This window comes from Toxorhynchites rutilus, chromosome 1, assembly GCF_029784135.1.
Source record: "Toxorhynchites rutilus septentrionalis strain SRP chromosome 1, ASM2978413v1, whole genome shotgun sequence".
Taxonomy (NCBI): Eukaryota; Metazoa; Arthropoda; class Insecta; order Diptera; family Culicidae; genus Toxorhynchites; species Toxorhynchites rutilus.
Window position 1 is genome coordinate 75,956,159 of NC_073744.1, and position 144,179 is coordinate 76,100,337.

The 144,179-nt window shown below is 37.8% G+C and overlaps 4 protein-coding genes and 1 non-coding gene across 9 annotated transcripts; 2 read left to right on the plus strand and 3 right to left on the minus strand.

Annotated features, from left to right (window-relative positions):
• Positions 1-5,672: 5,672 nt before the first annotated feature.
• LOC129770872 (cytoplasmic polyadenylation element-binding protein 3) lies at positions 5,673-91,550 on the plus strand. Of its 5 annotated transcripts, none has more exons than XM_055774034.1 (9): positions 5,673-5,922; positions 13,671-13,994; positions 35,187-35,322; positions 55,670-56,118; positions 65,643-66,326; positions 66,393-66,492; positions 66,663-66,816; positions 66,883-67,608; positions 82,415-91,550. In XM_055774034.1, exons 2-9 carry the CDS (start codon positions 13,977-13,979, stop codon positions 82,767-82,769), a joined length of 2,622 nt encoding a protein of 873 aa, XP_055630009.1. In that variant the 5' UTR covers positions 5,673-5,922; positions 13,671-13,976; the 3' UTR covers positions 82,770-91,550. The 5 variants fall into 5 exon arrangements, with proteins under 5 accessions (XP_055630009.1, XP_055630002.1, XP_055630035.1 ...); XM_055774027.1 differs by having other exon boundaries at positions 5,673-5,809; XM_055774060.1 differs by having other exon boundaries at positions 5,673-5,809; positions 55,673-56,118.
• LOC129763674 (U4 spliceosomal RNA) lies at positions 52,977-53,123 on the plus strand. Its single transcript, XR_008741009.1, has one exon. It is a non-coding gene; the product is annotated as a U4 spliceosomal RNA (small nuclear RNA).
• Positions 91,551-97,046: 5,496 nt separating the features above from the next.
• LOC129763071 (peroxisomal membrane protein 11C) lies at positions 97,047-106,361 on the minus strand. Its single transcript, XM_055761821.1, has 5 exons — positions 105,883-106,361; positions 105,553-105,735; positions 105,319-105,500; positions 97,619-97,687; positions 97,047-97,556 (listed from the first exon to the last, which is right to left on the minus strand). Exons 1-5 carry the CDS (start codon positions 105,943-105,945, stop codon positions 97,337-97,339), a joined length of 717 nt encoding a protein of 238 aa, XP_055617796.1. The 5' UTR covers positions 105,946-106,361; the 3' UTR covers positions 97,047-97,336.
• Positions 106,362-114,358: 7,997 nt separating this feature from the next.
• LOC129775428 (N-acetylglucosamine-6-phosphate deacetylase) lies at positions 114,359-116,608 on the minus strand. Its single transcript, XM_055780177.1, has 6 exons — positions 116,068-116,608; positions 115,748-116,009; positions 115,407-115,681; positions 115,128-115,346; positions 114,751-115,072; positions 114,359-114,690 (listed from the first exon to the last, which is right to left on the minus strand). The coding sequence occupies exons 2-6, from the start codon at positions 115,953-115,955 to the stop codon at positions 114,491-114,493; spliced, it is 1,224 nt and encodes a 407-aa protein (XP_055636152.1). The 5' UTR covers positions 115,956-116,009; positions 116,068-116,608; the 3' UTR covers positions 114,359-114,490.
• Positions 116,609-134,541: 17,933 nt separating this feature from the next.
• Positions 134,542-136,091, minus strand: LOC129777266 (uncharacterized). Its single transcript, XM_055783458.1, has 2 exons — positions 135,903-136,091; positions 134,542-135,844 (listed from the first exon to the last, which is right to left on the minus strand). The coding sequence occupies exons 1-2, from the start codon at positions 135,966-135,968 to the stop codon at positions 134,597-134,599; spliced, it is 1,314 nt and encodes a 437-aa protein (XP_055639433.1). The 5' UTR covers positions 135,969-136,091; the 3' UTR covers positions 134,542-134,596.
• Positions 136,092-144,179: the final 8,088 nt, after the last annotated feature.

Genomic DNA, 144,179 nt, shown 5'->3' on the forward strand with positions numbered 1-144,179 from the left:
TTTCAGCTCACGTTTGGAGACGATAGTATGCGCCCCAACATTGATCTTCGCTTGCTTTACAACTCTGTGATTGCTGACCAACACCATTTCGGTTTTGTGATGTGCTATCTGCAACTTAGCCTCTTTCATCCAATTTTCCACTATCTCTATCGCCTCTGTAGCCAGCATCTCGATTTCCTCTCGAGTCTCGCCTGTCACCGTCAGGGAAATATCATCGGCGAAGCCGGTAATCTTCACTCTTGTAGGAAGCTTCAATTTCAGCACATCATCGTACATCCCGTTCCACAGCGTTGGACCCGCTGTTATATTCAATGACTTCTGTCCCTTCTCTGTGTCGTAAGCCTGAACGCTGTTTTGGAAGTAGCTTTTGAGGATCTGGCACACATAATTCGTTACCTTCATTCGGTGCAGTGCTTCGGCAATAGCTTCCCAACTGGCGCTGTTGAAAGCATTTTTCACGTAAATCGTTATTATAGCGCAGTATCGATTGCCGCGTCTATTCCGTTTTAAGGCTTTTCTGGCTGCTTCGGCAACTAACAGGATGGCATCCACCGTGGATTTATATTTCCGGAACCCGAACTGCGTCTTCGAGAGTCCGTTGTCACTTTCTGTGCACTTCGTCAACCTGTTCAGAATTATCTTCTCCAGCAGCTTTCCGAGGGTATCCAACAGACAGATGGGCTTATAGGAAGAGGGTTCCCCTGACGGCTTTCCTGGTTTCGGCAACAGTACCAGTTTCTGCTTCTTCCAAATATCTGGAAAGCATCCTTCATCCAGACACTTTTGCATCGTTGCTCTGAAAAGGTCTGGATACGCTTCAACCGCGGCTTTGAGGGCCACATTTGGGATTCCATCGGGGCCAGGTGCTTTATTCACTTTCAGTTCTTTTGCCGCCGCCAACAGCTCTTCTGTGGACACTCTCTCGACGTGTTCTTCATTTTCACTATATGGTGTTGCTGGCCAGCTCGTCGGATCATGCTGCGGGAAGAGCCCTTCTACAATATTCATCAACCGCACCGGACAGCTTTCACTGGGTGTCGATGAACTTTTAATCTTTGCCATCACCACCCTATATGCATTGCCCCAAGGATTCGCATCGGCATCGCGGCATAGTTCTCTGAAACAGTTTATCTTACTACGTCTTATTTCATGCTTAAGGGCGGCTTTTGCTGCTTTGAGTTCTTCCCTGCGCTCTACTCTGTGGATAGCATATCTGGCCCTTTGCATCCTCCTCCTGGCTCGAAGACAGTTCGACCGAAGGGAGTTAATCGTCTCGTTACACCATGTATGTATGTATGTATGTATGTATTTATGTATGTATTTGTATATCAAGTTTTTTTAAGTGAGATTTCTTTATCATCAAAAGACTTCTCTATTTTTGGAATTAACGTGTGAAACACTGTTTCAGTTAATTTATTTGCTTGGTAGGCAAATTGAAATATGTTCAATGGTCTTCTGTTCAAATATGATGATTTTATATGGAGATCAATGACCTTTTCCATCATTTTTAAGATGACAGATGTTAAGGCGGGTCCACATTATGCCGAATGATGCCGATCGGCCTGTACCAGGCGGCATATTCGGTTCGTTATGTAATGTGGACGCCCCATCGGGTGCACAAAGCCGTCACGAACACACGAAGCACTATGTCGTCAACGCTAATTCACTTCGTTTTGTTTTGGTTCGACTTTCTCGAAACGGACCCACTTGCTTTGGGTTGGGTTCGGTTTGATTCGAGTCGGATTTCGGCACGTCGGCAAGCCCGGGCGGTACGTCCACATTTAGTCGGCTTTACCGGGCGGCCAAAGCCGATTGGCGTAATGTTGACGCGTCTTTAGACTAATTGGACTATAAATTAGACTATACGCTTTGGGAGTCATTCTGTCACGTTTACCAGCCTTGAGAATAAATAAAACCCGAACTTCTCGCCATTTACAATACTCGGAACTTGACAGTTCAGTATAGTTGTATTGGTGAACCCGAGTGCGAACCCGTGAAACATCTCAGTGCGAAACTAACAGCTTTCGGGTTGAACCTAGTGCGAATTTGGGTTGAAACTGAGTGAATAAAAACCGTTTTGACAGCAGTTAGTGTGGCACTGGGATTGAAACTGAACAAAAACGAATTCGCTGTTACTGACAATCTTCATGCGTCCCATGGTAAGACAGTTTTGCTATTTGGAGTCTTCCGTTAACGAGTTCCGAACTGACCATTCATGATTTCATCGTAGCGGGGGAATACCAGTGCACGCAATTCCGTGTTGTTCCTCTAAACGGTTCCACTGTCCCTTTGCACACAAACTTTAATGATGGAAAACAAATACAAGCAGTGGGAATAACATTAAATGCGCTTGGGAATCGTGCAACTTTTGTCACACCCAACTCTCACGCAGAGCGTCTGAAGAATCACTTCTCAAAACCAAATCGCCAAAATGCGTGCCCATGGCGTCCGCGGGATAATCAGAGACCGCCCGAAGCCGAACGATGACTGCCTGCTGATAAGATAGCGGAAGATGTACCGGGTGCCCAGCCCACTTGATCACTAAACTGACGATGTCTGTGTTGCCAGGACTAGGCATGCCACACAATATCCTATTTTAAAACAGCACCGGATGAATCCCGTCTGGTCCTGGAGATTTAAATGGCTTCAAGGAATCCACTGCCCACTCAACCCTTGACTTTGTAAAGACCGCCCTAGCCATTTCATTAGCTTTATTCTCGTCTCTGATTTGACAAGATTGAGCTGTATTGAAGACCTGTGCGTGTCCGTAAGTCAAATGGATTGAGCCTGGGAAGTGTGTTTCCATCATAATACTAAGTGTTTCCTGGGAGTCGGTTGTATATTGACCGTTTCCATTTTTCAGACTACCAAGTCCGTTAGTGTGATTCTTGATTCTTTTGCCATATAATGTTTACATAACAGATTTGTGAGTTAACGTGCGCATAGAACACGTTTTTTTCTCTTTCATGGGCAGTATATGACTACAATGCCGAAGAATTCCAAGAAACTTTACTATTTTACGATGGTTATGGTCGATGTGGAGAATCCATTTAAATTTTGTTGTAATACTAGCCCTAAGTAAGTTATTGAAGCGACTCTTTCAAGTTTTTCTTCCCCGAGATGTAACATAAGGTTCACATTACAAAACCTGTTAGTGCTAGAGAAAATTATGAACTTAGTTTTTGACGCATTAGTTGTTAAACGGTTGTCATAAAACCTTCGATTTAATAAATTCAAGTCAAGCTGTATGTTTTGAGATAGACCTTCAATATTGTTTGATTCGTAGATAAGTTCTAGAAAAAATAGTTTTTGAGCTGCTATGATCATTAATAACTACACGTTGCTGCCTACCAGTTAGATATGAATCGAGTAGTTTCTAAGCATTTTGCCTAATGCCATAGTTTTGTAATTTTAACAGTAGCAGACAGTGAGGTACCCAATCAAAGGCTTTCGACACATCTATGAAGATTGCGGAACAAATTTTTCGTTGGTCGAGGCAATGCTGGATTTCATTACCTAGATTTACAGTGGCACTGGTTATGTTTGATTTGGGCTGGAAGTCGTACTGATTCTTGTTAATTATTTTATGGCGTAGAGAAAAGCTGATGGAAAAATTATTGAAAGCGTTACAAATTTCAGATGAGTTTCTTAATTGCGAATCACCCACACAAATCTCGGTTATCGCATTACGGTAAGTTTTATTATTTTTATGAAAAACATGAATAATTACATTTGGATGATATAAAGCGAAATTGTTGCGTATTTCACAAAAAATTGTATTTTTCTGTTATACTGTGAGAGTACATACTATGAGTACATTATGTAGAAGTGTATTTTCAAATATTATTGGCAATCCTTTAGAATTGATCAATCAGCAGCTGGTCCGAAATCGACCCTCTATTGTCTGGTCTTGTCTTAAGGTAATATTATATTATCAGGCACGTAGCATAACCGGCACGGCACGTTTCATGCAAGACAAATATTATTGCGTGTGTTTCAAATGTGTATGCGTATATATAGCGGATCGGCTCCGGGCATACACAGCACGCTTCAGACAAATGCATAAAGGAATTCTCGAAAAGAATATTTTGCCGGTGCCGGGCACGAACTACACGGGCGAGTAGCACCATACATACAAATCTAACGTCGGAGTTCGTGGTATGGGTGCGTTCGTCGCTCTTCGGTACGACATTGGTTCAATCACCAATAGCTACACTCGGCTCAATTTCATCAACGCGAATTTACTCTTCCGCTACGAAAACAAATTTCTTCGCTCCGTATGCACTGCCGGTCCGTGCTATGCCTGATAATATGAATACATCATGTTTTTGTCTGCCCGTGTCGGTACGTGCCGTTTACGCTACGTGCTTCTTCTTCTTGAATGGCGTTAACGTTCCCTGTGGAACTTTTGCCGTCTCAACGTATTCATTAACTAGCGTCGTTCATTAATACTTGGTTGAGATTTCTATGCCGAATAACACGCCTTGAATGTACTCTGGAGTGGCAAGCTCTAGAATACGCGTGACCACAGTGCAAGCCGGAAGAATTTTCTTTGACGAAAAATCCCCCAACCAGAACGGGAATCGAACCCGAACACCCGGCATGATAGTGTGGGACGCTAACCACTCGGCCACGGGTGCAAATATATTATCCAACGCTACGTGCTGGATAATATAAAACGGCCTTTAGGATCAAACTATCGACTGACAAAAGTGCTGTGGGGGCTTTAAAAGTGGCAAATAATTAACTTCTGAATAAACCCAAAATTGTGGAGATTAACCCCTTGCAGTACGATGTTATTTCCACTAGTTGCGTTATTTAGTTCCAAAATAAAAAAGTACATTTCATTTTAGTGGTGGAGTTCATTCAAAATTTCAAAATTTTATAAAAATCAACGGAAATATATTAATTTGTGTTGTATGGAATCATTCGAAACAGTCCCACGAATATCACACGTCTGAAGCTATGTAATCATTCCACATCGATACACCACGAGTGAGGTTCGATGTTGTATGTTCTGGTACAGTGTAATCACCACGAGTGTGGTTCGACGAGTGTGATTCTCAAAGTGGTCGATATCGGGTCGACAAGACACTATATAAGTTGTGTTACGTGAACCAACTTTCCACAAAAATATTAGTCATTCTTATAACGGACTAATATTGTATCAATAATTATTAATTACACTTGATATTTTCTGAATTTTATGTCTATTCATTGATGAGAAAATGATATCAAGTTTATTCACTTGACCAACCACTAAGTTTTTGGGGGTCGATGGTTTCACTTTGTTCTGGAAAAGGGATCTCTTGCCCGAAATAGTTTGGGAGTCCATGCTCTAAACGAACACTGCACAAATTGGAGGAATTTTCTTCCATGAGAAAATCGCCCGGTCTGAACGGCAATAGACCCCCAATAAATGACTTTAGTAGCGCCAGCCTAACTATTCCTTGTATCCATGAAAAATCCGTGTGTTCACATAAAATAAAACTCACGGTCTCATCATGCCCGTTTCGTCATTCCTGGACACCCGGAAGTCTACATTTAATCATGAGTATATGAATGCACTCATCGCTCTCGGATGAATCCGTCGCCATTGGTTCCGCTCTTCGCCCAGCGTTATTATTGGGTGATATACTCGTAGATTGGGCTCGGTCAGTTCGTCTGTGTCAGTTCGACGAGTAACATCGAACGTTTTCCATCTTGTGCGGGACGCAATAACTGAAAAACTAGAATCAGTTAAATAGAATATATTTAGTGGAAAACACACAGTGTGGTTGGTGTCCGAACACCGCATTACTCGTGTGGTGTATGTATGATTGAAGTGTGACTTTTTTCCGTGCTTAGTCTAATAATTGGCGAAAGTTGTTATACTGATACCGTACATGAGCAAAATTGCTTTCTTCTACTGTAAACTTCCCGGTAGGCAACGTGTTTGCAGGGACAAAAGTTATCGGAAGTGTGCATCGAAAGGATTGACCGGATGAAAAAGCTGGATATTTTGAAGTCTCCTAAACTGTTCGATTCAAATATTTAGTGTTTCGAAGCTTGAAAACTTATCTTTTGCGTTTTGTTAGTTTGTTCGACACAAGGACGATAAGGACAAAAATGGAATTAACCTCAAATATTCTGCCGAGCTCGAAAGCCGGTAGGTCTGGTTGATTAAAATTCTGTTCCAGTGGCATATTGCGAATTACACATATTGAGAGGGAGACATTGAATCTGCCTCTGGGGAGAGAAAAATATATACGGAGATTCCTCGGTGGCGGCACTCTGGTGATTTCTATTTTTTTCTGCAATCGTTTTATCAACCGAGGCTCGATGATGCTTTTAGGTATCTTTGCATCCCTTTCTTTGGATTATTAAAGTGTGACAATGACAGTCAGGGGGAAATACAGATGTAAAGAGTACGAGCTAAAAAAAACGACAGTCAGAGTCGATAAGAGCGACTCAATAAAGCACAATAGGATCTCAGATGAAGAGACAAAAGGACATTGCTGTGGTGAACCGAACTATTGTGATAATATTTACCGTTATATGTCAATAATATCAGACGAGTAGTGCTAGGATTAGATGGAACTGATATCTACGCATGAAAGCTGTGCCTTCCATACAGGTGATACAAATTATGTCGCTCAGGCGGCAATCACCTATCAGTTAGTTGAAATTTGCTGAAGCAGTACGTTTTACATATCCTTACCAAAATATATTCATGCGGATAAACCGATTTCAGCATCTAGTTTTGTGAATATTCTTTGTTCAAATTTTTTATGCTGCAAAACTTGAATCACTGTTTACATGTTTTTTTTTATCGCCGATTCAAATATTCATTAGTGATCTTTTGGTAACACATTCTTTCTAATGTGGCACTTTTCTGGGAATATTTTCTATAATTATAAAAAAGTAATGTGCCTTCTTCTTGAATGGCGTTAACGTTCCCTTGTGGAACTTTTGCCGTCTCAACGTATGCATTAACTAGCGTCATTTATTAATACTTGGTCGAGATTTCTTAAGCCAAATAACACGCCTTGAATGTATTCCGAGGGGCAAGCTCTTGAATACGCATGACCACAGTGCAAGTCGAAGGAAATTTCTTTGACGAAAAATCCCCCGGCCAGAACGGGAATCGAACCCGAACACCCGGCATGATAATGTGAGACGCTAACCACTCGGCCACGGGTGCACTTTAATGTAATGTGACATAAAAGTCATTTTGGATTTAAGTCAGAATGTTCTTTTAAATACCATTGGAGCTTTGTATGTTTTCGAAAATAACGTAAGGGTCTGACGGGGTAAAGAAGTAAAAAATTCCGCCAAACCAAATCACCAGCTCTGTGGAAAATAATGTATAGGGTACACTATAAGAAATTTTTATTATTTTTTTAACCCCTATGAGGACCTTTGGTGAATAACGTAGTTTTCAAGTTTTGCACACCCTTATCAATAGCTTTGAGATGAAAAATTGAAAAAAATACTGAAAGTGCATTCTTCTATGGCGTATCGAGAAATATTATCAATAAAATTTTGTCATAAATTGAAGTACTAAAAAATCTTGAAAAGTTGAAGTTGAAGAAAGAAATATTTCTAATTTATGAATACAGGGCGGACTCGAGTATATACTTCGATTTCTTTTCACTGTATAAAATCGAGTCGAAAAAAAATTCTTAAATTTATTTTTATACATATATTTTCCGGTTTTTTAAAAAACCACGTTAAACCCTCTAAAATTATTTTTTTTTTATTTGCGTGAAAAAACTATAGTAGATCATAGTTTTGTCGAAAAAAATCATTTTTATTTTGAACTGCTCGTAGTAGTTATACCCTAAGATGGAAAGCATAAAAACCAATTTTGGTTTGGCTGAAGGTGTGAATTGATGTCCCATTTATGGTATATGACTTGGGTTTCCGATGTGCATCTCAGGTTTTTGCAATTCCTCTTTCCGTATCTGTATCTGGAAAATGCTCCATTCTAACATGCCGGACATCAGAGGATGGAAATTACGCTCGCTTTACCTCAGTTCGGTAAATTAATATTTAAATGAGGATTCCAAAAAATTATAGGAGGTTGTATCCAAGACACGACCACTTTGTTGACGTAGAACTACGCTGTTATTTTGTTTAAGTTGCTGTTCAAGTTGCAAGTTATCTCCGCTTTGCACTCTTCTCAACAGAAGCCCTTTCTATTATTATTTCCAGTCTCGATTAGCTTAGCTGACATCCTTGGTGGAGATAGTTTTGCTACTGTCATCTGAAACCAAAACACACAAAATTCCTGAACAATTATTTTCTTGGTGAGCCGATAATAGCCTAGTTTGATGATTTCCCACACAATTGTGTAGTTCTTCGTTCTTTCTTTTCATTGTTCACGGAGCCATGAAAGCATTCCCCTTCGTTGATCGCCAATAACTTGCTCGTTATTGACGGCATGGGTAGGGATGCTCACAAATGAGCACAACAAATGTATGAGAAAATGGAAATGCTTCTAGTTTTCATCAATATAAACCGTTTAAATATCAGGGAATTGTAATATCTGGCATAAAAAAACAAATCTTAGGAAATTTCCGATTTGTTTGGTATATAAATCGTCTAAATCCTTTCGCGGCAAAAATAGTTATTAACGTTAACTTTATTCATAAAAACGTGACCTGTTTTCTGATTTGACATCCTTAATGAAAGACGTAGTTCTACGTCAAAAATCTGATTTTTTTGTTTTTAAATTCAGTAGACTTCGGATCAGTTTTGTCAGCGGATCCAGTGAACTTTCCGGGTCCTACAAGTAGGCCTGACACATTTGACTGTCCTTCAATCTCAGCTTTTAGTGGAATATATTTTTTTGTTTTTCAATTCCCTTGTCATTGTAGTATTCACCATTGCTTCCGAAGTCGTCTTCAGGATCTACTTCGTCATAACTACATACCGTGCTGGGAAGCAAACTTATAGAAAACTGAAAAATAGACTCAATTTCTGCAGAACAGCTGTATCTGATGTTAATTTTCAGTAGGTTACACTTCAGCAGGAGTCGGATTTTTTTTTCGCTAAACTGTCCAACACCGTTTCAAGGCGGGTTATGGTTTTTACCGAAAAACTGTAACTATCAGTTACCATAACAACAAAACTTGATATCGAACGTAAAATAATTAAAAAAATAAAATAAACTTACCGAACAGTTTTTCCACCAATGAAATGTTTAAAAAGTGTGTTTGTTTTTCGTTTGGAGTGCGCGACCGAAATCGAAATCGCGCACTCAGAAGAGCAGAAGAGACGATATTTGATGAAAAATTCCTTCTACGTATATGATCGAATTTCAACAATGACGGGGTTATTAAACTTCTTTATTGTTCCGGGATCTGCTTGAACTGGATCTACTTCGAAAAGTACGCTACGTAGAACATTTGTGTTGCTTTCATTTAAAAGATGAGATAATTTAGTACAGGATATAGATGTGAAACATCGAAATTAGTGGATTTCAATAACATTTTGGAAGTATAAAAACTTGAAAGATAATGGTTTTGAAGGTGTGATTATTAATTTTAACCCAAAAATTCAGAATGAATTTGGTTGGGGGCACTTTTTACTTCCTTACACAACATTTTGAAGAAACCAATTATACTGTTATCATTAATATGTCGAGCAAAAATTTTCATGTTAAAATAGCTCCATGGTGATCCATAGTATTAAACACAAAAAGTTGTGGCGGGTCTTACATAGAGCTTGTATCTCACTAGGCTCAGTACTCGTTGCTCTACGACTCGATTCCAGTTCATTTGTAAAATAAATATAAAACTAATTGTTCAAAAGTCGAGTCTGAGAATGATGCTCGAGCTTAATGTTTCATGAACACTTACTAATTTTTCTTTCTTTTTTGGTAAACAATTCGAGGGCGATAATTAATCTTCATTTGTCTATTCAGTGACGGACAAAACAAAAAGACTTCATAGATCTTTTTTCGTTCATCATTTCAAAAACAGAGGAATGGAGGAAACTTACAAGCAATCGGTATATGTTTATTCAATAGGCAAAAACGTTCAACGAAAAATACATTCATTGCAATTCAAGAAGAAACTAAAAAAATCATCTTCACTGTCTAAAAAGTAGCAGACAAAATAATAAGAACAGTAAGACTTAATTTCACGAACATATTTGCACCTATTCCCGTTTCCACCGATCGTGAAGTGTAAAAATGAACTCCGTGTATAAAGTGGAGTGGAAACCAGAATGACCCGGCGTCATTTCCAACGTCGTTTCTAAGAGAAATGTCAGATGTATTTTGTTTTGTTTATCTTCGAGTTGTGTCGAAAAAGGAATATGATCGGCGATTACGATGAGCACGAGAAATCGCTCTGTTTACATAAACTAGAGCGTGAAGTGTAAATTAGAATAACATGGGTGGATGAACTCGGTATATTCATAATGAATTCTACCAAATGTTTACAGTTGCGTGTAATCCGTAATAAGGTTGATCTCACTCCAAATTGATGATCACGTTTAGTGCATTCGGGAATAACGCCCATTATGTGAAAAATAATTTTCAAGTGACTCCAATGGCCGAGCGGTTAGCGTCACACATGTGATTGGAGCTTCGGGCCTAATTCTTTTGTCAAGCCTTTTTTTTCCTACTTCCACTGGTACACGCGTGAATTGTCACTCAGAATACCATCAAGTTGTGGAAAGTTAGTGTCACCTAAAAAAAAAGAAAATCAATATTTTATCGTATATTCATAGTTCTTGGAAACTTCTCGAACTCTGTTCGGTAAGGAATCGATAAGAATATGGATATACCTGGAAACAGAAAACCAATTTTTCACGGACTGTGTAGTGTGCTTCGCAGGACAACAGGTGTCATATCCTACTCAGCACGACAGAGCGTCATGCTCCTCAATAAGCCCATTATTTGTTTAGTCCAAACGATGGGCCTAGTACAGTACCACGTGAAGTAACTCCATAATATTATCATCTCGTTTGAAAGCCATTGTACTGGGGCTCGAATGCTGTATGCTGGACATCGGATCCTTTTTTTCCATTGAATATGATCATATTAATCTTCGATTCATTCAATCATACAATGTTCTTTATTTGTAGGAGCCTCCAATCACATAGACCATACAAGGTCTAATGAACAATTTTACTAACTTTTACTAACGTATGTATTTTTCCAATGCATTTAAAACTGTTCGTTGGTTAAATAGTTTTACATGTTAGAATAGCATGTATTTCTGCTTGAGAAACTGGAGGCCACCGTCCCATTGGAATTGACATGTCGACCTCTGTCTGGTTCAGTAACCTCAGCTTCTGTAGACAATATCAAACCCATCGGTATTAAACACGTGTGACCCTGGACGAGTTTTAGGACCACCTTCCCATACACTGCGATTGGAGTCAATCACTTTGAAAGAAACACTTTGTTCCCATCGAAGATTGGATGTACATGATCACTTAGTGTTCAATAAAAAAATCTTTTAGGATTTGGATTAACACGTTGACTGTCATCGGTGACTGACAATTTTTTAATTTTTTCTCGCAGAAATTTTACTGCTTTCGAGCAGAAATACCTTCTTATGATAAGAAACGATGGTCCTAATACGTTCAAAAATTTCCATCGAGTAGTACGATATCAGCGAATGACCTGACGGTAAAAAGTCGCTATAACACCGCGTGGCACTCAACTTGTTGAGAGATGTCTCTTAAGATTTTAATCTTGAAAAATGTTTCACACGTTTAAGCCCAATAGCGCCTTTCTCTGCTTCAGGTTGCACATATTGGTGCGAGGTTAGACGATGCAAAACAGCGGTTATTGATAAGCATTCCACACGTTGTAGTTTATGAAACTTTTTCCGAGATGATATTTGTTTAGGCTGTTGCTCCAGCTTTTTCCCGAGCATACTGCTACAAGTCCATAGAGCAATGTGAAATTTGGATATTACATGCTCCAGTTGGTCGTTCCAATTTAGTTTTTGGTCAAGCATGACGCTTAAATACTTGGTTCATTTTGAAAGTCTCAATTGTACTCCTCCCAACCTAGTATTTTATTTTTCTGGTAAATGAGAAATGTCTGTTTTAGAAGGGTGTGGAGGAGATATGGCGTAGTGGTAACATCTGTACCTCTCATGCTAAAGGTCACGAGTTCAATTCTTACTCCCGAAACTCTTCCGAAATGCAAGTAAAGGGACGAACCAACCAAAAGTGTTGAAAGTCACTATACTACAGAATTGGAAAAAATGTTTTGAAGGATTAGGGATCCAAGGATTGGTCCATCAATGTTACACCATTTGAGTGTGTAGTTTAAGACTGTTTGCCTTCTGTTTCACAAATGAAGGAGACAAAACTCCCCTTGAGGCAACCTTTTATTGGTTTCGTGGTTCAAGTAGAGATCCTCCTAATTTGGCTGTTATTAGTCGCTTGGTTAGCAAAACGTGTACTCCATTGGAAATGCACTTGTCAAAATCATATTTGGCATATATTTAGTTATAAATTTGTTGAATGCACCCTGCAGCGTCAAGAGATTTCTGAAAGTCTCGCCACTTTTTGCTATTTTCATGACCAGTCAGTCAAAAAGTTCTCTAGCAAATTTAAGTATTATTTGTGAGTGCTTTATGTTGAGAAATGTCATTTCTCTGAGGCTACGCCTAATAAAAGTCCGAACGAGTACACGGTGTATCGTTTCCGAACTGAGAAACTTTATTCATGCTGAATGCTAGCTGCTGATAGGAATGGATCCTTATTCTAGAACTGCTCGAGCATCACCACTCATCCGGTACGCAATCGATCTTTTGTTTTTTTGAATCATGCAACAATTTTCTTTCCCACTTAACGTTCAATAATCAATCATCATTTGAAAAACGCCTGTCAAGTAGCGATGCTTTGCTGTTTTTTCAACGATAATTTTCATGTTGTACATACAGGTGGTCTTTTTATTTTGTCCGTCACTGTATAGTGTATGCAAATTTCCATCTCATGAACAGAGAAAGGGTGATATAGTCACAATTCAAGCTGAATGAAATCTCATGTTAGAAAAATTGACTGAAAGTCTTTGTTTCGCGTGATCAAGTTAATTATTATGATATCTTGAACTGTCCCATATATTTAATATTCACACATTCTTAACTAATGCTATTTACAGTTCTACTTCAAATTAACTAGAATTGAAAATCAACTTTACAACAACACTTTAACAGCGAAGCTAATACCTATCCCGCGTTGTATATAAGAACAGCAAAAACATCCAACTGACGACAACGTGGTTTCACGCCTAGTTCGCGAGAAGAGAATGTCCTTTCCGTTCTACGATTCGGAAAATCCGAGAGCAAAACTCTCGCTCTTGTTTTCGTGTCAACACAGGAATAGTGTGATTCGCGTTCTATTTCAACATGCATTCATTCCTTCAGTGAAGCTTTGCAAATGTGTTCTGTTGTGTACGGCATCATTTACAAAACAGTGAAGAACTCGGAGAGAGTAATATTTAAATTGGTTCTAATCTTCATCTTTTCATCCTCCCTCTGCGTGTGTATTTTTGCGAAAGTGTTTTAATGTTTTTTTTGTTCCTTTGATACGTTTGAATCTTGGAACGAAACTCTTGTCGGGAAAAGATGTGCTAAATTTGATGTTCGAAAAAGCGAATATTTGATTGTGTTCGATGCGTATGATGCATTTATTGTTTTTGTTGTCCATTCCAGAGTAATCAAGACGCAAGCGAATAGCTCGAAGAACAAAAAAAAAATTGTGGCATTTTCTAGAGATGCAAAAATCATTATAGAAGGCTATCTTAAAAGAACGACCTGCCAAATCCACATACACATAATATCAGGCTTTAAGGACATTAAAGTGTTGACGGGAGCTTGTTGAAAAGAGCCAACGAAACGAGAGAGAGAGAGAGAGAGTGTGTGAGAAGTGAGACTCAAGTGTGTAGAAGGAAGGAGTTTAATCTCGGGCAGTAAAATACATACAACGGAGGAAAACTGACGCTATACCGGGTTGAAGAGATGCCCTCGCTGCAACAGGTGAGTAGTCTAATTTTGTTGACACTGTTTGTTTTATAATATCTACACGTGTTCTCTCGTTTGGTTCCGTTCTGTTATGTTTGTCAATCCTCGTAAAATCAACACCCTTCGTGGGAAAAACGTTTCACCTGAAAATTATGCTACTCAATTATGACTGTGTACAATTATGAACGTGTACGGTTAGGGGTATGGGTGCTGCCGATTGCATATGATGTTGATCATTAGGTGAAAAAGGATTAAATACAATTCACGCTTAACTTTTCAATAGGACCTATTCGTTTCGATCGATTCTCTTCATCGTCATTCTCTACCGTGAATAACTCAACGGTAAGTCTTTCCTCGTGTGTTCGACGATCTGCATTCTAGAAGACAATCTATCAAACTATCTGAAATACACTGATAAATCCGTCGTCGTGGCAGTTGTTATCTAAAGAGAAGTTCAATAAAGAAAATCGATCAAAATAAATAGGTCCTATTGAAAAGTTAAGCGTGAACTCGTCATGTTCAATCACACGCTCGTTTTATGACGTTTATGATCCTTGAATGTGCCATGGTTGTTTCGTCGCATCATGACGATTTGTTAGGACAGGAATCACACATATTCAATGTTACATATAGCATTTGTTTCCAACGATTGATTATTCATACACGATCCGAGGCTTCAAGTGCTCCCTTGGCTGAGTGGTTAGCGTCACACATTATCATATCGGGAATGTGTATTTGTGAACCTGTAACTGCCCGAAATCTTCGAAGGTGAAAAATGAAGACCGAATCTATCCTCAGTAGCTTCGCTTCGACTACAACTGCTTCGGCAGTCGCCGTCAACGAAAAGTGTATTGACTAGCGTTGAGAGCGAGGATGACTGATGAACTAGTTACGTTAATGGTTATTCTAACTGACGACGCGACTAATTAATACAAAACTACCTCTTCGTTCAACTGACTTCAATCCACATTTCTACCCCCCCTAGGAACGAAATTGTTATCCGCGTACGCAATTTTTTTTTCGTCCATATAAAGAGGAACGAAAACTTGATTTCTGATGCAAAAAAAAAAAGACGGGTGGGTAATGTCGGGGACATAACCAGAGTGACGTAGGACTATACAAAGGGGACAGCTTTTGCTAAATATATATTTTAAATATATTGTTTTATTTTCTTCTGCTACGTGAATACCTACCTATCTACCTGAAAAATGGATTAGTTTACTGTTTACTCTTCATGAACATGTTGGGGGTTCTGAAAAGAACCTTTGGTGTTGTGTTTTTGCGTTTTTTTACAAACTTTCTCAATTTTTTCTCGCTGTCTTATAGTTAATTCTTGATTTTTTTCCGAAGGCTTTGTACTTATTAAATGTTCATCGCCGGGCATCTTTAGGCGTATGCACATATCGTACAACCAAAATGATGGCTGTGATAGGGGATGCATAGGTGGTCATCAGCTCATTCACTATCATATATTTCACTATTGAGCACATTACCGTACCTTAAACTGTTTCCGTGTTTCGGAGACGAATGAATTGTAAGATTTGTAGTTTCCGCAAACAAAGTAAATAAAAATGAAAAAGAACTGAGGTTTTGGAGACGAACTCTACGATCTGTCGAGAAATAAACGAGCTATAAGCGTTCTGAAAAACCAACAGTAAATACATGGACGAATGACCTTCGGATTAAAGCCCTTTAAAATAAGAACAGAGCAGCAGGAAATACTTAAAAACAAAGAAAGAAGAATAAGGAAATACATAGCTCATCATGTTGCTCCTTAGTTATTTTTCTATACAATGCAGATGTGTGGTTCGATGGCGGACTGTATATGATTGGGGAGGAGGCAAAGATGCTCGTGACCTTTCCTCGGTTTAATTGGACAGCTGGTGATGCCTCACGCATGCGACAATCACAATCGCCGGGAAGTAGCTGGCTGAAAAGCTGCGTGCTGCGAAACTTTCCACTCGCTGATCTACGCTGACGACCACTCTCGTTGAATCAGCTGCTAGATAGAAACTCTTAAACACTGTGAAATTCAATACACGGAATGTTGTCTTTTATAATACACTTTATTTACATTGCCCTAGCTTAATCTAAAATTATACTAACTTATTCTAGACTAAAAGAGAAACACTTGTAAAAAAAACTGTTCGAGGTAAAACACTTCTTGAGCCGTCAAAAAAATATAGATGTGAGAGCGTCTCACTGGCTGAAACGCATAGTTTTATTCAGCGGTAATGCTGCAATAGCGATGGACAGCATTTTTCTTTCTTATGTCAAAAATCAAAGAAAAGGGGCGTTTGTTCCTTATGAACATGTACAGACATGTTTTCTCTTGCGGTTTCTCTATTCTTCAGTCGTGAGACTGAACATACTCCCCCGACGAATAGGTAAAAGCTGCTTTTTCTAATAAAGTGGAATCATTTCGATCATTATCCAAAATAGCTAAAGGTGCTAATTTGTGAATGGGTCGCTTGAAAGTGTCGTACATTTGACTTCTACCACAAGCACTAAACTTAGTAAACTCAGGTCCATACAAATTATCCTGTCTCCGATTAGGCACACCAGATAATATACACTTAATTTCCTTCAAGAATTCATGATACTGCATTGCACTAATGATATATGATGTTGCTTGGTAATGTTTAAAAACGATAGGATAGCGATTGGGTTCCCGATTCTGTTTGGTGTTACTTGAATCCAACAAATATGATATAGTTTTCTTTAGATGATCATACAATTCAACATTTTTGAAAAGCGGAAATTCTTCGTTTATCAATGAGTAATGAAATGGTGATTTATGATTGAGTTTGGGAATTAATACCTCAATATCTGGAGGTACATCGATGCTTTCTACGTTATACTCTACTGTTCGCAATAACTGGGAATCATTACACCATATTTCGTTTTTCGCTATCGTACAGTTCCTAACATTGACTATGAAATCTTTATCTTGATGGATTGTTAGTAAGAAGCGCTCGTCATAATGTAACCATTTTTGCAAGTTCATTCCGCTGGAATTAAGTCCATTTGGTTGTGTTTGAAATATATTCGCTTCTTCCGTATCATTGGAATCAAATAGGGTGTCGTTTATGTAAAAATTACCTTCGATGACATTTGCTTGTAATGGATGCTTTTTCTTCCCTTTCATGTTCTTCAGAGGTGATTGAAAAATGGAACGACTCTTCTCATCTTGGTGATATGCTTTTGTAAAATGTAGCTTGCAATTTTCTTCTTCAACGGTAGAGTAAGTATTTTCTGACACTCCTATCTCCTGGACTTTTTGTAAATTTTCTCCAAGAGAATCTGAGCTCACAGTAAGAGCGTGTAGTGTTATTATGTTGTGATTGTAATTATTAAATCGACCACCTACTAGCCATCCTAGTTGTGAGTCTTGAAGACTGGGAAGGTTGTCCGCTAGTCTAAGAAAGCCTGGTTTCATCAAATCATGGAACCAATCCATTCCGATAAGTAGGTCTATCTTATTTGATTGATTAAAGTAGGGATCTGCTAATTGAATTCCTGTGGGTATGTTCCAATTCTCAGTCGTGAAATGAATAGCCGGGATGTTGCCGGTAACCTTTGGCGTGATAAGACAATCCAAATTGAACTCAAAATTAGTGCAATGTGATCGAATTTGAACAGAACACTTCTGCTTCACAAACGACCTAACATTACCGATTCCAGCTATGGGAACATTCACTTCTTCTATGATAAGATTTAAACTATTTTGGAGTGATTGCGAAATGAAACTCACCTGTGAGCCACAATCCAACAGGGCACGGCATTGATGTATTTGCTTATCTCGATCTAAAACTTTGACTAAAGCAGTGTATAACACCACTTGGCTGACTGGGTTTGACCGTGTATTGGACAGAGCTGATGTTACTGTGGACTGGCATGCAGCATTCTCTTCAAAGGTTGTTGTCGGTTCCACTGCGACACTGGTTTGGGAATGTTGTCTTTTATCAACATTGCTCTTCGGTACAGTTCCGTCGCTATGAAGCAAGGTGTGATGTTTCCGTTGACATTTGATGCACGTTCTTTTCGATGGACACTCTATTACTCGATGGCCTCGACGTAGGCAGTTAAAACAGCAGTTCCTTTCCTTAACCTTCAGCAGACGTTGACTCAATGTAGAACTGTTGAATTCCGGACACTTGTAAGATGGATGGATGTTACTGCAGAAATCACATTGACTTTGTTGCACTGCAGGAGAATTCGCTGAGTTGAAACGCTGAATCGAAGGTTCTTCCGAGGACGGGTTCGAATAAATGCGCTGCTGCTTGAATTTAATTTCTTCGGTTGGCTGACATCTTTCCAAAATTGACACTCGATCTTTTAAAAATTGGACTGTTAAGTCAAAATTTGGTAGTTCACCTCGCCGTATGGTCGCCTCCCAAAGTTTCTTCGTCTCGTCATCAATGGCTTGTGCTAACAGATAAACAGCAATTTGCTCTGAAACACCAGTAAATTCCTGTCCAAGGAACTTTAAATTCTCTACATGGTTGCTGAAAGTTTCAACTAATTTTTGCAGCTCACTGTAATTTTCTTTCACTATTTTTTGCATGCTTAACAACCCGCGAATATGCAAATCGATCAATCGCCGCTTGTTCTCGTATCTCTCCTCTAGCAGTTGCCAGGCTCTGTCGTAGTTTCCTTCGTTTAGCGTCCTGGCGTCAATCAATTTGGCAGCTTCTCCCACTAGAGCCTTCTCTAGATGATACAGCTTGATGCGAGGAGGCTCATTGCTTCGATCCACTACATCTCGGAACATTATTTTAAACTTCTCCCAGTGCTCATATCTGCCGTCGAATGTTGGTATGATACGTGGGAGTGATTGCTGAATCACTAATGGCGGCGGATTCATAATGGGTTGTGAAGCAGCTGGTTGTGTTTGTCGCTCTTGCAACATTTCTAATTTCACTGTCACTTCGTTGTATATTTCCTCAAACTGCACATAACGATTATCAATTTCTTCTTGCTCCGACGCTGGACTTCCACTCACTATTTGCTGATGATAACCGTCAAAGTCGTTATTCGCTGCTTCAACTCGTTTCATCCACACTTTGACTTGTTGACTGGAAATTTCCTTTTGCTCCACTTCTGCTTGTTGAAGGAGATGCATGATCCTTGTTATTTTTCCTTGCGCTGCACCGCGGAGCGCAGACAAAGCTTCGATGCTGCTAGCAATTTCTGCAGTAGCACTGTCGTTTTTCACTGGTGTTCTCTTCGTGGGCATTTTGTTCGTTGTTTGATTGTTCGTTCACTTCACAAATTGTTCAAATACTCTCACTCACTTTAGTCTATTAACGCTTCACTGTTTAAATTCCGTGTTAGATTTCACACTGGTAACTGCTCTTTTTCTCGGAGTCTGCTTCGATCCGGCTCGAAGGACCAATTTCTTATGTGTGGTTCGATGGTGGACTGTATATGATTGGGGAGGAGGCAAAGATGCTCGTGACCTTTCCTCGGTTTAATTGGACAGCTGGTGATGCCTCACGCATGCGACAATCACAATCGCCGGGAAGTAGCTGGCTGAAAAGCTGCGTGCTGCGAAACTTTCCACTCGCTGATCTACGCTGACGACCACTCTCGTTGAATCAGCTGCTAGATAGAAACTCTTAAACACTGTGAAATTCAATACACGGAATGTTGTCTTTTATAATACACTTTATTTATATTGCCCTAGCTTAATCTAAAATTATACTAACTTATTCTAGACTAAAAGAGAAACACTTGTAAAAAAAACTGTTCGAGGTAAAACACTTCTTGAGCCGTCAAAAAAATATAGATGTGAGAGCGTCTCACTGGCTGAAACGCATAGTTTTATTCAGCGGTAATGCTGCAATAGCGATGGACAGCATTTTTCTTTCTTGTGTTGTTGCCGTTATTGCGCTATGTAATGCACGTGCGCTGGTGGAAGGGGAATCAAAGAAAAGGGGCGTTTGTTCCTTATGAACATGTACAGACATGTTTTCTCTTGCGGTTTCTCTTTTCTTCAGTCGTGAGACTGAACAGCAGATGTAACGTGATTCATTTTTCAACATCAGTTATCAACCAAAGAAAGCAGTTCTTGCTACCGAGAAAATTCGTTAATGCCATCCTGCATACAATGTGTTGTAATTTGAAGCCATTTTTAATTCGGAAACCATGCATGGGTTTGTGAAAACTGAATGATTAATTTAAAAGACCCCAACCACCAATAAGTTCAAGAACAAGATAAACAAAATAAATCGGTTTATATTATATGTCATATTATGTCTCTTTAGAATGCATTGGTATTGTGAAAAACTTTCAATAACTCTTCTTTGAAAGGTTTAATGGCCCTGAAAAGCGCCGTGTTTTACGGTGGCTGGTTTTGCCACCAAAGCAGTCTGTATAAACAAACTTTTTCCTTTTTCTACCTGCTTCCGTTTTGCGATTGCGTTTGCCACTCGCTGAAACTAGTTGTTGCCACCGAACCGAATGTGCTCTGTTCTGTTCGGTTTTGCGGGTTTTTTTTATTTTGTGAGCAGCTTTGCAAGCCAACTCGAGCACTCCGGCGGCCGAAATTCTATAACCGCTATTAGGTATACTGGTGCTCCGGCACCAATCCGTTGATGCGATGTGATGTGAAACGATGCCACACAACCACACTGATTTACGATTTGAAAGAGAATGATATATTTAGCGGTACACACTCACAGGATAGAGACAAATCAGCAGACTAAGCCAAAGGGGCGAGTCCAACGAGACGAACGAAAGAGCGTTAAAAGGCAGCGATGGCAAAAAAATACATTCATTACGATTTGTTCGCTCGTTGGATTCACATGCAGGCTAAAAAGGGTCCTTTTCAGGATCACAAAATTATCTTTAATCTAAAGAGTTTATTGTTTTGTTATCACTCGATATCCCCATCTTCTTCGGCTAAACCTTCCTGTTTAGCGATTGCGTTTGCCACTCGCCACAGCTTTCACAGTTGGAAAATTTCTTCCCATCCAGCTTGTGACATGTTGTACAGTAAATTACATTTAATGCGACGTGCCGAAACACCACTCAGTGTCGCATTGGAGGCGATTTTAACCTGTAATTGAACATTTGCGATGAGAGTGGTACAGTGTCGACTTTCGATGTGGGGTCATAATTTGGACCTCGAACTTTATGTTTACAAAAATGTCCAACTAAATATGTCGCATTACAGGTCCGCCCAATTAGCTGAATGTCGAGCTAAATGTAAATTACTGTACTTTCAATCTAGAAGCAATTTAAAAATTGATGAATATTGAATAATCGGGAAAGTCCCCAACCATAAATAAGCTCAGAACAACTGCCAAATTCACATACTCATCATATACTGGCAAACAAATTATGAAAAAATCAATTTGTGTTTTATTATTATTTTAGAAAGCATTGAACTGTATTTCGTAAACTCTTTTTTGAAAGGTTTAATGGCCCTGATAAGCGCCGTGTTTTATGGAATTTTAGAAAACTTAGTACTCGTGGTTTTGAAAAAAACCATTTCGAACGCCCTCGATGCCGCCTTATTCTGGATTTGCCACCAAAGCAGATTGTATAAAGAACAAACTTTTTTCTTCTGCTACCAGCTGCCGTTTTGCGATTGCGTTTGCCACTCGCTGCAACTGCCTGTTGTTGTCTTGATGTCCACCGAACCGAATGTGTTCTGTTCTGAATGCGGGTTTTCTTATCGTCGCGAGCAGCTTTACCAGCCAACTCGATCACTTCGACGGCCGAAACTATATAACGCCGGCTAGGTGGACTGGTGCACTGGTACTAACGCGCTCGGCCTAGCTACCCTTGCGGGGAACTCCAGATCAACACGGTTCGAGCGGGATTTTGCCTTTCCCTTCACTTTTCCTCCTTTGCCATGTCCAGACATGGCTGCTTGGGTTGGTTTGTTGAAGTGTTTTGATGCGAACCGATGTGGTGTACGGTTTGAATGAGAATGATCGTTACGGCAGCGGAGCGGGGATTTTTAAGCTGACTGGCTGGCTCGAGAATTACGCATGTGTGAGACAGCGACCAATGTTTCGTTCATTTTTTTCTTTTTCCTTTCCAATGGTGCTTCATTCTATTTCGCTGCTGCTCTGGTTGCCCGTTTTGGTCGGTACGATTTGAGGAGCACAAAATGGACCAATCAAAAATGGGCACATAGTGCATTTGGACAATGCTTGATATTTCACAATTATTCAATTATTTATCTCAAGAAAAATGAAATGTTATTCGTTATGATAGATGCGTAGATATATTTCCTATCAATTGATGCCAAAACCATTGCGATCTATTGAGAAATGCTCGAGTTATAAGCGTTCCAAATCTTGCATTTTTTCCTACTTGTGCAGTGCTTAGATTTCCATTTCACCCCCTATATCTTCCGGTTAGACGTCAAAAGTAGTTACCCCATCAATGGATGGTTTATTGTCTACCCATCGTGAACTCAAACCAACGAACTTAGACATTTATCAAGTATGCTATATAGGTCCTCGCATTAGTATTAGTAAATAGCGCACACACACTGCACGCTAGTTTATTCGTATAAGTAATCTAATAAAAGTAAAATCTAACTCACCTGTATCGTATGTGAAACCACGTTGAACTCAAACATCGATGCATGCATACATGATACATGAGAGAGAGAGGAACGAATTCGTTTTGGGGGAAGTCACTTCAAATACAATGAAGACAATTTGACTGGGAAGAATAAAATGATATAGTCGAATCGGTAGAGGGAGATACCTACTAAACGCCCGACTGACTGTTTAGTCGTTTTGGCGGAGAAACTGCGTGAAGAAGCCAAAAGTCATTTTCAACTGAATACGGATATAGTCAGTCAGATAGTCAGCTGACTATCCTCAGTTGACTATGACTATGCCGAGCCCTGATGTAAACATGTCGTTGTATTGTAGTTTGCGTTGATAACATACCTAAATCTCACGGCTCGTTAAAGGGTTAAAGAAACGAATGAAAACTTGTAACAATAATTCGAAAGTATTATGAGTATATTTATATATATACTATGTGGACACCAGATATCCGGCAAGCTTCGGAGGCCGGATACTCGGCTCTTCATTTGCAAATACGAAGTTGAGAGAAACTTCATGGACTATATTTTAGTAAGAAATGTAGTGCGAATTATCCGCTGAAGCTAGTTTTTATAGTAATTCTATAGAGGTTCCCGGAATTCGTCAGTGTGTGATCTTTTATTTTGGCCATGGCTCCCACATTATCTGACCACTGATATACATGAACTCACAGATGGATAGTTGCATTGTTTCTGTATTGATAAAACTAAGTTTTCAATCATCAATTTAAATGTTTTACAACTGTATTCTATGCGAAAAAAAATTAGAGTACTGGGTCAATTGATTAAAGTTTGACCACTAGTGGTGATGTATCATCTTACGCAAGCAAATGTAAATATCAATTCCTAGAAATTGACGAAATTCCAATACTTTGAAAAGTTGTAACTTTTCAAAAAAAGCTAATACAACAAATTTATGTTACACGACTAACTGTTCTCGAGATAGAACAAAATCTATAGAAAATAGTATTCGATGAAAAAAACCATATGTGTAATATCATGAAATCTCAACCATTATGGAATCGGGCTATGAACATTAGGGTGGCACACCCTAATGTTCATAGCCCGATTCCATAATGGTTGAGATTTCATGATATTACACATATGGTTTTGGTCATGTCATGGTCATGTCAAATTTCAATAACCGACCATGTACATTTTGTTTATTGGCATAAAAAATGATCTGTGCAAAGTTTCAGCTCGATCGGACATGATTTAGGGGTGCCTCAAAGCGCTCAAAGTTTTGATTTTTTGGTCCTCGAAAATCTTCCAAGGGAAGAGTAAAGGAAATTTGGAAAATCGTTTTTTTTTCGATGCCAAATGACAAAAATACATGAAACGTCGAGATTTGGTGTCATCTCGAAAAAAATTTTTTGGCCTAAAATCGACCTTTGGGACTTAGCCTGAGAAGCAATGAAGGTATGGGAAAAAATTATCGAATTGAAAGAACCTACCATGTACATTTTTTTATTGATCAAAAAAAATGACCTGTGCAAAATTACAGCTCAATCGGACATGATTCAGGGGTGCCTTAAAGCACTCAAAGTTTTGTTTTTTTCATTCTCGAAAATCTTCAGGCTAAGTCCCAAAAGGTCGATTTTCGGCCAACATTTTTTTTTTTCGAGATGACACCCGATCTCGACGTTTCATGCATTTTTATGTCATTTGGCATCGAAAAAAAATCGATTTTCAAAATTTCCTTTACTCCCTCATTGGAAGATTTTCGAGGATCAAAAACTATGGTTGGGTTATACCTATGATATAACCGCAAGGTTGACGAAGGACTGCCGTTGACTTAGTAATCATTTGTGTTTCTTCAATTAGCAATAATCGCTCCTCATTGTCATTGGGTACGATATCGCCGCTGCACAGAGCTTGTGTGTATTGATTAAGTTATCGATTAAACTAGTGAATGAATGAAACAATTTACGAATTCAATTGCAAACAAATCCCAATTTAGGACAATTAATGCATTATGGTAGTAGTTATCGCAGCAAATAGTCATCAACATTTTGCCTAGTCATCGAACGGTATGCGTAGAAATTTAGTGAGCTGGTGACATGAAGGATATCTTCCAATGTAGTCTTGAATAACCGAGCCAAAACGTTACATTTGTACCTGCTTTTGTAGACCGTGTTAGCAAAATGAATTCCGGAGAGTAAGAATGCATGGGGGTATGAAAGTACTGCCGACTTGCATGTATCTGCAAGGCCGATTTTCCCAACTTCTTGGTTTCGGAATCTGTATTGGGAAAACATAATCCGGTTTGCAAAAATGCAAGCGAGTACAAAAGTACCCACAACTCGCACCCATTTTGCAATGCCGATTTCCCCAGGCTCCATGGTTTTAAAGTCTGTGTTAGGGAAACATTCCGATTTGTATAAACGCAAGCGAGTGCAAAACTACCCGCAGCTTGCATCTATTTTGCAATGACGATTTCTCTAGGCTCCATGGGTTTGAAATCTGTGTTAGGGAAACATTCCAATTTGCAGAAACGTAAGCGAGTACAAAGGTACCCACAGCTTGCATCTATTTTGTAATTCCGATTTCTCCTGGCTCTATGGTCTGTGTTAGGGAAACATCCATCCATTCCAGCGATCGTACTTCAATCGTTGCGCAATCATAACTGAATGGATTTCCGAGCGGCACTCGCTTATATACCGATTGGTGTGATTTCAATAGCCTGTTTTGAAAGCTATTTTAGTGCTATTGAAACAAGTTTTTGGATCAAAAGTAACAAGCACATAACGCGTAGACATTTTATCTTTAGAATGAAGTGTTTAGCATACCATTTCGTTCAGTTCTTTAGGAGGTATTATCGCTCAAAATCTCGTTGGTCCGGCGTAACCCTTTCATTTTTGAAACTTTGAACTTACACCCCAGTATAGAAATGAAAGACGTAGTCCTACGTCAAAAATCTAAACTTTGAGCGCTTTGAGGCACCCCTAAATCATGTCCGATCGAGCTGAAACTTTGCACAGATCATTTTTTTGGGCCAATAAACAAAATGTAAATGGTAGGTTTCTGAAATTCGATGATGAAATTTTTCCCATACATCCATTGCCACCCTAATGAACATCTATGCATAGTCCACAACTATGAAAGTCATAGGATCATAGGAAATAGCTCGGTCGTTCACAGTTTACGTGAGTTATTTTAAAAATATGGATTTCAGTGAAGATGTATATATTAAGCACTCTCAGGCAGCTTAATTCGTTTATCGATGAATACGGAATACTAAGGTTGGGCGGAAAGTTTGAAAATTTTTGAATACAGAACAGTTTTTATTTAATTTAGAATGTATGGGTGATTATATTTTAAAAATATTTATTTTTCGTGTCCACGTGGACATAGTCTATCCGTTATCCGGCCGGACATTACTGCTCCTGGTCCGGAGTACAAACGAGAGTTTTGTTTCCAGCTTAGGTAAACTGACCAGACGTCCCGCGTTACGCGGGACTGTCCCGCATTTCAACAGAATGTCCCGCGTAAGATTCCGTCCCGCGAAACGTCCTGCGTTTGGCAAAAGAAACGAAAATGTCCCGCGATATCAATATATTTCAATATCACAATTTGATCATGTTGATTTTCTTAAATGGATGAACCTCAAAAAAAAAACAGACTGACAGGCAGACTGTTCAAGAGCGCTTCTAATGCATCCAAAGATTAATACGTTGAGCTGGTTTCATCGCACCGATATTGAGCTTTTTGTTTAGAAAGTGTCAACTGGAAGCGACAGCAAAAAAATTGGAAAATGATTTTTATAAAAGTTGGAATGTTGGGAAGGTTGGTGGTCTTCGCGACAATGTTTATCTTCAGCCGATCCATACTCCAGTGATCTTTTGGCATAATGGGCTGATCCCAGGTTCGGCATAAAGACCACATCACCTTCCCAACTCCGACTAGCACTTCGTACTATATATCTTCCCGTTCACCATAGGACTCGAAAGAAGAGCGGTTTGGACATTCCCTTCACGTCTGTCAGAAAAGGACTTTCTTCGAGAACTTGATGTGAATGATATATTCGACGTCATCGCTTACCTGGGAAACGTAAGGTACCCGGTCCCCTGCCATTCGTTGAATTCTAGCATTAAGTACGTCTCGTCTTTCATTATGAGTACGGAAAGAAGTTTTCCACCAGCACCTCAAGCTACTCCTTCTGGGTGATTGCCTGCTGCTCAGATACTGCCGGTCTCGTCTGACGCTTCCGCATAAAAATGTCCATTTTGGCCAGATTCTTCTCCACCGTTTGGACGTTTGCTTCGATCTCCCGGCTTAAGGAGCGGCAAAGAGGTGATATTGTAAATACAAGATCGGCTATATCTGGCGGACACAAAGTGCCTCAGGATGTTGCTTGACAGTGATGCTGCTGCGAATCAACATCCTTGAATCATTTTTGTTGTAGACTTAATAAACGTTCGATTTGTTCCTATAAATAATCTTTCATCGCCATCCGAAATTAGTCCATTTTTCTGATTGCAGACGTTAGCACTAAAATGGATTGGAATTTTCGAGCATTCCATTCGGTAATTTTAAGAAAATTGTAAAATTTTAATCGTGCGTAAATGCTCTGAATTTTCGGACGTAAACAAAATCTGAACCACCGAAAAATCACAACTGAGTGCTGATACTCAGAAAGAAATAATACTGATCAGCTGATTTGGGGTGGAATTGCTCCATACGACAGCTCTACTGAAGTACAGGATGACTCAAAAGTTACGAAACTCAACGAAACCCCCTTATAGCACCAAACCTCAAGTTCGTTTTTCTAGAAATTATAAAAATGTCACATGGTCCGGTCTGACTTAACACCGACCAAATATTCAATAACTCTGTAATAGATGCAATTTGATCATTTGCATAGACCTATTTTCTCACCAAATATGACCCTCTATCACACCTTAAAATATTTGCACTCAGTAACCTAACACACTGTATGTTGTTTACTTTCGGAAAATATGACATACTAGCTGTACCCTGCCACGCTTTGCTGTGGCACATTGTGGTTGCATGGTTGAGTTAAAAATTTTAATTTTTTTCATGTTGTAACAACAATCCTAGATGTGTTTGGTTGTTTTGTATATTGTATCATAATTTGAGCTCAGTCGGTTCCGTACTTTTCGAGTTTTTAACGCGCACACAAACGAACAGAAAACTTTTATATATATAGAGATAGATGAGGGGAATCGATAAATTTTAAATCATTTCGAAACACAATTTCAGTTCATGATTTCGCCAAACACGTGGAAAAAAGATGTTTCCTTTACATAGAACACATATTCATTACTGAATAGTCGATTTTCATTAGAAGCTCAATTTCAGAAACGCACTCTGGTCATATATAAAATCATTTTTCTTCCAATTTTCCAATTTTTTATGCCGTAACAACACTCCTTGAAGTGGATTGTATATTGTGTCCAACTTTGAGCTCAATCGGTTCCGTACTTTTCGAGTTTTTGACGCGTACACAAACGAACAGAACATTTTTATATATATAGAGATGGTATTAGATCGATATATTGTATTTGATCGATATATTTGTATTTGAGAGCAAAAAATGTTCATCCAAAGTGTATATTTTGTCAGGCATTTCTCTGGATGCCATTTATATTTATTTATATTCATATATGAGGAAAGCATTCAATATGCAGAATTCAATCTTCAAATTTCAAACAAGTGAGAATCAAGCATACTCTCAAAATAAAGTTTCTGGGGTAATAATCGTGGAAAAGACACCATTTTCAAAGCCTAAATATAGTCTAGGGACAGAAATACTAAAAGAAAAATACGACTTTGCCAACAACCAGACACGGTATTCAACGGCGACTCAGCAAACGCGGTCGCATTTCTTATTCAATCACTTTTTTCTACTTTTGTTTATAATTGAATTAAACCGAATTTTCTCCTTAAAAGCAAAATTAAAATTAAAATTTCGTGAAAGTCGAACCGTGCTGGCTGAAATATTTACGACACCAAATCCCGACCCCGACATATTTGTTGATAAGTCCGGTCGACCTGTGTTTGTGTCGGATGTTCGAAGCTTTCGGTGGATTTTGGTATAAACTTTCACGCTTTGTGACTCGAGAGCAATAACCGAGCTGGAGCTAATTTGAAATGTTGATGATTTCGGTTTTTATTGTATTGTACAAAAGTGTGTAGATATTTTAGTGGCCGGTGTGTGGATAAGACTCTTACATAAAGAAGAAGTTTTTCGTCCGTATAAACGGTTCATTGTGGGATTTCCAATTTGAACTATTTTTACTTGTCTTGGACGATAACACACGCGGTCCACCCGAAGCAGCTATTGTGACGGCTTTACTTTTTCATTTTGGAAACATATTTCAAGTAGTCGTATAACGAATGCTCGCGTCCACTCACATACGCGTATAGAAGATGGTTACGCGTGTTTGTTGCAATTTCACCCGAATGTCGCTTCCAATATATTGAAAAATATCTATACTTCCCGCCACACTGTCATGGTCAAAATATTTATAGTACGAAACATGTACAGAACAGCACGATAAACGCTACTGCAGTACTTTCGATAGGACACGTACATTGGAGGCTAGTAAAAGAGCAAATACAAATTTTCTCCCATCTGCAGACAGTAATATGTCCATGTATATTCTCCTTGTTTTTTCTCCTCTGTTTGCTTGTAGAGAGGCGTGTGGAGAGGAAGAAACTTCGATCCTTTTTCTTATTCTCGTGAACTCTGAACAGCTTCATTTCATGGGTATATGCTTCTGTTATAGGAGCATTCAACAGGTAATCTTCGTGATCTCGCCGCGACTACAACGTAATTAAATACGAATCTGTTGCTCGATTTTTCGCAAATGGCTTGCTGCTGATAGCACAACGTGTGGAGAGATTTTATTACAAGTCAAGTTAAAAGATAACATTCCTCTTCAACCCCTTCAACTACAACATCGAGTCTCACTCGTGTTGCACTTTCAAATCATAGGGCGTTAAGACTCTTAGCAGATTAGTGAGATTACTCGATGTGTGATCGAATTAAATCATAGCCTAAGGGATTAACTCAATAGAGGCGAATGAACTGCAAAGTTCAAAGCCTCTTAAAAACAAAGAAAGAAGAAGAAGATTAACTCAAATTGCCAATTGATTCACTTTAAAATTTTATGACACATTGCGACATGTTACGGAATGTGATTCGACAATGAAACTCACAAGAACTTGAATTTCGTCTTTCTAATTTTGCAGAATGTAGTTCCAAGCTCCAAAATGTATGAGAAAGCCAATTATTCGCCAGTCAACAGCGAATGATTGTCAGTTATGTTAGTGAGCTTCCTCATCACAGTCATCACAATCTGCACAAAGACAATAATTTAGTCCTAGGTCAACTGGATCAAAACTGATCACTTCATTGAGCGGAAAATGCCACAAGAATGACGACAATGATGACATGATGATGATGATGGTGGTAACGCTTGGTTGGTTGTAAGATCAAAATAGCTAGCAACTGCTCGACAATAGCGTAGGACATAACAAAACCAGTCGGAACCAACAGTAACTACAACGTTAGTAGTAGCGGCAGCAGCAGAAATACAATGTCAGACAACGTAAAATGTCAAATGAACTCTCTCCTTTTGTCCTTTTCTCGCGATCTGTTTTGGCGGCTCCCGGTGGCTGTATCTTCCATTGCCGTGTTTATAAAGACTGAGGAAAATAGTCATGATGTCAGTTTGTTCCTTTTTTGCTATTGTCTCCAATAAAAACAATTTCATTTCTGCTGCGACTTACCAGTTTTCTTTCAACCATCATCTAAAAGCATTTATGGCGGTTTCGGTTTTATGGTGAAAGAAACTTTTGAATGTGGTGTTTAAAGCAAGTACAGGGGAACTTCGATATAACGCCACTCGATATAACGTACACATTTTCAATGTGTAGGACACATCAGTGTAAAACCGACACTCTAAGGATTTGCCAATGTTTCTTTGACTTAAAACCGTTGCAGAATCTCTCTTTAACTATTCATAAATCATTCTACAGGGGCCTGATTCTCGAATACACTTCACGGTGGAAACGAAATAAACGGCACGCCATTGAACTACGTTTTACGAGTTAGTGAAGTGTCGATGATAATAATGAGTTTTCAGGCAGAATGAGCACTTTTCAAATAAAAAATCCTTAATGAAAATTAACTTCTTCGTATCAAACTGGTATTCAATGTGAGTGGAAAACTTTGTTTCCTTCATGTGATAGAATAATCTCATACAAAAATTTTATTTGAAGATAATTTGATATTATAATGATTAGTTTAGTGGGAAACTAATCTCGTATCCAGATGTCGACACCATATCGTTGTCATCGCGGATACGTTTCATTCCGTTTCCACCGTGAAGTGTATTGATAGAATACAAAAATGTGTCTGTAGTTGAAATAAATGGTAGTGCGGGAAAAATCGACACCCTATTAGGGTAAAACCGACACCTCATAAGTATCAAGAAAACCTTCAATATCCTTGAATATTTTATCATACTTATGGATCGTTCATTGAGGGACAATTCAATGGGCCTGATTCTCGAATACACTTCGAATACACTTCACGGTGGAAACGGAATGAAACGTATCCGCGATGACAACGGTACGGTGTCGACATCTGGATACGAGATTAGTTTCCACTAAACTTATCATTATAATATCAAATTATCTTCAGATAAAATTTTTGTATGAGATTATTATATCACATGAAGAAACGAAACGGCCTAATCACCGTAGGCATCGCCAGGACTCGATGGTGGCGTAGCTGTCAGGATGGTGCGTGTAGGCTAACGTTTCGAAGTAGATAGCTGCAGTCAATTTTGTCTGTCAATACATCGAAAATAAAAATTCTCTGTAGCACCAATCGTCGGCTTTCCAGGGTTTGCATTCCAATAAGTGCGCAGCGCTATTCATAGGGTGGTAGGTTGGTTGGATCATTCCAGGGCAGGCCACGTAGAGCATACCTTACGAAGCGTTTCTGAACACGTTCGATGCGCTGGATATGTACAGCGTGATATGGGGTCCATACTTGTACTGCGTATTCCAAGACGCTGCGAACAAATGCACAGTACAACGACTTCAGAGCGTAGACGTCATCGAAATGAGTTGTGTTGACTCACAAATCCAACCATCGCATTTGCTCTTGAAATTGTGACCGAGACGTGCTCATGGAAACGCAGCTTGCTGTCAAGAAGAACTCCCAGATCTTTTATATATGCTTTTCCCAATTTTCGGTTTGTTTTTAGAACATAATAGCCTTAATTTCTTTCGTCGCTTTTGCGGTAGTCAAACTTTGTATGCTTGAGAGGTGATTTCTACCGCTTTTTCTAAACGGCGCTTTCGCGTATTCTTTGGCTGAATAATTTTCGGTAAAGCAATAATTTCTGTTCGTCGCACCTCTAAGGACGAATCAAGATTCCAATTATTGTGAGCAGGGCTACCAACTATAATTTTCAAAAATCAGGAAGAAATCAGAATAGCTCATATTGGGTTGTCCAGAAGGTTCGTGCCGATTTTCTGTAAAAAAAGCATCATGTTTATAGGCAGTCTTAAAATTGCTTGGAACGTCGAGATCTACTGTCATCTTGAATTTTTTTTTGCGTCAGGACACATCGATTATTCATATGGAACTTTGTGCGAAATGTTGTTCAACATTGACAGGTGACAGTAGATCTCGACGTTTCATGCAATTGTAAGACAATTAACATCAAACAATTTTTTTTCGAAAACACCTCATTTGAATTTGAAAACAAAAACATTTGAATTTTCTATTTCCAAAAACTCAAACTTTGACTGCTTTGCGTCACTCTCCCGGAAGTCAGATTGAGCTGAAATTTTGCATAGGGTGTTTTTCGAGGTGATAAACATTTTTTATGGGGTAACTTTTTTAAATTCGAGATGACGATTTTCATTGGTAACCTAATACACATCATACGAGATAATGTTGTTCATCAAACTTTATCTCGATATTATTTCTTAACTTCGTCAAATCTTCTGGTTTCATGAAATTACTGCACTGCTTTGAAAAATCGAAATACTTGTGCGTAGTGGAAATAATTCGGGATTTTCACTCTGGAAAAGCTTTTCCAGAACGATCATACATATTGATAGAAAAAAGTTTGCTAGAGCTTTGTATCAGGAGAATTTAATTCAATGTAAGCATTATAAATGTGCGGTCCGGAGGGTTATAATGACAGTTTTCATTTCCAACCAGAAAAACTTTGACAGGAATTTTTGTATTTTTTTTACCAATAATTTTAATTTTGATAAAGTAAAAAGTATAAAATTCAGGAGAAATCAGGATCATTCTGAAAATTCAGCCAAAATGGGATGTTTGTCATGATATAAGGGAACGTGACAAAAATCTGGGAAATCTTGAAATATCAGGAAGGTTCGCATCTCTGGTGATGATATAACAGCGTCTAGATAATGCACTCAACATTTCTCGTATTGTCTCAAGGAAGTACGGCGAGTGCTTTCCCGGCCTCACTGAACGGATAGCTTCGACGGAGCTAAAGCTATCCGTTACAATGTAATAGTGTTCAACAGGTCCTGAGGCGACGCTGTCCAGCGCCCAGTATATTACTGCCAATTCAGCAATATACACTGAGCAAGGAAACTGAAAACTATGGGAGGTGCTAAAAAATTGTTTAACACTCCAAATCCTGTGGACCCGTTCATAGAGGACCCATCAGTAAAATACATGATATTACAATTGATACAGCCATACTTTGCATCGAAGATTGTTGGAACAAACTCCGATCGATTATAATCTGGAATTCCATGGATTTACTGCTTCATGAACAGATCAAAATGCACAGAAGAATTTATGTAGTCAGGAAAACAAACACTGTTGGGAATAAACGAAGAAGAGCCAATCTACATGGAGATGAATTCATGGTATGAACTCATGAATCCAGAGTGAAAGTTTAGCTCGATCAGCTGCTCAAAATTCCCGATCACCAATGGGTTCATAACCTTACTCGCTGATCATAATCGCCAATAAAAATGTTTATTGTAATAATGTGATGTTGAACAATGGAACGAAATGGCATACATACCCTAAAATATTGATAATTAATTTGTTTTAATGTCGGGTTTGATGTTACAAATAAATTGAGGTGTTCGAAATATGATCAGAGAGGCAATCTTCTCCTGGATACGCTTCATTTCTATCAGTCTACATTTCTATCGGTTGTCTCGCACCACACCGGAAGAAACCCGAAACGGGAAGGCTTTTTTCCACCTACTGACAGAATCCATCGGTGCCACTATCCAGAATGTGTCTGTATATGGAAGAGACACTTTTCGTATTGTCGTCTCATCATTCGGAGTGGCATTTCAACCGAGGCTCATAGCAGAGAATTCAAAAGCGCATAAAGTTATTATCATAAAATTCCTAGCACTCGTTATTACGAGGTGGAAATAGTTCTACTATGAGCTAGGCTCACCGATGGGAATGCAATGAATTGAAGGCATTCTGTTATGCGTCTTTGGCTGATTTAGTTAACTGACAGTTTAGTTGTACACCTGATGAATAGAATGAATGCGAACGGAGCTGCTGAATGCGAATGCAGTTTTCCGAGCAGTACGAGAAAAAAGAGATGTGTCACCCTCGCAGTGGCACAAACCGTGTGGCAGCCATGTTAGGATAGTTATTTTGTATTTTGCAGCTGTGCGGTATACGAGATACACCTACACACATCCTTGTTGAAAGTTAGTTACTGTTTCCCTCGGGGACATTCTCACTGTGAAGCTGATATGAAAAGCTTTTCCGGCTCTCTAGTATCCTGTTGCTCCTTCAGGTATGCAAATCATTTTCTGGAACAGACACTAATGCTGCGAGAATGTATTAGTATGTATTGATAATGAGGAGGAGGAGATGCATTTGCTAATTCTCATACAGGTTCCGTCAGGGGGTCAGTAGAAATCTGGTTAATGTGATCATCGAGAAACGTTCGTTGAACTAATTTTGAATGACAAAGTGGATTCCGTATAAGAATCCACCGAAATTCTATCTCACCTGTTGCAATTTCGGTAAAAAATCAAATTCATATTAAACTATATTTCTAGGAAGTGTGTAGAATAAAGGAAGCTCCGTTAGTGATAATTAAAAACTGTATAAGATCCCACAACATCACTCCGACGTAGAGGAAGTGAAATAATTAATGAACCGCTGAAAGCACAATGCCAATGTGGCGAAGCCTATCTGGAGGCAGCTTTCGTCACATTTAAGTATTTCGTTTTCAATTGTTTTATGGGCATATTGAAATTGCCATCCCCTATATGCCTGCGGATCATACACACGTGAATAAGAGAAAAAGCTCCATTTAACGGCACACCACTGTAGCACTACTGTTGCTGGAGATGACTCCCTCTTTCAGTTGGTGGTATTGTTTTGCTAGCTTGAATGCGCCTTCCGTTTTTCCCTGATTGGAGCAGAAATGTGCGGTATCCTTGGCTCACGGGTCTTCGCTTCAGTTTGCCGCATACTCTCTGTCTCATACTGAAGCGTTTGTGAAAAAGTGTGATGATACGTTTCCACACGTTTGCTGTCGCGGGTTAAACGGAGGGAATTTCGAGATAATACTTTCCACTAATCATTTGTTTGTTTTCTTTCATATTCACAGACTAGTTTTAAGGATTGGCCCAGCCCAGACATCGCACGATCATTGACCGGTCCAGATATCCTACAGAAGCATTCAATCAACTCACTTCTGGAGCACAATGAGATTATCAGCCGGGGGTTACCATCTCCCATCGAGGGTGAGTAGATAATCGTCCGTTGAGTATACTGAATTACGATCTGAGTTGATTTTATTCTCTATTTGCCCTCTATAATATTCCGCAATCTACAGGAACACAAATCGCACCCTAAATGTTCACATTGTTTCGACCAATTGTATATAATCGAATCAAAAAAACGTTTTAATTGTTTCATATGCATATATTTTATGTTTTTCGAATATAAAAGGAGAATTAATTTTTTTTATTCATCCCCTTAAACTCAGGAAACAACTTTTTCACATAAAAAAAATTACATGTATCCGGAATCTTTCAGGAGGTGATAGAAGATCATATTTCATGCAAAAAAAAATCCTTGTACGCATATATTCAAATTTCAACAATGACATTGTTATTAAAATTATTATTTTTTTCGGACTCTGACTAAGACTGACTCTACTTAAAAAAGTAGAACAATTTACATAAGCTACGCAGGACAATTATATTGCTTCCATTTGAAAGATGAGAAAATTCAGCACAGGATCAGGGTGCGTGCGGTAAATTTGCACAAAGTGATGTTTGTCATCAAATAATTTTTTAAAATCGTATAATTTGCTTTATTCATTTTCTTTCAAAGAATAAAGCATGACATTTTCGAAATAATCCTTTCAAAATGATTTTATTCGAAAAAGTCGTCTTCATAGTCGCTGACCATTGTAAGACGCTACCGGGAATTGCTGCAAGCTTGTTTCAGCATGATTTAGTGACGTCATTACCTTCATGATTATTAAATTTAGCGATCCAATTGTTGTGTGAGGGGCTTTCTTAGTGTCCTGTTCAACGACACCGCACACAAAATAAACCAAGGGATTGATAACAGGGCTGCTAGGCGGCCAAAATTCCTTCTCCCAGAATTCTGGAACATTTTTTTATAAGCAATAGCTTGGGAGTCTTTCAGATTAAACGATCACGCTAAAATTTTCTACAAAAAGTGAAACAATTTTTGTTTTTGAAAACCGAAAATAAAGCTTATTTTAGGACATTTTCGATGTGACCACCCCTTTTTTCGATAACGAGTTTTAAACGGTGAACAAAATTCTTCATGCACAACTCTAACATTACGACTTCGATGCTGTTGAAAATCCGAGGTATTTCTTCTTTCTCCAAATGTTGTGGCTTCTTTCTCTTAAAATCGAATCGGAAATTCTTAAAACTGTTTTGATAATTTATACATTGCAGTTCCCTAACCCTTAAATGATTTAAAATAAGAAAATTTGTTAGAATACACATTTTCCTATCGTGTTCTTGCGGCCAAGTATGTATGAAGGAGGTACAATATTCAAATATCGCTGCTAAGAAGACCAGGGGCCGAAATCTTCGAAAGTTAAAATTGAAGACCGACTCTTCTCTCAGTAGTATCGGTTCGACTAGAACTGCTGTGAATAGACTAGCGTTGACTAGCGAGGATGACTGATGAACTAGTTCAGTCAGTGGTTATTCTAACTGACGCGACTAATGAATACAAATCTACCTCTTTATTCAACTGACTTCAATTCACATTTTACGATACAAAAAAATCCAGCTCACGTATGTCAAACCACGTTGAACTCAAACATCGATGCATGCATACATGATACATGGGGGAGAGAGAGAAAGAGAGAAAGAGAGAGAAAGAGAGAAAGAGAGAGAAAAAGAGAAAGAGAGAAAGAAAGAGAGAGAGAAAGAAAGAAAGAGAGAGAAAAAGAGAGAGAGAGAAAGAGAGAGAGAGAGAAAGAGAGAAAGAAGGAGAAAGAGAGAAAGAGAGAAGGAAAGAGAAAGAAAGAAAGAGAGAGAGGGAAAGAGCGAGAGAGAGAGAGAAAGAGAAAGACGAATTCGTTTTGGGAGAAGTCACTTCAAAATGCAATGAAGACAATTTGACTGGGAAGAATGAAATGATATAGTCGAGTCGGTAGAGGAAGATAGCGACTAAACGCCCGACTGAGTTTAGTCGTTTTGGCGGAAAAACTGCGAGAAGAAGCCTAAAGTAATTTCCGACTGAATACGGATATAGTCAGTCAGATAGTCAGCTGACTATACTCAGTTGACTATGACTATGCCGAGCCCTGAATAAGACAGGCGTAAATTGGTCGCTCGAAATGCAATTACAGCATTCGCTCTACGGACAATGTGGATAGAAATAATATTGCAATCTTAGCTCCCCTGTATAATGATCATTGAGTTTAAACTAGTCATCGCGATTTCAAAACACAGTATTCACAATTCATCAGTCATCTAACTACCGACCAGATGGCAGCGGGTCTTTTGAATAACCTTTATCAAGGCCGAGTGTTGAATTGAGTGTTCCAAATTGGTCTTTTTCAGGGCTAGAGACGAATGTACTGATGAATTTAAAAACCTCTATAATTGAAAACATCACCAAGATCATCATCATTCAAGTCGTCTCGCTCCAACTATCAAACAGCAGTCTTTTTCAAAGCTGATGTCACACAATGGTTTTGCTCGATTCTAAGGAAGAATGAATGATAGATATCGCACTGTATGGTGCAATTTTGTTCGGTGGGGCACCGCGTCGATTTGTATGCCGTCTGGTGAAGAATGCCTCTGTATTTTTGCATCACATCATATTTGAATATGTACTGGGGAGTAAATTTAAAATTTTGAAACAAGAGCGTTACGTTTAGGGTGCAAACGAATCACCGAAAATTGCACAACGAGAATGATTTGCTATTCCCAAGCGTCATTCTGTGTGTTCTTTGTGCAATTTGGTTGGTTCAGGTCAATCACGGAGAGCAACTACGAATTGTACAGTCTACCCAAGCTCAAGCTCAAGAGCGTTACGTTTAGGGTGCAAAGTTTCGAGCGTTAACAACTCTTTTCCAGTTGTATAACGTGGTATGTCATTTACTTCATTCAAAATATAAAAGGCGTATGAGTAATGTTGTTTACCAATTGACCCAAAAACTTGTTTCAATATCTCAAAACTGCTATTGAAATCACAAAAATCTATAAATATGAGTACCTGCTGGAACGTTCATCTTGGTCGAGATTTGTCGATGCATGTCGTTGTTTGTCAGCGAAGCCAATCTAAGTTTCTATTTTGCTACTGTGTTGAACTTAGAATATGCAATAAGCAAAAAATAGTGTAGAGCGGAATCAAAGCAGAATAGAAACATTAAATAAAAGGTACGTCGTCTGTTTTCATACCATGGAGATTGTACGAATTGTTGATTTTATGCGTTATGCGTGATCAAATAGATAACGATAGTGTGGGACAAAATATATAATCGTCTGGAACCACACTCTATGTAGTACAAGGAAAATGCCGCGATACATACTGAATGCGTTACGTGTTTTGTTCTCGTGAGAACAAGAATGAATCATGAATTTCAGCTGCGTGCACAAAACAACACAAACACATCGATCCTTTTTAGGGCCACTAATACTTTCAAATAAAGAGTTATTTAAGAAAATTCTATGCATTCTAAAAATCTATTTAATATTTATATTTGCCTGTAGAGGACTTTTGTGAATTCAGGAGTGTGTTTGAATTTATTGGTGTAATGATGTTATTTTGAATTTTAGAGGGTTTAAGCTTTCTCAGTTTATTCGCCTATAAACCAATTTGAAATACCAAACTAAACAACTCGGCCTTGAGGAATACTATTTGGAAAGCCTTGCTGCTTGGATGACTGATAAATCGTGAATGACTTATTTGTGATTTTTTCAATCGATCGAGCCACCACATAAAGAGTTTGGTTTGGATTTTCTGTTACCGTTCTGCGTTTGCTGAGATGTTTCGTTCTGCATTGGAGATGTAATTTTGCTAGGAGATACTGAAAAACTACTTAGATATTCAAGAAGTTCAGTATTCCAGTTTCAGTGCTCTACACCCAAAATTGATTTTCAGCTCATGTTTTGCCATCCCGATTTATAACATCAAATGAGCGTAAAAATAACAGAAAATGTCATGACTCTCAAAAACTGGTAAGCATTTGTACAATATATACATATGGTACGGCAATATAAGATCAATACGAGCGAGCAAAACAAGAGACACGTTTTAAATAAGCACACATTACTTTGCCACATATGTACACGGCCCGGACCGAGATGGATATAGATCTCCTTTATGCTGGAAAGTGTTTTCTAAGAGTAAAACCAACATCAATTTGTAATGAAATGTAACATTATCACGCTTCTGCGCAACAGCATCATTAGCTATGTGGATAGCGTGGTTGTGTAAAACAGTCTTGCACTCTAGCCGGCCTTAGTTCGATCCCCGTTGACGTCGTTTGGACTTTTTTTTGGGTGCAATCCTGAAAAAAAAAGAAAAACGAAAAAAGAAAGAGATGTCTGCTTCCATACATACAAACATTTTAAAGCGCAGGGGGACAGATGACATTATTTGCTCATTTGACGCTGCAAGGCACGAGAAGAAATGGTTTCTGCCGAAAATGAAATGCATTCTAGCAACGCTAGTTTGGGTATAGGCAGCGGGCAAGCAACAGTACATGTTGATGCTTCGAATTAATTTGACAATCTACCCAAATTGCTTCGCGAAGCGTTCGCGCTCCTCACTCAGTGAAAGCAGTGAAAGCGAAAGCAGTGAAATTGAAAAAAAAGTTTATTTTTTGAAAATTCAAACAACTTTCTACATTTTATCCCTTGACCAGAATTCCGTAGGTGTTATAGTTTTTGAGTTACAAATTTTTGTAAAAAATCAAGAAAATTTTTATGACCCTTTTCAAAAAGTAATCTAATTCTTTTTTGAATATTTCAAGTATGCAAAGTTGCTTAAAAGATCAATGTGTTACACGCACAACGTTTCACTGCTATCTGAGATGGTGCTGCCAACGACCAGTCGAGTTGACATAAAATTCGTCAATAGAATTTATGAAAAATGGTACTCAAAGTATAGTTGAAAAACATACGGGTTGTTTACTATTGCACCATACAACCATAAAATCCGGTAGATGGTGACGCTGTACCTTCTATATCCCGAATCGTCCTCTTTCCATCCAAAGCATAACGACGGGTAATACGTGTTTCTTAGGGGAATTTCTCTTCTAGACGGAAATTCACACCTATATATTATACTGCATTTCATCAGTACCGTTCTGAATCATATTTCGGACGCTTAAGGTATGAGGTATGGTTGATATTTTTAATAAAGTAGTTCAATACGCTTTTAAGCTTTCTACTTTGGTACCTATTTGATTGAAAACAAAAATCATCGAATAAATTGCTTTTCAAATGAAGCGAATAAGAATCAAACTTCGGACACTAAATCAAATTTCGGGCAGACTGAATTCAAATTTCAGACACTTGATTTTGTAAGTTTTTGAAGAGTTTTTACACTTGATTATATATACAGTAACAATGATGAGAACTGATGAAACACGGGAGAAATTTAAATATTTATGAACGGGTAAATTCTACGGGTAACAGTGTAACAGTGAATCAACAAATCATCTAAATTCAATTGTGGTCGCGTGTGATACTGACCAAGGGGAAAAATAAGTCTTCCTACAGATTATCAAACATCGAATCAACCAGACTGGGGCCTACTACTTCTGCGAACAGCGGCAAATCAAGGCCAACCGGCACGAGTCCAATGTTGGTGAACCTTTCCCCCATCTGGGCTGGCAGACGCGTTATTAGTCGGAAGACACGATTGCTCAGCCAAGCGCAGACAAGCAACAATTCTAAATCTATTGCATGCAAGAAATCTTCTGCACGATGCACGTCTGCTCTGCTGCTTCATCGAACTGGACTGCATATCGGTCTGGTCATTTACGGTTAGTTAAGCGCCGATTATGATGCTTTTGAACATTTTTCAGTGTTTTTTCTCCTCCGCCGTATCTTTGTACGATTTGCCGGACAGTTGTAGTGGAAGCGAAAAGGTTTTGAGCGTAATTCTCTTTTATTATAGGTAGGAAAAAGTGCTCATCTATCGTTCGTGTTTTATTTTTCTAGCACACGGTTAGAAATCAAGCTAAGAGGGGCCAACTATAAGTCAGTAGTAGCTGTGCGGAAGGAAAATTGATGTATGTTTAGTTTTGAAATGAGCACATATAGAAAAACAAAACGAAAAACGCTAATATGCCCATATGAGCGTGAAAAGTAAAAAAACTGATTCGAGAAAAACTGATCCTATATTATGTCATTCGTGAAGAAATATCCATCAAATTTGCTGCAACATAGGTGCGTATTGGTGTGGATTTATGTACAATGTTATGCTCGATGATGAAACATATACGGAAAAGTTAAAAATTTTCTTGTGTCATAGTCTAACTTTTCATGTCCGCCCATTTTTTTATAGCTTTTATCCTGTTCCGATACGCTTTAACGTCTGGACTATACACACACTTACACGTGTGCCTTGCTACTTGGTATAGGGGTGGAAGGGTGACAAGTACATTTTAAACGGAACTTTCCTTTTTGCAATACACTCGTCAATATTCAAGTGTACTAAAAAGATGGTATTCATTCCTATACTCACTACTCAGTAACGAAAGTAACCAATTCGGTATGTAGCTCAAGATTTTTCGGTCTTTGAACCATCGCTACGGATTGGATGGTTGAATCCGAGTATTACTCGAAGAGACAATAAATAAAACCAAATGTCTATGAAATGAATATTAAAACTAAACAAGAATTTTTTCCTGGCAATCGTTCAACAATAACGCTCATCAGAATGTGCTCACTCCTTCACAAGTCTAATTGGCCCTTCCTCCGTTGGGGGAAGGAATACAATTCGGTTGGTGCGTTTCGAGCGTTCGAGCCAGGCTGCTGCTTCTCGGGAAGCAACAAATCATTTGAATTGAGACAAGGGCCATCTTTGCTCTAATTGCAATAAAATACAATGGCCAAAATAGGAAAATGAGCATTTTCAGAAATAATAACTTCCAAAGTAGAATTATGGGTGCCTATTCCTTCGCCAACACGCGGAATGGTTGGACGTGAAATGGCTATTTTTTTCCTGGGACATTTGTCAAACAAAAAGTCTGGAGAACGAATATGTATTAAATCGGATAAAAATATTGTTTTTGCGTAAACTTCTAGCATACAGTAGGACCCGAGCGGATGATCCTCGGTGCGAATTATTCGCGACGCCGAGTTCCATACTAAAGCGATAGGCTTTTCCGGATTTGTCAGTGAGTGGTAGGCTCATGCTCATGGCTTTCACATTTCACTGAACAGTGGTATACACAACCTTATACAGAAAAAACTTTGATATAACGTACATTTCTCTTTCAAAATTGTACGTTGTATCAAACTGTACGTTATATCGAAACATAATGAAGAACTTACGAACATAGCTTATATTACTTTATTGTGTTGCTGTTTGAGTAAGTTTAGTAAATAATGATGAAAAAATTCAATTAGAAGATGAAGCCAACCTTTCTCATGATTCATTTCCGGAACCTCAAAACCAGTCGTATCTCTTGGTTAAAGGTAAAAACAATGTTTTATATCAAAATAATTAGTTGTTCCGACCGTGAACTCTTCTTCGAATACCTCCTTCAAAATTTGGATACACCCATACCTCGCTTTACGGCCTAGATACGTTCCTGGGCCGCTAAGAAAAAAGCCGTATAACGAATCAATTATTCCAATACAAATTCATACAAACTCTATCCGATCGGTTCCAAGCTTGTTCAACGAAAAGCCGTATAAAGAGCGGCCGTATAGCGAGGTATGGGTGTACTCTGTTGGTCAACCTCAGCGGCCATTTTATTCTAGGATCTCTTCATGTCTGTAGCATCCCGAGTTACTTTGGCATCCTTCTTCAATTCCGCTTGACAGTTGGACAATATTTTTCAATTGGGTGGAATTGGAGTCAAATCCGTGGATTGAAGTCTGCTTCAATGTAATTGTCAAGGTACCACCGAAGCACCTCTCGACTGTGGTAACAGCTTGCCAAATCTGGCCGAAACTTCACCGTACGTTCCTGCAGGCACTCTCTCCTATACATTTTCGAGTTCATTGTCATGTTTGAGAACTTTTGTTTTCTGTCCACAGCTGCAAATCCCTTGTCAAATCAAGAACTTCCTGGCAAATTTATCAAATTTGCTGGGAACGTTTCCTCTAGCAGTGGTCAGGTCATTTCAGGCCTGGGAGTTGTCCAAAATCCATCTTCAAGTACGTTTCGTCATCCATCTGCATACATCCTTCGTACTTCGACAAAACTTTGTTGTACAACTTTCAAGCGCGTCTTCCGGTCATCAGATTTTGCTTCAACGTCCTGTTTGGTTGCTTGCAGGCACAGAAATTACGATAACCTTATCACATATGGATTCTCCGGATGGGACTTTGGTTAGAGTTGTGTTTGTGGCGTTGTCGTTGTCGTTCTTTGTACGTTGGAGTCTATTCCGAGAGTCGGTTCACGACGTGACAGTAAATTTGCGCGCGTGTTTGTATTCTGAGAATCGGTGTAATTAAAAAAATGCCAGGTGCAATGAACTTTGTTCATTTTTCATTATACCGAAAATTCGTTTTCGACTGCCGAGGGGGCGAATGCTTCATCAGTATTGGAACTACATTAGGTTGATGAAGATGAAGAGTCCGAAAACATCTAACAGTTGATTATAGTTGATAATCTTATATATTAAATTCTCGTGTCACGATGTTCGTGGTCAAACTCCTCCGAAACGACTCGACCGATTTGAATGATATTATACTCAAAAAACTTGGTGGGCATGAGAATAGGTCGTAAACTATCTATGATACCACTAGGATTACCTATTACTTTATATTTGATACCGATTAGGGTGGTCCCATGCAAATGAAATCTGAATGACTTTGTTTTCGTATTTTTTTGCATAAATTTGGCTTGGAAAAAAACTTATACCATATATAATCAATTTTCACCCTCATCTTCTTTTTTTATCGCGACACATGTATTTTTATATGAACGATGCCAAATAATTGATTCGTCGTTCGTTTTTTAAACAGGACGAATTTATTTACGTTGTTTAATGCCAGATGGCACTTCGTCCTCTTCATCGAATTTCACCCTACACATACGCAAGTAACCTCAATTCGAATAAAACGCGGAATATCGCCGGCGAGCTGGAAGCCTTTTTGGATGAGCACAATGAATTATTGAAATTATTCTAATCACACCCATGCTCGGAATGCAAAATAACAGTCACGCTATTGTCGTCAATCCTGATAAAAAACCGATTGAAGAGCACGTGTGTAGATCCAATGCGCCACAGTTACTTTAATTATTAGGAACATCATTACTCATTTTGAATTAATATTTTAATATTATGTGGTTGGAGGAGACGAAACAAACAAAAGAGTGTCCTCGATGGATTCTTATGTGTGTCGTTTGATGAATTGGCACAGTTAGGACAACGTCATTCTAAGATGTCTTGAGCTGTGTCAATAATCCATGGTCAACATATTCGCAAAGGTAGAGAGCGAACGACTGTGATTCCTATGAGACAATCAACAGAAGCGGTTCGAGGAATGATAGCGAGACGCTATCATGAATAACACCTACACAGCCTTTGTTCAAACGACAGCACGTGTGTTCAAACAAAGGAAATGCAGTCTTTAATGGGCTCTATTACAAAATTACACGTATTTCGTCCAACATGTTGCTGGATGTATACAAGATTTATAGAAGAATCGTTAAGTTCGGACTGTTTTCTAAGTATTTAAACAACATCGAGTAATGATTTTCATCCAAATTTAAGCAATTCAAAATTATTTTCGTGTCTGCTAATCTGATACAGATTAAATTGCTCCACGAATACGGACTACTTATTTTGAAGTTTATTTTGCGCCGAGGAAAGGTTGCTACATTCCATAGCACGAATGATTAGATTTCTGAGTGCAAACGACGAATCCTGAGATCCGATCGATCCGGTCCATTTCTCTGTACACCATAGATCTCATCTCCATCTCCACATCACACTCAGGTTCGGGAAGTTCCCTCGGTCTAATGCAATACACGGTCAAATCTTCACGTATCTGCTCGATATCCACGTGGAATTTATCCTTCATCGATCATAATCAATTAACTTTATAGATCGTTGAAACATTTGAACACACATGTATTGCAATACATTAGTTATTTTTTATTCAACAGTCAAAATATTCACTAGAAGTAATTTATATGGCAGAACAACGTTTGCCGGGTCAGCTAGTTCCTTAATATTTTTCTTTGTTGGTCGTATTTTTTTCACATATTCACGTAGGAGAGCTTTAACCCTTCTCTTCGTTGGCCGAGGCATTTTGATTGAATGTAATACTTTTCCGTTTACTATTTTTGACAGCAGAGGCAGCCGTGGCAGTGTTTCCTAGCTCTGCAATACAATTTCCTTAACCAATTTTCAAAGTTGCTAAAACTTACATTATAGACCCATTAAACGTAAAAATAACAATTGTGTTGATATCAACACAATTTTATTTGATTGATTTTCATGACATGAAACTCTATGACTCGGGAATAACATGTTATTGAGTGGTTTTATTGGCTGTTTCGATGATGTTGTCTGGCATCAGTTTCGGAAAAATAACGATGCTTCCACCAATACAAACAAAACCATTGCGGAAAATTGAAAAATTAAAATTTAACTTTCAGAGCACTAGCTCGAGTTTTCCGACGTTTTTCATTATACATTGCGACGGCAAATGAAAATTTAATGTCTTGTGAGTAATCGATTAGAGTTTGGTTGATATTACTTGATGAAAAGTATGCGAAAACGATCATTTTCTACACACTGTTTCGCAAATAGTTTTTTTTTTGCATATCGGGAGAGGGGTGAGGAAGGGAGATGAAAGAAGTGAGCGCCATTGTGGCAGCCATTTGTGGCTTCCTATAATATGCTAAAATATGATATGTCACAACATGCGGAAGCGATTATCGTTGAGTAGCCTGAGAAGGAAACCCTGCAAAATTGATTGGGCCGGCTATATATTCTTATTTTTTATCGCACGTACTTTTTATTCAAAACCAATCGCGACGGCGGAGAGTCAACTATGGGAAACCTAAGAAGGTAACCGAGAGAACTCCTCCAAACCAGACGGACCGGATATATTCCGTCGTTTATTACACGTACTCTGTAAAATCTATCCGATGGTGCAGAGTAACCATAATCTACCTCAAGTATTCGAAGCGCTTCAGATGCACTTTTTTCCAATGGAAACAGAAAATCAAAACTTCCCGCAAATAGCGCTTGTTTGCAACGAAACTCGACATTTTCAACGTAACGAACATAAAACTTGTTGAGCAAAACTCAAAGAATCGTAAAAAATTTGAATGACAGATGTCGACACTTCACGTTTCGGAAAAAATTGTGGTCACCGTCGACTATCTATAGCACCTCGAGCCGTCTTATGGAAACGGAACGAATAAAATTGCACACCCAACAATTGATGTGATGTGGATAAAAACACTGGATTTATATGATTTGCTAATTGCTCTCTCCCCCTCTAGTATATGAAGTTTTCCCCATTTCACGCACCACGCAGGGTGAACCTCATGAAACGTGTTTAGTTTTTGATCCATACACACACACACACACACACGCGTTTTTAGTCTTATTATTAGGCGTGTAATTAATTAATTAATCAGTAGTACGATATATAATTTTCACTGCCACACAACTCCTCTTTTCGCCCCCAGGGTAGTTAGCCTTTCAGCCTTTTCCAGGTCTCGTATTCCTTTTTGGTGCTCTTCTTCGTTCATAACAAGCGTACACAATATATGCGGATGGCGCGTTTGCGCTTACCTTTGCGCACACCTGCCATAACACTTATTATCGGCTGACTTCTCGCGCACCGCAAGATCATTCAGCGGTCTGTTAACTTCCATGAAAACAGCCCAAAGCGCCTCCAACGAAAACAAGAAATATTGAGTTAAAGCAGGGGGAACCATACTATCGCTCATGTCGGAGGCAATGGGAGATGGACGTTACGGTTTGGTGACTGTCCATATCAACATCACTATTTGTGCCTTTTTTAAAATTTCTTTCACCGTTTTTATTATTTTCACAGCAACAGTTCTGCGCGCCTTGTTTTGCTTTTTTAGTGGCGGCGAGTCGTGGACGCACAGATTTGCTCCACTGGGTATGATGTGGATATCATATATGTTTGCGCACTGATCGCCGCGTGAGTTCGAAGAATCTTGACCGGTGTCAAAACGACTTAATTGAAATGGTGAGACAACATCCGGCAGTGGTGGTGATGTTGGCTTAGCGTATCATACATCACCTTGATATAATTGTACATCGAATGCCCTAGAAACGGAATTTGGGTTCACAGTTACACTTTCTCTATCAAATTATGTGTGTTTTCAAAATACTGTATGTCACGGAAGCACTTTTTCGACTTGATATTCCTATCCCCCAAAGAACACAATTCATTGAATTCGTGCTATGCGAGAATGCAATAAAACGGGATTTCGTTTAAAGCGTGAAAACAAACTAAGCAAAATTTATTCTTTGAATACACCTTCAAGAAATCTTGTATCACATAATTCAAATTTGTTTACAATTCCTTTTGCATAAAGTATTAATGTATTTTTGATATAAAGAAAAATGCTTTCTAGTTCTCGTCGCTCGAGTCATCTAGGAACATTGTAATTCTAGGATGATTCCTAGTCTGAATATCTTCACCCACATCATGGATCATTCCTGTGTTGTAATTTCTCTGAAAAAAATTCATACAGCTTAATACATTTCTTGAGTTGTGCTGCAAATGTTGTTTTTCGTTCTTTGTAAGGATTTGTTTTTCCTTAACACTTTAACATATGATATCGAGTCTATTATGGTGAATTGATAAGGCCAAAAACTAGAACACCAAGGCTAATACGGAGTTAACTTTTCGCAAAATTGAGTAGACACACTTGGTTTTTTCGGTATTTTTGAGTTTTTCGGGGTTAAAAAATAATCAATTTGAAACGATTTACATTCATCGTATGATCGATCCTTTCTACTCTCATGTAGTGATAATGAAAAAAAAATAAAATAAAAAAAACAAACAAAATTCTTCAATTCAGATGGCAAAATTCAGTGTACATTTTAAGTTTTTCATGAAATAAATTGAAATCAATTCAAAAATGTTAATAGATAACAAAAATCAATCCCCTATTATTTTGTATGGCCCTTTTTGGCATTTAGCACTGCCTGCAAACGCCGTGGCATCAATTCAGCGAGATTTCTGGCCACTGTAGATGGAATGCTCACTCCGATATCTTCAATTGCCGTTTTGAGTTTCACTTTGTTCCCTGGATTTTTACTCTTCAGGCGGTCCTTGATTTCCGACCATAGATTCTCAATAGTGTTCAAGTCCGGTGATTGCGGAGATGTTTCGAGTTGATTGGGACATTATAGAGCAGGCACTCCGGCACTATGAGATCAGTGTGCTTCGGGCCATTATCCTATTGGAAGAAGTAATCACCAGGGAGACCCAATTTTTGCTCGGAAGACTGCAAGTTACGTTTCAGGATGTTCAATTAAGCCATCTTGCCCATAGCCGGATCGATAAATTCTTCGGTTCCAGTTCCAGAAGCCTACCTATTAGCCAACTGCCGCCGTCGTGTTTTACTGTGGGAACCAAATGCCTAATCTGGAGCACCGATCCTGGTTTCCTATACACCATCTGTCTTCCATCCGATTTCTAAGATCTGTTCACGGGCAACATATCTCAGATCATTCCTGTATGTATGCTACTCTCTGGACATTGTCTGCGCTGACAGGTCTTTCAATAGTGTCAACACGACATCTCAGATTGTTCCTGTATGTATGCTACTCATTGGACAGACTACTTTGGAAGTCAATTTTGGAATGCTTGTTTAAGGGTTCGTTCGCAATGTTTGCAAAAAACAAAAACCAACACTGCCCAAGCTGTGATTTGGTTTTGACATCACACACTGACGAAAAAAGTTCATTAATTCGCCAAGATCTTATTTACAAGGTTAATTTTTTTGGAGAAATTTAAGGTGTACGCTCAATTTTACAATTCTCCGAATAGAGATTGTTTTCAACTTTTAGGAATGAATATATTTTTTTTGGCAAATTCTTTATTTTTCTAAAAGTTAAAAAAAGTAATAACAAAATGATTATTTTAAACATCGTTTGCTAGTTCGAATTCTAAAGATGCTACATAATAATAATCAGCAAAAAACTTTTCGCGAAATTTTCTTGCGCGCATGGTTAGTTAAATGTGTCTTATTAATATGCATTAAAAGAAGAAATGTATTCAAAATATATTGACCAAATAAATGAAAAGTATCGCCGAGTAGCATGTGTACACTAGGGTGGCAATGGGTGTATGAAAAAATTTAATCGAATTTCAAAAACCGACCATGTACATTTTGTTTATTGGCAAAAAAATTACCTGTTCAAAGTTTCAGCTCAAGCGAGGATGATTTGGGGGTGCCTCAAAGGGAATTTGGGAATCATTTAGCATTTAGAAAAAATTTAGATTTTCTAAATTTGGGAGATTTTCGAAGGTCAAAAAATCAAAACTTCAAGTGTTTGGTGTAATTTTGCATAGGTAATTTTCTTGGGCCAATAAACAAAATCTCGCGTAGCTTCTAAAAAGGTCCTACGTAACAAATGTAAACAAATCGAGTTAATGGATGTACACTATTAGTTCTCAATCATTAAATGCATTGCGAAAACAATCGTTCATGTATCTATCCTTTTCACATTTTTGTCACCGATACAAAAAATGTCCAATGTATAGATTCAAATTTTAAGCGCTCGACTGTTGTTTCGGACGCCACTTTCCTCTGACGCTCGATACGTCCGAAGTAACAAAGCAATCAAAACAACACGTAGTCGCACTTCGGTCATTTTGAGTGTTTGTTATTTTCGGGTGTTGACTTTGGGAGAAGTTCAGTCGTTATTTTCAAATTCTCACCGTTCAACGTAATTTGTCCAATGTATTTTTCGCTCGGATGCTTCAATTTCAAACTAAAATCGCATAACAACAGTAATGATTTGGTTTTTCAGAGTTATTATTGACTGCTAGTGGTGCAAGTAGTAATAAAGATCGATTCCTTTTGAAACAATTCGCGGATCAACGTCCCGGTCTTCAACTACGTTATTCTCGAGTTGATGTGAATGTTACGTAAGACCTTTTCAAAAGTTACACGAAAAAAACATTCCGGTTCTTCAAATTCGATGATTATATTTTTCCATAGTTTAATTGTCACCAGGCTTAGTCCCAGAAAGTTGATTTCCGGCCAAAAAAAATTTGGCGTTGGTTGCCTTGGACATTTTACGGATGGCCATCTGCTGTGTTTCCGTACAATTATGCGCGCGACCTATTTCTCGTTGACTGCAACTAGAATTTGAGAATTAAAACCTTACATACTTCTTGTTTATATGATAAATACTTACCAGGATTCGAAAAACACACAATACCACCGAAAAACTACACCGACACTGACATGTCCGACACCGTACCAAAATAATAGCTGTGTTTTATGATCTAAAGAATATTTTCATCTTACATTTTTTTCAAAAAAATTGTATCGATATCTGTATTCAATTCATGAGTCCAATTTTTAAGCTTATTGTTTGCAAAATGATTTGGCGATGTTGATAATTACACAGCGCTAGTAATCATATACAGGTCGGACTCGAGTATATATAGACTCGATTATATACAATATTGGACTTGATTACATACAGTTTGAAATTTTTTTTTTAACATTTCAAGTGCAATTTAAGTGGCTAGTATATGTACAGTTGGGAAAAAAGAGGTTTCCGAAGATTTTGTTTCAGTTTTCACCAGGAATTGTTTATATCGATATTGCAGCGAAATAAAGAAAGATAGAAGTTGAATGTCAAAGAACAAATTGTAGAATGGTTAGAGAGCTTTAATTAAATTGATAGAAACAATCAAGTTTAATATGATTTTAAGAATAAAATTAATAATAACATGTTAAAAATTACTAACTTTGAGGTTTCTTCCGAAATGTTATTCTATCTACTAATTCGGAACCTCATCAATATGGGTATCAAATGAAAGTGCTCGACTATCAGAACATAGCAGATCATGAAAAATCCAAATCCAAGATGGCAGCAGTCCCCAAATAACGAGATGAAGAATAGAAGGTGGGAAGATTCACGGGTTTTGGTTGTGTTGAACTTTGATTGTGTTAGTAGCCAAGAAGATAGGAAGTTCACATACCAGGCATACCAGTCAGTTACTCAAATGGTACAAAATTGAATATGTCAACGAATAACGTTAAAAAAGGATGTACAGAAGCTAATTACAGATTTCCAAATCATATTTTTCGAATTCTGAACAAAAAAAAACAGAACATATCACGAACTAAAATGTTTACTTTTTTCTTTGATTTCAGAAATAGTATTCTAATGTCTACTATGTTTGGATTCTAGAGCAACTTCATGGAAGTTTGACTTTTGTCAGATATTGGAAATACTTTTTTCACAATTAGGTTGCTGAAAACTTCAGTCGTCTAAAACTAAGGCTCAAGCAGAAAACTTTTCGTCTCAATCTAAGTCATACGGAGTCAATTAAATTTATTTTTCAAGTTCATTTTACATAAAATAAACTTGCAACCTTATTTACCATGCACTGTCAAATGTTTATCCGTCAAAGGAACAAAAGATTGTGTGACTCTGACTTTGTTCGTTTACGTTTTTGGTCGACGTAACGAGAAGTAAAATTGAATTAAAATTAAGTCTGGAACACTTCAAAAATACTGAAATTTTAGTTTCTGTTAAAATGTCGGGCCCTAATGATTTTGAACGCTAGCATTGATTTAGGAAAAAAACTAGTTCGTTCATTTCATTTGCTTATTGTTACTTTTAATAACAACACTTTTCCTATGGATTGGACTATTATAAGAAAAGTAACATACATAAACAAAATCTGTGACGTCACAGATTTGAAAAATCTTCCCACCTTCCCATTTTCCATCTCGCCCAAATAACTAATTACTTTTTAAATGGTTTCATTCAGCTTGACCTGTTTGTATGTATGTTTGAATGTGTGCTCCGCCGGAGTACGTAGCATTGCGTCGAAAAGTATGTACATGGCGCTGGTGTGATCGATGTGCAGTAACACTCTCATGTCGTCTAGAGACGACGTTCGTACACACACGACACTCGTACACACAAGTCGTCGCGCGAATGTCGTCTATAGACGACGCTCGTAGCGAAAGGGTTAATGTGGCACAATCCTACAAACACTCAAACATACATACATATAGGTGAAGCTGAATGAAACCATTAGAAAGGAATTGTTTACTTGGGAACTGCGGCCATCTTGGATTTGGATTTTTCATGATCTACTGTGTTCTACCAGTCAATCCCTCTCATTTGTTATCCATATAGATGGGGTTCTGAGAAAATATGTAATCCGCCATTTTGTAGTGGCCGTTATTTTGGATTTGCATTTTTCATAAATAACTGTGTTCTACTAATCAATCACTTTCATTTGATATCCATATTGATGGGGTTCTGGGAAAATATGTAATCCGCCATTTTGTAGTGGCCGCCAACTTGGATTTGCATTTTTCATGATTTACTGTGTTCTACCAGTCGAGCACTTTCATTTGATACTCATATTGAAAGGGTTGTGAAAAAAATAAATATGGCGCCATCTTGTGGTGGCGACCCCTTTGGATTTGCATTTTTCATTAACAACTGTGTTCTACTAATCAATCCCTTTCGTTTAGAATAAGTATCCAATTTAGCTTTGAGCAATGTCAATATCGCAACCAATGAGGTAATTCCGAGATGCGATTATTGCTAATTGAAAAAATCATATTTAACCCATTTTAGGCCAAGCGTTCGAAAAATCGAACAGTAACTTTAATAATTTTTCATGTCTTTGAAAAGCAACCATATGTTAATGTTTTCACACCAAAAGATAACTCAATTCATTAGCTTCAATTTACCATCACTTCCTTTTAATTTCGTATAACTTTATTGGGCAATAAATACGATTTAAAGCAAGTATGTTTGGAAGATTTTTTCAATTTCAATAAAAAAAACCAATAAAATACTAGAATATGTGAACTTTTAGACAGTATTACTTTGATGAAAGAACAAACATTGTATTGTAGACCAAAAATCATTCGATTGAGCCTCAGAGAACAGAGAACTAACAGCCAGAAAAATTGAGTGTTCGAAAAATCGAATGTTGGCAATAACGAACTTTTTTTTGATACTGTTTATATACCAATACATCTAACCTACGCAGTGCACTCTGGTTTGTTTACTTTGGAAGATGGATAGTTATTTAATTTATTTTTGAATGTGTACAAGTATTCATTAATTTAGCAAATATTGTTGAAAATCTGTATGATTTTTCATCCGTAATTACCATATCTGGAAGTGCTGTAGGAATCATCAGTACGTGTAACGAGGATTCTAATGAAATTGCTGGTACAAATATTTTTTCGCTGGATCCGGTAGGCGATCTCATCGATAAAAAATAGCTAAATGACCTAACCTAACCATCAAACCCTCAATGACATTGTTTTTTTCGCAGAGTTTTTGTACTTTTAGGTTTTGGGAAATGTTCGAAATGTTCGGAAAGAAATAATTTATAAGCATTGACATTTCTCCACGATCAGACATTGTAAAATTAACAGAAAGGAAAAGTCAGCCGGTAATAAATCAAAATTACGTGGAATAAGAAAGGTCACATCTCACCATAGGTTAATTATTCAGGTTTATACTTAAAGACCTCCATCCACCTGTGCTGGTTCGTCGCGGAATATGAAATTATGCAGTGGATTAAGAATGCCGCTTATTAGCTAATTGATGTGACTTTTAGTTCACAGTATGTTTGTGCTTACAAAAAAAAAAGTGCGGATTTTGGCCAATGTTCGACTTTCGAACAGTCATTTCCCGGAAAATGGAAGATGGAAAAAAATAATTCTTGAACATTGGGGTTGCCGCTTATTAGCTAATTGATGTGACTTTTAGTTCACAGTATGTTTGTGCTTACAAAAAAAAAGTGCGGGTTTTGGCCAATGTTCGACTTTCGAACAGTCATTTCCCGGAAAATGGAAGATGGAAAAAAATAATTCTTGAACATTGGGGTTTCTTTAGTGTCAATAATCGAAATTACGCCAGTGGCTTTCGTTAAGAAAATAATATTTACGGCTTGGTCGTTAATGGGTTAATAGAGTATAATGTTTCTACAAGGAATTTAGAACAGTGTTATACTAATAATGGTTTTATATTATTATAAAAGATTTTTGTGAGTGTATTGAGATAATTTGAATACTGGCCGAGTAAGAGTAATGTGCGATTCACAAAGAACGTTACGGAAAAGAACGTCTACGTTCAGTCAACGTCTCCACCAATTCACACATGCAGTCAATGCTTGCACCAGCACCGTCACATCAAATGTCAAAGGAATGATTTATTTAATGTTTATTAAATGCTTAAATAACGTGCACCCGTGGCCGAGTGGTTAGCGTCTCACATTATCATGCCGGGTGTTCGGCTTCGATTCCCGTTCTGGCCGGGGGATTTTTCGTTAAAGAAATTTCCTTCGACTTGCACTGTGGTCACGCGTATTCTAGAGCTTGCGGAATACATTCAAGGCGTGTTATTTGGCTTAAGAAATCTCAACTAAGTATTAATAAATGGCGCTAGTTGATGCATACGTGGAGACGGCAAAAGTTCCATAGGGAACGTTAACGCCATTCAAGAATAAATGCTTAGATCCCGTTGTCCCGACCCGAGATTGAACAATAATAATATATAGACTTTTTACTCAGCTCTTCAGCAGCGTTTTCATGAGGATTGCATGGTACTGACGTAACGTGACGTGACGGGACGTGAACGTGACGTGGATGTCGTATGTCAATCGCACTTAAGAGTGGATGTCGTAAGCAGCAATCAATTATTTTCATTGAGATTGAGAACAAACTTAGAACTGTCTTCAGGAATGGTAGTCTGAGAGGGGGTACACTTACTTCACTACAAATCTAAATTATTATGATCGGTGACAACTTCACTAATTTGAAGACTCAACAACTGTTAGGCTTGGTGGAGAAGTGCGTTGGGCTTTTATATATCCGAAGTAATTCCACATGTTCCTGCATCAAATAAGTATTTGAATAAGGGCGAGACTGCACAAAGAACGGAGAACTTACATGAGAACATATTTTAACGCTGGAACGGTGTTTTAACCACTCAGAAGATCAAAATTATCCGATTGCAACCTTCTTAGATTATAATCAAAATCATCTTACAAAAAAATCTTGAAACGAATCTCCTGAGAATAACAGCTCGGATAATCGAGTCCGACCTGTATAACCAATTTATTTATATAAACGATAAAACCCTGTCATAAACATAGATAGTTTGTCAATGTTCAACACCATGACTAACATCGGTTTCCCGCAATCTTCATCTCGTTCCAGTAGAAAATGTGTCATTCTCTGATATTTTGGGCTCATCACAATCATCGCAATCTACCTCCACATCATCGTCGCTCAGTGCCAACAACAGCAGCGGCAGCAGTTCCAGCGGTTGCAATGTATCGTCGGGCAAAAGCGCCGGCCTCCAGCAGCAGCTTTCGTTGGCTTCCTTTTCTTCGATTTCCTCCCTCGGATGTCCGGACAGTGCCAGCAGCATACTCAGTTCAAATCTCAGCGGCCCCAATACGACCTCGTCGCCGATCATCAACTCAGGCAATCCGTTTAACTTTTCCGGGCTGCCGATGTCCAACTCCAGCCCCAACTCTCCCGAGATAAATAGTGGTGGAGCTAACAACAACGGTGGCAGTGGAGGTAGAGGCGGTGGCAGCCAATCACCTACCTATTACGGTAGCGGCAATGGACACTCGTTGAAAAACTACGAGGACTTTCGGGTAAGTGAGGTGAAACATTGGTTTCTTTTACTATTTAGAGAGAATTCAATTAGGGGAGGGTAAAAGTTGGTAGAAACAAAAAGGTGATTGAAAAGTGTGAAACAATTTTTTGGCAAATGATTCGAATAAACTTCTCCTATGCTGCTTCCGTTGGCGGCCAGCCAACAACGGGATAGCCACGGATTGTTTTCTAATTTTTATTTCCGTAATTGTTGCGCTTTCCACGATAGTATTTGCTGTATTAGCAACAGAGACAATTAATCTCCCCTTGACAATCCTTTCTCGTTTGAGGTGTCCGTTTCAACAGTTTTGTGTCACTCAAACACGTGTATTTGAAGTGCTAGAGTGTTTGAATCAAAACGTTACCTATATACTTTCCCATTTTATCGAATGGACTATCATGTACCCATATGGGATAAAACGTTTCGGAGATGTATTGAATATCAAAACCATTTTAGAGCTTTCGTTTCTATTTTTATAACAATTTCATCGTCAATTATTGAATGATAACCGATTGTGTCGACAATGGAAAAAAGTCGATTGTTTGAATTTCACAAATAAAAATACCCATGCTTCCACGAAGAGAGAGGAGAATGTATGGGTAGTATCCACGTGAGCTCGTACATAATTTCTAAGAAATATTCACATATACATCGCGTACAGGCAAACCTTTTTTTGTGAGGTGAATAGGGACCGCACAAAAAACGCATAAAAAAGTCGTGCAGAACTTCACCAATAGCTTGAAAAATTTGTGTTCGGTATACAATTTGAAAAAAAAATCTTGGTGCGGTAGATAGGGACCGCATAAAAAAGTTCCCCCCAAGAAAATAACTCAAATCTACGCCGTTGACCGTTCGATTTCCTTTTGTTTCCCTGCTTTGCGAAGGAACAGTTTGTCTATTCGGATGCGCGTGGCTGTGTTGTGCTTTTAGTTGCATATCGAAACTTGTTTCTAACAGCAATAAGTCATGCGCAACTTAGAGCATTTGATGGAAGGATGGGAATGATTTGAGAAGTGGATAATTTAGACGCAAATATGCTTTTTTCGCACTGAAATGCATATAAACCATCGAAAAAAAATGGGTGGGTTATATCTATGATATAACCGCAAGGTTGACGTGGGACTACCGTTGGCTTAGTAATCATTTGTTTGTATTGATTAAGTTATTGATTGAGTGAAACAGTTTTAGAATTCAATTGAATTCAACCTAGTTGCTGTATAAGTAAAGAATTTGAACAAACGCCATGTAATGTAAGTCACCTTGGTTTAGATGGCTGTGTTATGGAATACACTTCAGTGGGAACAAAAATTACCTCAACTTGCATGTATTTGCCATTTTACCGAGGCACCCCGGTTTTGATGGCTGTGTTAGGGAACATACTCCAATGGAAACAAAAATCCCCCCCCTCCCCCCTTGTATGTTTCTACAAAGCGAATTCCCCCAGGCACATCGATTTTGATGCCTGTGTTCGGGAACATACATCGATGGGAACAAAAAATCTCCCCCACTTGCTTTTAGTTGCAATGGCAATTTACTCAGGCAGCTTTGTTTTGATGTTAGGGAACATACTTCGATGGAAACAAATGTCCCCCCTTCTCCACTTGCATGTATTTGCACAGCGCTTTCCCCCAGGCACATAGAAGTCTGTGTTGGGGAAACCGTAAATTTGACCAATCAGAACGTGGTAATTAGGGCGTTTAGATAACACTTAACATTTCATAGTTGTTCAATTGTTTATCTCATGAAAAATAACATTTTATTCATTGTGATAGATGCGTAGAAATATTTCCTACCAATTGATGCAATGCAAACATCTTTCCGATCTATCGAGAAATGTTCGAGTTATAAGCATTCGAAATCTTTCATTTTTTCCTGCATGTTCTGTGTTTAGGTTTTCATTTTACCCCCCATATATTCCGGTTAGACGTAGTCCCACGTCAAAAACCAAATGGACGAGAATATCTTTTCATATACCACACAACAAAATCGCACAGAATAACCGCACAAAAAGGGGGTCTTCGTAGTCACTTGGTTACGCGTTCGCTTACTAAGCGATCGATCGTGAGTTCAAACTCAGGGCCCTCAATGGACCATCTTTGTGTTGTTATAGAATAACTACGTCCACGCAACCATCATCAGCTATGGAGATCGATCCACGGTGGAACAAAGATCGATTCAACCATACAACTGCTCTGCTCTGCAAGAAACATCGGGCTGCTGTTCTAAAAATAACCCAACAATGATCAATATCAACTGTCTCCGCTGTCCGGTCTGCTGAACAATGGAACACAGATAGAATACCCTTACGCCTATATGGCTACTACAGTGTAATTTGCCATAATGTAATGGAACTGAAAACATAACTCCTAAATGGCTACTACTTCTACTGTGTAATTTACAATTTATAGAAACATAAACATATGTACATGTACACGATAAAAACCCGGCTCTGTTACAGATAAAATGCTAATGAGCCTGATAAATAAATAAATGGGATAAAAATATAAAAAAAAACCGCACAAAAACAGGTTTTCTTGTATTTGAAGAACTAGAAGGATCTGAGCCCTTGACGGAAACTTGACCTAGGATTTATCTTCTTCTTCTATATATATATATATATATATATATATATATATATATATATATATATATATATATATATATATATATATATATATATATATATATATATATATATATATATATATATATATATATATATATATATATATATATATATATATATATATATATATATAAAAATATATATATATATATAAATCTCGTGTCACAGTGTTTGTTACCGAACTCCTCCGAAACGGCTTGACCGATTTTGATGAAATTATACCCAAAATACTTGGTAGGTATGAGAATAGGTTGTAAACTATATATGATACCAATAGGATACCGATAACCATACATTTAAAAAAAGATCTGGATATTTTTTTTCAAAAATTTGACTTCATTCCATACATATAACTTTAAATTTTGACCCCAATTCCCTATTTTTAATTGCGATTTTATTATTTTTGTGTCAAAAATATTCTAATAATTTAACCTTTGTTCGTTTTTTCAACAGAACGAATTCATTTAAGTTGTTCAATGACTGATGGCGTAACGCCCGCTTCATTGAACATCCATCTACAAATACACAAGTAACATCAATTAATCTCCGACGAGCTGGAAGCCTTTTTGAATGAGCACAATGAGTTATCGAAATTCTTCAAATCACATTTGCTCAGATTACAAAATGACAATCACGCTATTGCCATCAACCCTGATAAAACATCAGCTGGAGAGCACCTGTGTAGATCCAAAGCACAAGCGCTGCTGGAATCATGATAGCACGGTGACACGAGAAATTTAATGCGAAGAAAAAACAATAATCTGGAATTCATCGTTGACACACACCGTTCATACGACCCTCGCTATGTTCTTCATCAATGGCACTAACGTTCCCAAGGTTTGCCTTCTCAACGCCCTCTCAACGTAGTACTACTTGCGTCATTTTTATTAGTAAATAGTTGAGATTTATATGACGAACAATACGCCTTGAATGTATTCTGGAGTGGCAAGCTCAAGAATACGCGTGACTACAGTGCAAGTCAGAAGGGTTTCGCAATTTTGCATTCTGTTCAAGCTCAAGTCCAATCGAGTTGAGCAAATGTGACAACCTTGCCACGCAATTCGACGTAAACAACATTGGTCTCCATGTTCCATTTCTATGAAGCAAAAATAGTAATGGTTTTTCGGGTGGAATAAACACGCAAAATTTAGCATGCAAACACATTCAAAACAAATTTAGCATCCAAACGAAATCGAATAATAATTTTCATTCAAATTTCAACAATTTAGAATTATTTCCGGAATTATGCCGATCAGATAGAGAGTAAATTGAACCACAAATACGAATGACTTATTTTGACCATTGTTTCGCGACAAGGTGAACGAATTTAAGAGTGTAAAAGTCGATTTCGATCGAATTGTAAAATCCGATCACGCATATGCATATATGAATATTGAGTTCTACAAATCGGTGAAGAGTAATAAAAACATCCATGAATAAAGGAATCAATATGGCTGTGTTTCAAACTTAGATTACCGATGTGAATACTCCTCGATTGAATGACAACGATAATTTTTTTAATTTTTTTTTTATCTGTATTATAGTGATTTTCAACTCATTTGGCTGGTTCGTCACTTTTACTTCCATTTTTGGAAGAATGTCGGGAGTGAGAATTGAACTCGTGACCTTCAGCGTGAGAGGCATGGATGTTACCACTACGCCAGATCGCCTCCACAACGATAAAATAACGCTATTCCAAACAGGCCGATTAATCAGCTCCATTGAAGTTAGCTGGCGTATCGCTGTTTTCCAATTTATGAACGAGACCAAGCTGTTATAAACTAAGCCATGTTGAAAATCACATGCACGTATTTTCTAACAAGGAGACAGCAATAAATATTGATTTTCTATATTTCATTTTTTCTACTTTACGACAAACTTATATTATTTTTTTCAGTTGACGTTTAACTTTTAAGAGATCAAACATGTCAGTTACGTTAATGAAATACACCAAGAAACATCATATAACCTTTCGTTCAAATCATTTAATTCGGTTTTTATCGGTCACATTCGATTTATTTTAAAGATCGTTAAAATATTCAAACACACTTACAATACATTAGTGTGTTTTATTCAACACCCAAAATATTCACTAGAAATAATTTATTTGGCAGAACAACGTTTGCCTGGTCAGCTAGTTTTTATTATATGTTTAGGAGTTACATTGAATAACATTTGAAGACATGTGGGTTGATACAAAACGTAGCTATAATGTTTTCAACGTTACTCATAAATATATAGTTTTACCATAATGATGTATTTGGAAAAGTTGTTGAACATTATAAGCATATTCATTAAAGTTCAAAAGCATGGCGATATAATACGAAAAACATATTAAAAGAGCCTATTTACTATAAAAAGGACAAAAAAAAAGTAATTGTAAACATACAAGAATTCGTAGTTTCGAAAACTCATAAAAATTTGATGATCCCCAAAGTTCGTCAAAAATAGTTTTACCATCTTGTACCCATTTTTTAAATTTTCTACATGACTTCTATTGCATATAAAAAAATAAAAATTAAATAAAAAATATATATTCTAGATATTGCAAATTAAAGTTTTTTTTTGTAAATAAAAAAACTTTATAACTCTTTCTAAAACACTATTTCGGTAAGACTCATAGTTTTTGAGATATTAATTATCAAAGATTTCTCTTACTAAAGCGATAAGCCCTTTTCAAAAGTTACACTTGAGTAAAAAAAAATCTCAAATGCTGTGAAATCTCATATTTCCTCCAACACAAACGGAATACAAACTTTCATTCGAATAAAAAATACTCATGTTTTGTCATTTGTCGATTTCATTTGAAATTGCTTTATAACAAGACAGCAGGGTTGCCATAATAAAATCTGCGTTTTGGTCTCAAAAAATCTTTTATCTGAGTTTTTTCTCAGAAAATCTGTAAAGAAGTCTGTATTAACCCTTTGCGGTCGTGTGTCTCCTCTCAGCCACCACAGCAAAGAAGTATACTAAAAAAATCTGTTATCTGTATCTACAGATTCTTGGTTTCAAAAAGTCTGAAAAATCTGTATAAATACAGATTATTCTGTGGATATGGTAACTTTGTGCCACAGGCCTCACAGCACCGAAACGATGTACCTATGAAATAAATCTGAAATAATCTTAAAAAAATTGCAAGGATAGATTTTTAACCCCCAATATTTATATTTCATTCTATTTTCCGGCGTTTTTTCTGTAAATTAAAAACCAAGTGCTTCAAAAATCACCCTTTACTATGAAATCATTATCGAATACATTTTTCGTTCAAGATTTTTCACCATTTGCAAAAAATAGTGTTACTGTTACTGTTGATTTTGATTACAAAATTTAATTCTAAAGTGTGTTTATTAGGCGTTTTTAAGGTTTTGGGGTTGAAGTATAGACAATCTCACGGCAGAATATATGGAAAATCGATTCATAAAAAAATAACTTTTATCGCCGTACAAATATTTCATGAGCGAAAGACAGCTCGAATTTGACGATCCGTTCTCCTGAGATACGCTGACAAACATTCGTGCCAATTGTTTTTTTGTATACAGTAGATCCTCGATTATCCGCGGAATTGAGTGGCAAGGTCTCCACGAATCACGTAATGAAGGACTAAAATGAAGTGGAAAAACGAAAATCTCAGCCTGAAAACTATGTTTTATCAATAAAGAAATAAATTAGCTCAATCAATCTGTAAGGACGTGTACACCAGTGGTCAGATAATGTGAAAGCCACGATCAAAACAGAAACTAGCACTCGCTTCACAACAATATAATCGATAATTGAGGTTCTACTGTATTAAAATAATGGCGCGGTTGCTGCTTCACAGCAGGTATGTTACAAATTGTGCTCAAACTGTGTAGAACTATCCGAGTTTTTGTAGCGTACAAATCATACATTTTCATATACAGTGTTAGGTAACTGACCCAGATATTTCAGGAGGTGATAGAGGATCACATTTGATAAGAAACATTCTTCTACGCACATGGTCAAATTTTAACTATGACAAGATTATTGAATTTTTCTTGAGTGCAAACTGTCTCTAAACTGATCCGAATCAAAAATACGTCAAATATTTAAATTAGTGGAATTAAGTACCATTTAAAGGCTGGTTCAGAGCTCTCGTAAGCGCGAGCAAACACTTTTTTTGTTAATAATTCATCAGTTCATATATAAAACGCGAGGAAAACATCTTGAAACGATAGGAAGAAACATTTTCTGGTTGAGAAACATATTTAAACACAATTCATTCGTTCACGTTCATACTAAAAGTTCGCCAGTAAACGTGAAGTAAATAAACATCGAGCTTCAAAAAGTAATTCGGATAAAATATACAGTTGTTCACGAATCAACCCGAAGCAACGAAGTTTTTCAACTCGTGCAGAGATCCGATTGAATGAAATTGCATCGATATGGGAATTTTCACTGAAAACTCGAGAGTTTCTTAGCATATCCTTTAAAAGTTCACGGCGAAATAATTTTTCGGAACGCCTAGGAGCATTCGAATGTGAACATGAACGGGGAAGGACGTTCACGTTTACCGAACTCGGTGAACTATGGTGAATTCAACAACATCTCGATTGCACGGCGAAAATTCAGAATCGTAGTGAAATATTGAATCTCATCGATATTAATTGTGTTTAAATATGTTTTTCAACTAGAAAAATAGGAGGCGATCTGGCGTAGTGGTAACATCCATACCTCTCACGCAGAGATCACGAGTTCAATTCTCACTCCCGACATCCAAAAATGTGGAAGTAAAAGTGACGAACCAGCCGAAATGTGTTGAAAATCACTATAATAAAGAAAGAAAATGTTTCTTCCTATCGTTTCAAGATATTTTCCTCGCGTTTCATATGTGGACTGATGAATTATTAACAAAAAAGTATTTGTTCATCTCTTCTTCTGACACAGTTGAGCGATATGCGTGGGTTTTGAAGACGCATAAAATAAAATTACAGCAGAACTGAGAGCGATAGAAGTGTGGTGTCAAAGATCGAATTGTAGGACGATGGAGAGCTTCAATTTGTTTTATCAAGTTTATCATGGATTTTGAGGGAAAATGAATAAAAAGCCATAAAAACGCTTATTTATAATTTGTTTTATCCTCTTCAGTCTTCAGAATGCAACTCGGTGCTGATTTTTTTTTCCCAAAATATATATTTTTATCAAGGCTCATATGGCGTTAGCCTGACGGGGCCGGAGTTCAATATTTTGACAGTTTTTCTTATTATCTATGTTAGTAATATGTAACCGATTACTCGCGGTCGGCTTGAGGTTAGTATTACAAGTGTTCTCGTAATTGGGATGTTGCTGTCTCCAATGCTCTGTACGTGTGCCCGACACGGGATACTTCCTATTGGGATGCAGCTGACCATTAATCAGCAACGCCCCCCTAGTATGTACCCCATATCTAGCGTGGTGCGTCTTCTTGACTCGAGGAATCCAGGATAGAATGGTCACTAACCGGCGCAATCATCAGCTCGTGTAGAGTTGTCATGAGCGGTACAACCTTTGGCTCTTGTTGAATGATCAGTGGACTGCACAATCTTCGGCCCGTGCATCTGTAAAGAGTGTGTGTATGTATTGCCGCGACTAAGTAAAAGTTTATCGTTTGGATAGGAGGGATATTAAACGGGGACACAACGAAGGAAACATCATTAAACGTTGACATCGGCGTTTCTGAGGAACAACTCGGTGCTGATGTGCAACAAGATTTTTGTACCCTCCTTGTGAAATGTGTGAAATGTTTGGTTGCTCAGTTTTAAGCTGAGTTTTACGCTGAAATTCGAGCCGTGCTACGCGCTTGAATCTGGATTGCTCTCTCTGTTGAGATATTTTTCTTCACACAAGCGTATACGGTTCAAATTTCGTTTCGTTTTTAATTCTTTTTTTATGCATGTATTTTTCGTTTTTTGAATGTGAAAGAAGAATTTGGTTATTGATTCATTCCCTTAAAGTCAGAAAACACCTTTCTCATATGAAAAAAATAAATTTATCCATATTCTCTCAGAAGGTGATAGACGATCATTAGGGTGGCAGCGAAAATGGTCATGTCAAATTTAAAAAACCGACCATGTACATTTTGTTTATTGGCCCAAAAAAATGATCTGTGCAAAGTTTCAGCTCGATCGGACATGATTTAGGGGTGCCGCTCAAAATTTTGATTTTTTGATCCTCGAAAATCTTCCAAGGAGGGAGTGAAGGAAATTTGGAAAGTCAATTTTTTTTCGATGCCAAATGACTTAAAAATGCATTAAACGGCGAGATCCGGTGTACTCTCGTCATACAAATAAAACATAAATTTCTGCATAACTCGAGAACTAAGCATGCAAACGAAGCCAAATTTGAACTAATTTAGCAAATGGAACTAAATTTGGCATGTGATGGTTTTAAGGGGCAATTATTGTTTCTAGGGTGATTCGACACTCCTCTCTAAAGTAGAGGTGGGGGGAGAGGTCTACCATACAAATAAAATTCGAATTTCTGCATATCCCGAGAACTAATCAAGCAATGGGGTAAGCGCAAAACTCGAGGAAGAAATCGTCCGATTTGAGATTTTTTTATATTTTCTGTGTCAAACATGTATTCCATGTAGGGGGGAAACATCTTATTTGCGAGTGATTGAAAAATCTTGAACGAAAATTGGGTCTGAAAATAATTTGATATTACAATGGCGAGTTTTGGTAGAAGTACTAGGAAATTTATAGTAAAAGGAAATTGGTAAGGGTCAATTAGAAGATCTATTGGACCCATGAACGTTCGCTTAGCAAGAAAACGTGAATGTTTGAAGGTATTGATAACAAAAAAAAATCCATTTTGGGCGGAGTGAAGTTTGTCGGTCAGCTAGTATTCTATAATTTTCATATTTTATAATTGTTCCTTTTCCTCCTTTTTGCCCGAACCAGTTTGATGGTGATATCAACTTATCCGGCTCGAGTTGCATAAACAGCTTGACCCCAGAGACACTAAAACTGCTTCAACGTAACATCGGCAGTTATGACTGCTCTCTTCCGACATCACCAAACACCTCCTCAACTGGGCTCTGCAGTGGATATTTTCGCGGATCGCAACAGCTGAGTGAGCTCAACCATAGCTTCGAGCCCAATAACGGGTCTGCTCTTTTCAGCGGCAACCAATCTCTGTCACGTTCCAATTCCCCGCCTGACAATGACTCAAATCTGCTGTCCAACTTTGATAGCACCAACATTTTGGACATGATCAGTTATCTCACCATCAGCCAACAACAGCAGCAGCAAAACGGACAACACAACCAACAGCATTATAGTAATAGTGCCAGCAACAGTAACAACAGCAACAATCACAACCACAGCTCCCAGTATAACCAAGTGCCGAATTTGAGTAATTTCTACCAGCAATCGCAAGGAGGATCGTCGGCCTTCGGAACTGGGAATTCCAATGTTCAATCAAATCACAACAGCAGCGGTGGTTTCTCAAATGACTATGAGCGACTGCAAAGTCTGCAAGCTTATAGTACTTTGCGCCTTTTGCAGCAGTCGCAGCAACTGTCTCAATTTCAGTTGCAACACTATCAATTTAATCAACTGTTGCCCAGCTATAACAACGCTCAGGTTGGTTGGATGCAAAATTCAAATTATTGCATATTTTGAATGTTCATTTTTTCTGTTTTCCGACAGCTAAAAAATTGGTCGCTACAGAACTCTGCATCATCGTCAGGCAATAATGGCAATGATATTAATCTCGACCGGATTGCACGATTTCACCGTTCATCAGCTGGTAACTCATTTCCGCCGTTCATTTAATTTCTCTCTCTCTCTTTTCATCCCTGTGAGCTGTGTAACGTTTGTTTGTAACGCAAAAGCAGATCACACAACACATCGATTCAATTTCCTGCATTGTCATTCTTTGAAACTGATGATGTATTCATGTTCTATGATCTCTCACAGCTCATTATGATGCAACTTGCACGTGGAGCGGTGTACTTCCACCGCGCTCTCATCGGTTGGTGACATATTCGTCTAAAATCTTTCTCGGTGGAATGCCTTGGGATATTAGCGAACAGTCATTGGTTCAGATTTTCAAGCCTTTTGGATCTATCAAGTAAGACGCACTTTGTATGTTAATTATATTCAATAAATAATTGACATTCCTCGATTTGTCTCATAGAGTGGAATGGCCCGGCAAGGAGCAACAGGCAATACAGCCCAAAGGATATGTATATATTATCTTTGAATCGGACAAGCAGGTCAAGGCCTTACTGCAGGCTTGCACTTACACGGATGTTAATGGTTACAATTGTTCTAATCGTGGTGCCAGCTCGTCTTCCACGGGAACCTTGACGTATTCTTCAAACGGCAGTGAAGATCAATCGCTGGCACAGTTTCAACAACAACAACACCAACAATCTGGACAACAGCAGCAGTTGCTACAGCAGAATAAACTCCTCTCGCCACCGGGAGCCCGAATTAATTTTAAGATTTCCTCGAAACGCATCAAATCCAAGGACGTCGAGGTGATTCCTTGGAATATTGCGGACTCAAACTACGTAAAGTCAACCTCGCAGAAGCTAGACCCGACAAAGACTGTGTTCGTTGGAGCCTTGCACGGTCAGCTGACGGCCGAAGGATTAGCGAAAATTATGAACGATCTGTTCGAGGGCGTTGTGTACGTTGGTATCGACACGGACAAGTACAAATATCCTCTCGGGTCAGCGCGTGTCACCTTCAATAATTCCCGCTCGTACATGAGAGCTGTGGTGGCGGCTTTCATCGAAATCAAGACGGCTAAATTTACGAAAAAGCTACAGGTAGATCCATACCTAGAGGACTCACTGTGCTCCATGTGTGGTGTGCAACACGGACCATATTTTTGCCGGGAAATCGTATGCTTCAGGTGAGTCGATTTATTTTCATTGGAATAATACATTCATTTCGTATCATTGTATCATTGAAATATTGAATTTTATTTGTATTATTGTTTATTTCATCAACTCAATACTCTCAATTAACCCATTAACGACTAAGCTGTAACAATTATATGGCTTAACAAAAGACACCTGTGTAAATATGATTATTGGCGTTACAGGAACCTCATACTTCGAAAATTATTTTTTCCGTTCTTCCGTTTGTCGGAAAAGTTTTGTGAGGTTATGTATTTTTCGCAGATAGTTGCTTTAAACTACATTTATTGCCCAAAATAGAATGAAACTGATAATAAGTGGTAGCTAATAGATTGAGCTATCATTTGATGTCAAAACCTTACCATATGGTTGTTTTCCAAAGACATGAAAAAATATCATATTTGCTGTTCGATTTTTCGAACATATGGCCTAAAATGGACAAACAATCGGTTGATATATGATAATTTTCATGCCTTTGGAAAGCAACCGTATGGTAATGCTTTTGCATCAAATGATAGCTCCATTTATTAGCAACCACTTCATTCATCAATTTCATTTGATTTTTCATAACTTGATTGGGCAATTAATTAACCCTCTACAGTCCAAGCCCACCTTTAGACGGACTTCACGGATTCTCTTTTCAAATTATTCAGACTTTGTTTTCGACGTCCACCCCCCACTAGAACGTCTTCATAATATTTTCATCTATCACACATACACATTGTTTTTCATGCTAACAGCTTTCTGCTAGGAGTATTTTATGTTGTAAGTCGGAAATTCGAGATAAAAGTGGAGTAGGTTTTTTAGATAAATAAAAAACTTGGGCGGTAGAGGGATAAGTTCAATGTAATAAATCATAAACTATTCATTTTGGAGCCTTTTTCGTGTTAACAACTCCCAATTCAGAGCAGCAAGAGCAGATTTCCCGAAAAATCATTGAAAAGCAGTCATTTAGTTGAAGTTTTCATGCATATCATAGGGTGCTAGGACACTCAGCAAAGTAATGAAATTATTGGGTGCTTCACCCATCCAAACGTTTGCATTTGGGCGTTTGTTGTATAACACATTTTGTTTTGAATTTTTTCCGATGACAGATCATCATGAAAATTATCCGTAAGGTTTAAAATCAAAATCATCATTATCACTACTGCATGAACTGGAAATAAACATGTAAAGGAAAACTGTGCAAACCATTTTATTTGAAATACCATGCGCGTGCATAATATTTTGTTCGCCATGGAGACGCATTGATGCCAGTTGAAATTGTAGAGCAAATCTCTACCAAATGAGAAAAATACTTATTCAAATCGGGAATTTGGTAAACTTTGTGTAAAAGCTCGATTTACCTAACCAATTCTTTGTCTTCGAACATTTACTCCAATCGATACTATGCGGAGAGTGTGGATTCTGCACTCTCGATGAGAGCGTAAATATAGTGGCAGACATTCGTTTAGCTGAATTCCATTTTCACGCCGGCGTGTTCGGCGTTCACGCCGGCGTGTACTACCGGTAGGCCTCACTAGCAGTGCCACAAATTATCAAAATCTGTTCACGAATGAAGACATTAGCTTTTTCCCAGTGTCGGATGAATTTTCTTCTGTTGAAACTCAACGCCATATCTGTCATAATGAGTATAACACAAGCGTCGAGACGCTTGAACTTTGTCTGGTATATTGAACGAATAGAGCATGAACGAATTTCGGAAAGCCTTCATTCAGGCACTTCCATTACTGTCAATAATTTCAGGTGATTATCACGAACGTTAAGTTGATCTTCATCGCTTGCAGTGAATTTCTATTGAAAACGTGTTTGATGTCCATATTTAGAAACAAAGGAATCCGGAGAAGGCAACATTAGCTTTCGTTGAGCGTTGACCGTTGTGCGGTGTTGAGCGGTTGAGCGACATCTAGCGTTGAACGGCGTTGAGCGTTTCGTTTCCGTTTTTTTTTCTTTTTTATACTGTATTATAATGACTTTCAACACTTTTTGGCTGGCTTGTCACTTCCATTTTTGGAAGAATGTCGGGATTGAGAATTGAACTCGCGATCTTTACCGTGAAAGGTACGGTCCGTTCCCGTTTCCGTTTCCGCTTTAAATGATCTATCGCCATTTCGCTCTAACACGATCTTAGTTTCTAACACTTTCTTTATCTAACTCCATTTTCGGTCTCCTAGGGCGGTTTTCAATGCACCGGAAGCCACCGGAATACGATATTCGACTTCCGCTGTTTAAGCCCTTCCATCCAATACCCATATCGTAGGGGTTTTATATGATTGCTAGTCATTTATAGCCAGTATCATTAAACCGGAAATCAAAACAACATTATGTTCGTTTTTCGCTCGTCTGTTATTGTCACCCATTGCCCATATAATTGGGGTGTACGCCATTTCTGGCCAATCAGGAGTAGATTCATAAAATATAGCTAGAGTTATACCATACATTTCATTGCCAATGTCGCCAAAAACAAGAATTTTGTATAATAAATGGCTATCCTTTACCATTAATCGATTTCACTCTCAATTAGTTGACGTTGAATTTTATGCTTTGATTTTCACTAACACGCAATGATATTCAATTTCGACGTTGCGAATATCATGGCGAAAAATGAATATGCAAATGAAAAATGAACTTTATGGCAAGCTGATGTTGATGTTCATTGCACTGGTGTTCATTGATAGTGTTGTTCCATATTTATCGACTCTCGCTTGAGCAGTAGGTTGTCAATACAAGGCAGGCTGAAATTCGCCGTATTTGAATGCCGTGAACGTGAATATTTTCGGAACTGCTCACTAGACTGCCTCATCGTTATTGTGTCATTGTGTCATGATCCGTAGCATGTAACAACAAACGAATGTCACTGTTGGGGAAATGACTTCTGCAAGATCATATTTGAACAAACAAAAGTGAATTATTCAGAAAAACGTTCAAGCGGCAAACACTGTCTGGAAGAGCTTCCATCCGACAGAGCGAATAGTATTAAGCGCAGCAGCCAGTGGGCAAGGAACATAAATTGCAGCACCGGCGTGAGCGTGTTAAGTTATTCGAAATTAACGGACAACTTATTACTGCTTTCGTACATGTTGGAAGGAAAATCTTCTTCTTAATAGAGATAATTCATTGCTGGAGATAAGTTCTATAGCATCCATAGCTTGGTATGCTTGGAATGCTTATGCAACTCATAAGGCAACTACGTCATTTATTGACGATTACCATAATTCACCATTATAATGGAACAACAAAATATTTGATCCTAAAAACAATAACATCATAACAGATATGTTGGAGCTTTGAGTGTTCGTGTAGTGGCTGAAAGCTGTTCCCGTGAACGTGAACTTGAACAGGTGGTGGAATAGTACGATCATTCCACGGTGAACCACACTCCGAACAAACAACTAAAAAAACGTGGCGAATAGAATGCTTTTGTTCACGTTTACGTTCATATTAAAAGCTAGTCAGTAAACGTGAAGTAAATAAATATTGTTGCGTGAGCAACCGGAACTTTTTCAATTTTTTGAACCTTTATTCTTTATTCGTTGGTTGGTTAAAAAATCCCTCAAAATTAACACAAATCTAATTACACGTTTAGTGTTCATATTCTTCACTTATAACAATACTTTAAAAAAACTTGATTGTAGAGTTTGATCATTTTGATACGCAACTGAAAGGATTATCATTTTAAAAGACGACTTTGAATAAAAAGGAACAACCAATTCAAAACTTTTTTTTTTGATAATGATGATCCCACCACATTCCCCTACAAAGGTTTGAGCTGGACAAGTTATCTTAAAGATAATTAAATGTTAGAATTTTCCTTTATAGCATCAAACTGAACCAGTAAGCAAGATAATAAAATAAAAATAAAAAATAAAAAATAAAAAATAATAGTTCCAGTCGTTCTCTCTGGAACTGGAATTATCCCGAAGACACTTCTGGAAGCGCTAAAGGTGTTGAACATCGAGAAGGAATTGGCCGGCATCCAAAAGTCGGTCATCCTTAGCACCTGCGCGATTGTCCGACAATTCCTCGGTCAGGACTAAAACAGCACGAGCATGCAGATACGTGCATTCCGCAGAGCCTAGTCCCCCTTTGGCATTCAGAAGCCCGGGAGCAGGTGGAAATTCTGGCTAGGTTCGCCTAGTTAAGAAGTGAGATAAGTCTGCTAAAATAAAAAATAAAAAATAAAATAAATGGGGATCAACATAGGGTAGGAGCCTGCCTGTTGGTCTCAAATGTTCCTATCTCACGCCTCCACGAAGATCATATGACGACATTTTTAGATCGGGCGTGAACTGGAAACACACACCTGGTCTTGGCTCCGAGAACGGGTGTCGAAAGTGGCTAAGTGAGGGGGTGCGAGCGAGTCAGAGCGCTATATCTCTCCCGGGGAAGACCTCCCGGGTCATGGAGGCCTTGCCAACCCGCTGTCTCCCGGGCAAAGGAGATACACCCAGAAAATGGAGCTACGTTCACGAAGAGTAATTAGAATGCGATCACCCGAGGAGGGTCCCCGAACTGGAGCTGGTCCTGGAACGGGCGTAAGAGCGAGCGGCCAGCGGCTGGAGGGCGATGTGCAAGAGCGGGCCACCAGCCGGGTTCAACCCGAAGAGCTACCGCCACACGGAAACAGCAGCCATCGACATCACCCAAGAAACGCTGCGCCTACGAGACGTGTTGCGACTGCCAGACGACAGTCGTCCACACTTGTGGGTACCACTAGGCGCCGGATCATGTGGACACACGAAATGAATGAATTCGTGATCCGCGCCTATTACATCTGCACTGCTTTGGAGGCGGACATGAGCGGTCGCCCTCGAATACTAACAATGTTCGAGGAAGCGTATCCAGAGTTCGTCGGGAGGCTTGATCAGAACGCGATGAACGCGAGGCGTAGAGCGATAGTACGCAACAACATGCTCTCCCAAACGCAAATCGACGAGATCAAGCAGCAGGTGCAGAGAGAAATAAGCTCCAGGAACAACAGAGCAAGCGATGTGTCGAGACGAAGTTCAGTACGGCTGAGCAATTCATTCGCGAGTGGGGCACGCGAATCAGCACCAGTGGAGGCCACAGTACTACAACCCCCTGAGCCGGAAGACCCACAGCCAGATCAACAACTACTACGCGATCTGGTCTTCCACTACGACGAGGCGATCTCACAGTTCCGCGACACAGACCCATTGTCGCGCCCCAGGATCCCGAAGTTGCAGCATTCCCGCAGGCTGACAAGTGCAGTAAAGCTCATGAACGAGCACGTTCTTCCGCTGCACTTGGTTGATGCTGAGAACATGGAGGAGCTGCAACTGAAAGTTTACTGTGCTGCTGTGGCGACCGCCAAAAGTTTAGGATACCGTATTAGGCCAAGAGGCGGACTGCTCCAACATCTCCGTGAAAGGCGTGAGCCTCCATGGCGAAGGAGATTGGAGCAACGGATCCTAAATAAGCGCGCCGCAATTGGAAGACTGATGGCGTACAAAAGAGGCAGCAGATCGGCGAAATTATGTCGCCAAGTTGCTGTGATCGTGCGGCCTACTGAACTTCGCCAGCTGGGAGCTCACCAGCTGACGGAAAAACTCGACACACTGGTACAGCAATTGAGCGTCCTAACTAAACGGCTGAAACGTTACTCTGACTCTGCAAAGCGCCAGGAACAAAATCGGATGTTCAGAGATAACGAAAAAGCGTTCTACGACCACATTAGCGACGAGAAGCCCGACTACCGCGAAGGTTTGCCAGATATTAGCGATGTGACGAACTTCTGCGCTGGTATTTGGGAGACCCCAGTACAACATCGCGACGGGCAAATGTGGTTAAGACGGGAGGAGGAGAGTTGTGGTGAAATTGGAGAGATGCCAGCTATCATCGTCGAAGAGAACGATGTCCGCGAAGCCTCGCGGTACCTGAGGAACTGGGCAGCACCGGGCCCCGATGGTGTTCAGAACTTCTGGCACAAGAAGCTGACCGTCGCACATCAAAAGATAGCTGAGTGCTTCAACAAGGTGCTACGTGACCCACACAACCTCCCTGAATTCGCCACCCGTGGCGTCACATTCCTCCTCCCAAAAGACAGCAACACATTGAACCCATCAAAGTACAGGCCGATAACGTGCCTATCGAGTCTGTACAAGATATTAAGCAGCATCATAACCGCCAAAGTTTCTGCCCACTGCGAACAACACCATATCATCGCAGAAGAGCAGAAAGGATGCAGAAAAAATACGCATGGCTGCAAAGACCAGGCCATCATCGACGCAGCCATAGTCGGCCAGGCGGTTTATAACCAGCGGAACCTAAGCATGGCCTATATCGATTACAGGAAGGCTTATGACACCATACCTCACTCGTTTCTCGTCCGGGTATTGGAGCTCTACAAAATTGATCCCGTCGTCGTTAGGTTCCTGCAGCATGCGATGAGGCAGTGGAGCACGTCTCTGCACCTTAGTGATGGGGAAAATGTGTTGCAGTCTAGAACGCTGGAGATAAAGAGGGGGATATTCCAAGACGACTCTTTCAGCCCGCTTTGGTTTTGTCTGGCACTGAACCCCCTCAGTAGGACGCTCAATAGAAACGGTCATGGCTATAAAATAAGGTATGGCGACGGCGCCCACGAAGAAGTGACCCATACCTTTTACATGGACGATCTCAAGGTCTACGCTGATTCACGTCAGCGTCTAGGTGTAGCTATCCGGGTTGTCGAAGACATAAGCAGGGACATCTGTATGGAGTTCGGCCTCGACAAGTGTCGCTGTGTCCACCTGATGAAAGGACAACTTACCGAATCCGGAGGCTACGAGGTCTATGACGGCGAGTTTATAAGAGACATGGTTCGTGGCGAATCCTATAAATATCTTGGATTCCGACAGCTCACCGGGATTCGCCACTCCGACATCAAGACGGAGCTGCGAGACAAGTTCTTGAGTCGAGTGAACTGTGTCCTGAGGACTTTCCTCAACGCGGGGAACAAGGTACGCGCGATCAACACATTCGCGGTTCCCCTGCTGACCTTCAGTTTTGGTGTAGTCAAATGGAGCAAAACTGACCTAGAGGACCTTGAGAGGAGGATGAGGAAAGCATTCAAAGAGGCCGGAATGCACCATCCTCAATCGGCACTGGAGAGAGTTTCACTGCCACGCAAAGAAGGGGGACTTGGAATAGTCGACATATCTGCACTGTGTGTAGCCCAGGTACAACAACTGCGCGAGTGCTTCGCAGAACGCGCCAACCAAAACACGCTATACCGGGATGTCTGCGCCGCCCACAGAGGATACAGCGCTCTGCACTTGGCGCAAGCGGAGTACCAACTCAACTGCAATCTGCAGACAGTGGAGGAGAAGATTGCAGCTTGGAAGCAGAAGGCAGTGCATGGTGCCCACCCCCATCAACTGGACCGGCCACACGTCGACAAGGCCGCATCTAATCTGTGGCTAACGCGTGGTGAACTCTCTTCAGTAGTAGAAGCCGACATGAGAAACTGCAGGCGGTACGTCTGGCATCAAGACGTTGATGACATTTGCCGGATGTGCCATCAACCAGGTGAAAACATAGAGCACATTATGGGAGGCTGTCCCGTTTTGGCCAACGCAGCCTACACCGAGCGCCACAACAACGTGGCCCGTATTGTTCATCGACAACTGGCGCTCCAATCTACTGGAAGACAACGTACCAAACTACCGGTACCTGCCTGCACCTGTCCTGGAAAATGACCGTTTCAAGCTGTACTGGGATCGCACTGTTCTGACCGACCTCTCGATCCACCACAACCGCCCAGATATAATGGTTTACGACAAGAGCGACCGCAAAGTCACCATCATCGATGTCGCTATTCCACTGAACCAGAATCTGGAGGAGACCCACGGTCGCAAAATCTGCAAGTACCGACCATTGGCCGTGGAGCTCAAGGAACTGTGGGGGCTAAGGGAGGTCCCAAGAATTGTTCCAGTCGTTCTCTCTGGAACTGGAATTATCCCGAAGACACTTCTGGAAGCGCTAAAGGTGTTGAACATCGAGAAGGAATTGGCCGGCATCCAAAAGTCGGTCATCCTTAGCACCTGCGCGATTGTCCGACAATTCCTCGGTCAGGACTAAAACAGCACGAGCATGCAGATACGTGCATTCCGCAGAACCAGGTGAAAATTCTGGCTAGGTTCGCCTAGTTAAGAAGTGAGATAAGTCTGCCATAAAAAATAAAAAATAAAAATAAAAGACCGGACTGGTTTTGTCACTTTTTGCTATCCAATTCTTTGGGTGCGTACAACAAATATTCTCGCACAAGGTTTATGTATTTTCCAGGACTCTCAGATCAATCCCGAAAAGGCCTTTCTAACTAACGGTTCGTTGCAACCATTGTTTGTGGATCACATGTCCGCCATTGGTTTGCAACAAACATAGAGCTTCACTAAAGTAATTCGGACTAAACACACAGTTGTTCACGAATCAACCTGAAGCAACGAAGTTTTTCAACCCATGAACAGATCCGATTGAATGAAATTGCATCCACATGAAAAATTCCACTGAAAACTCGAGAGTTGCTTAGCATATCCTTTTACAGTCTCGAAAATCCAAGATGGCGACCGCTACAAAATAGCGGATTACATATTTTCTCAGAACCCCATCAATATGTATATCAAATGAAAGGGATTGGCTAGTAGAACACAGTTATTTGTGAAAAATGCAAATGCAAAATGGTGCATGGCGGAAATATTTTTTTCAAAACCTCATCAATATGGGTATCAAATGAAAGTGCTCGACTAGTAGAACATAGCAGATCATGAAAAATCCAAATCCAAGACGACCGCAGTACCCAAATAACTAATGACTTTTTAAATGGTTTCATTCAGCTTGACCTGTTTGTATGTATGTTTGAATGTTTGTAGGGTTGTCCCACATTAATGGAAAATTGACCCCGTTCCTGTTGACTGATTGATCTAAAATTTGGAAGACAGCTTTAATTCTACTGTCATTATAAAACTGCTCATTCCATGATCTAGATAAATTCAATTTGGCCGCCGCTAAATAAATGGATGAATGGCTTGACTTGGAGAACACAAAACATAATAAACAACATGAATTCAAAAAGGTTGCCGCCACTGAATGGTCGACTATGTATTTGTTGCAATCCCCTCAATATCGGTATCAAATGAAATGATTTGACTAATAGAATACAGTACATCATGGAAATATTACGAACAAGGTAAGAAATAAACGTTGGATTTCAATTATCCACAAATAGTTGTTTCATCATATACCCCACGAAAACCCTACAAACACTCAAACATACATACTAATAGGGCAAGCTGAATGAAACCATTGAAAAGTAATTGTTTACTTGGGAACTGCGGCCATCTTGGTTTTTGATTTTTCATGATAACTGTGTTCTACTAGTCACAATCCCTTTCATTTGATATTCATATTGATGGGCTTCTGAGAAAATATGTAATCCTCCATTCTATAGTGGGCGCCATTTTGGATTTACGTTTTCCATAAATAGCTGTGTTCTGCTAGTCAAGCCCTTTCAGTTTGCTACCCAAATTGATTATTCAATATGGAATTATTATACAAATTATTCGAAATTTCTGATCTAAAAATAAGAAAAATCAAAAATAAAATACTTCGGATAATCGAGTCTAAAATTCCGAATAGTCGAATTCCGAAATCCGACATGCATTTTTGCAAAAAATCAAGAATTTTTTTTTGTAGTCTAATTCTTTTTTAATATTGGGTTGGGGAAAATGAAATGTCGTGGATTGTCAATATATGGCAACACTTAAACATATCTTGTGTTGTACTTATCGCATCGGGTCATACTATACGGCTATTTAAAGACGACAATCTGTGCTACAAGTGTCGTTTTGACAGTGTTGTGATTGTCTTTTTCAGTCCAAGTTATAGCGCGTCAAAGGTGGAGTCCAACCAAAGTACATAGAATAGAAGGTAAGGGATATTTCCTGTGTATACACACGGAGAGCGCATGTATTACACACACAACGAAGTTAGTAATAAAAAATCCTCAATTTGTTCGAAGTTCTGAAGTTTTTTCAATATTTCTCGATTTTAAAAGTTCTAAACATCATAAAAAGTGGCAAAATCGCCGGTCGAGTCGACGGTAAACACGATAGTGTACTTGTTTTTCACTGCAAGTAACGTTTTATGTGAATTTCTATCGATTTCATACTGAATAGTTTTTGTTTACTTCAGCAAAATGTTGAAATATCACGTTCCGCGATGCCGGAACAGGATAATTTCGAATGAGATAAACTAATCGGAGATGTTTTCAGTTATCCCATGCATTCGCTCCTTGGATCGGGAACGAGAACGACACTGCTTCGATATAACCTCTCCACACATTTGTTTATCGGTTTTGCATTATTTCTATAGTACAAGTGCGATAATTTTACTGTTTTCAATTTGAAAATAATTAAGTATACCACTATTCCATTATTTCGGAACATATTTCGAGACAGTTCTTGTGTTATAATTTAAAAAATTAAAAAATGTTTGAATTTATATGGATTCGATCTATGGTTAATAACTATTTTTTCCTTTTTTTCTTTGCCTACCACTACTTGAACAAAGCAGGGAGTAGACTACCTTCTTATTCTACGTACTTTGGAGTCCAACAAGCAAGAAATTCGCCATATTTTACGTTTTTACTACCTGCGAGGTAAAACTGCAACGAAGGCGACCGAAAAAAATCGTGTAGTTTATGGACCCGATACTGTAACGATTCGCACAGCACAGCGTTGGTTTGATCGATTTCGTTCTGGTGTAGTAGCTGTCGAAGATACACCCCGTACTGGTAGGCCAATCGTTGTGGAAACCGATAAACTCGTTGAAATCATCCAAGTAGACCGGCATGTGAGCAATCGCTGGATTGGCCAGGAACTTGGTATAGACCATAAAACCAAACATTTGCAGAAGAATGGATTCCAAAAAAGCTGGATATATGGGTGCCACACGAGTTGACGCAAAAAAATCTTTTAGACCGAATCAACGCCTGCGATGCACTGCTGAAACGAAACGAACTCGACCTATTTTTGAAAAAGATGGTGACTGGTGATGAAAAGTGTATCACGTACGACAACCTAAAGCGAAAAAAGTCGTGGACGAAGCGTGGTGGGCCGGCCCAAACCATCGCCAAGCCCGGAATGACGGCCAGGAAAGTTTTGCTATGTGTTTGGTGGGATTTTAAGGGAATGATCCACTATGAGCAGTTCAACTATGGCCAGACCATCAACTCGGTTCTCTACTGTGAGCAGCTTGACCGTTTGAAGCAGGCGATTGACCAGAAGCGGCCAGAAATGATCAATTGGAAAGGTGTTGATTTCCACCAGGACAACGCTCGGCCTCACACATCTTTTATGACCCGCCAGAAGCTACGGGAGCTCGGATGGGATGTCCCGTATAGTCCGGACCTGGCTCCAAATGATTATCACCTCTTCCGGTATATGTAAAACGTTTTTGGTGATACTAAGTTGGCCTCAAAAGAGGCTTGCGAAAACTGGCTGTCTGGGCTTTTTGCAAATAAGGAGGGGGTTTTTATAAGGGGGGGATAATGAAGTTGCCTTCTAAATGGTAACAAGTTTGCGAACAAAACGGCGCATATTTGACTTAAATTCGATAATTTTAAGTATGTTCAATAAAGCGTCAAATTTCGATCAGAAATACGACATTTCTTTTTCCCCAACCCAATATTTAAAGTATGCAAAGTTGCTTAGAAGACTCATGTGTTTACACCCACACACAACGTATCACTGCTATCTGAGATGGTGCTGTTAACGTCCAGTCGAGTTGACACTACGACAAAAAAACGATTAAAAACACGTTCTTGATTTTTTTTTCGCCGACAAGTTATACGGTGCTCTGCTAAATGAATGACCATCACTGTAAATGGACCGAACAATAGGATAATTTTCAAAATCACAAGAGCCTTATTATCATATGTACTTCACGGTGAAAACGAAATAAAGTATATCCGCGATGGTAATGGTAAGGTGTCGACATCTGGATATGAATTAGTTTTAAAAAGGCATACTGACCGAATTCGACTAAATACAGACTCGATTATATACGATTCGATTATATAGGCTGACCAAACGTACCTTTTTAAAGGGACAGTACCGTATCTTGAGCATAAAGAGAAAAAAATATGTCTTGTACTACGCGATTTGTTCGAAACCCCGTGCCGCAAACTATGGTTGCTTTCTACCAGAGATCGGATAGTGACCTTTCAGACATTGATCTGTTGTGTTGGAAGAAACAATTTTGCTGAAGTTGTTTTCATTCATGAATATTTTATTAGAATTCTCCAACGTGAAAGGGGAGAAGTATGTTCGACTAGCGAGGTGCAAACTGTTCATAAAAATCTAGTCAATTCAGGTGAAACATACAATGCTTAATTTATTAAAACTGTTAATTTTTTTCGATACTGCGTTGGAATACATTGAATAATGGAAGGTTAGTCTAGGAGAAACACGTTTTTCATGCTTCTTGTGGTAATAACTTGTTCTGTCTGAAGCTTCGAAAATTTCCTCTAAATTCTAGAAGTGAAAAGTGTTGCCTACCGTAGTTTGAGCCTCTTCTTCTGCATCCCTTTAATTTAGCATAAAATACGTTGGGAGTGCAAAGCCCCCGAATGTACCCCTCTCGGCGAAATTCCCAAAAAAACACAAGCAAACAATATACTTTGACGCCACTTTTAACCCGGAAACAATCCTCGAATTCACGGAAATTGAATTGTCGATCGGAAAAGTCACCAATAAGTCCCCTGAATTCACAAGAACGTGATCTGTTTTCTGATTTGGCACCCTTACTGAAAGTCGTAGTTCTACATAAAAAATGGTGCACGGCCGTGACAAAAACGTCTGTTTTGGCGTGGAATTGCTCTATATTTTGTGTCTACCTGGTAGTCTCGCACCTGTTAAATGGATGAATAATATTCTTCGCAATGTCACTTCATCATCTAAATATCATCTTCGTTGAATTTCTATGAATATTTGATTATTTTGTTTTATACTTGGTTTTATTCACTGAATAATTTTTTTCTAAAAATATCAAAAGTTTTTTTGCTTACGTGTCCCGTTTCTATTTCTGAACTATTTGGTCAGTCCAATTATATACAATTCAAAAAATATATTTTTATATTTCAAATACATATGGCTTATTTCAAGCGAAAACGAGATCGTTCAACGGGAAAGTAAAAGTTAATTGGCTATTATGAGTACAGTGGAGTCAAAAGAAAAATTCCTCCGACTTGGTCACGCGTATTCTAGAGCTTGCCATTCAAAATACATTCAAGGCGTGTTATTTAGCATAGAAATCTCAACTAAAAATCAACTAACTAATAAAATCACTATCTAATACTGCATTGAGACGATGAAGTCCCTCTAGGAACGTAAAGTCCATTTAAGAAGAAGAAGAAACAAGTTTTTTTTGTTTTTAGGTATTTTTTTAAATTTTAAGAATAACACCTTGAAGGTGAGAATTTAACTTTTTCACTTCTAAAATGTTACTTAAATCCACTAATTTGAAAGTTTCACAACTGTGTCCTGTTTTAAATTTTCTCATCTTCCAAATGGAAGCAACAGAATTGTCCTACGTAGCGTAGTTTTTGAATTAGAGCCAAACAGAGGCAAAGTGAGCCCTAAACAGAGAAAAAGTTCAATAACTATGTCATTGTTGAAATTCGAACATTACGCAGAAAGATTTTTGAAAGGTGTTTTGTAACTTAAAGGGGATGAATCAAAAATTAAATTCTTCTTTTATATTCAAAAAAGGATGAATATATGTACAGAAAACATTTTTTTTGTTTATCCCACTATATACAGGATTATACACAGTGAAAAGAAATCAGAGACTGTATATAATCGAGTCCGTCCTGCACTACCCTCTATTAGATAAGCAGGCCCGAAGGCAGTTACTAAAATTTGAATGAAAATTTTCTTACCCTAACTTAACCTATTTTCTATAAACTTTCGGATATCCCCACAAAAATGTATTATTAGATTTTTAAAGTTATCTACAATTTTTGTAAGGGACTATTTCACCACAACAAGGTTTTTCATTCACATTGAACACTAATTTGATACGGAGAAGAAATTTTCGTTTATACACCGCCATTTTCGTTGACTTTAATCCTTCGAGCTGAAAATGTTCCTTGAAACAAACGAGAAAGCGAAAAAAAGACTTCTGATCAATTTTCAGGGCATCTGACATTATACGCGGGCAGTCCGAAAAGTACTCAGCCTCATCGTCCGATGGTGTCAGTATCGCAAGAGAGATTAATTATCGTGTAGTACATTTTCGTATACGGCTACTGTCAAAATTTCAGCCGAATCGAACTCGTAGTTCTGTTTTGACCGTGTTTGGAAATTCCACCGTCGCCACAAATTGGTCGAATTGCACTACGAACTGTTGCCCCATCCACCATATTCTCCGGATTTGGCCCCGTGCGACTTTTTTTGTTTCCAAACTTGAAAAAGTCACTCGCCGGGCAGAAATTTGTGTCGAATTAGGAGGACATCGCCGCCACGAAGACCTACTTTGCAGACCTCGTGAAAACCGTATTTTTCAGATGGAATAAAGAAGTGCAAGCATCGCTAGGTCAAGTGTATCGAGCTAAAAGGAGACTATGTTGCGAAATAAATCGCCACTTTTCCAAAAAAATTTTTTTTTGTAGGCTAAGTACTTATCGGACTGACCTCGTATATTCCACCCTTACTCTGCGCCGCAAATGGCCTGAGAGAACCGTTTTCACATCTTGGGATGATCAAATTTTCAACACAATTTTTATCTATATATCCACAGATATTTCTGCAGATCCTGCTGGCAATTTCAACACAATCGGGACAGTCTACTACAGAGTCACAAACCTCTCACGCGCAACTCAAAATCGACGGCTATCGTAGGAGTTGGCCCACAGCAGACTCCTACAGCACAACAGAATCATTCGCATTCATCAATGACGAGTTATCAGCACAATCAACAGCAACAACAGCAGCAGCAGCAGCATCATGCTTATCACTCGCTACACAATTCGCCTAAATCGCCTTCACCACCGTGTAATAGTAGCAGCAGTAGCTCTGCCGATTCTTCCCCGATCTCATGTCATGGATCGAATACCATTCACCAGCAGCTACAGCAACAGTTTGGCAGCCTCTAAACCAAGTATTCTCATCGTTTTTTAGTTTATATTTTGGCCGCCTTCGACTGCCATATGTCGGTTGTAGGTTCACACTGTGGTGTAGCTCAAACCGAGCTTACACCGATTGTTGTTATCATAGGTGTTATTGTTGATTATGAATGTTGCAACGTTTTGTTTGTTACTCTCCACAAAACCAATATCCAATACCTCATGCGAGCACCTACTGCTTGCGAGGGAAGTCAGCACAACAGATTGTGGTTTACACAGCCCTGAAATACACCTTTGCGGAATCTCTTTGGGATATTTCCACGAATGAAATTTCCTTTGTACAAAGGAATTCCGCCAGGTGGTTGACGACGATACGGAAACCACCGTCATGAACGCACGTCAATTCGTAGCATTTCCGATACGCACAGTGTGCTAATTTGTTAATAATAGCTTGTTATTATTATTTAAATGAATCACTATTGTGCAACACTGCTCCCAAGTGCTGCTGTTCCCTTTCCCAATGCTGAATCGAAAGTATTTTCCAACCGGGATGGCCAACAAAAACATGCGTAAGGAACATGCGAGCGAATTGACTTGAATGGCTATCAACGGCAAAAATTACCACAATCAAATAATTGTACTTCCTCGAGAGAGGGAAGAAACACTAGTTCTGAATGCCCGATACCAGTACGTTTTTGATTACTTTGAGGCGGAAGGCTATTTTATTGAGATCAGTATAGAGAAAAAAGGAGAAAAATGAAGAGAAAAAAAAATTACGAGGGACATCGCTCGTTTTATATACGATTTTAAACATATGGAATGCCAAGCTTGGAAGTATTCGAATTAACGTTTTTATTTAGGATGAAAAAAAACACCGCACGCTTTTGCCCAGGTCGGTTGGACACCAGAGAGCAGGTGACGGGAGAGAATGAATTGATATTTTAAAAACCTTCTAAATATTGTCGTTTTCGGAGGTAATAATTGTAAACAACATTTGTATTCCATTAGTTGCAACTTTATTTGTCGTTCATATTTATTATTTATTTATTACTACTGCTCAGGTAGATTTTGTTAACAATAGAGAGATCGGTAGGCTCTAGATTTGAACTTCTTGCTTTTTGTAAAATCTTGGTAAACAATTACCGGCGAGAAAGGGTAACACATTAATTCGATCGATATGATTTTGATTGCATTTATGCACTATGAAAAATGCATTTATTTATACCGGAATTAGTTTGAACCAACGTGGGATAGACGTTTTGTAGCTTGTTTACATGTTATTTATTATTTCCCCTATATATTTTTGTAAACACACCACAATAGTGTGGTACCTTATTCATAAACATAAACATTTTGTTCATCATGCACATTCGTTTGGTTTTATTTGTTTCATCGTTGCACTAACCGATTTCATCGGGTATTTTAATTTTCTTTGGAAAAGGTATATAATCATTGTTGGTTTTTCATTTCTCATTTTATTCGCATTTATTTTACACATGGTTTTTTTATCTAGAGCAATTTTTTAAGTGTTGTTTTCAATAATTTCAAATGTATGCATTTTTCATCTACTTATTTGACATGGCGCTCAGTCAGAAAAAGGGAAGCGTTTTACTCAACCACTTGATTAGCCTCTTCTTTTGTCAGGTCAGCATTTTAATTGATTATGTTGACTATGTTTAACAGGAGATCGTACTCAGAAAATTTTCATCAGCTATTTCAATTAGCAAATTGAAATCCGATAACTGTTGTTTCAGATCGTTTCTTCACCGAGTTCTTTTTTGCGAGAAAAATAGACGGCAAAACGGGTTCAAATCAGCAAAATTTGTACAAATAATTTTTTCAGGATGGTGGGAAGTCATACGCACACCACAAGTGCGCTTAGAATTAGGGATACCATCGGTCCTGATTTAGCAGGACATGTCCTGATTTTTAGATCTCGGCTTCCTGATTTGTTTTATTTCTAGCATTCGTCTTGATTTGATTAAAAATTCAATTTTATTGACCAGTTACCTTTTTTCAGGTTATTGTGTTTGTGTTTGGGTAAAAACTTGCCATGTTTCACAGAGAGAAAATACATCACAGTTACTTCATATTGTTTGATTACCTAACACATGTAGTTCTGACACTCACTTAACCATTTGTCGATGCATTTCCTGTTTGTTCCACAAATAATTACTATTATAATATAAAATCATCATTAGACACAATTTTCGTTCAATATGTTTCTGCGATATCGGAAAAAACCTCCGATTCCATCAAATAAAATAAATATTCGATACGTTAGAGTAAATTTTCATTCATAATTTTGCTTTTGAAAGCAGGTTTATTCCACCTGAATATCCATCATTATTCTCGCCTCCCAATGAAAGCACACGTAGCTTAATGCCGTCTGCTCGAATATACTCTTCAAAATCAGAATCCGAATTTGATTACGAATTCCAATAGTACAAAAGCAAAAGCAGCAGGCTTTCCATTTTCATAGTCTTTATTTTTAGATTTTCCAAAACACATACTGAACACTATACTGAACTTGACAGTTCAGTATAGTTGTATTGGTGAACCCGAGTGCCAACCCGTGAAACATCTCAGTGCGAAACTAACAGCTTTCGGGGCGAACTAGTGCGACACTGAGTGCGAAACTGAGTGAATAAAAAAACGTTTTGACAACAGTTAGGCGGCGGTGACACTGGATGCAGAAAAGTGATCGTACGAATTTTATGCAATAGTGAAAGTAAACAACCACATTGAGTTGTATTGGTGTGGTTACATTGCTTCCCCTTTGTTTCGTTCGAATTCGTCAGCTTCTACCGAACAAAATTGTTTGTTTCTATTAGTACAATCAAATTTTCGTGCGTACTCCTATCCAAAGTAACCTTAGCCTTAGTGCGGCACTGGGGTTGAAACTGAACAAAAACGAATTCGCTAATAGTAAACGCGATTTCAATGCGGTGAAACTGCGTGTGGAGTGTTTTGCCGCGAGGGAACGCAAGTGGTGGTTGCCAGACGATTTTCATAAATATCTTCACAATCGAACTCATCGAACGAAAATAAAGATTGAGTTGTTAAATTATTATTTTCGTTTTGTTCGATGAAATATATAACTTTATTCTCATTTACATAATGCATATAATGAAAACGTTACGTTAAGTTACGTCCTCACAACTCAACTGTTTACAAAATGAAGACATGTTATCATATCTGGCATCCTTGTGCTGGGTTGTTTACATGTAGAATGGAGTGGAATGAAACATCAAAAAACGCGCGATCTAAAGCGATCAGAGTATGTCATAGCACGCGATGAACTCCAATTAATCGCATCTACCGCATTTACTATATCCTCGACCTAACAAATGTAGTTCGAATGAGCTAATATTTTGCATAGGGTATATTATCGTGCAAATCAACATTTCGCAACAAGTTCCGAATGAAAAATCGAGATAACTATTTTTATTGGCTACAATATGAAAAAAACAAACATAAAATAATATTCGCAGTTATAAACAACTTGAATTAAACTACAGCGTAGTTCTACGTCAACAATGCGGTCGTGTCTTGAACACAACCTCCTATAATTTTTTTTCGCGCTGAAATGCATATAAAACATCGAAAAAACTGAATGGACGATATTTGCCTCTCCACCAAATGCCACAGAAACGTACACGATTTGAAAACAACTTTCAGTTCACTGTAAAATTTGAAATCAATTCTTGAAAGTCCCACTTCTTGATGAACTGTAACACATCCATTGCAATCTCATTTATGACATCATTAGAATTAATTTCAGCGGCCTCCAAATGTCTACGGAGTCTTGATATCTCTAGCAAAAGCTGCCTTTCCTAAACATCGTAGTTTCCAGTTCGTCAAATCGACTTTTTTAATTCGCTGTCAGGTGTCCAGGAATCCAGAATAGAATGGTCACTAGACGGCGCAATCATCAGTGTAGAGTTGTCATGAGCGGTACAATCCTCGGCTCATGGTGAATGATCAGGGGGCTGCACAACCTGTATCTGTAAACAGTGCGTGTATGTATTGCCGCGACTAAGTAAAAGTTTGTAGATCGAATAGAAGGGATATGAAACAGGGATACAACGAAGGAGGCATCATTAAACGTTGACATCGGCGTTTGCCATTATGTTTTCCAATTTTCCCCTCAAAAATATTATCTACTATAGTTTTTTCACGCAAATAAAAAATTTGGGTTTTAGAGGGTTGAAGGGGTTTTTGTCGGCCGATAGTTTGATAGGCTTCTTAGTCAACATGGTATGCATATGCGCACATTGCACTGATCTAAAGGCTGATTTAGACGATGCCAGTCAGCGCTCTAGTTGAAGTATGCAGTGAACAGAGAACAGACACTCTGTCTGTCTGGCATCGTCTAAATCAGCCTGAAGTGGTTGGGTCGGTTTTTGCACTAGCATGCCAACCCGATCAAACTAGCGACCGATAAAAAGGTTGTAGTCTGAGGGGACTCTTAGAACGATTCTGTGCACTGCATTCAGTTAAATATTTAAATTAGTAGAAATTGAGTAATAATTTAATAGTAAAAGTTTCTCTATGCGCTTCAATTCGTTCTGCGACACCCAACTCCTATCATTTTGTCGTAGTTGAGATTCGGCCATATGCGTAGATTGGGTTCATATCCGGTGATTAGATAGGGTGATGTTTTAAACTAACAAGTTTTTTTTTCCAAAATATATTAGTATTCAGGCCTTTTGGGTGTTAGCCTGACGGGGTCGAAAGTTCAATATTTCGACAATTTTGCTTAATGACTATGTTACTTAAATGTAACCGATTACCTGCGGTTGGCTAGATGATAGTATTACAATGTGTTGTTCGTAGATGCAATTTTGCAATCTCCTAATATTCTGTACGTCTGGCCGTCATGGGATACTTCCTATTGGGATGCAGCTGATTAGGGGGGCAACGTCAAGTATTGCTGTATGTGTTTGTGTGTGTAAAATGAGGTACGCATATCGCACAAGTGAGAAGCGGTGTTATGTATCTGAATTCTGCGCTGTGTTCATTCGACGCTCTCTCTCTCATCTCTCTCTCTCTCTCTCGTGTTTAAGAATTTGGCACGCTTCGTACCAAGAGAGGATATGTGTTTGCTGTGAACTTGCGCTGATGAAAATCATACTCGAGTGCAGCGAAGCGTATGTTTTCCGAAGAATGTCTGGGACTTGTGCCGCAGATATCAAAATTTGATTTTTCTGAAAACTAAAAGATTACCCAATTAGCCTTTTGGAACTCGGTTGTTTTTCCGCCTGAAAAGTTTATTTTTGACAACAAAAAATTTAAGATAACAGTAAATCTCGAAGTTTCATTCAATTTTAGAACATTTGGCATCATCATTTTTTTCTTAAAACCCGAATTCATGGGCAATTTTTCAGTTTTCAAAAAATCTAAATTTTGACGTCTGCGAATCTAGTAAATGAAGTCCGATCGAGCTAAAATTTTGCATAGGGTTTTACTGTGCAAATCAACATTTTGTTTGTTTTGTTAATTTAAAATATATATATTCTCTATACATATACAATCGTAATAAACTGTGAAACATAAGCATCAGAACCAACAAAATAACAATGTAACACATAATGAAGAAACTAATAAAATAATTTACGTTGCCAAAACTATATATCGGAAATGGAGGAGAAGAAAAAGCAAACAAAAGACAATAAGATATTTAAATCATTGAAGAAAATGCCTGGCAATTTTTTTACACCCAGGATAATAAATTTTGAAATTGGCCATTTGCTAAGATAATCCAGTTAGCCATCTGGTCTAGCATTGGGGTCATATTTACAGATGGCGACATTCGCAATTAAAATAAAATTTTACATTTTCCGCTATTCCGGGACATAGGCTGGTCCTCATTTTTGGACTCTTTTACCATGATCTACTTGACCATAAACATATTTTATTACTCTAAAATTCCAATTCGTTTTCTGAATCAGTGCATCTGAGCATAGAGCATATTATGAGAAGAAGAGTAAATCAGGAACTGGAAAAACAAGCGCTTTCGATAGCTCTTGATGTCGGGCAATACGAGTCGAGTCGCCCATGGCAAAACGAAATTTACGAGCTTGATTTATAATAAATTGATCATCGCAGAACCGAGCAAAATGAACTAAAACGTGTAAAATATTAAATGATAAAAATGCATACATTAAATAATATATATTATTATGAAAATGAGGAAAACGTACGTGCCTAGCCTATTTATGTGAGGATTATTATAGCAATTTATTGAAACGTACACCAATTAAACAATCCATCATGAGAGGTTCCGGGGTTCGGTCGATTAAAGGGAAGAAAAAAAATCATTACACCAATTTCTGTATAACGAATTGAGTGAGGTGTATTACAACTCAATCCATTTCAATTGACATGCTGAAGCAGTTAGGTATGAAATTTTTCATTGTTCCCATTTTTTTTGTGAAGAGATTGACGAAACCATTTATCAATGTGCATCTTTGAAGTGAGACGCATAAAACGTGAAAAATAGACTATTGAATGAGAAATATGCATTATTTTAGAAATTTTACTTACATTTTTCCCAGAAAGAATTTTAATAGTACTATTTCAAATCAAGTAGAAGTGTTTTATTACGATAGAAATGTATTCAAACAGCAACTGTTACGAGATCTTTTCGAATCTTCCTTCGATTAGCTAATTTTTACTTGATCAATGGGAACAAACTTTAAGACCGCCAGTAGCTCGATTTTACCCGAAAAAAGTGTACTCACTTCGTACGAACATTTTAATCTATCGTGCAATATAGATCAATCGAACAAGCCGAAAGCAATGTGAGAGACTAAGTAGAAGAACGGCTGAATAGATAGAAATGCACATGTCCTGGACTAGGATGTTCAGTTCACTTAAGGATTGAAGTTCACGATTTGTCCGTAAAAAACGCCATTGCGCGAGTTGTTACTACCGATGAAATCAGTAGGATTTGTATGTCCTCGAAACAAAAGAACAAAATAGACGAAACATTATAGATTTGTTCAAAAATTACATCTCTCCTGAATCGGAACCAACCTGGAGATGTTCATTTAAATCTATTCAGCTGTAATCACTCGTCGCAATAGTAATGATTTTATAGTTACTTTACAATATGTTACCCTCCCTTCCCCTGATAGAGAAGTTTTACTTGACTTTTACACGAACATGTTAAAGAATAAAAAATGGGGACACGATAAAAACAAATTTTAATACTCAATCCCACTTAAATGTTATTTTAACAGGAAACGGTTATTTTTAAATAAAAAAAATTATACATTTTAATAGGCGTTACTACTAGAAACTTGAAGTTTTGTTGAATAGGTCGGCGTTTCACTCCTTACGGACGAAAAAAAACAGTATCATAATTACTGGTGACCAACCACACGGAAGAAATTTTCTTAGGAAAATTATTGCGTTTCGGAATCTTTGATAATACATACGTATCAGAGATATAGATAATCTTTCATCATACCGATTCGACCAGAACAGATTTCAACGTAACGAATAATCTTCCTTATTTTAGTTTTATGCACAATATAATTCAATAGACAAGACAAGATATACACATTATAACGAAGCAATGTTTTTCAGTGTTACGGTGCAATAATTTATTTTTTATTTTACAAGATGAAGCTGTAAGAAAGCGTATTTTATTAAGAATTTCTCTTTTTTTCGTTTGAGGTGCTAATATAATTAATGAGATTATTTTAATGAGAAATTTTATAATGTTTAACACTCGTTTTAATTAGATAATTTTCACGCATCAATAAGATAATCGGATTGTTCGAAATGCTGAATTTCATCTTTGAAATGAACACTTTATTAATCCTAGTATTTGAAGGTTCTATGATTGAACTCTCGATCAAGCAGTGAGGATGGAACAGTTTATATTTTATACTTGAAAGCAATATAACCAACTTGAAGCTGATCTTTAGCTTCAATCAATGACTGCTATACTGAAGAAGCAAACTTGTATGATTACTAATGAACGTCAACAGTATAATCACGTTTCATAATTTTATCGTAAGTTTAAATATGCTTAACGCTGGAGAAAAAAAATGAGACCGGGTGCACGAGGTGCGACAAATTCAAGTAGGACCAACCAATAGACAGGAATAAGTCGAAGACATTAAAACTAAATGTATAGTACTTAACGAGTGTGTTCCACTGAGAGAGGAAATGTTTAAACGAATCGAGTTTCAGCTTCGATAATCAAATGCAAAACATATACAAAACTATTTATACTCATTCATATATAAACAGACGAGTTATTATCGGAAAACAGGAATACTCAATAAAAGCTAAAACGTAACACCGAAGATACCTTAACAAAGTGACACAATGAAAGTTGAACTACTCTTCCTCGTTAAGAATAAAAGAAAAGGCGAGCACGAATAAGGCAAACGCAAGACCATTATCTAACTATCATTAAAACTCCATTTAACCGGAACTCAAATATAACAATAACTTACGAAGAAAAGTAAAATGTACGACAATAATACTTTACAGCAGAACCTACAGATAACTTTTATTGGTATATACAGATGAGGAGGGAAAACTTCGAGTTTGTTTTATCCCATGCTCTTCTTAAAGGAAAATTTAATTATTCACAATGGCAAGAACAGGTCATGCTAATGAATTGCCAATAAAGCATCAAGTGTATATCAATACGAAGAGCAAATACCGAATCGGCAATCGGCAAAGGGAAGAGTTTGGAAGTTATAGATACAGTAAATTTGGAAAATTTGATACCTGAGCCTTCGATAACTTCTGAATAAAAACAATTGAACATCAGAGCAGTTCCATCAGCTACATATTATGAGTTTCATTTGCAACGTTCTGTTCAAGAGCAATTCCGTTCAAGAATATCACATTTCATATGAATGGAATTAGAACGAACTACGTTCCATTTGTACAATTCATGGGAGAGGCTATCCGTTACTTCGAGATGACACACGTAATTTCTGATGTATTAAAGAGGCAAACAGTTTCTATGCTTTCCCGCCCATCTAGCGATTACTCTGTACATTGGGCTACACATGAATGTCTCGAAGTTCTTGCAAGAATAATGCCTCTCCAGAACCGATTCTGGAAACTTTCTCTCAGAATAGAACGCGGGGTTACGAATACACTTGTGATTGAAAATTTATCTACTGCAGACCATTAGAAGTCGATGAAACAAGCAACTCTGGGGGTTCCGAATTAGCTTCAACCTATCAACATTCCTCTTCTTCTTTTCCGAAAAGTACCAACAAATCAATTACATGAACTGATACTTGTGCTCACCGTAATTTGCAAGAATCATGTTTTTGTTTCCATCTTGTTCCGTTAACCCGTTGTATGCCAAAAAATGAAAAAAGATCAAGAGATTTTTGGCAGATGGCTATTGTTCGAGAGCTGTCGTTGCTCTCTGAATTGAAACATATTGTATTTGACTACAAAAACAAGCTGAAAACTGTACTTTAGCATACAAGAGTCACCATCAATCCATTTCTACCTACTATTGATTTTTTCTATAACTGTGCAATGATGCTTCTGAATCCGGACGCTTTTTAATCCGGATACTTTTTCATTACATTCAATATCATGTCAAAACCATGAAATTTTTTGCATGTTGAAATCATGTGACTGATAGTTACTATTGTGTCAATTTAATTCAGTGTCAAACATAGTATCTAGCTGTTAACAAAAAAATGTCAAAAATCAAAAATCAATGTGAATTTCACAAACCCATGTCCGGAATGAAAAGCACATTCAGAAAACAATTTTAAATCCGGACGGTCAAAAGTTGACGATTAAATTTCTCATTTAAAAAGTTGCATAAGTGTATGTTAGAAGCCTTAGTATGGAGTACGGAGTGTGGAGCAAAGATTTTCGATCCGGGAGCCGATCTGGCGTAGTGGTAACATCCATACCTCTCACGCTGAAGATCACGAGTTCAATTCTCACTCCCAACATTCTTCCAAAATTGGAAGTAAAAAGTGACGAACCAGCCAAAAGTGTTGAAAGTCACTATAATACAGATATAAAAAAAAAAATTTTCGATCCGGAAAACCGCAAAACTCTTCGGTATACAGGACGGGGTCGATCATATGCCCCGTTTGTATGAACGTGGGTAACTTTGTCTGTAGCGCTGTCATAGAAACTTAACCCCCTTACTGTTGGCCGATTGATCTAAAATTTGGAACACACCTTTATCTCTGCATTCATTATAAAACTGCGTATTTCATGATCTTGAAAATCCAAAATAGCGGCCGCTATAAAATGGCGGATTTCATATTTTCTCTAAACCCCATCAATAAAGGTATCAAAAGAAAAAGCTTGACTAGTAGAATACAGTTATTTATGAAAAAATCAAATCCAAAATGGTCGCCAGCACAAAATGGCGCCATTTATATTTTTTTCTAAACCTTATCAATATGGGTATCACATGAAAAAGCTTGACTAGTAGAATACAATTATTGATGAAAAAAATGTAAATCCAAGATGGCGGCCGCTACAAAATGGTGTATTACATATTTTCTTAGAACCCCATCAATATGAGTATCAAATGAAAGGACTTGATTAGTAGAATACAATTATTGACGAAAAATGTAAATCCAAAATGGCGGCCGCTACAAAATGATGAATAACATATTTTCTCCGAACCCCATCAATATGTGTATCAAACGAAATGGATTGACTAGTAGAACACAGCTGTTTATGAAATATTTGCAAATCCAAAAACCACAAAATGGCGCCATATATTAGGCTGTCAAAAAAGTCCTGCGGTATTTCCGCGAGGTGTCGTTGTAAACGCGTAGTTCTAGTTGTATTCATTGTATCGAGTCATACTATAGCTTGTTGGAAAGGTGTTTTTGCGCGCTATAATATAGTCCTTGACAGTGTTTTGTTTGGTTAAGTCGTTCATGAGTTATAGTGTCGCAAATATAGAGCAAAATAAAGAGAAAATCCGACATATTTTACAGTACTACTATGACAAAGGCAAAAATGCATCTCAAGCTGCCAATAAAATTTGTGTAGTTTATGGACCCGATACAGTTTCCATTTCCACCGCACAACGATGGTTTCAACGTTTTTGTTCTGGCGTAGAGGTCGTCGAAGATGCGCCACGCTCCGGAAGGCCTGTCGTCGAAAATTGCGACAAAATCGCTGAATTAGCCGAGAAAGACCGGCATAGTAGCAGCCGTAGCATCGGCCAAGAGTTGGGGATAAGTCATCAAACCGTTATTAACCATTTGAAGAAGCTTGGATTCACAAAGAAGCTCGATGTATGGGTGCCACACACGTTGACGCAAAAAAACATCTTTGACCGTATCGACGCATGTGAATCGCTGCTGAATCGCAACAAAATCGACCCGTTTCTGAAGCGGATGGTGACTGGCGATGAAAAGTGGGTCACTTACGACAACGTGAAGCGCAAACGGTCGTGGTCGAAGCCCGCTGAAGCGGCTCAGACGGTGGCCAAACCCTCATTAACGGCCAGGAAGGTTCTGCTGTGTGTTTGGTGGGATTGTCAAGGAATAATCTATTATCAGCTGCTTCCCTAAACGCTCAATTCGGACCTGTACTGCCAACAACTGGACCGCTTGAAGGTAGCACTCATGAAGAAGAGGCGATCTTTGATAAACAGAGGCCGCATTGTCTTCCATCAGGACAACGCCAGGCCACACACTTCTTTGGTGACGCGCCAGAAGCTCCGGGAGCTCGGATGGGAGGTTCTTTTGCATCCGCCGTATAGTCCGGACCTTGCACCAAGTGACTACCACCTGTTTTTGTCCATGGCGAACGAGCTAGGTAGTCAGAAGAGATTGATTAGTAATACACAGTTATTTATTAGAAATGCAAATCCAAAATGGCCGCCACCACAAAATGGTGCCATATATATATTTTTTTTCAAAACTGCGTCAATATGTGTATCAAATGAAAGGGCTTGACTATTAGAACACAGTTATTTATGAAAAATGCATATCTAAAATGGGCCACGTCAGATTTCCATTATCTACAGTGTGTTTTTTCATCACATGCCCCACTCATTGATGCCCTAGATTAATGAAGAAATGGGTGTGATAACTACTAACTGCTAGTTGCCTAATTATTTTCTAACTTTGAGTACATCATCTGTATTATTATTATGTTTATTCATAATGAAACCGTTGAACTTAAAAAGTTTTAGTACATTATCTGTACCATTAGTATATTTCTTTACAACAAAACCATTCAACAATTTTTTTTCAAAATTTTTGATTTGCATTTTTCATAAATAACGGTGTTCTACTAGTCATTCTCTTTCGTTTGATACCCATATTAATGGAGTTTTGAGAAAATATGTGATCCGCCATCTTGGATTTACATTTTTCATCAATAACTGTATTTTAATAGTCAAGCCCTTTCATTTGATATCCATATTGATGGGGTTTAGAAAAAATATGTAATCCGTCCAAAAAAGTTACTCCTATACTCGCGTCGGTGTGTCAGACCGAAAGTGTTAAAAAAGTGACACACGTCCCCTTTGTATCAACACATGCAATACGCTAAACGATGATGAACGACGAATAACGAAGCTAGAGAGAATCGCAAAGTCGTAGTGTTGATATTTTCTGAGAAATTAACGAATTATTGATTTCTCGGTCTGACCAATGCGCGAGTATCCAAATCCATTTTTTAATCTTTTACGAAACTTATCAGTCGTTGTTTAACTCAATTAAAAATCACAAGCAATATATTTATTGGAAAATATCGACAGACATTCTCAAATTTCAGTGTTTAAGGTAACTAAATATTTTAAGAACTACAGCTGAACTACCCATGTATGCATAGGAGACGTAATCACCAACACCATTAGTGTTGGGAAAACGCATTTTTGTTGTTTTTTTTTTGCCTACAAGCGTAACGATGCAAATTTCCAATCAAATAATCTGTCCAGTTGAAGGATATTATCGACAAAAGAGGGCCTAGGAGATTTGGTGGATTAAAACATATTTTTTCCATTTGGAAACGCTTGCGTCTATTTATGCGGACAATCAATCGTTTCAATGAACATTTGTTCGCATAGCTGAATACTCTGGGATATAATAAGAAGAGCAGGTTCGGGTTTTTCAATCAATTGAATTTGTGAATCTGCAATGTTGGTAATTTTAGCAACATGACTTACCGATATCACGATCAATCGCATAAAGATGGTGGAGTGACTTACATCAACGGTATGAGTAAATGCTGAGTATGTAGAATAATTCGATGTCGATTTCGAGGAGTTATAATGCTAAGAACCAATATCATTTTATTTTCACTACTGATCTGATTGTTTCATTATCTACTTGAAGATTCGAGTGCAGAAATTTAGCTAATTATAACATTAAAAAACACAATTGCTTCTCTTTGTTCATCGCAGTGCAGTGTACAGAAAATAGTAATTATGAGTAGTGTTTTTAAGAAACACTAAGTAATAAGATATTATCGTGACACGCATGTTTGGACTCTACAAAGAATGTGATTCAAATGTAGATTTAGCTTATAGCACATAATACTGATAACTGTTGATTTTAGAACGACGTATGAAAGCTGTATGGAACTACGTCTGTTATGCGGACAAACAGTGATTTTTCGGAAACGTTTTTTTCAAAATTACTCAAATGTTTTCGAACAAAAAATGTTTGTTTGCATGTTGCATGCATGTAGAATGCACGGCGAAAAAGTCGCTTTTTTCATTTTGTCGCTTACGTCTCCTATACAAACATGGGCAGTGACGCACTGCTAGTGAGTTTGATTACTAGTCTACATCTGGAATTTTCTGAAAAATTACAGGAAAATGAGGGAATATCAGAGATTTTTTTTCGGATTTTGAATCGACACCCGAATTTGACTTCATTTGTATGATTATTTCTCGAGTTGTGCAGAAATTTGTGTTTCATTTATACTTCCCCGGTCCCAAAAACCACTACGTACAAATGTCGTCGATCGGTCCGAGTCCATAAGTATCAGACAAACAGAAAAACATAAAGAAATCCATTTTCATATAAATAGATATTTCCGTTAGAAAACATCGAAAAGCTAAAGTGTCCAATGTAGCCTCTGGACTGTGTTCATTCAATACCATGTTTTATCTTCTCCGGTTCGATACAACTTTCTGATCATCCCATTCCGCTCTAAAACTCAGCGTAGCCGCAGTTCTGATTATTCACCAGTAAAAAAATATGTTCAGTGGGTTAAACAATAAACAATGAGAAATGAAGAAGACATCTTAAGAATCGTATTCTGGGGGTGTACCATGAAGTAGTAAAAATAAAAACACTGTTGACTAGAAGTTTATTTATTCATTTTTTTTTATTTACAGTTATTTCCGACACTATTTTCCCCTCAACCATGGTTCAAAAATATTTTTTCTTCCCTACATTTCTGCTTTCAACACATAAGTTTTCCTCCAAAAATCAATCTCATATAGATTTCATGACATAATCGCATTCCGTTGCAATCCAGACACAAATATACAAATTAACTTTACGTAGCCTAGCTCTAAATTGTAGTTATCTATATAACAAAACCTGGTGTGAAAATTCCATGAAACTCGGACGTCAATCGACGTCTGTCCTAAACTAGGAACTTTTACTAATGATCCGTTTTTTTGCGAAGTACTGGTAAAGTCCGATGAACGACGAAACCGTCCCGATGAGACCTACGTGCCACGATTCGAATCGACCTCCCCAGAGCATGCCCTTTGGTAGCGTGCTTCCAGCATGTACGAGATCCAACGTTAGTCGGACAATCGAGATAAACTCCATGCGCTGCTTCATGAGCAGCATATGGAATGCTTGGCTGAAGATTCCAAATAAAAAAATATGAGTATCTATCAGAAACATTTGTTTTGCTTATCTCACCTGGATCCATTCTCCGATTTGTCTATGTGTGATTTGTGTTGCTCCATCACCGTGTAGCTTCGGATCGTTCTTTTGGAGAGAAAAAAAAAATTGAGGCATTCCTGGTAACATCATAAAATGTAGATCGAGAATTCAGCTCAATTCAAAGGATTGAAACTTCGTCAGAGATAGGGTTACCATCTGTCTTAATTTAGCAGGATATGTCCTGATTTTGAGATCTATTTGGGGCGTCCTGATTTATTTTTTACAATCTAGCCTTTGTCCTGATTTTCATGAGAAATTCAATTTTGTTGCAGAATCAGAATTATCATCAGTGTATTATTTTTTGAGTAAAACCTTTTTTATTGAAGACCAAAGTTTTGTGAATATATAAAGAGTAGCAGTTGGATCTACTATTGACGAGATCTTTCAACTATTTTCATTTAGAGATTTTGTTCCACTGGCCATGGTAAAATTTTTGTGTTTCGTCTCGATGTTCCAACTTAATTTTTCCAAATGTCTAAAAGAAAGTGTCATTTTATCGATGAGTTGCGCCAGAAGTACCCTTTTTTCACAAAAGAACTTAAGGACTATGAGGCCAACGCTGCGTATGTGATTCATAAGTGTCGGTGGCTCATAGCGGTATTTGGGTTTAGCCATTTGTTGAAACAGAAGTTCGAAATCAACAATGAAACATTACAGGTAGATCTGATTAGGAAAAGCATATCTAAACACCGAAACATTTACAGAATATTCGATTGGCATCTACTTCCAAATTCATGCTGAACTATGTGGTGCAGAAATCCAGCCGCTCAGAAAATTTGGGTTGGAGAAGGAGATCTTGCGTGTCATACCCGTGGCTTGTACTTCGGTACTATTATGCTCTTGTCCTCGTAAAAAGACAGAAGCCATCATCGTATTTTCATCGCATGGGTCGCCCAAGAAATATATATAACAAGGTGTAAAACGTAAAACCTTGAAGTCGTCTATATATCATTGAGCTTATCTTCACTCGAATCAGAATGATTGAATACTTTGAGGAATATTTCAGATCAATAAAATAAATCGAAAAAATCGACTACGTAAATATTCTGCTGTAAAATTGAGTTCAACGAAAAGTTTGTCCAATCGGAGTCAATTTCTTTAGTTGGAATTAGCGCACGTTCATGGGTCTAATCGCAGAACGGTTCATTGATTAATCTTCTAATCTACCCTTTAAAATTATTTTTTACTATAAAATTTCAGAACTTCTTCCAAAACTCGACATTATAATATCAGATTATTTTCAGACACAATTCTCGTGCAAGATTTTTCATCCACTTGCAAATAACATGTTCCCTCGTTACGTCGAATGAATGTTTGATACTGAAAATAAGATAGAATGAAGACAGCCCTAAATTCCTTTTTCGAGTTTTGCTCTTATCAACGCATTCGACGACCCATTTTTATTTATATAGATAGAAGACGATATAGGAGTGCGTTTTATCACATTAAAATCCATTTCCACTTTCGAACGAAGATCAATTTCGTTACCGCAAACATCAAATGGACTAACAACGCTTGTTAATAACGCTGCAAAATTTTTAAGACGGTTTCATGTCAAAAACAACGAAATAATATCAAATTCACTCACAGTAATTTCTTCGTACGACAGACGTTTCGTCACATGGTACTGAACAATTACCTCTTAGCTTCAAACGAATCACCTTCTAACTTGCTGCCTATAGAATTTAGAAATTTTGCTTTATTTTTAAAATTTTTAACACACACTGATAGATATTTTTCATTATCTTCTCCTACACTTAGAGCATATATTCGCTGAACTAAATATAAGTTTTTCTAAAATTTATTCTTTGTATTTTCCACTGCTTCGTTTTTTATTCTTTTTGTTTTTCTGGTATGGGATGTTTCATAAGCAACAGTTGATCACATGCTTCACGGCAGGAATCTCCCTAATTCCTCACTACTGGTGTCAAACCACCATAGAAACATTTATTGCCCCCAACAACCCTCACATCTCAAATTTGGCTCCATTTGCTTGATTAGTTTTCGAGTTATGCCGAAATTTATCTTTCATTTGTATGGCAGCTCCCCCTTAGAGTGGGGGTGGAGTGTCTAACCACCGTAAAACATTTATAGCATCCTAAAACTCCCACATACCAAATTTGGTTTCATTTGCTTGATTAATTCTCGAGTTATGTAGATATTTGTGTTTCATTTGTATGGCAGCTGCCCCTTTGAGAGGGGGGTGGAGTGTCTAGCCACCATAGAATAGAATCATTTATTGCACCCAAAAACCTCCACATGCCAAAGGTCCTGGCTGGGTAAGGGAGTAAAAAGTGCCTCCAAACCAAATCACCAGCTGTACGGCAAATATTGTATGGGATATTAAATAAGAAATTTTGGCCGTTTATTGGAACCCCTATGTGGTTTAACATTTTACTACAGTGTATCAAGAAAAATTATCAAAAAAAAATCATCAAAAATTGAAGTACTGAAAAAATATTGAAAATTTTGTTTTTTTTTTTGTGATTTAGAGATTCAGTACTAGTTTGATTCTTTTTTTTGTACTGCGTATTTATTTTTTTTATTTTTGGATTTTTTGATGAAAAAATAGTTTGAAGATATTTATCGATACACCTTAGTAAGATGTACTTTCAGTATATTTTCATATTTTTGTCTCAAAGCTATTGAGAATGGCGTGAAAAAAACGAAAACATGCATTTTTCACCATAGATCCCGTGGTGTACCATAAGAGGACTAAAATATATGGTACTGCTGCCAAAATGTTTTATTTAGTAACCTATACAATATTTTCCATACAGTTGGTGTTTTGGTTTGGGGGACTTTTTACTCCCTTACCCAGCCAGACTCTTTGGAAATATAAAAATATTTTTTGTAGTTCGCGACACTGAAAAAAATCTGAAAAAAATCACACATATCTAAAAAAAACCGTAGGAACACATTTAAATATGAATCAAAGTAGTACTGAATCTCTAAATCACAAAAAAAAATTCAAAATTTCAATATTTTTTTTAGTATTTAAATTTTTGATGATTTTTTTTTTGATAACTTTTCTTAATACACCGTTTTTTTTCCAAAATATATATTTTTATCAAGGCTCCTATGGCGTTAGCCTGACGGGGCCGGAGTAGTAACCGTTGTAAGATGCACATTCAATATTTTTTTTTCAAATTTTTATCTCGAAGCTTTTGAGGATGGCGTGAAATAAACGAAAAAGTACGTTTTTCACTATAGATGCTATGTCAAATCACATAGGGGTTCAAAAAACCGCCGAAAATTCTTATTTAATATCCTATACAATATTTTCCATACAGCTAGTGATTTGGTTTGGAGGCTTTTTTACTCCCATACCCGGCCAGGCTCTTTCATTTCATTTACTTGTTTAATTCTCGAGTAATGCAGAAATTTGTGTTTCATTTGTATGGCAGCTCCCCCTTAGAGAGGGGGGGGGGGGGAGTATCTAACCACCATATAATCATTTATTGCACTCTAAAACCTCCACATGCCAAAAGAATGATGTTCATAATGAATGAATTACATTTAGCGAGATTTCGTTGTGTAATGTTTGTTCTTCTAGGAGACCCTTCTGACCTGCATTAAAGTCACACATGTTCCAGAGCTAGTCACTTAGAATACATTCAAGGTATATTGCTTGGCATAGAAATGACAATCAAGTACTACTAAAAATGATGCAAGTAATACTACGATGATAAGGCGAACGTTATACCATGGACAGACATACAACCGTACTAGCGCTGTACGTGTACAGCGTTGTACAGGTACCACGATAGCATGACACACATACTTTGGTTGTACATTGTACCGCATGTCAGACTGACAATCAGAAGTTTGAATTTATTGCATTGTATTTTCACCAATATTTCAATGAAAAAGGTTTTTATTTAGCGTCTAAACTATCGAACACAACAAATATGTTTCAATCTGAGTTATTAACTCAAGAGAAAGTCAATGAAAAGAATGTATACCAAATGTTTTGATTCGTTTTGTTCATGCTACCCACCACTAACCGTCTATGGCGCTGCGCACAGTACAACTGTAGCCATGTACAGCGGAAAAATAGGTCGGTACAGCGTACAGCGATTGTACCGAGTTGCTTGCATGGTTCTAGCGCTGTACATGGTGACAGACATACAATTTTCGAAGTACAACGCAAGTACAGCTGTATGTCTGTCATAAGTATTAGGAACTTTAGTGCTATTGAAGACGAACATGGAGAGAGTGATATGAACGATGTGCTTTAACGATGAATTTTAGATAATTGTTTTTTCTTCGAATCACAATTTTTCGCGTCACTTTGCATTAGCCATCTATGATTCTAGCAACGCTTGCACATTGAATTTATACACATGCTCTCCAGCAGGTGTTCTATCAGGATTGATGACAATAAATTCGTTCTGTTTGAAAAACGACCGGTGGTTAAACTATTTGAATATTGTTTGTACAAAACTATTGAATCGCGATTAAAAATAAGGTATGGGGGTATAAATTTGTGGTTATACGTAGTGTTGCCATACGTGCAGCTTTATCTGGAAAGGAACAGTTGTTTTTGTTATTTTTGGTACAGATTCTGTACGGTACAGATTTTTTTCCTCGCGTAAAATTTCTTACATTCGGACAAAGCAACATTAAGGTACATGACGACTTTGACGCCGCAATCTAGATTAAAAAACTATGTATAGGCGTTATATGTAAATGTAAATATAGTAAATAAATGAGTATTTTATTCATGTTAAATTTCTACTACGAATATTTTCGATGGTACAATCTTCGAAAAAGTCTCTGGCACAGATTAAAATGTGGCAACACTGGTTATACGTATTGTTTGAAGTAAAATTAAAATAAAATATATTCAGATTTCACTCTAAACGGTATTTAATATTTAGGAATCGGTATCCTAGCGGCATCGTATATAGTTTACAGCCTATTCTCATGCTCACCAAGTTTTTTGTGCATAATTTCATCAAAATCGATCGAGCCGTTTCGGAGGAGCTTGGAAACAAACACCGTGACACGAGATATTTATCTATCTATATATATAAAAATGGAGTGATGTCTGTCTGTCTGTCTGATTCTTATAGACTCGGAAACTACTGAACCGATCGACATGAAAATTGGTATGTAGGGGTTTTTGGGGCCGGGGAAGGTTTTCGTGATATTTTGAGACCCCTCCCCCGTTTCTAAGGGGGGGCTGCCATACAAATGAAACACAAATTTCTGCATTACTCGGAAATTAACCAAGCAAACGAAACCAAAGTTGGCATGTGAAAGTTTTAGGGTGCAATAAATGTTTCTATGATGGTTAGACAGTCCTGCCCCCACTCAAAGGGGGGGGGGCTGCCATACAAATGAAACACAAATTTCTGCATTACTCGAGAATTAATCAAGCAAATGAAACCAAATTTGGCATGTGGAGGTTTTAGGATGCAATAAATGTTTCTATGGTGATAAGATACTCCTTCCCCCTCTCTTAGAGGGGGCTGCCATACAAATGAAACACAATTTTTTGCATTATTCGGAAATTAATCAATCAAACGAAACCAAAGTTGGCATGTGAAAGTTTTAAGGTGCAATAAATGTTTCTATGATGGTTAGACAGTCCTTCCCCCACTCAAAGGGGGGCTGCCATACAAATGAAACACAAATTTCTGCATTACTCGAGAATTAATCAAGCAAATGAAACCAAATTTGGCATGTGGAGGTTTTAGGATGCAATAAATGTTTCTATGGTGTTAAGATACTCCTTCCCCCTCTCTTAGAGGGGGCTGCCGTACAAATGAAACACAAATTTTTGCATTACCCGAGAATTAATCAAGCAAATTAAACCAAATTAGGCATATGGAAACTTTAGGGTGCAATGAATGTTTCTATGGTGGTTAGATACCCCTCCCCCTCTCTTAGGGGTGGCTGCCATACAAATAAAACACAAATTTCTGCATTACTCGAGAATTAATCAAGTAAATGGGCGGGACGAAGTTTGCCGGGTTAGCTAGTATCTTATAAATTAATTAACTAAACTAGCTTTGCACGGGAATTTGATTGTCCTAAAAATATCAGGAAATAATTGTGCACGCAAACAGAAATTTCAAATGGATCCATTATTGTTATAGGTATATCAACTCAGTAATAATTGCCATGTAATCGACATTTTTGTATTTTTCTTGAGTCGATAAGTAATATGTTGATAAGTGACGAATTTCATGCCAATTCGTCTTAGGAGTTGACAGCACCATCTCAAATGTGTGTGTAAACACATGGGTCTTTTAAACAACTTTGCACACTTGAAATATTCCAAAAAGAATTAGATTACTTTTTGAAAGGGGCCAGAAATGTTTTTTGATTTTTCACAAAAAAAAATAGAACTCAAAAACTATAATACCTATAATAACTCGGGTCATAGGATGAAATGTAGAAAATCGTTCAAATTTTCATAAAAAAATACCAATTTTTTTTTGTAAAAAAAATTCCGGGAAAAAAATTATTTTAAAAATTAAATTTTAATTTTCTCAAAAACGTATTTTTTTTTAATTCTCAAAAAAATTCTATGAATAGTCCTCACAATTTTCAACAAGTTGTCGTAAAAGTGCCCATCTTCCGATGTATGGATGACTTGTTGGAAATTGTAAGGGCTATTCATAGAATTTTTTTGAGATTTTCTAAAAAATACGTTTTTGAGGAAAATGAATTCAAATTTTTAAAATAATTTTTTTTCAACAATTTTTGGTATTTTTTTATGAAAATTTAAATGATTTTCTACATTTCATTTTTTGACCCGAGTTTTGCAGGCATTATAGTTTTTGAGTTGATGTTTTTGTAAAAAATCAAGAAAACATTTTTGGCTCTTTCAAAAAAGTAGTCTCCTTCTTTTTTGGATATTTCAAGTAAACAAAGTTGTTTAAAAGACCCATGTGTTTACACCACAACGTTTTGCTGCTATCTGAAATGGTGCTGTCAACGGCCAGTCGAGTTTGCATGAAATTCGTCAAGTAACATGTTGATATCATCTCTCGTAATTGCATTCAATGGCCCAATTTCATATACAATCATGATTGTAACATCTCTCGTTGTATGATATGATCAATTCGATGACAAACTCTGCACGTTTCTTATGCAACCTTTTTAGCTATTCATCTTTTTCCGACAGTCTTCGTCGAATAGCACAAAGATTCGTCCATTATTAAGTAGGAATAGAATAAAAACTGATTCTACGTTAGGCACTGCCTGTTCAATGCTAAACAAAAACGGAGAAATTCAGCTTCATTCGTATTTAGAGAAATGTTTGTATTTAGAAGTGGAGGTTCCATTTTAATGTATATACGTAAACCATAAAAGGTATTTACTTATTTTATAAATCATACTGTAGACGAAAAGAAAAAAAATTGTCTTGAGAAAACCAGCGCTATGGTTTACTCACTATCGGATAAGTAAGAATGTTTGAGCCGTTACGTTGTGGCTCTAAAGTAAACCCTCGCTCGAGAGTTTTGCTCTAGCGCTATACATAGTATGAGCGAGTATTCCTAGTGAATTTCCGCCTTTCGCATTTTTGTGATTGATAACAGTGACAAATTTTGATTATCGAATACACGGCGGTATTTAGATAACATAAGCGACTAGGTGAGACAAACAGGTGGATAATATCGAGAGGTTCGATAAGATATAATAATTCACATTTCACTTACTTCATCAAGTTCAAATATATGGATGCTACCCAGAAAATTGAGTTGATTGTGTCCCACTTGCTAGGGTTCTCCACCTTCAGCAAATTATACTCAATCATCCAGCAAATCTTGTCCACGGGGTAGTATACATGATCTATCAAATTAGTGATGAAGCCGATTAGGCCCATGATTCGATCTGGTTCCTGCAAGCCAATCAGTTAGTAAGAAAAAAAGCGTTTTAAAGTTGCGACAAACCTTGCTGCCCATTCCATAGCTGAGGGAATAGCTCAGCATAGGCAGATCATCGAACAGCCTTAGCGTGGCTCTTGTTTGTGACATTTTGGAGCTGAAAGTGGCCAGCTTTTTCGCGAGATCCGGGTCATTGTTCGCGTACAAACCCGAGGCCAGTTTCGTAGTGTAGCAAAGTGTTCGTACAATCTGAAAACGAATGATAAAGGTTAATCAAACCGGTCACTCATGCGGCTCTTTGCTTGAACTTGATCTCGTTATATTGTGTTTGCGTGTATCGAACAAATAAAAGTGAAAGTAATTCTATGACCATCTACGTGGAATGCTCTTACGTACCTTGTCTCGTCCAGTATAGGTGTCCAGCATATCACAAACTTCGTTCAATACCTTACTATTCATGTTGCTCAGCAGAATATGGAATTAAATGCAATAAATCTCAGTTACTTAACTCCCTCAAATGACTCGGCACAGTAAATAAACTGATTTTGTTCCACTCAGTAGCCGGAGTAATCACCAAATGAAGGAGTAGATATAATTTATTATCAGTTATCGTTCGCGAAAATGTTTTATCACGTAAAGATAGCAAATCCGCATCAAATCTGGTACGATATCCATCGGTGAGTGTCGTAAAACCACTAATCGCGGAAGGATCACATTCACACTTCTGTTTACACTTTACAGCAGATCGCATTTGTGCTTTGCGTATCGGTTTGTTATCTGCTGCACGGAATGTATGTAAGTTGGATATTATTTTGTTACCAAAAGCGATCATGTATGTGTTTATTTGGTACACTTTTATGTACAGCGCAATACATGAAAGGTGTGCTCAGCACGCAACGTCTTAGCGCAACACCAGTGACATCCAAAGTGGTTTGACATTTGTTCAAGGTGTGCTAATATTTTTGTATCATACACAATTGATGAATCAACGTTAGATTTTCAACTAGATGGCGCGAGTAAAAAGATTTTTTTTATCCCATTTATTTATTTATTAGGCTCATTAGCATTTTAGCTGTAACAGAGCCGGGTTTTAATCGTGTACATGTACATATGTTTATGTTTCTATAAATTGTAAATTACACAGTAGTCAGTAGTAGCCATTTAGGCGTTGAGTTTTCTGTTCCATTACATTATGGTAAATTAAACAGTAGTAGCTGTTTAGGCGTAAGGGTATTCTTTCCGTTCTTCCATTGTTCAGCAGACCGGACAGCGGAGACAGTTGATATTGATCATTGTTGGGTTATTTATAGAACAGCAGCCCGATGTTTCTTGCAGAGCAGATCAGTTGTATGGATGAATCGATGTTTGTTCCACCGTGGATCGATTTCTATCGCTGATGATGGTTGCGTGGACGTAGTTATTATATACAAACAAAGATGGTCAAATTGAGGGCCCTGAGTTTGAACTCACAATCGATCGCTATGTCTGGTGGTTGATTGAAAGTTAAGGCAAATGAGGGGCGCATTGACACCAATAGAAGGTGGATTTTATAATCCATGTGAATTCGTAAAAGTATACTATAAAACTAATGTAATTCATGAAAAAGACAATTTTATTTATATGTTTTGAAAGATTCGAATATCTGATTTGACACAGGTGCGCTGAATTAGAACATTCAAAACAGTGGTCAAACTATAATCATATTTTCGACTGGACAAACCAAAATCATTTACCTTACTTAGTTGTTTTTTTTATTATTCTTTATTTGAGAGGTTTTCAGCCTCCTGGACTGGTTCGCCTCTTTATCGACGGCATTGCAGCAAGGTTTCGTTGGGAACAGATTGCACGTAAAATTATCACATAAAAATTGGACGTAATAATTAAACACATATAAATTCTTTTGCGAGACATGACTTAACAAAGAACTGTTTGCTTGTTGGACCAGATGGCATGGATGTTCTCGGACCATGGCTCCAGGCCAGTGGAGAGGAAGCCGTGCCGTTGAAGATGCCGACGTGTTCTTATTCCCCTTCATCATGGAGGGGAAGGAACAAGGATCTTCTTGACTGATCTATTGTTCAGACGCTAGATCTTAAAAAATAATTCGGCATCTTTTAGGTAGCAGACAAGCGCTGCTACTCTTGCTACTTAGTTGTTATTTTTATTCGTACCAAACGTAGTAAAAACTCAATCTCCCTGTTGGACTGCTCGATTTAGGTAAAATAAAGCAGAATTCTGTTTTTATTCGTATGGCCTTTTGTTACGTTCATAACATATAAAAATGGCTATAAGTGTTGTAATTCACATTTTTCATCTAAGCAAACGATGGGTGGCATATGTTGCTCTCCAAATACTGCAGATCCTTCTCGTATGGGCCGAAAGGAATCCCCTGCATAATTAGTGATATCAATCAACTTAATGTGATAATGATTTCATCGCCATTATCCACAGCGAAGTATGGAAAAGTTCATTCGCTCATTTCTCCACACCTAATTATAAATCACTCTTGTATCTGCTTGGAATAATCATGGCAAAAAGAATGCAGCAAGCAATCGTATGATTTTATTTTCCATTGTACTCTTTTCAAGTGCACATGAATCCACCTTCCCGCTCACCAATAACTTGCGTTAATATGGTCTTTTGCGTTGGCTTAGATCGTTTCAAACTAGAAACAAAAAAATCATTGGAGGTTGTGTCCAAGATACGAGGTTGTGTCCAAGATTCACGGAGACTTCAAATCCTACGATTTCCCCTTCGTTGGTCGTCGATAAGTTGCTCGTTATTGACAGCTCTGTTCGGGAAAGCTCACAAATGGACAGAATAAATGTATGGGAAAATGGAAACGCTTGAAGTTTTCATGAATTTTAACCTTTTACAAACCAGGGGATTCTAATGTATAGTATATTAAACAAATCTTACGGAATTTCCGATTCGTTTAGTATGTAAATCGCCAAAATCCGTTCGCGGCAAAAGTAGTTATTGACGTTAACTTTATTTCATGAAAACGTGACCCGTTTTCTGATTTGGCACCCTTAATGAAAGACGTAGTTCTACGTCAAAATGTCATTGTAATAGTGCACAGGAAACAACTCGATTTCAACTATCTACCTATACTTTATTGCCGCGATCGAGGCTCAATGATTGCTATTAGAGTGAAAAATGAATGATTTTACAGAGACACTCGCTGTCCAAGCAAAAGTTTCCAATATTATTCTATCACCATCTAACGTCATCCAGAGAGGCAAAATTTTCTGAGAATAGATGAGCGAAATCGAGACAGTATTTTTCCGTTTAACTCGAGAATGAACTTTGCGAATAGTGAATAGTGAATAGCGAATAGTGAATGTTTTCTGTCTCAAATAAAGTGAGGCATAAACGGAGAATAGAAGGGTGAGTTTTATCTGTGGATGAGTGTTGTTGGACATGTTTTTTGACGTAGGATTACGTCTTTCGGGAACTTATTGGGGTACAAATTGAAAATCGAAAATCGAGCACATCTTGAAAATTGTCCGATTTTAAACGCTTATTGCTCAGTCATGATGGATTGATGAAATTTTTGTTGGCAAATGGCAAATACATGAAAGTAGAGGGAGCTTTAGTTCCTACTGAAATGTGTTCCCTAACCAAATATGACATTAAAACCAAATCATTAACAAAGAGTTTAACGATGTAATTCTTCAAACATATCCAAAATCAACAGATAGCCTAACGGAATCCTACGTCAACTATGCGGTCGTGTCTCGGACACAACCCTGCTGTGACTTTTTTTAATTGTAGAATCATTTGACGATAATTGTTAGATGATTCATTTGCTCGCAGTGCTCGCAGAACAATACATGCTCGAGATAAGCGCAGCTGTCATCCTTAGTGGAGAAAGTTTTGCTACTGGCAAGCGAAACCAAATCTCATACAAAATTCCAGAACGACATTCACTTTCTTGGTGACTGAATAAACGACATAAACTCTATCTGTTAATCTCAACAACCTCGAAAAGAGTGGCACTTCATTTTGATCAAGATAAGCGAAAATGCAATCCTAGTTGAAAGCAGTTTTACGAATGGTACGCGAGCCCAAATAAGTTAATAATTTGATGTAACTTATTGAATAACTTGGTATTCCCCAAATAATTTTTTGGTGCACAACCTTAACACCTGCTTCACCATAGCGTCTGTTCAATGCATTGATGACAGAAAACAAACAATGTTAACTGCTTAGAAAAAGGCTGAATGTTCAGTAGAGATTCATTCCCAAACCCCAGCGTAAATATTTCCCTCCCGCTATCTCCCGTTCTTGTTTGTATTTGTTATCACTACTGCATAATTTGCAACACCACACAATAGTCAATCATAGCATAAAAAATAAGGCGATTGTCGCATCGTTATAGGGCCAATGCACACGGGAGTAGTTACAAATGGGGTTTCAGCGTAGCGAAGATGCCTTTTTTTCACGTAAGGGCTATGAAGCACACACGTACGCATACAAATAGCAACTAAATATAAACACATATATCTCCGTTTTGCGCTCTTCTCAACAGAAGCCCTTTCTGTTAATATTGCCAGTCTGATTAGCTTAGCTGTCATGAAGAGAGTTTTCCTACCGTCATGCGAAACCAAATCACTGACAAAATTCCAGAACGTTCATTTTCTTGGTGGGCTGGCGATACCTTAGCTTGATGATCCCCCACACAATTGTGTAGCTCAGAACTTTAATGCAATGGCGTATGTTTGATGCAATGATTGCAATTCCAGATACATCAGCGAGTGCGTAATTTGGTCGTGTCCACAGCTCAATCCGAAACGAAGACATGTGATGCCGCAGAACAAGGAAGAACAAGCAATATTCATTGCTTTGAATACAGAACGATACTGAAAAATTGCCTTCCTTCCTTGCTAGAGACTTTAAACTTCATCAGTTCATTCATCTCTAACCTTCAAAAAGGCTCTTGGAAAAATTTACTTCATCCATAATATTACTCCTCCTCCTAATATTACTCCTCCACTCCCAGCAACGATGTTGTTCACGATGTCCTCACGAAGAATGAAAGTTTGCCTCAGCGAGATTCACTGTTTATACTCTAGGCAAATATACCCGTCGTTCTTCTTCTTTTCCTTTGTTCACTTTACATCTTACGATTTCCCCGTCGTCTCCCCCTAAATTGCTCGTTATTGACAGCTCTGTTCGGGAAAGCACACAAATGGACAGAACAAATGTATGAGGAAATGGGAATGCTTCTATTTTTCATCAATTTAAACTATATACAGACTATGGGATTGTAATGTATAGGATATCAAAGAAATCTTAGGGAATTTCCGATTCGTTTGATATGTAAATCGCCAAAATCCGTTCGCGGCAAAAATAGTTATTAACGTTAACTTTATTTCATAAAAACGTGACCTGTTTTCTGATTTGGCACCCTTAATAAAAGACGTAGTTTTTTGTCAAAAATCGAAAAATATTTCAATTCATTTTAACACAACAATACAATTTGACGCTTACACTTGTTCTTAAAGTTTTACAATGCATGATTGGTCATTGATATAAAATTTAACGAAACAACCTTATTGTTGTATTGTAGCTCCAAATCTAAATTTTATGTATATTCTATCAAACATAAGTTCTATTCAGTTCATTGAAGCATCATTCTTCAACTAATCCATCGAAATATTCTTAATGGAACGAAATTAAAAAAGCAATTGCTTGCATTTATTCATCGCTCCTAATTTATTCGCCAGCACGCATGCAATCAACAATGCCCATGCTAGTTACAATGAGCACTATCCATTTGTGCGCGTCGCTTGTTAAACTATCGACCACTAGAGTTTTTCAATGCTTCTTCTTCTTTTCCTTTGTTTACGGAGACTTTAAATCATTCGATTCATTCATCTCCGAATTTAAATTCTTCTTCTTGGCTTTAAGAGGCTTTAAATTTTTCAGTTCATTCGTCTTTATCCGAATTTAAATGCTGATTTGAAATCACTGTTAGGGATTACATGTCGGTGGAAATAAAAGCTCCTCCTACTTTCATGTATTTACAATGCCAATTTCCCCCAAGCATCTTGGTTTTGAAGTCTCTGTTAGGAAAAACATGTCGGTGGGAACAAAAGCTCCCCCTACTCTTATGTATTTGCATTGCCAATTTCTCCATGCACCTTGGTTTTTCATAAAATATATAATTTCTTCCATTCTCACTGTAATGAATTGTTATGAAGTGCTCAAAATGATTAATGCAAAGCTCTCGTAAATATATCAGAAAATGGCTGAGTACAAGAGGAAGCTTGTTTCTTCAATTTCGAACAAACAGAACGAGGTATTTCCGTTTGGGAATATTTCGATTGTTTGATAGTTTGTTTCATATGAGGTGCTCAAAATGCACCTCTCTTGCATCGATTGACATCATCGATTTCTCTACATCGACTCTCTCTTTTGGTCATAACTAAGTTGCAAACTAATTCCCAGTTGTATTTGACAATGTGGACGATAGATCAGAACCTCATCTATCGTATTGTATAGTAAACTTAAATTGGAACGTTTTTGCAGTTGAGTCATTAACTAAAGAGAAAGTTGATGAAGACATAAACATAAGGTTGTTCACTTTTTGCTTATACATCTATAGAATCCGGCAACACCGACCTTCTATGTCGCGTACAAGGGACCTAGAAGTATATCCTAAGGTGGGCCAACTTGCTAAAACCACTCTTCAGCCATATTGGAAGTCTACTGTGTTTTGTTTGTAAACAAAACACAATACGCTTGTGCCCAAGCTCGCTCGTGATCAGTCTATCTCTTTCACGCTTCATGCAAATAATTCCCCTTCTGCTTTCTTCCGTACTGTTTTCTTATACAGCTTTCCTTTCAACTTAGTGACGAAACGGCCTCACCTAGTACCATAGACCCGTCTTGGTCGCGTATTGACGAATTATGATAGATTTGCAACCAGATGGCGCAGCGAGTAAAATGATGCTTTGCTTTTTGGTATGAAATTCGTAATTTTTTTTTTAAAAAGGCAGAATTTTTCTTCAAATTTCTCAAATTTCTTTTCAGTATTCTTTCTACGCTGAAAAGTTCAGAAAATCATCATTTTTTATCGTTTCATCCATAACTTGAAGAAAGGCTTGTTATAAGTGTTGTAATTTACAATTACTAGGCAAACGATGAGTGACATGTTGCATTTAAAATACTGCAAATCCTTGTATCGGCCGAACGGAATTCCCTGCATAATCAATGATAACAACCAACTTTATATGATATCAAATGCATTCACAGCATAAGCTTCTGAAAAATACCTGCGTACTCATAACCTATATGCACTACCAAACTAAAAAATCCAATCACGTGTTGAAATCGTTGTAAATATACAAAAATATAGGGCCCTATTATAGAAATCGAGGCGATAAGAATTTTGCTCGTTAGCTCTATTTTACTATTATAGAAATCGAGCAATTCGATAGCACCGAGCGAGTGATAGCTATCGATGCAAGTGTCAAAACTTTTCGAGTTGTTTGGTTCGCTTGTTGCATATCTTCAGAGAATTATTTTGTTTTGGTTTGCGTCGCTGATATTTTCCTTTGGGAAACATTTCAGAAACGCTTAAATATATGCAATTTTCAACACATGTTCGTTTGTTTTGATCAGCATTTGTTTTACTGTGCTGCCAGAATAGTCTATACAAGGTAAGTGTTCAATCCAGCATTATTTATATTAATCATGTTATAATTTACAATGCAGTATTTATTCCAGCGCATAATTCAGTGGCTGAAAATGAGTGGCGGAAGAAAAAAAACCAAATCACCACCAGTTTGAACGGCTCGTTGAACCAATGAAAGCAAATGTAGACATTGCTTGAGGTTTTTTTGGAGGCAGGATTGGAGGATTTGACTACCACAAGAAATCGACGCTAAAAGAGAATTAAATGATGCATTACATGAATAACAAAAATTGTTTTGCTGAAAAAAAGTGAAATTCGTGCGTGACTCTTTACGGAATTGATTGCAGTTATGAAAATGCATGAAAAAGTTCATTTTCTAATAATTATATATTTTTTAAAGAAAATTGTTCCACGCTGTCTTTTTTATTACACATGCATGCGTGCCTTACGCCTATTAAGCTTTATTCTTTGAGGGAAAATGAATTTACTCCAAAACATAACCATATTAACATTTTTGGAAATACATTTTCATAGCAGATGCCTCTAAAAAATATTTGGCATCCTTTCTATAGTGCTTTATGAAACATTTCAAACATGTTTCAAAATATTTCATCACAACCGCTGACATTCGAGCTTGCTAACGAATCGAGCAGTTTTCCTCGATTTCTATAATTCCAGATTTTACTCGATGTGATAGTGATAGCGATTGTATCGAATCCTCGATTCGATTTCTATAATAGGGCCCATAACTTTCTTACCATTTACTGACATTTAATTGTCAAAATGGATATAAATACAAATTTATTGTATTGTAGTGTATTGTTTTGAGCTTTACCAACTCGTAAAACGAAGCTTAATGCCGTCAACGTGAATTTTGTTAAAACGGATACGCCGCACATGGGCGCTTTGTGCGCATAGCTGTTGTTTTACACTGTACCTCTGTTCATATGTGCTCCCATGACCGAGAAATTACCGTCACATATGCCGAGGATTCGGACTTGCTTTCCGTTCCGGTCGGAGGATTTTCAGTCAGGGAAATTCCTTTCGACTTGCATTGTGGTCTCGAGTATTCTAGAGCTCTTACTTGGAATACGCACGAGACATGTTGCTTGGGTGGCTTAGTTGGCATAGAAATCTCAACTAAGTACTAACGCAAGTAATACTACGTTGGGACGGTGAGGTTCCTCTAGAAACGTAAGTGCCGTTGCAGAAAAAGAAGTCTGTTCATATTGTCACTGATTGTAATGAAAAATGTGCTAAAATATATTTATTATCGGTTACCACTTAATAATCTCCAAATTCTTGTAATGTGGCCTACATTAACTCCCTGCAATGGTTATGATTTTTTGTGTGTTTTCTTCAATCATGTGTTTTTAGTTCAATTTTATTCTCATAAACGCATTTACCAGCTATCCACGTAGAAAGCACATTTAGAGAGTCATCCAAAACAACAAAATCGGCGTCGGCACCGTAGTCCAATGTTCCTTTCTGTTTCTCGATACCCAAGCAGCGTGCCGGATGCAGAGATGCTGCCTCCAGAGCATACTCAATAGAACAACCTGTAATTATTTTTTTAAAAATAATTTCAAACAATACGAATTCCACTATATCAATCGTACTGGAGGCCTTCTTGAAAAAGCGGATACACTCGTCCATAGGAGCTATGCTACCACATAAGGTGTCGGTGCCAGCGATATAAGCTCGACCTCCTCGAACTTCCAGGTCCATTTGTCCAATCCTGTGTCTGCCTTCATTCAGTCCCATGGCTGATATTGCATCGGTAACAAGAATGAGTCCGTTCGGATGAGTCTTGTATGCAATCCTTAGTGCGGCTGGATGGGTATGAACTCCATCGGAGATTATACCGAAGTACACCAAAGAATTGGGCGGAATGTTGTCAGTCGTTAGCAATCCAACTAGTCCTGGGTCACGATGATGGAACTATGTACGACATTTTCAATGTGTGAGCGGTACTTCTCCACTTCATTGAACTTACCGGCAGCATCGCATTAAACAGGTGCGTGATAAGCTTTGCCCCATGCTGTACCGCTATTTCCCCATCGTTCAAATTAGCCATCGAATGGCCAACAGACACAGTGATTCCTCGTTGACTCAACTCACGTATCACTTCCGAAGCACCATCTTTCTCAGGAGCCAGCGTGAGAATGCTGATGTGATCTAATGAGTGATAAACATCTAATAGCGTTTGGAAGCCCTTGATCAAAACAAAAACGATTATTCACAATCGACGAATTTTGATTCGATTCAATGTTACCTTGTCGAATTCTTTTATACACTGCGCAGGATGAGCCCCCTTTTTGTTACTGTTTATGAAAGGGCCTTCAACGTGACACCCAAGGATAGAAGCACCGTGAAGTCCACCGTCTTTTTTGGGAATCTTGGGTAAAATCTGATGGTATGTCTCGGGAGGTGATGTAACTAGAGTTGGGCAGAATGATGTTACACCATGAGCTAGCAGTCCTTTGGAAACTTTCTCAACTCCCTCTTCGACTGTACTGATGTCATTTGAAAAATCTACGCCATAACCGCCTAAATTGTGAAAAATTTAATGGAGTTTTCATCCAAATAGCGTTTGTCAGTGAGCCAAATTCTTACCATTAATTTGCAGGTCAATGAAACCGGGCGCTACGATAGCACCATTACAATCAATCTGGATGTGCGCCTGTTTTTTTTCATCGAAAAATACTTTCTCGGGGTCAATAATCTTCCCACCACGCACCCACAAGTCATCAACAATGAGCCGATGGTCCCGCAAAACTCTACAGTTTCGGAATTTCACCAATTTTTGCTGGGTGGATGTCATCTTACTGATATTGCCACTGGTTAGCAACGACTTGCTTTCGTTGATTTGTGTTTACTGGAAATGCCGGTAAGATTAATTATTCAGCCTTTGATAGAAACTAAAACACAAATACTTAAGCAGAAATAAATGCAATATTAAATGCTGGCAAACATATGTGTCGAAAACGATGGTTTTTTTTTACATTTATTTTTTGAAGATTATCAGGTCAATGATTGTGAAAATTCACACAGATACACCAGTGTTGAGTTACTGCCTCGATTATGATTGAGCACAATAGATAACATTCGCTCGAAAACAAAGTGATCACGTATGATTCTGTCAAGAACGTTTTCAATATTCAAATCAAACACTCAACACCTACACAAAGTGGATTGTGTACGAGAATGGTTAACACGATCAGCTAGCCTATCACTAACGAACGACTGGAACAAAATAAGCTTCATTCGTTGTTATGGTTGTTATAATTGAAGGATGACTTCTTCACATCTAGAAGAGGTGATAAGCTTTGCTATAGTATTTGTCAATTCGAGGATTGATTTTCGTGCTCCGAATTTAAGAAGCGACCATGATGACAATGATTTTTTAAGGTGGAATAAACGGAAATTCATATTTTTTCGGCAATTGGTAAAAAATTTGTACGAAAATTGCGTATGAAGATTATTCCATATTATAATGAGTTTCAGGGGAAATAACAAAAAATTAAGAAAAAAATAGAATCAGGACTACGTGTTTCAAGTAATTGAATAACTCCAAGTAAAAATTTTCATCCAAACTTTAGCAGTTTAAAACTGCCTTCGGGCCTTCTAATTTGATTAAATTGTTTGGGTCTCAAACTCGTATGTCGCCACTAGACGTCACACTTGTATTCATCATCGTGGATGAGAGCTGTAGCTCGCGGCTCATGAAATATGTCAATTCAACCAAATCTACAACAGATGGCGCTCCTATCATTCTGAAGATGATGAAAGGCGGATAGAATTCAAAACTGTATTTTATTACCTCTTCGATAGTTTGTCGATGCAAAGCGAATGTATAAGAGATGGCGCAACCGTATATAGTGGACGAATCTACGTTGGATTTAGAACCAGATGACGCAGCGAGTGAAATGATGATTTTGGTTTGAAATTCATTGAATTTTTCAGCAGAATTAAAATTTTTATTCAAGTTTCCCGGTTTTATGTATTCTTTATAAGCTGAAAAGATCGGAAAATTATCATTTTACAAATGTATCGCTTCAAATTGACGAATCTACGTTAGGTTTGCAACCAGATGGCGCAGCGAATAAAATGATGATGCTTTGTTTTTTTTTGGTTTAAAATCGTAAAATTTTGAATAAAAAACAGAATTACAACAAAACAAATTTCTGCATAACTCGAGAACTAATCGAACAAACGAAACCAAATTTGGCATGTGAAGGTTTTAGGATGCAATTAATGGGCCCTATTATAGAAATCGAATCGAGGATTCGATACAATCACTATCACTATCACATCGAGTAAAATCTGGAATTATAGAAATCGAGGAAAACAGCTCGATTCGTTACCCTGCTCGAATGTCAGTGGCCGTGCTAAAATATTTTGAAACGAGTTTGAAATGTTTCACAAAGCACTACAGAAAGGATGCCAAATCTTTTTTTTTTTTGAGACATCTGTTATGAAAATTATAAATATCTATATTTCCAAAAGTGTTAATATGGTTATGTTTTGGAGAAAACTGATATTCCCTCGACGTATGAAGCTTAATAGGCGTAATGCATGCATGGATGTGTAATAAAAACGACATCATGGAACAATTTGCTTTACAAAAAATATAATTATTAGAAAATGAACTTTCTCATGTATTTTCACAACTGCAATCTATGGAATTCGTAAGGAGTCACGCATGAATCCCACTTTTCTTGACAAAATATTTTGTTGTTGCATGTGATTCTCTTTTAGCGTCGATTTCTTGTTGTAGCGGCGTCAATAGCTTTACTTTATTGGGCCAACACCTGTGGCCCTAAACTCTCGCTTGTTGTGTGCTAGTGTTTTCTTTACCTTTCACCTCATGTCAATCCAAATCTGTAATTTAAAAAAAACATTATTGTTTTGCAAGACATTTCAGCTTTAGCATATGATATAGAAAGTTTGGTATAGTATAGCAATAAAAAAGAAAATTGCTGACAAAAGTAACACGTAATGTACGCTAGCAGGAATAATCAATTTTTAGGTAGGAAATTCGGTTGATAGTAATTCAAAGAATATGATAAAATTTACTTATGAAGTTATATGGATCGTAGAAGAAACACTTACTTTCTGCTATTCTGAACCAAGACACATTGATGGTCTCAGTGCATGAGGCTCCTCAATGAATTCCTTCCACTTTTCCTTAACCGAGATTCTATTTGAACTGCCTCCACAAATACCTCGAGCGATGTTTACATACGCTTTCATTGGTTCAACGATTGGTGATTTGCCTGTCCACTCATTTTCTGCCACTGAAATATGCTCTAGAAGTAAGTTTTGCATTCTAAATTATAACATGATCAATATAAATAATGCTGGATTGAATACTTACCTTGTACAGACTATTCTGGCAGCACCGCAAAACAAATACAGATCAAAACAAACGAACATGTGTTGAAAATTGCATATATTTAAGCGTTTCTGAAATGTTTCCCAAAGGAAAATATCAAGGACCCAAACCAAAACAAAATAATTTTCTGAAGATATGCAACAAGCGCACTAACAACTCGAAAAGTTCTGACACTTGCATTGATAGCTATCACTCGCTCGTTTCTATCGAATTGCTCGATTTCTATAATACTGAAATAGAGCTAACGAGCAAAATTCTTATCGCCTCGATTTCTATAATAGGGCCCAATGTTTTTATAGTGGTTCGACACTCCTCCTCCCTCTCTTAGGGTGGGCTGTCATACAAATGAAAAACAAATTTCTGCATAACTCGAAAACTAATCAATCAAATGGAGTCAAATTTGGCATGTGAAGGGGGCACGAAACGTTTCTATGGGGAATAGACACTCCTCCCCCTCTCTTAGGGGATAAGAGCGGAGGTGTCTGTCTTTATTCTATCATATTTTCTGTATCAATCATTCTATGTAAGGCAAGGCGCAAATTGAGACGCATATAGCGCGAGTAACTTGGCGCGATATAGCGCCTGTTTTTGTGGCTAATGAAAACAGATAGAACGGCGCAAATTCGCCAGATGACGCGAGATGGTGGAGCGCGTGGAGAATCATTGAATTCCATTATTTAAATGCTTAAACCCCGACCATTATTTCTTCTTCTTCTTCAATGGCACTAACGTTCCTAGAGGAACTTCGCCGTCTCAGCGTAGTATTACTTGCGTCATTTTTTATTAGTACTTAGTTGAGATTTCTATGCCAAATAACACGCCTTGAATGCATTCTGAATGGCAAGCTCTAGAATACGCGTGATCACAGTGCAAATCGGAGGAAATTTCTTTGACGAAAAATTCCCCCGACCAGAACGGGAATCGAACCCGAACACCCGGCATGTTAGTTATGACGCTAACCACTCGGCCACGGGAGCACACCCGACCCTTATTTAACAATAATAATAAATAGAATAATTCTCTCAACTAGTCGCGAATGATTTTCACTCCGAAATTTGGAGCTGAGAGATATGTTGGTATAAAAAGTACAGTAAGTTACTTATAATGCGATATGCTGAGGCACCACTCAGTGTCGCATTGGAGTCGATTTTGACCAGTAATTGGACATTCGCGACTGGTGGTGACTTTCAATGTGGGGCCATAATTTGGGCCCCGAAATCAATATTTACATAAATGTCCAATTAGAAGTGAAAATGTCTAATTAAACGTGTTGCATCACAGATCGGTTAAATTAGCTTAATGTCGATTTAGATGTAAATTACTGTACAACCAAATCAAAACAAAAGCCGAGACACAAAGCCCAGACAAAAACAAAACGAGCCGTCCGTCTCCGTCAATTATTCTTTTCTACAAATCCTGCCGGTCGTTTTCGTTGAACGTATGCTGACGGGTCGTTACGTTGCTGGTGTATGTGAATGTTTTCATGGGAATTGCATGGTAGAATCATTGACGTATCGTGACGTGATGGGACGTGAACGTGACGTGTATGTTGTATGTGAATCGCACTTAATTGTCCAAACTGCGACTCAATATGCGCTCCACCACGCTACGTTCGTGTCACGTATGAGTCGTGTTGGTAGACTCGCGTTCGCTTACGAGCGCTATACGCTTCTCAATTTGCGCCTAGCCTAACGGAGAAACATGTTATTTGCAAGTGGTTGAAAAATCTTGAACGTGAATTGTGTCTAAAAATAATCTGATATTATAATGATGAGTTTTGGTAGAAGTATTAAGAGTTTTAAAGTAAAAGGTAAATTCAACGGGGTCGATTAGAAGATCAATCTATGAATTCATGAACTTGCGCTCAGTAAGAAAACGTGAAAGTTTGACCCGTATTTTTTAATTTTTTTTGACGTAGAACTACGTCTTTCATTAAGGGTGCCAAATCGGAAAACAGGTCACGTTTTTATGAAATAAAGTTAACGTTAATAACTATTTTTGCCGCGAACGGATTTTAGCGATTTACATACTAAACGAATCGGAAATTTCCTAAGATTTGTTTAATATGCTATACATCAGAATCCCCTGGTTTGCAAATGGTTAAAATTCATGAAAACTTTGGGCGTTTCCATTTTTCCATACATTTGTTCTGTCCATTTGTGTGCTTTCCCGAACAGAGCTGTCAATAACGAGCAACTTATCGACGACCAACGAAGGGGAAATCGTAGGATTTGAAGTCGCCGTGAACAAAGGAAAAGTAGAAGAATGAAGGGGAATATTTGCCTTGAGTATAAACAGTGGATCTCGCTGAGGCAAACTTTCATTCGGCATCGGACTGTTGAGCAATCCAGTTCACTTTGCTTTCGCTGCGCTTCGATCTAAGATTGGACCCCACCAGTGGTAATCCAACTTGGATATCGTCGTTTGCTTTTTCTGTTCGTTTTTCGCGTTATTAGTATCGTGTGTTTTTCTTTCCGCGTCATAAATTGGACGCTTCACGTAGTGTGTGATGAGTAAGAAGAAGAGGAAGACAGGCCTGCAAAAAACGAACGCATTGCCAGGGGCAATAAAATTCGAGCCAAGCGTCATCTAATGATGCGATGTTGGTGCAGTGAAAAGCGCTCGCACTGAACCGAGCCTTCGCGAGTGTGACACCGCAACGAACAACAGCAAAATAGGCGATTTCGGCGCGTCGGTCGAAAATGTAAACGGCTTTTTTGGTGCTTTTGAGAATGCATCAATGCATTAAACTGACGTTATGGCGAAGCAGGCGTTATGGTTATGCTCCAAAAAAATATTTGGGGAATACCAAGCATCTTGAATGTATTACTGGAATGTTATAAGTTATTTAGGTTTAGGTCAACTAGGATTGCATTTGCGCTAATATTGATCATAATGAAGCATTGCTACTGTTTTCGAGGTTGTTGATATTAACAAAAATAGTTTATTTCGCTTGTTTAGTCATCAAGAAAGTAAATGTCGTTCTGGAGTGTTGTATGTGATTAGGTTTCGATTACCATTAGCAAAAATTCCTCCACTAAGGGTGACAGTTGCGCTTCTCTCGAGCATGAAAAAGTAACGCAACTTTTTTTGAGGCCAGTAATATTAACAAAAGCGTTTCTTTTGAGAATAGCGCAAAATGATGATAAGTATTTGTATTCCTATTAGCTTCAAGCCACCAAAGTATGGTTCTGTATGCATGCTATGGCGAACGATTGTTTGGCGCTTGGTTTACGTTGTACGAACGATGTCTAGAGGTTCGATTGCTTTGAGGCAATACTAAATAACATGTAGCATGATATTTGATACTTGAAAGTGTTGTCATTGTTGTTGTTTCCATTCGGTGCTAAAGATATATTGATGTAGTTATGATATGTGGAATAATGTTGCTGGTGTAACATGTATATAATCGACTGTAGCCGAGTCTATGTCAATTGCGAAAAAGGCCACCGAAATAGCGTTCGAGGTAAATTTTCAATGCATTGGCATGAAATAAATTGCGATATACGATCAGCTAGTGTATTGTTTTGCAAGGTCAATAATGAATCATCAATCAATTATCGTCAACTGATTCTACAATGAAAAACCATTTCAAAGATATTCTACTAAGCAGTTGTTTCGAAAATTTCACAGCATTATAGAATAATATCCGAAGGTGTAAACAAGCGACTTATATAAAATAACAGCGTAGTTCTACGTCAAAAATGCGGTCGTATCTTGGACACAACCTCCTATATTTTTTTTTTCATTAGAGTGACCATTTCCATTTTAAGGTTGTCTGAAAATCAACTTTTTCCTCTTTTTTCCAAAAATGACTCTTTTCAAAATTTCATAACTTTTGAATAAATAACATAACTCTTGAATTGAATTCAGATGATCGACATATCAAATCAAAGCCAATATCTTGGTCTTTTTTGAAAAAATACTATAACTGCAGAAAATTTGAATTATGCTCTTGTTATTATTGATTGTATTCGTTTTTTATTGTTTTCATAGTCTCGGGACCAAAGGCGCTATATTGTTTTATATTTTTTTCTGGGAACTAAGGATTTTTCACAAAACATATGTCGAAACCAGAGAGGCGTTTTTTTTTGTTTTTGAGTTATGATTTTTCAAAGTTAACCGATGGTCCGAAAAATCAGTTTTTCCCCATTTTTTCACTACAAAAAATCAGACCTTTTGATCTACTGGACCGATTCAGATGATCGACATATCAAATTGAAGCCAATGAGCTAGTCTTGTTTCAAAATTTTACACTCTGAATAAAAAAAGATTTTGTTTTTGTAATTATTGATTATATATGTTTTTTTATAGCTTATACCATGGACAGACATACAACTGTACTAGCGCTGTACGTATTGCATTGTATTTTCACCAATATTTCAATGAAAAAGGTTTTTATTCAGCGTCTAAACTATCAAACACAACAAATATGTTTCCAATCTGAGTTATCAACTCAAGAGAAAGTCAATGAAAAGAATGTATACCAAATGTTTTGATTCGTTTTGTTCATCCTACCCACCACTAACCGTCTATGGCGCTGCGCACAGTACAACTGTAGCCATGTACAGCGGTAAAATAGGTCGGTACAGGTACAGCGATTGTACCGAGTTGCTTGCATGCTGAGACGAGACATGACAATAGGGGGCCGATTCCGGACCACCTCTTCTGTCAAACTCGGACCACTTGCAACTCGGCTTCTGATTGGTTAATGAGGAAAATAATTGACAAAGATAAATATACAAAAATGTGATTTCCAACATTTTCACAGTGTTGCCAAATATATTCAAAATTGAATAATAGTTGCATTCACATTTCATTTTAGCGAAAATTTTTATTATGGATTCTTTGTAAGTTTTCGTTTCTATTACGTCCGGTGTTCAGTTCCTGAAGAGAGGGAAACATTGCATCGGAATTTCCACCCTACATCTTTTTGTGATTCTCCTGCCATCTAGCATAGCATAATAGCAACGGCCCAGCAGAGAAGAGCATTCAATTATTTCCCAACCGTAAAGCAGTAAGCAATAAAATTAAGATCGAATAACAAATAACAACCAAGGCAACAGAAAAAGTATTTAAAATCATGTTGGAACCTAAATAAACCATACATACCTACAAAAAAACTGAATAAACGCTATGTTATAATTTGGGAATGTATTATTTTATCAAAATTTCAGTACTGTTAGTATTTGAACGATATCAAAATTGAATTATAAGGCCTTATTTCCGTATACACTCCACGATGAAAACGAAATGAAGAGTATTCGCGATGTCAACGATACGGTGTCGATATCTGGATACGAAATTAGTTTTTAAGTCTTACTACTCGGTCCGAAGGCACTTTTAAATTGCTAAAATCTGAATGAAATTTTTTATCTGGCGATATTTTTTCACTTGAAGTACGTCTTTCTTACCCTAAAATGATCTATTTTCTATACACTTTCCGATATTCTCACTAAAACTTATCATTATAATATAAAATTATCTTCAGATACAATTTTTGTATGAGATTATTTTACCAAATGAGGAAAGCAAGGTTTTCCATTCAAATTGAACACTAATTTGATACGGAGAAGTTAATTTTTATTCATAATTTCAATTTGAAAAGTGTTCATTCTACCTGAAAACCCATCATTTTCATCAACTCGTTAAACGAAATTTAATGGCGTGTCGCTCATTTCGTTTTCATCGTGAAGTGTAAACGGTAAGGCCCATAATCTCTTGATAAATAAAATTAACTTTGAAATAAATTCATGTATTTCAACATATCTTGCTCCTACTAGCAAATCTACGATTTTTAGTTTTCTTTATCTCTTCACGATTAATTTTTTTGCTTTCCAAAATAATAGGAAAATACTTATTGTTTAAAATATGTGATATTCGGTTGAAAAATGAATACAAAAAATTGTGCAGCACAGAAAATACATGATACGAAGAACACATGTTTTTCATAGGAAAATAATCTTCCGAAATTTTATAACATTTGGCAACCTTCACATCTCGCTTCCCTGTTATCTAGCACTTGGTCGGCGAAAATTCAGAAAGAAGAGTAAGAAGCCAGTTGTCACGTCTTGTCTTAAGCGGACCTTACACGGTCAAATTTATTGACAATATGATGACATTTGAGAGCATAATGACAGCTGAACATGGCCGACAACGCAGAAATCCGGATTTTCTGATTTTCGGGCATCAATAGCGTGACATTTCATATGGATGCATGATGTTGACGTTTTACCTCACGGACTTCCAGACTGAGTTGCCAGATTTGCAAGCGGACATTTAATGTTTGTTAGTCTTTTTTGCGATTGCAATTAAAATTTATAAACTTCTGAAATTGTAGGAATCATAAATGAAAGCTTTTGGTTTGGAAAGCTGATATAGTAATTTACATTTAATGCGACATGCCGGAGAACCACTCAGTGTCGCACTGGAGGCGATTTGACCTGTAATTGGACATTGAAGATGAGAGTGGTACAGCGTCGACGTCTGGCGGCGAATGTCAATGTGGGGCCATAATTTGGGCCTGAACTCGATGTTTACAAAAATGTCTAACTAAACGTGTCGCATACAGGTCTGTCCAATTAGAAAAATGTCGCATTAAATGTAAATTACTGTACCTAAAATAGCAAAATACAGTACTTTTCGCGATACAAATCAAAACCTCAAAGTAACTGACAATGTGATGGTGAGAGAGTGAATGAAAATTAACAACGTCTTAGGTATGTTTTTAACATTGAACTCGGTCATTCTTTGCGCTAGCGAGCGGGGCACCCACTTTAGTCTAAGTTGTGTGTTTCTTCACACTCCGCTATAAAATTTGGAGAATGAGAAGATCTGGGAAAATCACAGGTGAAAAAACATCACGTATTAATTCAAGTTACAGTAGAATCCCGATTATCCGTGAATAGTCGGGATGATTTTTAAACATAGAAACTATGTTTTATCAATACAGAAATAGATACAGATACAGATAATCGGGGTTCTACTGTCATAGTCTTATTTATCGAATAAAAACATTTGCTTGCAGATAATATAATTTGCATATATTTTCACAATCTAAAATAATTTGGCATCCCTGAAACTGAAAGGATCAGTCTGTATTTGTGAAGCGAGTATTATGATGTGTTTTTGAAAAGGAAAAACGAGTTTTAAAGTGTAAATTATGAATGAAAATTAACTTTTCCAAATCAAATTAGTATTCTATGTGAATGCAAATCACTTTTTTTCTGCAAGTGGTGAGAAAATCCCATACAAAAATTGTATCTGAAACTGACGTTATATAATAATAATAAATTTTAGTAGGAATATCTGAAAATTCATAGAAAATAGGTTAAGTTAGAGTTAGGACTACGCGCTTCAACTAATTAAATAATACCAAGTATATATTTTCATTCAAATTTTACCAATTAAAAATCGCCTTTTAGCCTTCTAATCTGATGGAGAATAGTTTGGATCCCAAACTCGAATGTTACCACTAGCCATCGCGGATATTTTCGTTGTCTCGGGTTGAGGGCGATATTGACCGTGTAAGGTGGCAAAATATTGATTGAGGTTAGATCGGATGTCGAAAGCCTAGCTGTCACGATATTGAAGACACTTATTGTCAATCAGTTTGATCGTGTAAGGTGCCCATTAGCTTGCATGGTTCTAGCGCTGTACATGGCGACAGACATAGAATTTTTCGAAGTACAACCGTACAACGCTAGTACAGCTTTATCGAGATGGAAAATGGAAGGTGGGAAGATTTTTTAAATCTGTGACGTCACAGATTTTGTTTATGTATGTTACTTTTCTTATAATAGTCCACTACATAGGAAAAGTGTTGTTATTAAAAGTAAAAATAAGCAAATGAAATGAACGAACTAGTTTTAGCGGTCAAAATCATAAGGGCCCGACATTTTAACAGAAACTGAAATTTCTGTGTTCTGTGAACACTTCAATTTAAACTTAATTTCAATTCAATTTTACTTCTCTCTACGTCAACCAAAAACGTAAACGAACAAAGTCAGAGTCACAATCTTTTGTTCCTTTGACGGATAAACATTTGACAGTGCATGGGAAAAAAGGTTGCAAGTTTTTTCATGTAAAATCAACTTGAAAAATAAATTTATTTGACTCCGTATGACTTAGATTGAGACGAAAAGTTTTCCGCTTGAGTCTTATTTTTAGACGACTGAAGTTTTCAGCACTCTAAGAGCCTCCGCAGACTGCAGACTGACTTGTCGATCGATAGTTCGGTCGGCTTCTTAATCAGTACGGAGAGGTATGCATGTGCGCACATTACACCGATTCAGTTGGGTCGGTTTTTGCATCAGTAGGCCGATCCGAACAAACTGTCGGCTGAAAAAAAGTCTCTAGTGTACGGTGGCTCTAATTGTGAAAAAAGTACAGTAGAACCCCGATTATCCGCGGAATAGTCTGGCTAGGTCACCGCGGATCACGAAAATCGCGGATAATGCAATTAATGACTAAAAAAGAGATGCTAACACAAAATTTCAGCATGATAACTATGTTTTATCAATAAAGGAATCATTAAACTATCCATCTATAAGGTTGTGTATGCCAGAAGTCAAATAATGTGAAAGTCATGACCAAAACAAAAATGCTCAAATCTACACCTCACTGATAATTTCCGGGAAAGTCCATAGCATTACTACGGAACTCGCTTTCGCGGATAAACCGCATCGCGGATCATCCGCTCGCGGATAATCGAGGTTCCACTGTAATTCCAATTGCTGATAAAAGTCAAACTTTCATGATGTTGCTCTAGAATCCAAACATAGTAGACATTAGAATACTATTTCTGAAATCAAAGATAAAATTAAACATTTTAGTTCTTAGAAAAAAAAACAGAACATATATGTTTTTTTCCTAATGCAATTAGCTTCTGTATATCCTCTTTCAACGTTATTCGTTGACACATTCATTTTTGTACCATTTGAGTAACTGACTGGTATGCCTGGTATGTGAACTTCCTATCTTCCTGGCTACTAACACAATCAGAGTTCAACACAACCAAAACCCGTGAATCTTCCCACCTTCTATTTTTCATCTCGCAGCTGTATGTCTGTCATAAGTATTACATCGTTTCGGGACCACGGGCGCCATATTTTTTTAAATATTTTTTCCCGTATTTCAATTTAGATTCATTTCAACCATTCAATGTCGTCAGGATATGGTAATAAAGTTAGAGTTCTGTATATTTACGATGGTTCCAACACGCTATTTGACCAAAGTCATAGATAACTATGACTATGATAGAAAACTTTAACTTTGTTAATGCATACTGGTTATGAAAACAGTGAATAATGGCGATGAAATCGATATCATATTAAGTAGGCTGATACCATTGATTACATAGGGTCCGATACGAGGATTTACAGTATTTTTAGCGCAACAAATGGTACTCATCGTTTACCTAGCTGAAAAAAATTGAAGTTACAGCACTTATACCAAGCCATTCTTTATAATGTGATATGTCACATTGTAAAATGATGATTTTGTAACCTATTAGCGTGGAAAGAATACTTGAATGCGAGATATTCGAAGGAATAATTGGATTTATTTCGGATTTTTCTAACAAATTTAAACGAATTTCATATCAAAAAGTCGCAGGAGGGCTGTGTCCGAGACACGATCGCATAGTTTACGTAGGATTCCGTTAGGCTATCCGTTCATTTTGGATATGTTTGAAAAATTACATCGTTAAACTCTTTGATAATAATTTGGTTTTAATGTTTCTGTTAGGGAACACATTCCGGTAGGAACAAAAGTTCCCCCTACTTTCATGTATTTGCAATGTCGATTTCTCCCAGGCAGCTTGGTTTTGATGCCTCTGTTAGGGAACACATTTTTGTATGAACAAAAGTTCTCCCTACTTTCATGTATTTGCAATGTCGATTTCCCCCAGGCAGCTTGGTTCTGATGTCTCTGTTAGAGAATACATTTCGGTAGGAGCAAAAGTTCCCCCTACTTTCATGTATTTTCAATGTCGATTTCCCCCAGGCAGCTTGGTTTTGATGTCTCTGTTAGGGAATGCATTTCGGTAGAAACAACAGCTCTCCCTACTTTCATGTATTTGCAATGTCAATTTCCCCAGGCAGCTTGGTTTTGATGTCTCTGTTAGGGAATACATTTCGGTAGAAACAAAAGCTCCCCCTACTCTCATGTATTTGCAATGCCGATTTCCCCCAGGCAGCTTGGTTTTGATCAAGGCGCTTATATCAATGTATAACAGGTGAAGCAACATCATCACTTCAATAAGAAGGGGATTACGGTTTGTGGAGCGGGGGTTGTTTGTTTTGTTGCTAGGATATGCCAATTGTGCATTTTCACATGCGAGAGTAGTGGTAATGCGAGATGGAAAATGAAAGGTGGGAAGATTTTTTAAATCTGTGACGTCACAGATTTTGTTTATGTATGTTACTTTTCTTATAATAGTCCACTACATAGGAATAGTGTTGTTATTAAAAGTAAAAATAAACAAATGAAATGAACTACTTTTTTCCTAAATCAATGCTAGCGTTCAAAATCACAAGGGCCCGACTTTTTAACAGAAACTGAAATTTCAGTGTTTTTGAAGTGTTCTAAACATAATTTCAATTCAATTTTACTTCTCGTTACGTCGACCAAAAACGTAAACGAACAAAGTCAGAGTCATACAATCTTTTGTTCCTTTGACGGATAAACATTTGAGACGAAAAACTTTCCGCTTGCGTCTTAGTTTTAGACGACTGAAATTTTTAGCACCTGAATTGTGAAAAAGTAATTACAATTGCTGACAAATGTCAAACTTCCATGAAGTTGCTCTAGAATCCAAACATAGTAGACATTAGAATACTATATCTGAAATCATAATAATTAAACATTTTAGTTCGTGATATGTTTCGTTTTTTTTTTCATGATGCGAAAAATATGATTTGGAAATCTGTAATTAGCTTCTGTATATCCTCTTTCAACGTTATTCGTTGACACATTCAATTTTGTACCATTTGAGTAACTGGTATGTGAACTTCCTATCTTCCTGGCTACTAACACAATCAAAGTTCAACACAACCAAAACCCGTGAATCTTCCCACCTTCTATTCTTCATCTCGGTGGTAATGAGCATGAAATTCTACAAAATCATCCCTTCTTTTTCACATAAACTCGCGAAAGCCGAACATAGTAGGCATCGTTCGAATAAGCGTCGGAGCAGTTTGTAGAGAGCCGCCGGAAGCGTTCTGATGCTGTTTGTAAACAATACCGACAGCAATTCCAATATGGCTGAAAGTGCATTTCATATGATTGTTTCACCTGGTATATATAGAGGCGCCTTGGTTTTGATGTCTCTGTTAGGGACCCGCCGCATGTGTCGTCAATTTCAACCAATCAGAAGTGGGTATTTTCGTTAGGATAGGGATTGAGATTTCTCAACTGTCCGATAGTTAGTTTCATGATATATATTATTTTCTTCAATATAAAAAATTGTTATGGAGTGCCGAAATCGATTGACGCAAAAATTTCATCAATCCATCATGAAATGACTAAGCAATAAACGTTTGAAATTGGACAATGTTCACGATGTGCTCGATTTTCGATTTTCAATTCGTACCCCAATATGTTCCCGAAAGACGTAATACTACGTCAAAAAACAAAAAGTGGGTTATATCCAAGGCGGTATAATAAGGTGGAACGTTATGTCAGAACTGCTGTTCAGCCATTACTTGAGTTCGAATTGACAGCGGCCAAACGAACGGCTAGAGTTTTCCGAGAAAGAGGATAACAAATGGCATGCAATGAGGAGTGCATGCCGCTATGTGTTTGCTGCGCATAAATGTTGGTTTTGTTTACGCTGTTGGCATCATTGTAGTGTTTCGGTGACTGCTGCAAGTTATTGTCTGCATTGCTGTTCTACGAGACGTGAGAGTTGTTGTCGTTGCTGCTGGGATTGGAAACTCAGCGATTGTGGGAGCTTTGCTAGTGGGTATATAAAAGAGGTGGCTCTTAATAACCGGTGGGCTTGTGTCGTACTGCTTTAGCTGGAGACTCGCCTGATCGTTCGGGTTGTGAGACACAACAGCTAGTTCGATTGAAACCAGCCCAGCGTAGGTATATGTTGGTGGGGACCGCTATGTAGCATAAAGATTTGATCTACTTTGTTTATAAACAAAAAAGCCGCTGTCATTTTTCATCCCCTCTCGCATCATCCATGCCTTATCATCATACTGTCGAAAACGAACCACCTGTCAATTCCAGCTCCTTGGTTATATCTATGGTATAACCGCAATGGTGACGTAGGACTATCGTTGATTCAGTGATCCTTTGTTTGAAGTTTAATCTGAATCCATGCTGAATGAATGAATAAATGAATATTTGGGGGACTTCGAAAACGAGAGCGTTACGTTGGAGGTACAAGGTTTTATGCATCCAATATTGGATACGAAAATATCCTACTGAAGGGGAAGAATAATTTTCAGAAGCTATCCACAAAAATCACAAAACCAAATGTATTTGGTCACAGTGTTACATGGATAGAAAACATTCAAATAAACTCTTTCACATGAATGTATTTTTAAATTCCCAGAGGAACGATTAGATATTTCCACATTTTCCTCGATACTGGAAGCCCACCAGTGGTTAATGCTAATTCGATAACCACTTGTTAATAGCACTTGATTGAAAAATATTTGGTCACAGTGTTACATGGATAGAAAACATTCAAATAAACTCTTTCACATGAATGTAATTTTAAATTCCCAGAGGAACTGGCCGATTATTTTCAGTAACGATTAGATATTTGCACATTTTCCTCGATACTGGAAGCCCACCAGTGGTTATTGCTAACTCGATAACCATCTGTTAATAGCACTTGATTGAAACATATTTGGTCACAGTGTTACATGGATAGAAAACATCAAAATAAACTCATTCACATGAATGTATTTTTAAATTCCCAGAGGAACTGGCAGATTATTTTCCGGATCTTCCTCGATGCTGAATGGCATCCAAACGGAAAGAATTCCGTGCGTGTATGTGTGTGTAGCGGCTGCTTCAAGATCTTCCCGGGGAACCGTTTGTGGCATCACTATCCTCCTGATGGATTCATGTCTGGCCCACGATAGATACAATACGGTAGCGCAACTTATGAAAAAAGCCTTTCAGCCATCTTGGATTTTGTATGTAAACAATCTGCAATATTTTGCAATATCTTTTTTTTTGCTCTTTGTGTGTGGTATTGTTTTGGTGGGAATAAGAGCATTGGAAAGTTGAAAGGTAAGTTTTTTACGGTTAAAGTTAGGTTTGTAATATACTCTATCTTATATGTTTCAGCTCAAGAGAATAAATCGACTTTCTGTGTCGGTCGGTGATGGAGGTATTTTTCCCGCGTTTTGCAGTTAGAGACGTCGGTTAATTATTCGATTGTAAGGTTTCTGGAATTTCAAGTTTTCCTATATTTAATATTCTTTGTTTCTGTGTTCTTGGTTAACAAAAACTTAATGCCTGTTTTTGATGGGGCATAAAAAGATGATATAAAATAATTTCTAGGAACTTCCTGCGACTTGTTTTATCGTCGATATTGTTCAGCTCATATATTATAGAAAAAAAAACCGAAGCTGTAACTGTAAAAATAACCATAAGCCACCAATTAATTTATAATTTACAGTTTACAATTCTTCCGCAAGTGCATTTATTTCACAAGTGTGTATATGCGTGACCATTATATTTAGTGAACAACTATACGAATGTCAAACATTTGTACTTTACTTTTGCACGTATGAATCTAACGACGAGTATATCGACGAATAATCCGTTCAATCCGGTGACAAAAGGACTAAAATCAAATAAGAATAGTTCGAAAATGATATTATGCATTATATTTAATGAATATTCCACGCCACTGACATTATTTATACATTTCATTGAACAGTATTCTAAAATAGGAAAAAAAAGTCACTTGTCCAAAAAAGTTACTCCTGCACGCGCGTCGGTGTCTCAAACCGAAGGTGGTGAAAAAGTGATATACGTCCCCTTCGTACCAACTTATACGATACGCTAAACGATGATGAACAACGAATGACGAAGCTAGAGAGAATCGCAATGTCGTAGTGTTGATGTTTTCTGAGAAATGAACGAATTATTGATTTCTTGGTCTCTCAGACCTATGCGCGAGTATAGGAGTGTTAACCGTCATGGTGTTTCGTCGAAATTCTTCGGATATGCTAAATCATTTACGGTTGAACCATAAAAATGATTCCCTGTTGGTGGAAGAGACTGGGAAGAAGAATTCAGGGTCTGCAGGAGTAAAATGCGGACTTAAAGAAGGTGGTCTCAGCTCCCGTTCTAAAATAGTAGTATTCAAATTCAGCGTGCCGAGGAAAATATACCATACTAGTGGTCAATGATTCTATAAATGTACCTCTTTTGAACTAGTAGCTATAAGAACCAAGCAGAAATATTCAAACAAATCAGCTATTTCATTCAACATTCAAAGAACAGGTAATTTTGAACAGAAAAAAATTTATGTTGGTACAATAATAATATTCTGCATCATTCTCATTGTGTACTTTTTTTTTCAATCGTCCTCAAAAAATCATGAAATGGTAAATTTACCAATATACTAAAATATCATTTCATTCAAAAACAATTATTCTGCACCATGTTTATTTCAAAATTATATTTAGTGTAACTTTTAAAATTATGACATCATACTTTTTTATTACAAATATGTCTGTTCTTTTTGATTACAAGAAATTAATATTCGCTCGGTTAATCGAATACTGAAAAACAATTATTCGAATGAATCGAATATTTAAAAATGACCCCACGATTAATCGACAATTGAATAAACGAAAAATTTAGACATCTCTATTTGCAGTCAAATCCCTTTCCACAGTCCTCTGTATATTTATACCGTTCCCCCTCGCGCACTTATTGACGACACGGTCACACCTTTATTCCACACATCTTGGTCTGGCCTAAGGTGCACAAACAGGCTCTTGGTGACATCGTTCATCCGCGCTTTCATGATAAACGAAGAGCTTCACCACAACTACAACAGATGACGCGACCGTATATAGTTGACCATTTACTCGCTACGCCATCTGGTTGTAAATATAACGTAAATTCGTCAATAAACTGACAGAAAAATTTAAAACCATCATCACTTTCACTGCAGCGCTGCCTAGGTGTAGATTTGTACGTCATACTTTTTCGAGTTGTATGATTTTCTTGTTGCATATTTTTAGAGAATTATTTTGTTTTGGTTTGCGTCCCTTATATTTTTCTTTGGGAAACGTTTCAGAAACGCTTAATATGCAATTTACAATACAAGAAGTACGAGCTCGGTAAGGGATTCCCCTTTCTTCCGCGCGGCGAATGACGAATAGCGTGACCAAGGCGCCTCTATATACACCAGGTGAAACAATCATATGAAATGCACTTTCAGCCATATTGGAATTGCTGTCGGTATTGTTTACAAACAGCTCTGGTAAAAATCTCTACCCGGTCGGAAGAACAGGAAAATCGTCAAACGCTGCCGGCGGCTCTCTACAAACTGCTACGACGCCTAATCGAACGATGCCTACTATGTTCGACTTTCGCGAATTTATGTGACAAAGAAGGGATGATTTTGTTGAATTTCATTCTTATCCAGGTCATCCACTACTCTTGCATGTGAAAACGCAACAATGGCGTATACTAGCAATAACAAAACAAACAACCCCCGCTCCTCAAACCGTAATTCCCTTCTTTTTGAAGTGATGATGTTGCTTCACCTGTTATACATTTATACAAGCGCCTTGGGCGTGACTACAGTCTGTCACTAAGTGAAATTTGAAGTCGTGCCCTCATGTGTTATCGATTCGGGTATCAAAAAGGGGCCAAAAAATGACATGACTTCCACAATAAAGCGAGAAACTTTGCTATCTCACGTCATTCACCGCACGGAATAAAGGGAATTATCTCGATTTACAAAATTCGAAATTTTGCTCGGTGTGATAGTGATTGTATCGACTTCTCGATTCGATTTACATAATAGGGCCATCATATATCTGTTAGTTTTATTAAATCTTCCTATCTGTTACAGTTCATTGCATAATATCATCTGCAGTGAGTTGAACTGTTTCTCCTTCACTACTGTCAGAAACATCTATATCGTTCATCCTGGCCATTGCTTCCTTTGACTTCCTCTTTTTCTTGTTTCTTTTTTTCTTAGCCAACTTATCCTGTATAGCTTCCACTTTCATCTCGTCCTCTGGAATCCATGAAGTTTCTTCGTCAACGCTTTTAGGCAATAATACTGCCGAGTTTTCCGCAAGCAGAACGACAGTTGCATCCTCTTCCATTAGCTCATCAGCGTCGTCATTGTCGTCATTTGGTGCTATCTTCTCGTCATTTTGCTCCTCTTCTGGATCCAGATTCTGTTCATCGTCCTCCTCATCTTCGGATTCGTTATCTAGAGCTGTTTTGTCCAGTTTAAATCGTTTCAATCTTATATGCAATCTTTCTTGCGCTAGCGCCGTAATTTCGTTCAGCCGTATACACTCACTGTATCCAATCGGAACGTTATTTTTCCGTTTTTCAGCATCCGCTTGAATTTCATCCTTAATTTTCTGAACGATAATTTTAGCTCTTTTGGCTGCTTTCGCGGCGGTTCTCAGCAGAAGATCCGAACTGGTTAAAGTTATTCCTCCCAAATGGATACCGCATAACTCGCCGTACGAATTCATTCCGAAAACTATCTTTGCTTCTGCAACTCTTTCCTCCAGATACGTCGGATCAGCCACGGCCAGTTTCCCCTTATTGAAAATACCATAGCTAACACATATAGGAAAATGGTTAATTCCAATTGGAAGGGGATCTCGTTCGTATATGGTATGAATAATGACTTCCTCGCCGTTCAAGCTAACATCCGGTCGTTTGAAGTGTGCCAAAGCTGTCAGTGCGGCAATCGAAGCACAGTCAGTTATGTTTCCTTCGTGGTTTAACACGTTAATATCTACTCTCAGATTCCACACCTTCTCGTCAGCAACTAAACAAAGCGACTCTAGATCGACACATCCGGAATCCTTGATTGCTCGTTCTAGAATTCTATTGATCTGCACTCCTGCCTCCGACATGCGACCGGATTCAAAGTGTGGTGCAGCCATAGGACCTAACTCAATGTTGATGAATAGTGTACCCTCGTTGGGACGCGTTGCTCTCGGTGCTACAACTTCGCAGGTAACCTGCGCTAGCACACGCGTCTCTCCCAATGAAACGTGAACGCTGCCCCATTCGGAGCCAAAGTTAATGCGAAGTTTACGAAATTCATCCAGCAAGCGTCCATCAATGCGCTAAAACATTTTATTAGCATTATAGGAAATTGCCAACTTGAATATATTGCATGTATACCGTTGATTCAAGCACTGCTTTCTGCACGAATGTCTTCTCACTTATAGATATCACACGTTCTTTCATATTTCAAATTAAAGTAGAGCAATATTGTGGCAACAAAAAGCATTCGGAAACTGTTGTTTTGTTTATGAATTTATCGCGTGGAATTTACGTTTCGACATCGATGGATTGCGACTTCATGTCGAATACAAGGATTGAGCCGAACTTTATTACCTGGCTGCGTCGTGAGAGGAGTGATGCAACGTGATTTGACATAACTACAGGTGAGCTATATTTTTTTGTATAGCAGCAATTCCAAATGAAATCGTCCTAAAAATGCAGATTTTAAAAACATGTATTTTTGATTCCAATGGAAGTGTGTTGGAGGAGATATGAGTTTTCCACAGCAATTGGGAATGTGTGTGTTGGAGGAAATATGAGTTTTCCACAGCAATTGGGAATTTTCTGACTCAAGCGTAACTTTTAAAAAGGGCATATCGATTTGAGTAAGAGAAATCTTTGATAATTTATATCTCAAAATCTATGAATCGTACCGAAATAGTGTCTTAGAAAGAGTTAGAGAGTATTGATGGTTGAATATGAAAACAATGTACACTGAAAAAAAATATTACTCTTTTTTTATTTACAAAATAAAAATTCAATTTGCAATATCCAAAATACATATTTTCTAATTTTTTTTAAATTTTTTTCATACAAATTCTACAATTTTCTACATGACTTCTATGTCATGTAGAAAATACAAAAAATGGGATGGTAAAACTATTTTTGACGAACTTTGTGGAACATCGAATTTTTAGGAATTTTATAAATTTCGAGTTTTTGTATGTTAAGAATCATTTTTAGCCACAAATTATGAATCCTGATGTGATTTAAAACAAAAAAAATTTATTATCAATCCTCCTCTAAATGTAGCCATTCTCGAGATATTTAAAAAAATATTTGTACTAATTTTTCTTCTCAGTGTATATTTTTTTCAAATTAAGCCAACAATACTCTATAACTCTTTCTAACACATATCGGTACGACTCAAATTTTTTGAGATATAAATTATCAAAGATTTCTCTTACTCAAATCGATACACCCTTTTCAAAAGTTATGCTTGAGTCAAAAAATGAACCATGATGATGTGTTTGGAAAAGTTGTTGGAAATTATAAGCAAATTCATAAAATTTCATGAACATGACGGTATAACACGACAAACATATTAAAAGAGATTATTTACTATAAAAAAAACAATAAATTAGAAATATTTTTTTAAATATTTCGAGAATGGCTACATTTAGAAGGAGATTGATAATAACTTTTTTTTGTTTTAAATCACATCAGGATTCATAATTTGTGGCTAAAAATGATTGTTAACATACAAAAATTATAAGTTTTGAAAATTTCTAAAAATTCGATGTTCCACAAAGTTCGTCAAAAATAGTTTTACCATCTTGGGTCCATTTTTAAATTTTCTGCATGACTTCTATTTTGTATGAAAAAAATTTAAAAAAAATTAAAAAATATGTATTTTGGATTTTGCAAATTGAATTTTTATTTTGTAAATAAGTGTCATTCGTTCGCTTTTTATTAGTGTTACTTGTTTACTTTTGTTCTTAGTAATCAACGGAGACCGGGGTCATTCACTTGCTTTTTTTAAGAATTTCCAAGCAGAAAATCCACAAGAATATATAATGAATTTTACAACAAAGCGACTTTTACTTCAAATTCTGGAGAACTTCAAGTTGTTTGAATAAATATTTTTTCTTGAAGACATTAGTTTTGGGCCTATGCTATAGAATAGATTAACCTAGATCTTTCATATGACTACTTAATAAATCGAAGGTTTTCCGGTTACATACCGTTTCAATAATTAGTTTAAAGCAGAGATAAACAAATTGAGTTATCACAGTTCCGTTTTTTTGGGGAGGAACTGGGGCGATATTCACTCAATCAACGGTATATATTATGTCAATTATCATTTCTAAACACATAAAATTTAGTTTGCATATATTCTTTGTTCACATTTATTAAAATAATCTTCAAAACCTCAAGTTAAGTTTAATTAAATGCGCTCTATAACAATGCCAATTAGAATAAACATTGAATAAGCTATCAAACTGTGTTACGTATGTTAGGAATTTTAGTATTCTTCCATATGATTGCGAAGGCATTTCAAGATATTTCTTCGTACCATGTGAAGACATTTGAAAAAATCGCCTGGCATCCCTGATCGTTCACAAAAATCACACACACACACACACACACACACACATAGATAAAATAGCGTGCATAATCACGGAATTTATAAATTTTGTTGATTCAAACCTAGGTAGTGCGGACTGAATCAAAACGGCTGCCAAAAAAAGATCCGATTGAAATGTCAAAAAAGATCCAATAATCAGGAGTGTTATTTTTCTTATGATAATCAACACTATGAAAAAGGTATTGTTATCAAAGGCAAAAATAATTAAACTTATAAAATGAACGAACTACCTTTTTCCGTCAATTTTTTAATTGACCATTGCATCTCTGCTCTTTCATTTGATCTTATATTGCAAGGTATCAGAACCTGACAGAGTATAAACAACCTACGAATAACGCTTAGTTCACTCCAAGATTTTAATGTGGGAGCAAAATTCGACATTGGCGAATTTCTATACGTACATACATAGCAAAATGAAATGTTTTGGAGGCGTTTTTTTCTAACGTCGGTAAAAACAGCTTTGCTAGTGAAGCTGACCGATTGAAATCCGCTTAATTATGATCCGCTAGTCCTGGTGATGAATATAACGGTAAAGCAATCTGCGCTTCGTGTTGATGGACGTAATCTTCTGAGTCAACTACCGGCTTAATTGTGGAGAAGGCATTACGGTTTCTCACGAGGTTTCTTTTCCGGTCGAAATGTAACGATGTATTTGTAACCTGTAAATGTGTTTGAAACGTTTGCTACACTTTTGGTTTTCAATAATTGAAACATCGTACTTACTCCACAGATACGGGAACCCTTATTCGGAACTAGTTTGCCGTTTCCGCAAAAATCGACCCAGCGCGTCTGTAAATACGTTTCCGAGAGTATACGTTAAAACCTAACGCGAACATTTTCACTCGTATTCAGGCAGCTTTTCACTGAGCATTTTATTTTTATTTTTAATGTGCACTTTCCCTGATATAATATTTCTCCGAACGAAATAAAAACAAACGAAATCATAGTCACATAAATACGAAGTCACAGTCACGTAAATGTTTACTCCTGCGATTTGAAAACATTCGATAAAAAGTGGAACAAAGAGTTGCCAGATGATTTAAAAAAAAAGTCTGTAAAAATATGTGAAAGTCTGTTAAAAATGTGGAAATGTCTGTAAAAGTGTGCGGATCTGTAGAAATGTTTTTAACGTTAACTTTTATAGATTCATTGATATTTTGTACATCGCGATGCACGTAAAATTGTCTTTTGTATATTATTGTATATTTTTATATTGCATTTTGTATTATATTGCATATATACAGCCATACCATGCCAAACCGATATAGTGGTTCTCAGATTTCTATGAAAAGTGGTAGTTTTGTTCTTTATCGCAAAACATTAGACCCGTGTTTTTTTATTTTTTCGTTAGGGTGACCATTTCCATTTTAGGGTGGTCAGAAAAATATTTTCCCCACTTTTTCCTAAAACTGAGTTTTTTCAAAAATTCATAACTTCGGGACTACTGAGCCAGTTTAGATTATCGACATATCTAAATGAAGCCAATGAGCTTTTTATTACAAAATATTATTGAACTTTTTTACCATTCTTATATGTATAGATAGATGGATAGAAGATATAGGAATGCGTTTTTTTTGCCTGAAAATCCATTTCCACTTTCGAACAAAGATCAACTTCGCTAGCGCAAATATCGAATGGCCTAACAACGCTCATCATGATGTAATTTTAGGTCATATGGGAATTCAATTTTCCAAATTTTGCGACATTCCTTTAGAGTTTTCCGAAAATTGTTCGATTTTGCCCTCCACTATATTGATCTACGGGAAGAGACAAATACAACAAAATAAAGAAGGCTAAAATCGGGCCATCCCTTCTTCGGGTTTTTCGCTTACGAACAGATTTGGCTTTCCATTTTTATTTATATAGATAGATATAGACTAACAGTGCGAGGTTGAAGGGATGCTCATGAACTGGGATGAAACGATCTCCGTTATCGCTTGGATGTAGTCAATCTTAATATTACTCAAAGATGAACATCTTAGGGCTTTGAGAATTAACTCATTGTCGTTTGCTCAAAAGAGACCCCTCCAGGAGAGCCATTTTTAAGGAAATTAGCGACGCACATTTCGCCGTCCACACGTTTGCTAAAAAATGATTCGCTTGGCGCTAATTCGGTTTAGTTAGTTTGTCGCCGGCCGTTTTTGACATTATCGAGAAATTACAATCTTTTAAGTTTTACCAATCTTATCGATAGTTCTCATAGGTTCTCGACTCAGTTCCCTCACTGTCATGAAATTTCGAAGTGTAGTATAGTAAATGTATAGTATGTATAGTAAATCAATGCAATTTTTCATTCATCGTGAAGAATCGTATCGTCGGCCACTGAGCGATACTATGCTCACGACATCACTGCGGTGGGACCTATTTTGCGAACGTAACCACCTTGGTTACGCCGGACGACAAAGTGTTAATGAATGACTCAAAAAATAGGTCTAACGTCATGTGTATTGATATAAACTAAATATGAAAACTTTTTATGTATTGAAACTATGGAATAATGTCATACGGTGAGTCAAATAAAGGGTGTGTCACATCAAATTGCATCACGGAAAAAACGCTGTAGAAATTTAATTTTTAGGAATTATATCTTCAGCTTTCGCTTATAATCAGATAAGAGTGTATAGATCACGTTGGCCATGCTTCACTGTCAATTTTTCGTAAATTTGGAAAAATGTCGTCGAACGTAAAAGAGCGTCGTGAATTAATCCTGTGCACTCATTTCGAGAATCCGGAGTTGTCACATCGGGACATCGGTAAGATGCTGGGAATCGTCCAATCCACGGTCAGCAGAGTATTAATACGATACTTCGAGAACCTAACCATCGACCGGAAGGTGAAGAACGGCAAAAATGGATGCTCCGTCAGTGAAAAACATCACAAGCGCGTAGTTAAGCAGTTTAGACGTGATCCGAGAAGTTCGGTCCGGGATGTCGCCAATAAGCTGAATTTGTCAAGTTCATTCGTCCGGCAGACCAAGCAGCGGGAGGGCCTGCGTACATACAAGGTTCAGAAGGCTCCTAACCGCGACGAAAGGCAAAACATGGTGGGGAAGACGCGAGCCCGGAAGCTGTACACCGAAATGCTGACGAAGCCGCATTGCCTGGTAATGGACGACGAAACCTACGTCAAAGCGGACTTTCGTCAGCTGCCGGGTCTGTTGTTCTTCTCCGCAGAGGACAAATTCAGCGTTCCGGAGGACATTCGCAAGCAGAAACTATCCAAGTTTGCCAAAAAGTACATGGTGTGGCAAGCGATCTGCTCTTGCGGAAAGCGGAGCGCCCCCTTCGTGATGATCGGCACGGTAAACGGGCAGGTTTACCTTAAGGATTACTACCACTATTGAAGCAGCACGAGGGCCCGACCATCTTCTGGCCGGATCTCGCTTCGTGCCACTATTCAAAGGACGTGTTCGAGTGGTACGAAGCCAACGGGGTCACCTTCTTGCCAAAGGAAATGAACCCGCCCAACGCGCCGGAGCTTCGCCCAATAGAGAAATATGGGCGATTATGAAGCAGGCCCTCCGAAAGAACCCAAAAGTTGTCAAATCGGAGGCGGACTTCAAGAGAAAATGGATTTCTGGAAAAAAAAACTACAACCTGACGTTGTACAGAACCTTATGGACGGGGTAAAGAGGAAGGTGCGAGCATACGGGCTTGGGCTCGAAGTATGAATAAAAAGAAAATGCCAAAAGTTGTTTGATAGTTTTTATTTTACTGTCTAAAATTTTCAAAAGGATCGGTCTACTTGGCGAATTTCTACAGCTTTTTTTTTCCGTGATGCAATTTGATGTGACACACCCTTTATATTTGATGTGATGAATAGAGCCTCTCATTTTTCATGAACCTGTGAAATATTGTTATATCCAAAAGGTCTGCAACAAAAATTAAAAGTATTTTACAGATATGTCTGTAAATTTACAAACATATCTGTAAATCTGGTATTTCTCGTCGTATGAGAATTTATTGCAAGAAATCACTTGAAAAAATGCATGAATTTGCTTGAAAATGAAGTGAATTGAGTCTGCACCACTTAGATTCAAACCTGTTTTTCCGTATCTTACAAAATTGAACTCGACGAAAAAACTAACCTCAGTGGTATAATAAAAATTGATATGGATATCATTACGCTCTTCAAGATATTGTTGACATTGACATTGTTGTGAATGCTTAGATTTTGCATTACCAGTAACGATTTGTTTCAAAATTGCGAGTATGGAAATACGAGGTTATAGAAATACGATCTATTGAAAGTTTTTGGTATAATAGTGTAGAACCTATACATTGTAGCGTTTTACGTACCGTTCTGAATCATATTTCGGACACTTTGTTTTAATATCTTCAAATGCTTAATGCACTGATGATATAACTATAAAATTAATATCACAATTGCTTCTTTAGAGTAATCCCTTGGTTCCACTATCACTTCATTTGAATTATTACATAGTAGGAAAAAATCCATCCAAAATCCAAAATCCACTCATTATCGTTTGTGTTTGACGTTTGCTTAGCGTGAGCACGTAGAATTTACCCTTTCATCAATATTTAAATTTCTCTCGTTTTTCATCAGTTCTCATCATCGTTATCAGGTTACTGTGATTGCTTGGTAAGTGTTTCGCAGTTGACTATAAAATATAATCAGGTGTAATGTAATTTTCACTCAAAAAAATACAAAATAAATTTGATTTTCTTAAAAATAGTGTCCGAAGTTTGATTCTTATTCGCTTGATTTGAAAAGCATTTTATTCGATGATTTTTTATGTTTTCAATCAAATAGGTACCAAAGTAGCAAGCTTTTTTAAGCATATTGAACAAATTTATTAAAAATATCAATCAAATAATACCTGTGCATAAAGTTGAGATCTGTTTACCTTAACCGTCCGAAATATGATTCAGAACGGTAACCAGGTTTCACCAGGAAGATCCCATTTGTTAGCGAGAGGAAGGCACTTGTTTTTTTTGTCGTGGCTTTCAGATTAGTTGACCATTATTTGTGCACAATCCTACAGATGGATTGTTTGATAATTTCTGTATTCATAAAACATAGTTTTCATGCTGAAATGCTTTTTGTTTTCGCAGATAAACGGAGTTCTACTGTATTTGTAATGAAGCTCAAGATGGCATGAACTTTCTGGGCAACCCAATAGAAGCGTATTCCAGAACGAAGAAGAGCATCTCTGCTAACAACATTTCTCGCGAGATACAGTTCGTTTATCCATAAAATAATTCGTTGTTTGCTGCCATTTTCACCTTGAGAGTTTTCAAAAGATAAAAGCGAAACGGCTTTTACAACAAGAGCGGAAGTTGAAACGAAAATCATATCTAGAAAAACAATGTCGTTTACTTCTAATATTTCATAATTATATCATGCTTTGACGGTGTCTTCATCCTGTCATTTCGGCATTATCATCTTAAACCAATAAATCGATCGCTCTAGGTTGATGTGCGTTACTATCATAATACACATTTTAGCAAAGAAGTTGAACTATATGAAAATATGGATTCTTGTCCGGGAAGTATAATAAGACAGCAATAAATTTCATTTATTGTTAAATACAGATGTGATTTTTTTAAATTATGTATTTAACGAGTCCACGTGGACATTATCTATATCCCTTCTTCCCTCTTCGTGGACAAGCGTGGATATTTTCGTAATTCCTTTCCCCCCTAAAGTTGTCCATGTGGTATGCGAACAGCCCCTCATAACATTGCAGTTTGTCTAGGCTTAGGCTAAGGTTACTTTGAATCGGATTACGCACGAACGATTTTGTTCGATAGAAGCTGACGAATTCGAACGAAGCAAGGAGGAAGCAATCCCCTTTATTCCGCGCGGCGAGTGACGTGAGATTGCGCAGTTTACTACATTATTCTGGAAGCCACTTTACTTGTTAGCTCCTATATGACGCTCGAGTCGATAACAAATGAGGACACGAAATCGATGATATCCGCAGATCGTAGTTAGCAAGCAAAAAATTCACGATATTTAGAACCAAAAAAAAAGTGGCTGCATGAAATTTCTGATGTTTTGAT

Excerpts from the sequence above, each read along its gene's own strand:
- LOC129775428 (XM_055780177.1), bottom strand. The coding sequence starts at position 115,955 with ATGACATCCACCCAGCAAAAATTGGTGAAATTCCGAAACTGTAGAGTT. Across the intron at positions 115,682-115,747 it reads CATTGACCTGCAAATTAATG|GCGGTTATGGCGTAGATTTT; the intron begins GTAAGAATTTGG and ends TTCACAATTTAG. Across the intron at positions 115,347-115,406 it reads GTATAAAAGAATTCGACAAG|GGCTTCCAAACGCTATTAGA; the intron begins GTAACATTGAAT and ends GTTTTGATCAAG.
- LOC129763071 (XM_055761821.1), bottom strand. The coding sequence starts at position 105,945 with ATGAATAGTAAGGTATTGAACGAAGTTTGTGATATGCTGGACACCTAT. Across the intron at positions 105,736-105,882 it reads CCTATACTGGACGAGACAAG|ATTGTACGAACACTTTGCTA; the intron begins GTACGTAAGAGC and ends ATTCGTTTTCAG. Across the intron at positions 97,688-105,318 it reads ATATATTTGAACTTGATGAA|AACGATCCGAAGCTACACGG; the intron begins GTAAGTGAAATG and ends TCTCTCCAAAAG.
- LOC129777266 (XM_055783458.1), bottom strand. The coding sequence starts at position 135,968 with ATGAAAGAACGTGTGATATCTATAAGTGAGAAGACATTCGTGCAGAAA. Across the intron at positions 135,845-135,902 it reads AAGCAGTGCTTGAATCAACG|CGCATTGATGGACGCTTGCT; the intron begins GTATACATGCAA and ends AAAATGTTTTAG.
- LOC129770872 (XM_055774034.1), top strand. Across the intron at positions 56,119-65,642 it reads AAAACTACGAGGACTTTCGG|TTTGATGGTGATATCAACTT; the intron begins GTAAGTGAGGTG and ends TGCCCGAACCAG. Across the intron at positions 66,817-66,882 it reads AAGCCTTTTGGATCTATCAA|AGTGGAATGGCCCGGCAAGG; the intron begins GTAAGACGCACT and ends TTTGTCTCATAG.